Source organism: Pleurodeles waltl, chromosome 3_1 (assembly GCF_031143425.1).
Source record: "Pleurodeles waltl isolate 20211129_DDA chromosome 3_1, aPleWal1.hap1.20221129, whole genome shotgun sequence".
Taxonomy (NCBI): domain Eukaryota; kingdom Metazoa; phylum Chordata; class Amphibia; order Caudata; family Salamandridae; genus Pleurodeles; species Pleurodeles waltl.
Genome location: NC_090440.1, coordinates 1,837,096,794 through 1,837,240,972, shown reverse-complemented (window position 1 = coordinate 1,837,240,972; position 144,179 = coordinate 1,837,096,794).

The window sequence follows — 144,179 nt, the reverse complement described above, 5'->3', positions numbered from 1 at the left end:
TAGCTGTCTCATGAATCGGGGCCCCTGCACTGTAAACCCCTATAAGCAGGTAGGATGGATGTTAATGAGGATGCTAGACTCTCCCACTTTGGAAGGATGGTGCTGTGTCTGCCTCGAACTGGTGAAGTTTGCCCATCCATTCCTTTTTTTTAACCAGCAGTTGTTTTTGGCTTGTTTACAAGGTTAACAGAGTTATATTGGTTAAGTGGATTTTGGGTGTTAGTTATTGACATACTCCTGTGCTTCTACTGCTTCTTCCACGCAATAATCCTCTGGAGATGGCGTGGGCCTTAGTGGAACTCAGCATCGGTGAACATGGCACCCCACGCTCTTACTCCATCATTAGCACACCATGGATCTAAAGATTCTTAGTCTTAATGTGTGGGGACTTAGTAGTCCTTTCCTTCCTCGAGCACTCTGAGGCAGATGTGTGCCTTCTACAAGAAACACACCTGCTCTTGACCGGCACGCACAGAATGCGCTCACGCTTGTTCCCAAGCAGATTTGGTCCTGTGGCATCTCCAAGAGGGGTGGGGTGGCTATACTCTTTTCCCAGGGATTTTGGGGTGAGATCCTGCTAACTCTTGGGGAGACCAGAGGCTGTATACTTGCAATTTACATTAGACACAACACGTTTATGCTGACATTGGTGAATGTCTATGCCCCAAAAGAGTGACAGGAGACCTTTCTGACTTCTTCCCTAGCCCTAATCTTGCAGACACCGAATGTGGCCATCTTGGTAGGGGGCGGCTTTAACCTAGTTATAGTATTGAGCCTGGATAGGTGTGGGCAATGGTTCAGCCAAACAGGTATTCTTTCTACCGCAGGACACTAGTGGCTTGCTGTCTGTGGGATGCAGGACGTTTGGCGGGGTCTTTATCTCACAGCTCGAGATTATACTTTTTGGTCCACGGCACATAAGACGTACGCACGGATAGACTATTTTGTAGCCTCCTCCCCCGTAATGAGCTTTATCATGAATGCTGCCATCACACCACGGTTCTTGTCAGACAATGCGCCGATACACTTGTCTCTTCGACTTCCCACTGCTCGTATGACTAAGCCTCCTTGGTGACTATGGGACCTATTACTTTCCCTGGCTAATGTCACCAATCTTAAACATCTGGTAACATTGTATTTCAAAATTAATTATACAAATGGCATGTCCTTATCATCCATTTGGGAAACCCTGAAATTAGTAATCCGAGGGTAGCTGATTGAGGTGGTGACAGACGGGAGAAATGAGCAGCCCTGGAATCGGAGGTGGCGGCCTTGGAGACTACCCAAAAGCACACTGGCAAGCAGAAAGTGTGGAAGGACCTGGAAAAAGCTTGACTCCACCTTAAGTGCCTTGACCAGGCCCAATGCTGAAAATGTAATATTGCCCCTTAAACATAAATTCTACCTGAGCAATAACCACAGTGGTTGGATGCTGGTGCATCGCTTGAGCAGCAAAAACCCAGGGCAGTGAAAGCAATCCGGACCAGGCCCACTACTATGATAGAGAAGGCATCAGATGCAACAGATGCATTTTGAGCTTTCTATAGCACTCTCTACTTGTCCACAAACTCTCCAGATACCGACCCCCCAGTGTATCTTGATAATAGTGCCCTCACATCACTACCGGAGGCTGAGCCCGTGGCCCTCGATAACCCAATTCACTTTGAGTCATCTCTGCAATAGCCCTTCTGAAAGCCATAAAAGCCCCCAGCCCGGACGGCTTCAATTCACAGTTTTATAAAACCTTCTGCCACAAGCTGGTGCCCTTACTTACCCGGCTTTTCAACTTCTTCGCTGATACAGGTGCGATTACTGATACCATGCGGGAAGCCACTATATTGGTAACCCAGAATGTCGGGCAAAGACCCCTCCCTTTGCGGTTCATATTGGCTAATTTCATTACTAAATATTGACATGAAGCTATTTGCTAGTATCTTAGCCAGTTGTCTTAAACCCCTGATGCCTGGACTTATCGACTCTGACCAGGAAGGGATTATACCAACCGGCCAAGGAAGTGACAATACCAAACATATCCTACATTTAAAAGATAAGGTGCAGCGATCATGGCAGGAAGCGCTTCTATCCATTGACGCAAAAAAATAATTTGAGCAAATACAATGGCCCTACCTCTTCACCTCGTTATGGTGATTTAACTTTGGAGCCGAATTTTGCAAATGGGTTGGGAGAATTTATAGTACGCCTAGGGTGTCCATCACGGTTAATGGTACGCTGTCCCTGTCTTTCCTGATCAGGAGGGGGATTTAAGAGGGATGCCCTCTGTCCCTTCTTCAATTCGGGCTTTATATGTAGCCCCAGGTGCAGTGTCAGAGACATAATCCGGGGTGTGCCATTCGGAGGCACACAACATCTAGTTAGTTTATATGTAGATGATATAATCTTCTCCATTACAGAGCCCCTGAGATACCTCCCTTCCCTGACCGAAGAGCTCCGTGTGTTTGGAGAAGTGACCGGTTTTAAAACTAAAATGCAAAAATCACAGATTTTCAATCTTACTGTCTCAGCTGCCCTTGAGACATCCTTGCGCTCTATGTACCTCTTTGATTGGGTGCCAGACACCCTGCCCTATTTGGGCATTGTTATGGCCTGATCCGCCCATAAAACAAGGATCAAAAAGTATTCTGTCCTCCTTTCACAGACGCGCCAAAACCTGGACGCATGGGGACGCCTCCAGCGGTCTTGGATGGGACAGATTGCGGTGGTCAAGATAACTATACTCCCCTGAATCCTATACATATTTCAGATTCTTACACTTATCCTGCCCTCAAATACACTGCAAACACTGCAACTAGCGATTAATAAGCTTATTTGGGATGGCAAGAAACTGCGACTAGCTCAACTTTCGCTATATATACCTAAGACACACGGAGAGCTAGCGGTTCCACAGATCTGGCGATACAGTCGAGCAACACAACTCCGCTATGTGGTTGAGTGGAACCACCCTTTTATGGACCAGGCAGTCGCTGGCTCACATATTTGGGAAGAGATGTGGCTGCCACGCTGACAGAGATCCCGGTGTCTCTACTCCTTACCAAGGTGACGTTGCACATCTGGGATCCCGTAGCGACAAAGAAAGGCCTCACAATCTTCCTCTCCACTATGACATTAATAGTAGCCAACCCTGGCTTTTTCCTGGACCTGCCCTCTGACCATTTTAAATGCTGTCGAGAAGGCGGTTGTAAACGCCAAGGTTCCCTCTTTGATGCAGATTTCTTTCTTTCTTTTAAACAACTTCAGGTGGACTATTCCCTGACAGACGCACACTGTGTACAATATCACCAGTTCCACCATTGGCCGCTAAACCCTACGAATCACATTGGAGAGGGACGGGCGTTGCTCCCATTTGAAAAATTTCTCGTTCTTAAGACGGATGGCTGACGACTGGTCTCAGACTTATATTATGTTCTGGGAGGGGATCAGCCTTTGACTAAGACCAAAATCCAGCTGCGCTGGGAAGCAGAATTGGGGCGATCCCTCTCGACTAAGGACTGGACCGATATACATTACAGAGTGCACCACACAGTACATAACATAGCAGAGACATCTTATTGGAACCTTACCCCCCAGAGATTACAGAAGTGGGTAAAACCAGCAACCTCAGTATTCTGGAGGGGCTGTGGCAACACAGGTCCCTTATTGCATCTGATATGGCATTGCCCCAAGCTCATCAAATGCTGCGACCAAGTTCTCAATGATATTGACCAAGCCTTTGCAACCACTATGCTTCAATTCCCGGCATATACTATACTAAGGCTTTCTATAACACTGACTTACCCACTGCACTCACATAAGGGTAAACATATGGCATTATCCCTCAATGCCACTCACTAGGCCATACTCTCCTACTGGGGCACCCCTCACATCCCAGACCACACCCGATGGCTACATAGGCCATGGTTCAACTTGGGAATGGAGAAATTACACCTTGACCGTAGACCCAGACCCTTGTAGATACACTGACTTGTGAGCTCCCTTTATTACCCTGTTTTCACATGAATTCCGTGAGCTGACTTGCCCCTCATACCTCAGGGTCTTACACTTGCTACCAGATCCACTATGAGGGCGGGGGTAAATAAAGCTGGAGCTCAGTGACCACTTGCTATAGCAGCCTATATTTACTCACTGCCTGCTGGTCATAATATCAGGTCTGCACAGGATGGGTCTAGGGGAGGGTGGAGGCATTTGGGTGGTTATTCTTTAGGCTTTGTTTTCTTTTTGATGGAATTATTGAGTTGACTTTAAGCTTCTCTATCTCTGCTGGCCTTAGGTTTGTAGGCATTAGCTGTGTACAGTGCTACGTTCTGGTTTTCCTCTAACACGCTGCTGGCCCCAGGGTTATAGGCGAAATGCTGTGTACTACTGCAAAAAGGTGGTTTGCTTCTTTACAGATAGCCAAATAAAACAGATTTGTTAAATAAAATGAAAGGCGCCTGACCTAACCATCAGAACATTTGCAATCAGAAGGTCTTTGGCAGAAGTTGATCGCATAGTGGATGTAAAACTCCATGATGGATACAGCCACAGGCTAACCTGTATGACCAGTGGCGGCTCCTCCGTGTGGGTGGAGGAGCACCCAAGCCCCCCCCCCCCCCAGTGGCAGCTGCAAAACTTTTTAAAGAAAACAATAATAAACTATGCTTATTATTGTTTTCTTTGAAAGGGGCGGGGCCAAGGGGGTGAAGTGCACTAAGGGAGAGTGCTCAGCAACTTTGAAAGCCTTGAAACAGGTGAAATATGAACATTTGGAAATGTTTTTTGAACAAACTTCATGATCAGTTATATTTACACACATACAATAAAAATGTTGTGTATGTCTTTTCAGCATCTTCCAGGGAAGCCGAAGGGGACATTGGCCATGAAGGTGGGGAAGCAGCTGGCCGCTGTGTGTCAGGTGGTGAAACATCGGACACCACAGGACACAGTGGCGTGGAGCTTGTAGGGACTGGAATGTAGATCACCAGCTTGTGATCTTCTTCGGAGGCCTCCACAAGCGACTAGTCCCTTGTGGTGGTGGATCCTACAAGACCTGTACTATCTGCATCCTTGTCTATCACCAAGATTCCCATCTCCACCCTCCCTCTTGCCTCCCCCAGTTAGCCAAACCTGCCCCCCTAAAAAGACTTGGGTCTCCTTTGCCACAGGCACCTCTCCCCACTCCTGTACCCCCAGCTACGCTTAGTGAAGAGGCTATTAACCTGTTATGCAGCACCACTGTAAGCCAGACTGCAATAGTAAATGGCATCCAGGGCCTTAGTTGCTACATGCAGCAAATGGTTGCATTTCTAGATGCCATTCACTGTCTGGCGTGCAGAAATCACTTGCGAAAATAGCCTATGCACTGACCGTAGCCCCTCAACCAGCCCAAACTTGTGACCCAACTCCATTCTCTTCCGCATCCCAAATCCCAACTCCCACATCTATCTCAAGCACACTCACCTCATTACACGCACCCACTCCAACAGACAGAAGCATCACACTCACACACCCACATAAACACAAACACACTAAGAAACACAAACCAGCACCCATCCAACATTCACACACTGCTGACAATTCACCTACATGCACCACAGCTACCACCACAACCCCCCCCCAACACCCACCAGGTCAGACACAAGCACCACACCCACAAAATCCACCACCACAGACACAAGCACCAGAGCCACCACCACAACGACCACCACACCAACATCCACTAGCACAACCACAATCACCACAACAACCAGAAACATGTGCAACTACCACCACACCCAGATGCTCCACAGCATCCACCTCAACAGCATGCTCACCCAATCAAACACACTCACCTAAACGCAAAACAACACCCACCAAACCCAATCGCACACACTCACACAAACACCTGGTAAACCACAAGCATCCAAACACACACCAGACACACATGCAGCAACAAAACATACAAACACACACACCACAACCACACCAACCACATCAACAGCACAGTCACTCAAACACATTCACACAAAAGCACACACGCAACACCAACCAAACCCAACCTCACATAATCACCCGAATACCAAACACATTCCAAGAAACACACACCGAGCATACACCACATACACCAGACCCACATGAACCTGCAAAACAGACAGACACAAACACATTACCCGCTCCAGCTCCCTCTACCTCCCAAACCCAATCCTCTCCCATCTCTCCTACTCCTTCTCCTCCACCCGATTTCACTTATTAAGTGTCCCTGTCCCCTGTGAAACCCAAACCAACCCCTCCCAAAAAGGATCTTTGAAGTGCCTGCACTGTGCCCACTAGATGCCACTTCCTGAGGAGGTTTTCCCTTGGCAGTGTAATTAGGAGGTAAGTTCTGGGCCAGAAACCCACCACATGCTGCTGTGCATCCTTTTTTGGACATTCATTGCTTTTTCAATAATAAGGTTATTGAATGAAGTATCTCATTTCAAAATAAAATATTTTTATTTTCATAAAGTTTGTCCTGACATTATTTTTTCCTTACAAGTCATTAATTATGACAAAGTTAATTAGAAAACGTAACATGTTAATAAATTATTTTATGATAGTGACCAAAATTTTTTTTAAATAACATATTTGTACAGTACATACATTAGTGATGAACATTTGTAATGGACGTGGTAATTTTGGTGCAAATAGTCAATATGATAATGGAAACACCAAAATTAAACATGCCTATTTTTTAACTTGTTAATACAGGTGTGATTATTTAAAAATTACAAGTGTTAAAAAATAAACACATATGCATTACATACTTAAAAATGGAGTTAAATTAAATTGAATGATATATAGAAAATACAAAACACAAGGGGAAATGTGACATTAATACATAGATGAGATGTTTTAGGTTTAGAAGTAACATTGATTTTACCTTTCTTGTAACCAAGTTTTTGCCTTATCTAGTGCAATGTCTACACTTTTCAAATTTATGTTGTTCAAATAATGTGTGATTCATATGTTTCTGATTTGATAGCTTAGGGGAAATGACAAACCACACCTGTATGGACACATTTTGGATTAGGGATCAATGTGAAATTTTGTGTAGGTGTCCATTAGCATGAAGGTAGCTTGGACCAAATTTATAAATATAAATAAAATATACAGGTGTGTTTCTTTAATTTTTTTAACCTACCACATTACACACATGTGCATTACACATTATTATACTATTGCTTGTAAGTATGAATTTAAAAATGCACAAGTCCAGAGCTAACGTGAACAGACAATTGTCAGAGTAACAGTTAAAAAACACCTTCAATTTCGGTGACAACGGGGTTGATTTGCGCTGTGGTCAAGTAACAGCAGCAATGGAAGGACTTGTACGATCGGGTTCATTGAGGAAAGGGAAGTTAAAAGAAGAAAAAAGGTAAGTTTGGCGTTATCTGCCTTCCAATCTACCAACTCAGGTGTGGAGGCTTCCCCACCACAGTTACATCGGCAGCAGGGGACATCATGATTGGCCCAGCAGTAAAACTGGCTGTGGTCCTGCCACCAGCTGCTTTTGCCTATGGTGCTGTCAACGCAGGTATAAAATTCTGGCAGTGATGGTGAGTCACCATCGAACTATCATCCATGGGCCAGCCAACATTTAAATGAAGCGGGTGGACTGCCTAGTCGGCGGACAAACTACCCATCAGAGAAATGACGGTGGGAACAATTTCGCCAAGACCTTAATCAGGCCCTTAGTCTTTTCAGAGGATTCTATTCATAAACATTTGTACAAAAACTCAAAGCAAAAAACATAGATACAGCTGAAGAATTCTTTAAACCTACCGTGACATGAGATACAGTTTATGTTCACTGAAACAACCTGACCTGTGCCTTGAAGATGGTTGGGAAAGATTTTTTAAATTTAGTTGAAGATAGAAAGGAGGAATGAAATCTAGATCAGCGAAAGTTAAAGTTAAACATAAATGGGAATGTGAAGAAGTTGAAATTTGACTGCAGGGAATCAAGTTGCCTTCTCATTACATTGGAGACATAAAGAGAAACTGTGTATATTCACAGCGAGATCAACAACTGCCACAAGGTTTATGGGAAAGAGTGAGTGTGACTAAACATTTGAAATTAAAAGCAGCTGGACTGTTAAGTTGTCAGGACAAGATCCTGGAGTTAATTTTATTTGTGGTGATCATGGATACTTTAGGTTGCCCAAGGGATGGTATGGTACATGCTACGTAGATATAGATTGCTTAAAGATTTATCATGTAGAACATTTTAATGATCCTATGTGGAAGCGAGGACTTGAACTAAAAGAAGTGCCAGTGGTTCAGAAATTGTAGGAGATGTATCTGATGCATTGCATCTGCAGGAGTGATTTTGAATGACATCAAGATGAAGAAGTAGTCTACAAGTGTAGATAAGTTGTCCACTAGTACAACAGGTGCCATAGTAATTGAAGACACTGAAATTGTTGCTATAAGATGAACGGTTTTGCAAAAGAGATCCTTCTCTTAAAGGAAGGCGGAGTCTGCCAGATGTTGAAAGTTGCGCTTAAGTCTCTGATAATACCAAGGAATTGAAGAAATACATTAAGAACATTACTGACTTGAAGAAAAATTTAAAGGAGCTAGATGCGACAGGTGTATGAGAAGCTATAGGAAATGGATTGTCAGCTGTTGGTAAATAGTTTGGAAACCTAGGGAGTGGAATTGCTGGAAGCATCCTGAGTCCTTTGTTGAAAACTGCTCTTTGTGGATTAATTGTATTCAAACTTTACAAAGGATACAAGAGGGTACAGATGAAGAGAAGAGAAAAGGGAAGTAGGGCATATATAGAAAGTAGACAAAGATGATATTATGATGACATGGAGCATCTAGAGCAATCCAGAAAATCTTTCCTGGATCAATCTCTGAGATTTTGATGGTCTCTAATAAGATTACAATCTGATGTGATGGCTTGATTCGCCATTAGAGGGGGTACTGGAATATCGTAAATTTTGCTCCAGCCCTGATTTCACAATCTTGACTTATATTTACACATAATATGATATATAATCTGTATCCTAAGGTTATTAATGTAAAGCGTTGCACTCAAATTCAGTATGGAAGTACATTCACTGTAGTGTTCGAGTGAATTATGTACATGGTGTGCCTTAACCTTGTTAAACTAAACGTAATTATTGAAATATGTGGCATATCCTTCCTCACACTAATGGAGTGTATTAGTCCTAAAAAACTAGAAGAATCTCTGTAGGCATGTGTATTAATATTTATAATGAATGTTTAAAATGTAGTTCTTGGTTACATTGATGTTTATTTATTCACAAGTATTGCATTTATACTGTGTATAACATGATGTTTATTTGAGATTATGTAATTAACACTTATATATCAATGTTGAAATTAACATGTGCACAGTATAACGTAAAATTAAAGTGCCTTACAGCAAAACATTCTTACATTGTCTTAAGTAGGTCTGTATTTCTTTTCAAGTGAAAACTGTTTTTCATTTTTATGCTAAAATGTTATTTCATTCCAGATGCATTCACACAAATTATTAGTTTAGAAATAGATGTGCTAATGTTTTAGTTATAGAGAGTCTGAGAAACAGAACTTGATGGAAGAACATAGAGAAACCAAGAGTGGGATGACAGTCCCTAAGCATGTTGCAGACGATGTCCAGAAGACAGGACAGTAGCTTTTTCAGGACTGCTCTAGGATATTATTGAAATGTTGCAAGTTTACAAGGTGAGACAGAAGAAGGGATTGGAAACTGGAATGGTGTGATTGAGGGTGTTACCTAACAGAATTGTGTGGGGTTAATGAGCGCCGGCTTTAGCACTGGTGGCACCCTGTGTGACAGTCTTTTTTGGCTCCCCAACCCCATGACACCTCCTCAGAGTCCTTCACACCCACCTGGCAAATGTGCCCCTAATATCTCCATAGCCCCCTTTCACATACATTCATTTGTTTTAAAGCGCTTGTAAAGGCTGGCTTTAATGATCCAGTCAGCTATCCACACAAAATATAGTTCTTTTCTTTGCAGCAGGCCTATTAACGCTCTCTGCTACTCTATGGCTAATCAAAGCTGTCGCTAGACAAAACTCCCATCTCTCTCCCTAGCAGGAACATTAATCACAAGCGGTATCTAAATGCTTCCTGGAGGCTGGACGCACAAGGAACTTTTTAGCAGGTGCTTTTAAATGGCAAGGTTAGTAAGTTATTGCTAAACTCAGCACCCCCCCTCAGGTCAGCGCCCCCCAATCCAGGTCAGAACCCGGTGCTGCTGCACCATTCACACCGCCCTAAAGCCGGCCCTGGGGTTAACTAGCATTCTCATAGATTGATTTTGGATCACCTTTCCATTGACTTTGAGAGATAATGACCTTTGGCTTCCACTTTTGTCCCTCTGCTTTGCTGATTGTGGCATTAGGCTTACACTTGACTCTCTCTGAGAAGATTCTTGACCAAGCTTCTGAAATCCTGAAGCCTTCTTAATATAAAAAATATCTATGGTAGTCGTTATGAACACGGCGAGTTGGCGCGCATGCCGCGTTGGCGGCTGAAACCACCAGCGGGTATGGCGGGCCAACCCGCTGCACAATGATCACGGTGAGGGCCGCCATCAGCAGCCCTCACTCACTGCCAGGCTTCCTCCGTCAGGCAGCATGGCGGTGAGTGGAAACACCATCTGACAGGGCAGCTGTGCTATCCTTCGGATAATGTTTCCTAATCCACCAGCCTTTCTGTGGCCGGTTACCCCACCAGGGAAAGGCTGGTGGAGGGGGTGCCCCGGGGCACCCCTGGGGGCCCCTGCACTGCCCATGCATTTTGCATGGGCAGTGCAGGGGCCCCGGTGCAGTGCACCGTTGCTCAGGTCACTGCCCGATTTTCGGCAGTGATCTGTGCAGCGGGTGCAGCTGCACCCGCCGCACAGAGGCATTGGCGGCGGCTCCATGTGGATCCACCGTCAATGTCCCGGCCAGGCCTTTCTGTGGGCCAGCGGGGATCCGGGGACGCTAGCGGTCAGTGTTTTGACCGCCAGCATGAACACCTATATCTTTTCAAAAAAGACTTTTCCTTTTGTCTAACTCTTGGCTTTTTCTGAATTTCCTTATCACTCTATTGATTGATCTAGGTAGATGCCCTTAGTTAATACCCTTTTCTAGGAGGGAAAATCAAAGAATGTTCTCTGAACATCAAATTTTATTGTTGACTTTCTGTTTCGCTGAATTCTTGGTTTGTCTTATGTCAATTTGTGTAAACGTCTTCAGGAGGTTTGGCTACCCTATTATTATCTTGTATCTGTATAGCTAGCTTTTGAGATTTGTTTACAATAACCTGTCGTTTTGTAATAAAAGTTTTAACTTTATTTCCAATTTGGGTCTTCATTGTGTGACCAAACTGGTTACACTGTAAATTAATGATGACCTGTCATGAGTTAACTCAATAAGTTAATCCCTTCAAAGAAGAAAGATTTGTCGCCTAAAGAATAGCTAAAAGTTCCATGAGAGGTGCTTGATTTTAAGATCCCACAGTCTATAAAAACAACACATGAGCAAGGAAAAGTGCTTAGTTTTCATCTCTTTTGATTAGAGAAAGCCTCTACTCATCACCTGTGTACAGCTTAGATAATCGTCAAGCCTGGATGAAAAGTTTATCTTCTCAGATGTTTTTTATGCTTTTGACACATCTTGAGATTTCTGCTGCATCACTCTAAACACTTTCCTGGCACCCCTGGAACTCAATAAAGAATTTTCTGGCATCCTTGTAACTTTTTGACCTCTTCCAGCACTCTCTTCAGAGGCCTGGGGTTAGTGATTAGTTAAGAAGAGTTAGATTTATTTGATTTGCTTGTAAAGCTACTGCTTTGTGAACTAGACTTGCTCCTACGTAAAGGAACTTTGCGTCACCGTATAAGTTGTAAGGTAACAACTGTCTCTTGGGCCCTCACAGAGGTATTTACAAATCCTGGGCAAACCTTTGTTTCTGTTCTGGCCCTTCAATGGTGGAGCATGAGAACTGTGTACAGGGCATGAGAGCAGAATCAGTTTCCTTACAATTCCCTTGGCTCAGCAGATAAAGTTACTGTGCTATAGATACTCTGAGTGTTTACAATAATACACCCCTGCTCGGTGATTCTTGGGTATTTTTAGAGTTTCTGTAGAATCTTAGCATTCATATAAAATCCATGTAAAACAAAAAACTGCATGCAACTGAAAACTGATGTGAGAGTAGAGTAGCAATAGTCATGTGTGCTGTAAAAGAGCCATCTCTTGTGAGAGACTGTTGAACACCCAAGAGAGCATCCATTGATGAGACGAGATTCGTGAATACAACCAGACCTCTTTTGTGTGCCTTCTCTCATATCCCCCCTCCACCATCAGGATCAAGAACTGTACTGTTGATGGGAAGGACATTGATGGGTTCTACATCATTCCTGCAGCAATACTGATATCAAGAGGTTAGTTTTAACTTGAGTCTGATAGGCTATGCCAGGTCAGGATTTAAACCCAGCGGGGATGTTGTAATGGGCACCGCAGGAGTGCGGCCGCATGGCGGTTACAGCTTGGCGGGCGGCGGTAGCGGTAATGACCCCCTAGGTGCTTTATTAATTGTTGGGTGAATGATTCAAAATCACGCTTTGCTGCCAACTCTGGTAGTGAGCCTACTGACATGTTGAGTTTCATCAGGCTGTTGTTCCCGTGAACACATTTTTGATGTGTTACTACTAAGTTTACTGGCTAGTTGTAATCTTATTCTAGGGGGTCATTACAACATTGGCGGGTGGCTACCGCCGCCCGTCAAGCTGTAACCGCCATGCGGCCGCCAATGCGGCCGCACTCCCGCGGTGCCCATTACAACATCCCCGCTGGGCCGGTGGGCGCAAACCTAGTTTACGCCCGTCGGCCCAGCGGGGATGCGGCCGTAACATAGGAGTCGGCTCCTAATGGAGCAGGCGGTGTTGCGGCCGTGCAACAGGTGCAGTTGCACCCGTCGCGCTTTTCACTGTCTGCTTTGCCCCAGGACTCCCCTTACCGCCAGCCTCTTCCTGGCGGTGCAAACCGCCAGAAACAGGCTGGCGGTAGGGGAGTCATAATCCCCAGGGCAGCGCTGCTTGCAGCGCTGCCCTGGCGGATTATCACCGCTGGGTCTAAATCGGCAGGAAACCGCCGGCCCCGGCGGTGCGACCGCGGCACTACCGCCGCAGTCATAATATGGCTCTCCGTACCGCCAGCCTGTTGGCGGTACGGACGCCACTTTAGCCCTAGCGTCGTAATGACCCCCCTAGTCTTGTCTCTGTTTCTTGATACTCATACAAGTGCTCATACCCTTAGGGGCAAACAAATAGCAGGAGTATTTCCTGCCATCCGAACTCCTGTAAATGTTCTAACAGACTGCCAAACAGAACCCCAGTCAGGGAGCTCAAATTAGAGTTTATGTAGTACATCTCTACATTGTGCACCCAACTTTACGTGGTGAGCTATAAAACATTTTTCTACAATGATGAGACACATCAACATCTTCATACACTCAACACAAAATGAGGACAGCCTCAAGCCTGAATAGGCAAACTATTCTTGATTTATGTCATCAGCTGGAGACAAATCTTCTGCCTTGACTGGTGACTTAGGCCAAGTAGCTGTCTCATGAATCGGGGCCCCTGCACTGTAAACCCCTATAAGCAGGCAGGATGGATGTTAATGAGGATGCTAGACTCTCCCACTTTGGAAGGATGGTGCTGTGTCTGTCTCGAACTGGTGAAGTTTGCACACCCATTCCTTTTTTTGAACCAGCAGTTGTTTTTGGCTTGTTTACAAGGTTAACAGAGTTATATTGGTTAAGTGGATTTTGGGTGTTAGTTATTGACATACTCCTGTGCTTCTACTGCTTCTTCCACGCAATAATCCTCTGGAGATGGCGTGGGCCTTAGTGGAACTCAGCATCGGTGAACATGGCACCCCACACTCTTACTCCATCATTAGCACACCATGGATCTAAAGATTCTTAGTCTTAATGTGTGGGGACTTAGTAGTCCTTTCCTTCCTCGAGCACTCTGAGGCAGATGTGTGCCTTCTACAAGAAACACACCTGCTCTTGACCGGCACGCACAGAATGCGCTCACGCTTGTTCCCAAGCAGATTTAGTCCTGTGGCATCTCTAAGAGGGGTGGGGTGGCTATACTCTTTTCCCAGGGATTTTGGGGTGAGATCCTGCTAACTCTTGGGGAGACCAGAGGCTGTATACTTTAGACACAACACGTTTATGCTGACATTGGTGAATGTCTATGCCCCAAAAGAGTGACAGGAGACCTTTCTGACTTCTTCCCTAGCCCTAATCTTGCAGACACCGAATGTGGCCATCTTGGTAGGGGGCGGCTTTAACCTAGTTATAGTATTGAGCCTGGATAGGTGTGGGCAATGGTTCAGCCAAACAGGTATTCTTTCTACCGCAGGACACCAGTGGCTTGCTGTCTGTGGGATGCAGGACGTTTGGCGGGGTCTTTAGCTCACAACTCGAGATTATACTTTTTGGTCCACGGCACATAAGACGTACGCACGGATAGACTATTTTGTAGCCTCCTCCCCATAATGAGCTTTATCATGAATGCTGCCATCACACCACAGTTCTTGTCAGACAATGCGCCGATACACTTGTCTCTTCGACTTCCCACTGCTCGTATAACTAAGCCTCCTTGGTGACTATGGGACCTATTACTTTCCCTGGCTAATGTCACCAATCCTAAACATCTGGTAACATTGTATTTAAAAATTAATTATACAAATGGCATGTCCTTATCATCCATTTGGGAAACCCTGAAATTAGTAATCCGAGGGTAGCTGATTGAGGTGGTGACAGACGGGAGAAATGAGCAGCCCTGGAATCGGAGGTGGCGGCCTTGGAGACTACCCAAAAGCACACTGGCAAGAAGAAAGTGTGGAAGGACCTGGAAAAAGCTTGACTCCACCTCAAGTGCCTTGACCAGGCCCATGCCGAAAATGTAATATTGCCCCTTAAACATAAATTCTACCTGAGCAATAACCACAGTGGTTGGATGCTGGTGCATCGCTTGAGCAGCAAAAACCCAGGGCAGTGAAAGCAATCCGGACCAGGCCCACTACTATGATAGAGAAGGCATCAGATGCAACAGATGCATTTTGAGCTTTCTATAGCACTCTCTACTTGTCCACAAACTCTCCAGATACCGACCCCCCAGTGTATCTTGATAATAGTGCCCTTACATCACTACCGGAGGCTGAGCCCGTGGCCCTCGATAACCCAATTCACTTTGAGTCATCTCTGCAATAGCCCTTCTGAAAGCCATGAAAGCCCCCAGCCCGGACGGCTTTAATTCACAGTTTTATAAAACCTTCTGCCACAAGCTGGTGCCCTTACTTACCCGGCTTTTCAACTTCTTCGCTGATACAGGTGCGATTACTGATACCATGCGGGAAGCCACTATATTGGTAACCCAGAATGTCGGGCAAAGACCCCTCCCTTTGCGGTTCATATTGGCTAATTTCATTACTAAATATTGACATGAAGCTATTTGCTAGTATCTTAGCCACTTGTCTTAAACCCCTGATGCCTGGACTTATCGACTCTGACCAGGAAGGGATTATACCAACCGGCCAAGCAAGTGACAATACCAAACATATCCTACATTTAAAAGATAAGGTGCAGCGATCATGGCAGGAAGCGCTTCTATCCATTGACGCAGAAAAAGAATTTGAGCAAATACAATGGCCCTACCTCTTCACCTCGTTATGGTGATTTAACTTTGGAGCCCAATTTTGCAAATGGGTTGGGAGAATTTATAGTACGCCTAGGGTGTCCATCACGGTTAATGGTACGCTGTCCCTGTCTTTCCTGATCAAGAGGGGGATTTAAGAGGGTTGCCCTCTGTTCCTTCTTCAATTCGGGCTTTATATGGAGCCCCAGGTGCAGTGTCAGAGACATAATCCGGGGTGTGCCATTCGGAGGCACACAACATCTAGTTAGTTTATATGTAGATGATATAATCTTCTCCATTACAGAGCCCCTGAGATACCTCCCTTCCCTGACCGAAGAGCTCCGTGTGTTTGGAGAAGTGACCGGTTTTAAAACTAAAATGCAAAAATCACAGATTTTCAATCTTACTGTCTCAGCTGCCCTTGAGACATCCTTGCGCTCTATTTACCTCTTTGATTGGGTGCCAGACACCCTGCCCTATTTGGGCATTGTTATGGCCTGATCCGCCCATAAAACAAGGATCAAAAAGTATTCTGTCCTCCTTTCACAGACGCGCCAATACCTAGACGCATGGGGACGCCTCCAGCTGTCTTGGATGGGACAGATTGCGGTGGTCAAGATAACTATACTCCCCTGAATCCTATACATATTTCAGATTCTTACCCTTATCCTGCCCTCAAATACACTGCAAACACTGCAACTAGCGATTAATAAGTTTATTTGGGATGGCAAGAAACTGCGACTAGCTCAACTTTCGCTATATATACCTAAGACACACGGAGAGCTAGCGGTTCCACAGATCTGGCGATACAGTCAAGCAACACAACTCCGCTATGTGGTTGAGTGGAACCACCCTTTTATGGACCAGGCAGTCGCTGGCTCACATATTTGGGAAGAGATGTGGCTGCCACGCTGACAGAGATCCCGGTGTCTCTACTCCTTACCAAGGTGACGTTGCACATCTGGGATCCCGTAGCGACAAAGAAAGGCCTCACAATCTTCCTCTCCACTATGACATTAATAGTATCCAACCCTGACTTTTTCCTGGACCTGCCCTCTGACCATTTTAAATGCTGTCGAGAAGGCGGTTGTAAACGCCAAGGTTCCCTCTTTGATGCAGATTTCTTTCTTTCTTTTAAACAACTTCAGGTGGACTATTCCCTGACAGACGCACACTGTGTACAATATCACCAGTGCCACCATTGGCCGCTAAACCCTACGAATCGCATTGGAGAGGGACGGGCGTTGCTCCCATTTGAAAAATTTCTCGTTCTTAAGACGGATGGCTGACGACTGGTCTCAGACTTATATTATGTTCTGGGAGGGGATCAGCCTTTGACTAAGACCAAAATCCAGCTGCTCTGGGAAGCAGAATTGGGGCGATCCCTCTCGACTAAGGATTGGACCGATATACATTACAGAGTGCACCACACAGCACATAACATAGCAGAGACATCTTATTGGTACCTTACCCCCCAGAGATTACAGAAGTGGGTAAAACCAGCAACCTCAGCATTCTGGAGGGGCTGTGGCAACACAGGTCCCTTATTGCATCTGATATGGCATTGCACCAAGCTCATCAAATGATGCGACCAAGTTCTCAATGATTTTGACCAAGCCTTTGCAACCACTATGCTTCAATTCCCGGCATATACTATACTAAGGCTTCCTATAACACTGACTTACCCACTGCACTCACATAAGGGTAAACATATGGCATTATCCCTCAATGCCACTCACTAGGCCATACTCTCCTACTGGGGCACCCCTCACATCCCAGACCACACCCGATGGCTACATAGGCCATGGTTCAACTTGGGAATGGAGAAATTACACCTTGACCGTAGACCCAGACCCTTGTAGATACACTGACTTGTGAGCTCCCTTTATTACCCTGTTTTCACATGAATTCCGTGAGCTGACTTGCCCGTCATACCTCAGGGTCTTACACTTGCTACCAGATCCACTATGAGGGCGGGGGTAAATAAAGCTGGAGCTCAGTGACCACTTGCTATAGCAGCCTATATTTACTCACTGCCTGCTGGTCATATTATCAGGTCTGCACAGGATGGGTCTAGGGGAGGGTGGAGGCATTTGGGTGGTTATTCTTTAGGTTTTGTTTTCTTTTTGATGGAATTATTGAGTTGACTTTAAGCTTCTCTATCTCTGCTGGCCTTAGGTTTGTAGGCATTAGCTGTGTAGAGTGCTACGTTCTGGTTTTCCTCTAACACGCTGCTGGCCCCAGGGTTATAGGCGAAATGCTGTGTACTACTGCAAAAAGGTGGTTTGCTTCTTTACAGATAGCCAAATAAAACAGATTTGTTAAATAAAATGAAAGGCGCCTGACCTAGCCATCAGAACATTTGCAATCAGAAGGTCTTTGGCAGAAGTTGATCGCATAGTGGATGTAAAACTCCATGATGGATACAGCCACAGGCTAACCTGTATGACCAGTGGCGGCTCCTCCGTGTGGGTGGAGGAGCACCCCCTCCCCCCCAGTGGCAGCTGCAAAACTTGTTAAAGAAAACAATAATAAACTATGTTTATTATTGTTTTCTTTGAAAGGGGCGGGCCAAGGGGGTGACGTGCACTAAGGGAGAGTGCTCAGCAACTTTGAAAGCATTGAAGCAGGTGAAATATGAACATTTGGAAATGTTTTGTGAACAAACTTCATGATCAGTTATATTTACACACATACAATAAAAATGTTGTGTATGTCTTTTCAGCATCTTCCAGGGAAGCCGAAGGGGACATTGGCCATGAAGGTGGGGAAGCAGCTGGCCGCTGTGTGTCAGGTGGTGAAACATCGGACACCACAGGACACAGTGGCGTGGAGCTTGTAGGGACTGGAATGTAGATCACCAGCTTGTGATCTTCTTCGGAGGCCTCCACAAGCGACTAGTCCCTTGTGGTGGTGGATCCTACAGGACCTGTACTATCTGCATCATTGTCTATCACCAAGATTCCCATCTCCACCCTCCCTCTTGCCTCCCCCAGTTAGCCAAACCTGCCCCCCTAAAAAGACTTGGGTCTCCTTTGCCACAGGCACCTCTCCCCACTCCTGTACCCCCAGCTACGCTTAGTGAAGAGGCTATTAACCTGTTATGCAGCACCACTGTAGGCCAGACTGCAATAGTAAATGGCATCCAGGGCCTTAGTTGCTACATGCAGCAAATGGTTGCATTTCTAGATGCCATTCACTGTCTGGCATGCAGAGATCACTTGCGAAAATAGCCTATGCACTGACCGTAGCCCCTCAACCAGCCCAACCTTGTGACCCAACTCCATTCTCTTCCGCATCCCAAATCCCAACTCCCACATCTATCTCAAGCACAGTCACCTCATTACACGCACCCACTCCAACAGACAGAAGCATCACACTCACACACCCACATAAACACAAACACACTAAGAAACACAAACCAGTACCCATCCAACATTCACACACTGCTGACAATTCACCTACATGCACCACAGCTACCACCACAACCCCCCCAACACCCACCAGGTCAGACACAAGCACCACACCCACAAAATCCACCACCACAGACACAAGCACCAGAGCCACCACCACAACCACCACCACACCAACATCCACTAGCACAACCACAATCACCACAACAACCAGCACATGTGCAACTACCACCACACCCAGATGCTCCACAGCATCCACCTCAACAGCATGCTCACCCAGTCAAACACACTCACCTAAACGCAAAACAACACCCACCAAACCCAAGCTCACACACTCACACAAACACCTGGTAAACCACAAGCATCCAAACACACACCAGACACACATGCAGCTACAAAACATACAAACACACACACCACAACCACACCAACCACATCAACAGCACAGTCACTCAAACACATTCACACAAAAGCACACACGCAACACCAACCAAACCCAACCTCACATAATCACCCGAATACCAAACACATTCCAAGAAACACACACCGAGCATACACCACATACACCAGACCCACATGAACCTGCAAAACAGACAGACACAAACACATTACCCGCTCCAGCTCCCTCTACCTCCCAAACCCAATCCTCTCCCATCTCTCCTACTCCTTCTCCTCCACCCGATTTCACTTATTAAGTGTCCCTGTCCCCTGTGAAACCCAAATCAACCCCTCCCAAAAAGGATCTTTGAAGTGCCTGCACTGTGCCCACTAGATGCCACTTCCTGAGGAGGTTTTCCCTTGGCAGTGTAATTAGGAGGTAAGTTCTGGGCCAGAAACCCACCACATGCTGCTGTGCATCCTTTTTTGGACATTCATTGCTTATTCAATAATAAGGTTATTGAATGAAGTATCTCATTTCAAAATAAAATATTTTTATTTTCATAAAGTTTGTCCTGACGTAATTTTTTCCTTACAAGTCATTAATTATGACAAAGTTAATTAGAAAACGTAACATGTTAATAAATTATTTTATGATAGTGACCAAAAAATGTTTTAAATAACATATTTGTACAGTACATACATTAGTGATGAACATTTGTAATGGACGTGGTAATTTTGGTGCAAATAGTCAATATGATAATGGAAACACCAAAATTAAACATGCCTATTTTTTAACTTGTTAATACAGGTGTGATTATTTAAAAATTACAAGTGTTAAAAAATAAACACATATGCATTACATACTTAAAAATGGAGTTAAATTAAATTGAATGATATATAGAAAATACAAAACACAAGGGGAAATGTGACATTAATACATAGATGAGATGTTTTAGGTTTAGAAGTAACATTGATTTTACCTTTCTTGTAACCAAGTTTTTGCCTTATCTAGTGCAATGTCTACACTTTTCAAATTTATGTTGTTCAAATAATGTGTGATGCATATGTTTCTGATTTGATAGCTTAGGGGAAATGACAAACCACACCTGTATGGACAAATTTTGTATTAGGGATCAATGTGAAATTTTGTGTAGGTGTCCATTAGCATGAAGGTAGCTTGGACCAAATTTATAAATATAAATAAAATATACAGGTGTGTTTCTTTAATTTTTTTAACCTACCACATTACACACATGTGCATACACATTATTATACTATTGCTTGTAAGTATGAATTTAAAAATGCACGAGTCCAGAGCTAACGTGAACAGACAATTGTCAGAGTAACAGTTAAAAAACACCTTCAATTTCGGTGACAACGGGATTGATTTGAGCTGTGGTCAAGTAACAGCAGCAATGGAAGGACTTGTACGATCGGGTTCATGGAGGAAAGGGAAGTTAAAAGAAGAAAAAAGGTAAGTTTGGCGTTATCTGCCTTCCAATCTACCAACTCAGGTGTGGAGGCTTCCCCACCACAGTTACATCGGCAGCAGGGGACATCATGATTGGCCCAGCAGGAAAACTGGCTGTGGTCCTGCCACCAGCTGCTTTTGCCTATGGTGCTGTCAACTCAGGTATAAAATTCTGGCAGTGATGGTGAGTCACCATCGAACTATCATCCATGGGCCAGCCAACATTTAAATGAAGCGGGTGGACTGCCTAGTCGGCAGACAAATTACCCATCAGAGAAATGACGGTGGGAACAATTTCGCCAAGACCTTAATCAGGCCCTTAGTCTTTTCAGAGGATTCTATTCATAAACATTTGTACAAAAACTCAAAGCAAAAAACATAGATACAGCTGAAGAATTCTTTAAACCTACCGTGACATGAGATACAGTTTATGTTCACTGAAACAACCTGACCTGTGCCTTGAAGATGGTTGGGAAAGATTTTTTTAAATTTAGTTGAAGATAGAAAGGAGGAATGAAATCTAGATCGGCGAAAGTTAAAGTTAAACATGAATGGGAATGTGAAGAAGTTGAAATTTGACTGCAGGGTATCAAGTTGCCTTCTCATTACATTGGAGACATAAAGAGAAACTGTGTATATTAACAGCGAGATCAACAACTGCCACAAGGTTTATGGGAAAGAGTGAGTGTGACTAAACATTTGAAATTAAAAGCAGCTGGACTGTTAAGTTGTCAGGACAAGATCCTGGAGTTAATTTTATTTGTGGTGATCATGGATACTTTAGGTTGCCCAAGGGATGGTATGGTACATGCTACGTAGATATAAATTGCTTAAAGATTTATCATGTAGAACATTTTAATGATCCTATGTGGAAGCGAGGACTTGAACTAAAAGAAGTGCCAGTGGTTCAGAAATTGTAGGAGATGTTTCTGATGCATTGCATCTGCAGGAGTGATTTTGAATGACATCAAGATGAAGAAGTAGTCTACAAGTGTAGATAAGTTGTCCACTAGTACAACAGGTGCCATAGTAATTGAAGACACTGAAATTGTTGCTATAAGATGAACGGTTTTGCAAAAGAGATCCTTCTCTTAAAGGAAGGTGGAGTCTGCCAGATGTTAAAAGTTGCACTTAAGTCTCTGATAATACCAAGGAATTGAAGAAATACATTAAGAACATTACTGACTTGAAGAAAAATTTAAAGGAGCTAGATGCGACAGGTGTATGAGAAGCTATAGGAAATGGATTGTCAGCTGTTGGTAAATAGTTTGGAAACCTAGGGAGTGGAATTGCTGGAAGCATCCTGAGTCCTTTGTTGAAAACTGCTCTTTGTGGATTAATTGTATTCAAACTTTAGAAAGGATACAAGAGGGTACAGATGAAGAGAAGAGAAAAGGGAAGTAGGGCATATATAGAAAGTAGACAAAGATGATATTATGATGACATGGAGCATCTAGAGCAATCCAGAAAATCTTTCCTGGATCAATCTCTGAGATTTTGATGGTCTCTAATAAGATTACAATCTGATGTGATGGCTTGATTCGCCATTAGAAGGGGTACTGGAATATCGTAAATTTTGCTCCAGCCCTGATGTCACAATCTTGACTTATATTTACACATAATATGATATATAATCTGTATCCTAACGTTATTAATGTAAAGCGTTGCACTCGAATTCAGTATGGAAGTACATTCACTGTAGTGTTCGAGTGAATTATGTACATGGTGTGCCTTAACCTTGTTAAACTAAACGTAATTATTGAAATATGTGGCATATCCTTCCTCACACTAATGGAGTGTATTAGTCCTAAAAAACTAGAAGAATCTCTGTAGGCATGTGTATTAATATTTATAATGCATGTTTAAAATGTAGTTCTTGGTTACATTGATGTTTATTTATTCACAAGTATTGCATTTATACTGTGTATAACATGATGTTTATTTGAGATTATGTAATTAACACTTATATATCAATGTTGAAATTAACATGTGCACAGTATAACGTAAAATTAAAGTGCCTTACAGCAAAACATTCTTACATTGTCTTAAGTAGGTCTGTATTTCTTTTCAAGTGAAAACTGTTTTTCATTTTTATGCTAAAATGTTATTTCATTCCAGATGCATTCACACAAATTATTAGTTTAGAAATAGATGTGCTAATGTTTTAGTTATAGAGAGTCTGAGAAACAGAATTTGATGGAAGAACATAGAGAAACCAAGAGTGGGATGACAGTCCCTAAGCATGTTGCAGACGATGTCCAGAAGACAGGACAGTAGCTTTTTCAGGACTGCTCTAGGATATTATTGAAATGTTGCAAGTTTACAAGGTGAGACAGAAGAAGGCATTGGAAACTGGAATGGTGTGATTGAGGGTGTTACCTAACAGAATTGTGTGGGGTTAATGAGCGCCGGCTTTAGCACTGGTGGCACCCTGTGTGACAGTCTTTTTTGGCTCCCCAACCCCATGACACCTCCTCAGAGTCCTTCACACCCACCTGGCAAATGTGCCCCTAATATCTCCATAGCCCCCTTTCACATACATTCATTTGTTTTAAAGCGCTTGTAAAGGCTGGCTTTAATGATCCAGTCAGCTATCCACACAAAATATAGTTCTTTTCTTTGCAGCAGGCCTATTAACGCTCTCTGCTACTCTATGGCTAATCAAAGCTGTCGCTAGACAAAACTCCCATCTCTCTCCCTAGCAGGAACATTAATCACAAGCGGTATCTAAATGCTTCCTGGAGGCTGGACGCACAAGGAACTTTTTAGCAGGTGCTTTTAAATGGCAAGGTTAGTAAGTTATTGCTAAACTCAGCACCCCCCCTCAGGTCAGCGCCCCCCAATCCAGGTCAGAACCCTGTGCTGCTGCACCATTCACACCGCCCTAAAGCCGGCCCTGGGGTTAACTAGCATTCTCATAGATTGATTTTGGATCACCTTTCCATTGACTTTGAGAGATAATGACCTCTGGCTTCCACTTTTGTCCCTCTGCTTTGCTGATTGTGGCATTAGGCTTACACTTGACTCTCTCTGAGAAGATTCTTGACCAAGCTTCTGAAATCCTGAAACCTTCTTAATATAAAAAATATCTATGGTAGTCGTTATGAACACGGCGAGTTGGCGCGCATGCCGCGTTGGCGGCTGAAACCACCAGCTGGTATGGCGGGCCAACCCGCAGCACAATGATCACGGTGAGGGCCGCCATCAGCAGCCCTCACTCACTGCCAGGCTTCCTCCGTCAGGCAGCATGGCGGTGAGTGGAAACACCATCTGACAGGGCAGCTGTGCTATCCTTCGGATAATGTTTCCTAATCCACCAGCCTTTCTGTGGCCAGTTACCCCACCAGGGAAAGGCTGGTGGAGGGGGTGCCCCAGGGCACCCCTGGGGGCCCCTGCACTGCCCATGCATTCTGCATGGGCAGTGCAGGGACCCCGGTGCAGTGCCCCGTTGCTCAGGTAACTGCCCGATTTTCGGGCAGTGATCTGTGCAGCAGGTGCAGCTGCACCCGCCGCACAGAGGCATTGGCGGCGGCTCCATGTGGAGCCACCGTCAATGTCCCGGCCAGGCCTTTCTGTGGGCCAGCGGGGATCCGGGGACGCTAGCGGTCAGTGTTTTGACCGCCAGCATGAACACCTATATCTTTTCAAAAAAGACTTTTCCTTTTGTCTAACTCTTGGCTTTTTCCGAATTTCCTTATCACTCTATTGATTGATCTAGGTAGATGCCCTTAGTTAATACCCTTTTCTAGGAGGGAAAATCAAAGAATGTTCTCTGAACATCAAATTTTATTGTTGACATTCTGTTTCGCTGTAACTGAATTCTTGGTTTGTCTTATGTCAATTTGTGTAAACGTCTTCAGGAGGTTTGGCTACCCTATTATTATCTTGTATCTGTATAGCTAGCTTTTGAGATTTGTTTACAATAACCTGAGTGTCGTTTTGTAATAAAAGTTTTAACTTTATTTCCAATTTGGGTCTTCATTGTGTGACCAAACTGGTTACACTGTAAATTAATGATGACCTGTCATGAGTTAACTCAATAAGTTAATCCCTTCAAAGAAGAAAGATTTGTCGCCTAAAGAATAGCTAAAAGTTCCATGAGAGGTGCTTGATTTTAAGATCCCACAGTCTATAAAAACAACACATGAGCAAGGAAAAGTGCTTAGTTTTCATCTCTTTTGATTAGAGAAAGCCTCTACTCATCACCTGTGTACAGCTTAGATAATCGTCAAGCCTGGATGAAAAGTTTATCTTCTCAGATGTTTTTTATGCTTTTGACACATCTTGAGATTTCTGCTGCATCACTCTAAACACTTTCCTGGCACCCCTGGAACTCAATAAAGAATTTTCTGGCATCCTTGTAACTTTTTGACCTCTTCCAGCACTCTCTTCAGAGGCCTGGGGTTAGTGATTAGTTAAGAAGAGTTAGATTTATTTGATTTGCTTGTAAAGCTACTGCTTTGTGAACTAGACTTGCTCCTACGTAAAGGAACTTTGCGCCACCGTATAAGTTGTAAGGTAACAACTGTCTCTTGGGCCCTCACAGAGGTATTTACAAATCCTGGGCAAACCTTTGTTTCTGTTCTGGCCCTTCAATTGTGGAGCATGAGAGCAGAATCAGTTTCCTTACAATTCCCTTGGCTCAGCAGATAAAGTTACTGTGCTATAGATACTCTGAGTGTTTACGATAATACACCCCTGCTCGGTGATTCTTGGGTATTTTTAGAGTTTCTGTAGAATCTTAGCATTCATATAAAATCCATGTAAAACAAAAAACTGCATGCAACTGAAACTGATGTGAGAGTAGAGTAGCAATAGTCATGTGTGCTGTAAAAGAGCCATCTCTTGTGAGAGACTGTTGAACACCCAAGAGAGCATCCATTGATGAGACGAGATTCGTGAATACAACCAGACCTCTTTTGTGTGCCTTCTCTCATATCCCCCCTCCACCATCAGGATCAAGAACTGTACTGTTGATGGGAAGGACATTGATGGGTTCTACATCATTCCTGCAGCAATACTGATATCAAGAGGTTAGTTTTAACTTGAGTCTGATAGGCTATGCCAGGTCAGGATTTAAACCCAGCGGGGATGTAGTAATGGGCACCGCGGGAGTGCGGCCGCATGGCGGTTACAGCTTGGCGGGCGGCGGTAGCCGCCCGCCAATGTTGTAATGACCCCCTAGGTGCTTTATTAATTGTTGGGTGAATGATTCAAAATCACGCTTTTCTGCCAACTCTGGTAGTGAGCCTACATACATGTTGAGTTTCATCAGGCTGTTGTTCCCGTGAACACATTTTTGATGTGTTACTACTAAGTTTACTGGCTAGTTGTAATCTTATTCTAGGGGGTCATTACAACATTGGCGGGTGGCTACCGCCGCCCGCCAAGCTGTAACCGCCATGCGGCCGCCAATGCGGCGCACTCCTGCGGTGCCCATTACAACATCCCCGCTGGGCCGGTGGGCGCAAACCTAGTTTACGCCCGTCGGCCCAGCGGGGATGCGGCCGCAACATAGGAGTCGGCTCCTAATGGAGCCGGCGGTGTTGCGGCCGTGCGAGGGGTGCAGTTGCACCCCTCGCGCTTTTCACTATCTGCTTTGCCCCAGGACTCCCCTTACCGCCAGCCTCTTCCTGGCGGTGCAAACTGCCAGAAACAGGCTGGCGGTAGGGGAGTCATAATCCCCAGGGCAGCGCTGCTTGCAGCGCTGCCCTGGCGGATTATCACCGCTGGGTCTAAAACGGCAGGAAACCGCCGGCCCCGGCGGTGCACCGTGGCACTACCGCCGCGGTCATAATATGGCTCTCCGTACCGCCAGCCTGTTGGCGGTACAGACGCCCCTTTAGCCCTGGCGGTCTCTGACCGCCAGGGTCGTAATGACCCCCCTAGTCTTGTCTCTGTTTCTTGATACTCATACAAATGCTCATACCCTTAGGGGCAAACAAATAGCAGGTGTATTTCCTGCCATCCCAACTCCTGTAAATGTTCTAACAGACCTTTTTTTTGTCAGCTTTATTTTTAACCCCATCAGTCGTTCCCAAATAAACAGTGAAAGCTCCAAACCACCTCTTCCATCTTAGTGATTTGCTTAGTGGTTGCAGGATAGGTGGAGGAAAGTTGACAGCCTGCATGTTGGATGGTGAAGTTACTGAATAAGAAGAAACAAGTCTTGCCCCTAAGATGCCACAGCAAAACGTCTTGGAAAATGTATGCACTCATTTTCGTGGAGCATCGCCAGCAAGATATACTTCCCTAAAGAGACTAAATAGATCCTAGGCACTGAAATGACTGGTTGCATGGACCAGATGTAAACATTTTCATCAAGAAGCAAAGATGTATATGATAAATCAAAACACATCCGCTCAACTTAACATGAAAATTACCATGTTCCAAGATAGTTATGTGTCAGTGTGTGCTTCCATCAGTTGTAGATAAACTGTTCCTTGATCATAGTTCCACAGGCCATGCATATCTGCCACACTGAATCAGGCCATATGAAGTAATGGCCGCGGCCGGACTTCTATCATGCTGTGTGCATGTCTTGATTAGTGCTTCTTCTGCATCACATTAACATTGCCTAACCAGTAATCACATCACTTCCATGCCAAAAGGCCTTAATAGAACACTTGGGGAGTGTACTGTTGTGTACCAGTTCTCACAACACCGTGGGAGTACCAGAATGGCCCTGGCTGTCTTGAGCCAAGCATACTGGTTAAGATGTCAATTCTTCCTAATTCCTAAATCTTTTCACAACCATGTCTTTCATCAGCCTCCTGTACAGCACAGTTGTAGGAAAAGGAAAGAAGGTGCACCACTCACCAACAATATGATCAGCAAATGAGGAAAACAGCAACATGGTTATAATGAAGTGGTGTGGTTCAACTCATCACCAATATTAAGCTCAGAAGCAGGAAAATGAGAATGATTAATTTCACCACAAAACAGGAGCGAAGGCTGATCCTTCTCCAGTCCAAATGACCAATTCAACTTCCACACTAGACAATCAACAATTTCAGACTCAGATTGGTCATTGCAGTGGTGCTTACCAACAAGAACAAGTTGGCACGGCATGAAGGACCAGAGAAAGATGAAGTCGGCGTGGAACAGAGCATCAGTGCAGGCAACATGTTGGGGACCAGATAACCAGGAAAGCCTCACTGTAGGTGAGGAACGTATGTGTGCTCCATCTGCCCCAAACAGAATCAGATAGAAAGATTGTATGGGGCAGGTTTCTGGCGTATAGGGTCGAGCTTCAGGGTGGTAGCATCCTTTTTAGATGGAGTAACATGAGATCTAAGTGGATTCCTGCACTGGAGACTAGAGAAGAGGGCGGAACTCTGTTTATTGGGCTTAGTATGCATGAGAAAGAAAGAGAGCCCAAACACAGGTTCCATTGAACCTCTTAGTTGCTAAAGGCTCAATAACCATGATGTGTAATGAAATGGCACTCCCACTGAACATGATCTTGTTTTCTGGAGTACGAAAATGGCTTCAGTAGAGTGGATCAACTGTTAGAAAAGGTGTTTTTGGTTGGCAGTCAGGTTGCCCTCTGTCCAAGCAAGAACCCTCACTTTAGTCAGGGTAAGTCACACACAATCCAAAATCAGCCTGTGCCCACCCTCTGGTAGCTTGGCACGAGCAGTCAGGTTTAACTTAGAAGGCAATGTGTAAAGCATTTGTGCAATAAATCATACAATACCATAATATAGCACCACAAAAATACACCACATACTTCAGGTGGACTATTCCCTGACAGACGCACACTGTGTACAATATCACCAGTGCCACCATTGGCCGCTAAACCCTACGAATCGCATTGGAGAGGGACGGGCGTTGCTCCCATTTGAAAAATTTCTCGTTCTTAAGACGGATGGCTGACGACTGGTCTCAGACTTATATTATGTTCTGGGAGGGGATCAGCCTTTGACTAAGACCAAAATCCAGCTGCTCTGGGAAGCAAAATTGGGGCGATCCCTCTCGACTAAGGATTGGACCGATATACATTACAGAGTGCACCACACAGCACATAACATAGCAGAGACATCTTATTGGTACCTTACCCCCCAGAGATTACAGAAGTGGGTAAAACCAGCAACCTCAGCATTCTGGAGGGGCTGTGGCAACACAGGTCCCTTATTGCATCTGATATGGCATTGCACCAAGCTCATCAAATGATGCGACCAAGTTCTCAATGATTTTGACCAAGCCTTTGCAACCACTATGCTTCAATTCCCGGCATATACTATACTAAGGCTTCCTATAACACTGACTTACCCACTGCACTCACATAAGGGTAAACATATGGCATTATCCCTCAATGCCACTCACTAGGCCATACTCTCCTACTGGGGCACCCCTCACATCCCAGACCACACCCGATGGCTACATAGGCCATGGTTCAACTTGGGAATGGAGAAATTACACCTTGACCGTAGACCCAGACCCTTGTAGATACACTGACTTGTGAGCTCCCTTTATTACCCTGTTTTCACATGAATTCCGTGAGCTGACTTGCCCGTCATACCTCAGGGTCTTACACTTGCTACCAGATCCACTATGAGGGCGGGGGTAAATAAAGCTGGAGCTCAGTGACCACTTGCTATAGCAGCCTATATTTACTCACTGCCTGCTGGTCATATTATCAGGTCTGCACAGGATGGGTCTAGGGGAGGGTGGAGGCATTTGGGTGGTTATTCTTTAGGTTTTGTTTTCTTTTTGATGGAATTATTGAGTTGACTTTAAGCTTCTCTATCTCTGCTGGCCTTAGGTTTGTAGGCATTAGCTGTGTAGAGTGCTACGTTCTGGTTTTCCTCTAACACGCTGCTGGCCCCAGGGTTATAGGCGAAATGCTGTGTACTACTGCAAAAAGGTGGTTTGCTTATTTACAGATAGCCAAATAAAACAGATTTGTTAAATAAAATGAAAGGCGCCTGACCTAGCCATCAGAACATTTGCAATCAGAAGGTCTTTGGCAGAAGTTGATCGCATAGTGGATGTAAAACTCCATGATGGATACAGCCACAGGCTAACCTGTATGACCAGTGGCGGCTCCTCCGTGTGGGTGGAGGAGCACCCCCTCCCCCCCAGTGGCAGCTGCAAAACTTGTTAAAGAAAACAATAATAAACTATGTTTATTATTGTTTTCTTTGAAAGGGGCGGGCCAAGGGGGTGACGTGCACTAAGGGAGAGTGCTCAGCAACTTTGAAAGCATTGAAGCAGGTGAAATATGAACATTTGGAAATGTTTTTTGAACAAACTTCATGATCAGTTATATTTACACACATACAATAAAAATGTTGTGTATGTCTTTTCAGCATCTTCCAGGGAAGCCGAAGGGGACATTGGCCATGAAGGTGGGGAAGCAGCTGGCCGCTGTGTGTCAGGTGGTGAAACATCGGACACCACAGGACACAGTGGCGTGGAGCTTGTAGGGACTGGAATGTAGATCACCAGCTTGTGATCTTCTTCGGAGGCCTCCACAAGCGACTAGTCCCTTGTGGTGGTGGATCCTACAGGACCTGTACTATCTGCATCATTGTCTATCACCAAGATTCCCATCTCCACCCTCCCTCTTGCCTCCCCCAGTTAGCCAAACCTGCCCCCCTAAAAAGACTTGGGTCTCCTTTGCCACAGGCACCTCTCCCCACTCCTGTACCCCCAGCTACGCTTAGTGAAGAGGCTATTAACCTGTTATGCAGCACCACTGTAGGCCAGACTGCAATAGTAAATGGCATCCAGGGCCTTAGTTGCTACATGCAGCAAATGGTTGCATTTCTAGATGCCATTCACTGTCTGGCATGCAGAGATCACTTGCGAAAATAGCCTATGCACTGACCGTAGCCCCTCAACCAGCCCAACCTTGTGACCCAACTCCATTCTCTTCCGCATCCCAAATCCCAACTCCCACATCTATCTCAAGCACAGTCACCTCATTACACGCACCCACTCCAACAGACAGAAGCATCACACTCACACACCCACATAAACACAAACACACTAAGAAACACAAACCAGCACCCATCCAACATTCACACACTGCTGACAATTCACCTACATGCACCACAGCTACCACCACAACCCCCCCAACACCCACCAGGTCAGACACAAGCACCACACCCACAAAATCCACCACCACAGACACAAGCACCAGAGCCACCACCACAACCACCACCACACCAACATCCACTAGCACAACCACAATCACCACAACAACCAGCACATGTGCAACTACCACCACACCCAGATGCTCCACAGCATCCACCTCAACAGCATGCTCACCCAGTCAAACACACTCACCTAAACGCAAAACAACACCCACCAAACCCAAGCTCACACACTCACACAAACACCTGGTAAACCACAAGCATCCAAACACACACCAGACACACATGCAGCTACAAAACATACAAACACACACACCACAACCACACCAACCACATCAACAGCACAGTCACTCAAACACATTCACACAAAAGCACACACGCAACACCAACCAAACCCAACCTCACATAATCACCCGAATACCAAACACATTCCAAGAAACACACACCGAGCATACACCACATACACCAGACCCACATGAACCTGCAAAACAGACAGACACAAACACATTACCCGCTCCAGCTCCCTCTACCTCCCAAACCCAATCCTCTCCCATCTCTCCTACTCCTTCTCCTCCACCCGATTTCACTTATTAAGTGTCCCTGTCCCCTGTGAAACCCAAATCAACCCCTCCCAAAAAGGATCTTTGAAGTGCCTGCACTGTGCCCACTAGATGCCACTTCCTGAGGAGGTTTTCCCTTGGCAGTGTAATTAGGAGGTAAGTTCTGGGCCAGAAACCCACCACATGCTGCTGTGCATCCTTTTTTGGACATTCATTGCTTATTCAATAATAAGGTTATTGAATGAAGTATCTCATTTCAAAATAAAATATTTTTATTTTCATAAAGTTTGTCCTGACGTAATTTTTTCCTTACAAGTCATTAATTATGACAAAGTTAATTAGAAAACGTAACATGTTAATAAATTATTTTATGATAGTGACCAAAAAATGTTTTAAATAACATATTTGTACAGTACATACATTAGTGATGAACATTTGTAATGGACGTGGTAATTTTGGTGCAAATAGTCAATATGATAATGGAAACACCAAAATTAAACATGCCTATTTTTTAACTTGTTAATACAGGTGTGATTATTTAAAAATTACAAGTGTTAAAAAATAAACACATATGCATTACATACTTAAAAATGGAGTTAAATTAAATTGAATGATATATAGAAAATACAAAACACAAGGGGAAATGTGACATTAATACATAGATGAGATGTTTTAGGTTTAGAAGTAACATTGATTTTACCTTTCTTGTAACCAAGTTTTTGCCTTATCTAGTGCAATGTCTACACTTTTCAAATTTATGTTGTTCAAATAATGTGTGATGCATATGTTTCTGATTTGATAGCTTAGGGGAAATGACAAACCACACCTGTATGGACAAATTTTGTATTAGGGATCAATGTGAAATTTTGTGTAGGTGTCCATTAGCATGAAGGTAGCTTGGACCAAATTTATAAATATAAATAAAATATACAGGTGTGTTTCTTTAATTTTTTTAACCTACCACATTACACACATGTGCATACACATTATTATACTATTGCTTGTAAGTATGAATTTAAAAATGCACGAGTCCAGAGCTAACGTGAACAGACAATTGTCAGAGTAACAGTTAAAAAACACCTTCAATTTCGGTGACAACGGGATTGATTTGAGCTGTGGTCAAGTAACAGCAGCAATGGAAGGACTTGTACGATCGGGTTCATGGAGGAAAGGGAAGTTAAAAGAAGAAAAAAGGTAAGTTTGGCGTTATCTGCCTTCCAATCTACCAACTCAGGTGTGGAGGCTTCCCCACCACAGTTACATCGGCAGCAGGGGACATCATGATTGGCCCAGCAGGAAAACTGGCTGTGGTCCTGCCACCAGCTGCTTTTGCCTATGGTGCTGTCAACTCAGGTATAAAATTCTGGCAGTGATGGTGAGTCACCATCGAACTATCATCCATGGGCCAGCCAACATTTAAATGAAGCGGGTGGACTGCCTAGTCGGCAGACAAATTACCCATCAGAGAAATGACGGTGGGAACAATTTCGCCAAGACCTTAATCAGGCCCTTAGTCTTTTCAGAGGATTCTATTCATAAACATTTGTACAAAAACTCAAAGCAAAAAACATAGATACAGCTGAAGAATTCTTTAAACCTACCGTGACATGAGATACAGTTTATGTTCACTGAAACAACCTGACCTGTGCCTTGAAGATGGTTGGGAAAGATTTTTTTAAATTTAGTTGAAGATAGAAAGGAGGAATGAAATCTAGATCGGCGAAAGTTAAAGTTAAACATGAATGGGAATGTGAAGAAGTTGAAATTTGACTGCAGGGTATCAAGTTGCCTTCTCATTACATTGGAGACATAAAGAGAAACTGTGTATATTAACAGCGAGATCAACAACTGCCACAAGGTTTATGGGAAAGAGTGAGTGTGACTAAACATTTGAAATTAAAAGCAGCTGGACTGTTAAGTTGTCAGGACAAGATCCTGGAGTTAATTTTATTTGTGGTGATCATGGATACTTTAGGTTGCCCAAGGGATGGTATGGTACATGCTACGTAGATATAAATTGCTTAAAGATTTATCATGTAGAACATTTTAATGATCCTATGTGGAAGCGAGGACTTGAACTAAAAGAAGTGCCAGTGGTTCAGAAATTGTAGGAGATGTTTCTGATGCATTGCATCTGCAGGAGTGATTTTGAATGACATCAAGATGAAGAAGTAGTCTACAAGTGTAGATAAGTTGTCCACTAGTACAACAGGTGCCATAGTAATTGAAGACACTGAAATTGTTGCTATAAGATGAACGGTTTTGCAAAAGAGATCCTTCTCTTAAAGGAAGGTGGAGTCTGCCAGATGTTAAAAGTTGCACTTAAGTCTCTGATAATACCAAGGAATTGAAGAAATACATTAAGAACATTACTGACTTGAAGAAAAATTTAAAGGAGCTAGATGCGACAGGTGTATGAGAAGCTATAGGAAATGGATTGTCAGCTGTTGGTAAATAGTTTGGAAACCTAGGGAGTGGAATTGCTGGAAGCATCCTGAGTCCTTTGTTGAAAACTGCTCTTTGTGGATTAATTGTATTCAAACTTTAGAAAGGATACAAGAGGGTACAGATGAAGAGAAGAGAAAAGGGAAGTAGGGCATATATAGAAAGTAGACAAAGATGATATTATGATGACATGGAGCATCTAGAGCAATCCAGAAAATCTTTCCTGGATCAATCTCTGAGATTTTGATGGTCTCTAATAAGATTACAATCTGATGTGATGGCTTGATTCGCCATTAGAAGGGGTACTGGAATATCGTAAATTTTGCTCCAGCCCTGATGTCACAATCTTGACTTATATTTACACATAATATGATATATAATCTGTATCCTAACGTTATTAATGTAAAGCGTTGCACTCGAATTCAGTATGGAAGTACATTCACTGTAGTGTTCGAGTGAATTATGTACATGGTGTGCCTTAACCTTGTTAAACTAAACGTAATTATTGAAATATGTGGCATATCCTTCCTCACACTAATGGAGTGTATTAGTCCTAAAAAACTAGAAGAATCTCTGTAGGCATGTGTATTAATATTTATAATGCATGTTTAAAATGTAGTTCTTGGTTACATTGATGTTTATTTATTCACAAGTATTGCATTTATACTGTGTATAACATGATGTTTATTTGAGATTATGTAATTAACACTTATATATCAATGTTGAAATTAACATGTGCACAGTATAACGTAAAATTAAAGTGCCTTACAGCAAAACATTCTTACATTGTCTTAAGTAGGTCTGTATTTCTTTTCAAGTGAAAACTGTTTTTCATTTTTATGCTAAAATGTTATTTCATTCCAGATGCATTCACACAAATTATTAGTTTAGAAATAGATGTGCTAATGTTTTAGTTATAGAGAGTCTGAGAAACAGAATTTGATGGAAGAACATAGAGAAACCAAGAGTGGGATGACAGTCCCTAAGCATGTTGCAGACGATGTCCAGAAGACAGGACAGTAGCTTTTTCAGGACTGCTCTAGGATATTATTGAAATGTTGCAAGTTTACAAGGTGAGACAGAAGAAGGCATTGGAAACTGGAATGGTGTGATTGAGGGTGTTACCTAACAGAATTGTGTGGGGTTAATGAGCGCCGGCTTTAGCACTGGTGGCACCCTGTGTGACAGTCTTTTTTGGCTCCCCAACCCCATGACACCTCCTCAGAGTCCTTCACACCCACCTGGCAAATGTGCCCCTAATATCTCCATAGCCCCCTTTCACATACATTCATTTGTTTTAAAGCGCTTGTAAAGGCTGGCTTTAATGATCCAGTCAGCTATCCACACAAAATATAGTTCTTTTCTTTGCAGCAGGCCTATTAACGCTCTCTGCTACTCTATGGCTAATCAAAGCTGTCGCTAGACAAAACTCCCATCTCTCTCCCTAGCAGGAACATTAATCACAAGCGGTATCTAAATGCTTCCTGGAGGCTGGACGCACAAGGAACTTTTTAGCAGGTGCTTTTAAATGGCAAGGTTAGTAAGTTATTGCTAAACTCAGCACCCCCCCTCAGGTCAGCGCCCCCCAATCCAGGTCAGAACCCTGTGCTGCTGCACCATTCACACCGCCCTAAAGCCGGCCCTGGGGTTAACTAGCATTCTCATAGATTGATTTTGGATCACCTTTCCATTGACTTTGAGAGATAATGACCTCTGGCTTCCACTTTTGTCCCTCTGCTTTGCTGATTGTGGCATTAGGCTTACACTTGACTCTCTCTGAGAAGATTCTTGACCAAGCTTCTGAAATCCTGAAACCTTCTTAATATAAAAAATATCTATGGTAGTCGTTATGAACACGGCGAGTTGGCGCGCATGCCGCGTTGGCGGCTGAAACCACCAGCTGGTATGGCGGGCCAACCCGCAGCACAATGATCACGGTGAGGGCCGCCATCAGCAGCCCTCACTCACTGCCAGGCTTCCTCCGTCAGGCAGCATGGCGGTGAGTGGAAACACCATCTGACAGGGCAGCTGTGCTATCCTTCGGATAATGTTTCCTAATCCACCAGCCTTTCTGTGGCCAGTTACCCCACCAGGGAAAGGCTGGTGGAGGGGGTGCCCCAGGGCACCCCTGGGGGCCCCTGCACTGCCCATGCATTCTGCATGGGCAGTGCAGGGACCCCGGTGCAGTGCCCCGTTGCTCAGGTAACTGCCCGATTTTCGGGCAGTGATCTGTGCAGCAGGTGCAGCTGCACCCGCCGCACAGAGGCATTGGCGGCGGCTCCATGTGGAGCCACCGTCAATGTCCCGGCCAGGCCTTTCTGTGGGCCAGCGGGGATCCGGGGACGCTAGCGGTCAGTGTTTTGACCGCCAGCATGAACACCTATATCTTTTCAAAAAAGACTTTTCCTTTTGTCTAACTCTTGGCTTTTTCCGAATTTCCTTATCACTCTATTGATTGATCTAGGTAGATGCCCTTAGTTAATACCCTTTTCTAGGAGGGAAAATCAAAGAATGTTCTCTGAACATCAAATTTTATTGTTGACATTCTGTTTCGCTGTAACTGAATTCTTGGTTTGTCTTATGTCAATTTGTGTAAACGTCTTCAGGAGGTTTGGCTACCCTATTATTATCTTGTATCTGTATAGCTAGCTTTTGAGATTTGTTTACAATAACCTGAGTGTCGTTTTGTAATAAAAGTTTTAACTTTATTTCCAATTTGGGTCTTCATTGTGTGACCAAACTGGTTACACTGTAAATTAATGATGACCTGTCATGAGTTAACTCAATAAGTTAATCCCTTCAAAGAAGAAAGATTTGTCGCCTAAAGAATAGCTAAAAGTTCCATGAGAGGTGCTTGATTTTAAGATCCCACAGTCTATAAAAACAACACATGAGCAAGGAAAAGTGCTTAGTTTTCATCTCTTTTGATTAGAGAAAGCCTCTACTCATCACCTGTGTACAGCTTAGATAATCGTCAAGCCTGGATGAAAAGTTTATCTTCTCAGATGTTTTTTATGCTTTTGACACATCTTGAGATTTCTGCTGCATCACTCTAAACACTTTCCTGGCACCCCTGGAACTCAATAAAGAATTTTCTGGCATCCTTGTAACTTTTTGACCTCTTCCAGCACTCTCTTCAGAGGCCTGGGGTTAGTGATTAGTTAAGAAGAGTTAGATTTATTTGATTTGCTTGTAAAGCTACTGCTTTGTGAACTAGACTTGCTCCTACGTAAAGGAACTTTGCGCCACCGTATAAGTTGTAAGGTAACAACTGTCTCTTGGGCCCTCACAGAGGTATTTACAAATCCTGGGCAAACCTTTGTTTCTGTTCTGGCCCTTCAATTGTGGAGCATGAGAGCAGAATCAGTTTCCTTACAATTCCCTTGGCTCAGCAGATAAAGTTACTGTGCTATAGATACTCTGAGTGTTTACGATAATACACCCCTGCTCGGTGATTCTTGGGTATTTTTAGAGTTTCTGTAGAATCTTAGCATTCATATAAAATCCATGTAAAACAAAAAACTGCATGCAACTGAAACTGATGTGAGAGTAGAGTAGCAATAGTCATGTGTGCTGTAAAAGAGCCATCTCTTGTGAGAGACTGTTGAACACCCAAGAGAGCATCCATTGATGAGACGAGATTCGTGAATACAACCAGACCTCTTTTGTGTGCCTTCTCTCATATCCCCCCTCCACCATCAGGATCAAGAACTGTACTGTTGATGGGAAGGACATTGATGGGTTCTACATCATTCCTGCAGCAATACTGATATCAAGAGGTTAGTTTTAACTTGAGTCTGATAGGCTATGCCAGGTCAGGATTTAAACCCAGCGGGGATGTAGTAATGGGCACCGCGGGAGTGCGGCCGCATGGCGGTTACAGCTTGGCGGGCGGCGGTAGCCGCCCGCCAATGTTGTAATGACCCCCTAGGTGCTTTATTAATTGTTGGGTGAATGATTCAAAATCACGCTTTTCTGCCAACTCTGGTAGTGAGCCTACATACATGTTGAGTTTCATCAGGCTGTTGTTCCCGTGAACACATTTTTGATGTGTTACTACTAAGTTTACTGGCTAGTTGTAATCTTATTCTAGGGGGTCATTACAACATTGGCGGGTGGCTACCGCCGCCCGCCAAGCTGTAACCGCCATGCGGCCGCCAATGCGGCGCACTCCTGCGGTGCCCATTACAACATCCCCGCTGGGCCGGTGGGCGCAAACCTAGTTTACGCCCGTCGGCCCAGCGGGGATGCGGCCGCAACATAGGAGTCGGCTCCTAATGGAGCCGGCGGTGTTGCGGCCGTGCGAGGGGTGCAGTTGCACCCCTCGCGCTTTTCACTATCTGCTTTGCCCCAGGACTCCCCTTACCGCCAGCCTCTTCCTGGCGGTGCAAACTGCCAGAAACAGGCTGGCGGTAGGGGAGTCATAATCCCCAGGGCAGCGCTGCTTGCAGCGCTGCCCTGGCGGATTATCACCGCTGGGTCTAAAACGGCAGGAAACCGCCGGCCCCGGCGGTGCACCGTGGCACTACCGCCGCGGTCATAATATGGCTCTCCGTACCGCCAGCCTGTTGGCGGTACAGACGCCCCTTTAGCCCTGGCGGTCTCTGACCGCCAGGGTCGTAATGACCCCCCTAGTCTTGTCTCTGTTTCTTGATACTCATACAAATGCTCATACCCTTAGGGGCAAACAAATAGCAGGTGTATTTCCTGCCATCCCAACTCCTGTAAATGTTCTAACAGACCTTTTTTTTGTCAGCTTTATTTTTAACCCCATCAGTCGTTCCCAAATAAACAGTGAAAGCTCCAAACCACCTCTTCCATCTTAGTGATTTGCTTAGTGGTTGCAGGATAGGTGGAGGAAAGTTGACAGCCTGCATGTTGGATGGTGAAGTTACTGAATAAGAAGAAACAAGTCTTGCCCCTAAGATGCCACAGCAAAACGTCTTGGAAAATGTATGCACTCATTTTCGTGGAGCATCGCCAGCAAGATATACTTCCCTAAAGAGACTAAATAGATCCTAGGCACTGAAATGACTGGTTGCATGGACCAGATGTAAACATTTTCATCAAGAAGCAAAGATGTATATGATAAATCAAAACACATCCGCTCAACTTAACATGAAAATTACCATGTTCCAAGATAGTTATGTGTCAGTGTGTGCTTCCATCAGTTGTAGATAAACTGTTCCTTGATCATAGTTCCACAGGCCATGCATATCTGCCACACTGAATCAGGCCATATGAAGTAATGGCCGCGGCCGGACTTCTATCATGCTGTGTGCATGTCTTGATTAGTGCTTCTTCTGCATCACATTAACATTGCCTAACCAGTAATCACATCACTTCCATGCCAAAAGGCCTTAATAGAACACTTGGGGAGTGTACTGTTGTGTACCAGTTCTCACAACACCGTGGGAGTACCAGAATGGCCCTGGCTGTCTTGAGCCAAGCATACTGGTTAAGATGTCAATTCTTCCTAATTCCTAAATCTTTTCACAACCATGTCTTTCATCAGCCTCCTGTACAGCACAGTTGTAGGAAAAGGAAAGAAGGTGCACCACTCACCAACAATATGATCAGCAAATGAGGAAAACAGCAACATGGTTATAATGAAGTGGTGTGGTTCAACTCATCACCAATATTAAGCTCAGAAGCAGGAAAATGAGAATGATTAATTTCACCACAAAACAGGAGCGAAGGCTGATCCTTCTCCAGTCCAAATGACCAATTCAACTTCCACACTAGACAATCAACAATTTCAGACTCAGATTGGTCATTGCAGTGGTGCTTACCAACAAGAACAAGTTGGCACGGCATGAAGGACCAGAGAAAGATGAAGTCGGCGTGGAACAGAGCATCAGTGCAGGCAACATGTTGGGGACCAGATAACCAGGAAAGCCTCACTGTAGGTGAGGAACGTATGTGTGCTCCATCTGCCCCAAACAGAATCAGATAGAAAGATTGTATGGGGCAGGTTTCTGGCGTATAGGGTCGAGCTTCAGGGTGGTAGCATCCTTTTTAGATGGAGTAACATGAGATCTAAGTGGATTCCTGCACTGGAGACTAGAGAAGAGGGCGGAACTCTGTTTATTGGGCTTAGTATGCATGAGAAAGAAAGAGAGCCCAAACACAGGTTCCATTGAACCTCTTAGTTGCTAAAGGCTCAATAACCATGATGTGTAATGAAATGGCACTCCCACTGAACATGATCTTGTTTTCTGGAGTACGAAAATGGCTTCAGTAGAGTGGATCAACTGTTAGAAAAGGTGTTTTTGGTTGGCAGTCAGGTTGCCCTCTGTCCAAGCAAGAACCCTCACTTTAGTCAGGGTAAGTCACACACAATCCAAAATCAGCCTGTGCCCACCCTCTGGTAGCTTGGCACGAGCAGTCAGGTTTAACTTAGAAGGCAATGTGTAAAGCATTTGTGCAATAAATCATACAATACCATAATATAGCACCACAAAAATACACCACATACTTCAGGTGGACTATTCCCTGACAGACGCACACTGTGTACAATATCACCAGTGCCACCATTGGCCGCTAAACCCTACGAATCGCATTGGAGAGGGACGGGCGTTGCTCCCATTTGAAAAATTTCTCGTTCTTAAGACGGATGGCTGACGACTGGTCTCAGACTTATATTATGTTCTGGGAGGGGATCAGCCTTTGACTAAGACCAAAATCCAGCTGCTCTGGGAAGCAAAATTGGGGCGATCCCTCTCGACTAAGGATTGGACCGATATACATTACAGAGTGCACCACACAGCACATAACATAGCAGAGACATCTTATTGGTACCTTACCCCCCAGAGATTACAGAAGTGGGTAAAACCAGCAACCTCAGCATTCTGGAGGGGCTGTGGCAACACAGGTCCCTTATTGCATCTGATATGGCATTGCACCAAGCTCATCAAATGATGCGACCAAGTTCTCAATGATTTTGACCAAGCCTTTGCAACCACTATGCTTCAATTCCCGGCATATACTATACTAAGGCTTCCTATAACACTGACTTACCCACTGCACTCACATAAGGGTAAACATATGGCATTATCCCTCAATGCCACTCACTAGGCCATACTCTCCTACTGGGGCACCCCTCACATCCCAGACCACACCCGATGGCTACATAGGCCATGGTTCAACTTGGGAATGGAGAAATTACACCTTGACCGTAGACCCAGACCCTTGTAGATACACTGACTTGTGAGCTCCCTTTATTACCCTGTTTTCACATGAATTCCGTGAGCTGACTTGCCCGTCATACCTCAGGGTCTTACACTTGCTACCAGATCCACTATGAGGGCGGGGGTAAATAAAGCTGGAGCTCAGTGACCACTTGCTATAGCAGCCTATATTTACTCACTGCCTGCTGGTCATATTATCAGGTCTGCACAGGATGGGTCTAGGGGAGGGTGGAGGCATTTGGGTGGTTATTCTTTAGGTTTTGTTTTCTTTTTGATGGAATTATTGAGTTGACTTTAAGCTTCTCTATCTCTGCTGGCCTTAGGTTTGTAGGCATTAGCTGTGTAGAGTGCTACGTTCTGGTTTTCCTCTAACACGCTGCTGGCCCCAGGGTTATAGGCGAAATGCTGTGTACTACTGCAAAAAGGTGGTTTGCTTATTTACAGATAGCCAAATAAAACAGATTTGTTAAATAAAATGAAAGGCGCCTGACCTAGCCATCAGAACATTTGCAATCAGAAGGTCTTTGGCAGAAGTTGATCGCATAGTGGATGTAAAACTCCATGATGGATACAGCCACAGGCTAACCTGTATGACCAGTGGCGGCTCCTCCGTGTGGGTGGAGGAGCACCCCCTCCCCCCCAGTGGCAGCTGCAAAACTTGTTAAAGAAAACAATAATAAACTATGTTTATTATTGTTTTCTTTGAAAGGGGCGGGCCAAGGGGGTGACGTGCACTAAGGGAGAGTGCTCAGCAACTTTGAAAGCATTGAAGCAGGTGAAATATGAACATTTGGAAATGTTTTTTGAACAAACTTCATGATCAGTTATATTTACACACATACAATAAAAATGTTGTGTATGTCTTTTCAGCATCTTCCAGGGAAGCCGAAGGGGACATTGGCCATGAAGGTGGGGAAGCAGCTGGCCGCTGTGTGTCAGGTGGTGAAACATCGGACACCACAGGACACAGTGGCGTGGAGCTTGTAGGGACTGGAATGTAGATCACCAGCTTGTGATCTTCTTCGGAGGCCTCCACAAGCGACTAGTCCCTTGTGGTGGTGGATCCTACAGGACCTGTACTATCTGCATCATTGTCTATCACCAAGATTCCCATCTCCACCCTCCCTCTTGCCTCCCCCAGTTAGCCAAACCTGCCCCCCTAAAAAGACTTGGGTCTCCTTTGCCACAGGCACCTCTCCCCACTCCTGTACCCCCAGCTACGCTTAGTGAAGAGGCTATTAACCTGTTATGCAGCACCACTGTAGGCCAGACTGCAATAGTAAATGGCATCCAGGGCCTTAGTTGCTACATGCAGCAAATGGTTGCATTTCTAGATGCCATTCACTGTCTGGCATGCAGAGATCACTTGCGAAAATAGCCTATGCACTGACCGTAGCCCCTCAACCAGCCCAACCTTGTGACCCAACTCCATTCTCTTCCGCATCCCAAATCCCAACTCCCACATCTATCTCAAGCACAGTCACCTCATTACACGCACCCACTCCAACAGACAGAAGCATCACACTCACACACCCACATAAACACAAACACACTAAGAAACACAAACCAGCACCCATCCAACATTCACACACTGCTGACAATTCACCTACATGCACCACAGCTACCACCACAACCCCCCCAACACCCACCAGGTCAGACACAAGCACCACACCCACAAAATCCACCACCACAGACACAAGCACCAGAGCCACCACCACAACCACCACCACACCAACATCCACTAGCACAACCACAATCACCACAACAACCAGCACATGTGCAACTACCACCACACCCAGATGCTCCACAGCATCCACCTCAACAGCATGCTCACCCAGTCAAACACACTCACCTAAACGCAAAACAACACCCACCAAACCCAAGCTCACACACTCACACAAACACCTGGTAAACCACAAGCATCCAAACACACACCAGACACACATGCAGCTACAAAACATACAAACACACACACCACAACCACACCAACCACATCAACAGCACAGTCACTCAAACACATTCACACAAAAGCACACACGCAACACCAACCAAACCCAACCTCACATAATCACCCGAATACCAAACACATTCCAAGAAACACACACCGAGCATACACCACATACACCAGACCCACATGAACCTGCAAAACAGACAGACACAAACACATTACCCGCTCCAGCTCCCTCTACCTCCCAAACCCAATCCTCTCCCATCTCTCCTACTCCTTCTCCTCCACCCGATTTCACTTATTAAGTGTCCCTGTCCCCTGTGAAACCCAAATCAACCCCTCCCAAAAAGGATCTTTGAAGTGCCTGCACTGTGCCCACTAGATGCCACTTCCTGAGGAGGTTTTCCCTTGGCAGTGTAATTAGGAGGTAAGTTCTGGGCCAGAAACCCACCACATGCTGCTGTGCATCCTTTTTTGGACATTCATTGCTTATTCAATAATAAGGTTATTGAATGAAGTATCTCATTTCAAAATAAAATATTTTTATTTTCATAAAGTTTGTCCTGACGTAATTTTTTCCTTACAAGTCATTAATTATGACAAAGTTAATTAGAAAACGTAACATGTTAATAAATTATTTTATGATAGTGACCAAAAAATGTTTTAAATAACATATTTGTACAGTACATACATTAGTGATGAACATTTGTAATGGACGTGGTAATTTTGGTGCAAATAGTCAATATGATAATGGAAACACCAAAATTAAACATGCCTATTTTTTAACTTGTTAATACAGGTGTGATTATTTAAAAATTACAAGTGTTAAAAAATAAACACATATGCATTACATACTTAAAAATGGAGTTAAATTAAATTGAATGATATATAGAAAATACAAAACACAAGGGGAAATGTGACATTAATACATAGATGAGATGTTTTAGGTTTAGAAGTAACATTGATTTTACCTTTCTTGTAACCAAGTTTTTGCCTTATCTAGTGCAATGTCTACACTTTTCAAATTTATGTTGTTCAAATAATGTGTGATGCATATGTTTCTGATTTGATAGCTTAGGGGAAATGACAAACCACACCTGTATGGACAAATTTTGTATTAGGGATCAATGTGAAATTTTGTGTAGGTGTCCATTAGCATGAAGGTAGCTTGGACCAAATTTATAAATATAAATAAAATATACAGGTGTGTTTCTTTAATTTTTTTAACCTACCACATTACACACATGTGCATACACATTATTATACTATTGCTTGTAAGTATGAATTTAAAAATGCACGAGTCCAGAGCTAACGTGAACAGACAATTGTCAGAGTAACAGTTAAAAAACACCTTCAATTTCGGTGACAACGGGATTGATTTGAGCTGTGGTCAAGTAACAGCAGCAATGGAAGGACTTGTACGATCGGGTTCATGGAGGAAAGGGAAGTTAAAAGAAGAAAAAAGGTAAGTTTGGCGTTATCTGCCTTCCAATCTACCAACTCAGGTGTGGAGGCTTCCCCACCACAGTTACATCGGCAGCAGGGGACATCATGATTGGCCCAGCAGGAAAACTGGCTGTGGTCCTGCCACCAGCTGCTTTTGCCTATGGTGCTGTCAACTCAGGTATAAAATTCTGGCAGTGATGGTGAGTCACCATCGAACTATCATCCATGGGCCAGCCAACATTTAAATGAAGCGGGTGGACTGCCTAGTCGGCAGACAAATTACCCATCAGAGAAATGACGGTGGGAACAATTTCGCCAAGACCTTAATCAGGCCCTTAGTCTTTTCAGAGGATTCTATTCATAAACATTTGTACAAAAACTCAAAGCAAAAAACATAGATACAGCTGAAGAATTCTTTAAACCTACCGTGACATGAGATACAGTTTATGTTCACTGAAACAACCTGACCTGTGCCTTGAAGATGGTTGGGAAAGATTTTTTTAAATTTAGTTGAAGATAGAAAGGAGGAATGAAATCTAGATCGGCGAAAGTTAAAGTTAAACATGAATGGGAATGTGAAGAAGTTGAAATTTGACTGCAGGGTATCAAGTTGCCTTCTCATTACATTGGAGACATAAAGAGAAACTGTGTATATTAACAGCGAGATCAACAACTGCCACAAGGTTTATGGGAAAGAGTGAGTGTGACTAAACATTTGAAATTAAAAGCAGCTGGACTGTTAAGTTGTCAGGACAAGATCCTGGAGTTAATTTTATTTGTGGTGATCATGGATACTTTAGGTTGCCCAAGGGATGGTATGGTACATGCTACGTAGATATAAATTGCTTAAAGATTTATCATGTAGAACATTTTAATGATCCTATGTGGAAGCGAGGACTTGAACTAAAAGAAGTGCCAGTGGTTCAGAAATTGTAGGAGATGTTTCTGATGCATTGCATCTGCAGGAGTGATTTTGAATGACATCAAGATGAAGAAGTAGTCTACAAGTGTAGATAAGTTGTCCACTAGTACAACAGGTGCCATAGTAATTGAAGACACTGAAATTGTTGCTATAAGATGAACGGTTTTGCAAAAGAGATCCTTCTCTTAAAGGAAGGTGGAGTCTGCCAGATGTTAAAAGTTGCACTTAAGTCTCTGATAATACCAAGGAATTGAAGAAATACATTAAGAACATTACTGACTTGAAGAAAAATTTAAAGGAGCTAGATGCGACAGGTGTATGAGAAGCTATAGGAAATGGATTGTCAGCTGTTGGTAAATAGTTTGGAAACCTAGGGAGTGGAATTGCTGGAAGCATCCTGAGTCCTTTGTTGAAAACTGCTCTTTGTGGATTAATTGTATTCAAACTTTAGAAAGGATACAAGAGGGTACAGATGAAGAGAAGAGAAAAGGGAAGTAGGGCATATATAGAAAGTAGACAAAGATGATATTATGATGACATGGAGCATCTAGAGCAATCCAGAAAATCTTTCCTGGATCAATCTCTGAGATTTTGATGGTCTCTAATAAGATTACAATCTGATGTGATGGCTTGATTCGCCATTAGAAGGGGTACTGGAATATCGTAAATTTTGCTCCAGCCCTGATGTCACAATCTTGACTTATATTTACACATAATATGATATATAATCTGTATCCTAACGTTATTAATGTAAAGCGTTGCACTCGAATTCAGTATGGAAGTACATTCACTGTAGTGTTCGAGTGAATTATGTACATGGTGTGCCTTAACCTTGTTAAACTAAACGTAATTATTGAAATATGTGGCATATCCTTCCTCACACTAATGGAGTGTATTAGTCCTAAAAAACTAGAAGAATCTCTGTAGGCATGTGTATTAATATTTATAATGAATGTTTAAAATGTAGTTCTTGGTTACATTGATGTTTATTTATTCACAAGTATTGCATTTATACTGTGTATAACATGATGTTTATTTGAGATTATGTAATTAACACTTATATATCAATGTTGAAATTAACATGTGCACAGTATAACGTAAAATTAAAGTGCCTTACAGCAAAACATTCTTACATTGTCTTAAGTAGGTCTGTATTTCTTTTCAAGTGAAAACTGTTTTTCATTTTTATGCTAAAATGTTATTTCATTCCAGATGCATTCACACAAATTATTAGTTTAGAAATAGATGTGCTAATGTTTTAGTTATAGAGAGTCTGAGAAACAGAACTTGATGGAAGAACATAGAGAAACCAAGAGTGGGATGACAGTCCCTAAGCATGTTGCAGACGATGTCCAGAAGACAGGACAGTAGCTTTTTCAGGACTGCTCTAGGATATTATTGAAATGTTGCAAGTTTACAAGGTGAGACAGAAGAAGGCATTGGAAACTGGAATGGTGTGATTGAGGGTGTTACCTAACAGAATTGTGTGGGGTTAATGAGCGCCGGCTTTAGCACTGGTGGCACCCTGTGTGACAGTCTTTTTTGGCTCCCCAACCCCATGACACCTCCTCAGAGTCCTTCACACCCACCTGGCAAATGTGCCCCTAATATCTCCATAGCCCCCTTTCACATACATTCATTTGTTTTAAAGCGCTTGTAAAGGCTGGCTTTAATGATCCAGTCAGCTATCCACACAAAATATAGTTCTTTTCTTTGCAGCAGGCCTATTAACGCTCTCTGCTACTCTATGGCTAATCAAAGCTGTCGCTAGACAAAACTCCCATCTCTCTCCCTAGCAGGAACATTAATCACAAGCGGTATCTAAATGCTTCCTGGAGGCTGGACGCACAAGGAACTTTTTAGCAGGTGCTTTTAAATGGCAAGGTTAGTAAGTTATTGCTAAACTCAGCACCCCCCCTCAGGTCAGCGCCCCCCAATCCAGGTCAGAACCCTGTGCTGCTGCACCATTCACACCGCCCTAAAGCCGGCCCTGGGGTTAACTAGCATTCTCATAGATTGATTTTGGATCACCTTTCCATTGACTTTGAGAGATAATGACCTCTGGCTTCCACTTTTGTCCCTGAAACCTTCTTAATATAAAAAATATCTATGGTAGTCGTTATGAACACGGCGAGTTGGCGCGCATGCCGCGTTGGCGGCTGAAACCACCAGCTGGTATGGCGGGCCAACCCGCAGCACAATGATCACGGTGAGGGCCGCCATCAGCAGCCCTCACTCACTGCCAGGCTTCCTCCGTCAGGCAGCATGGCGGTGAGTGGAAACACCATCTGACAGGGCAGCTGTGCTATCCTTCGGATAATGTTTCCTAATCCACCAGCCTTTCTGTGGCCAGTTACCCCACCAGGGAAAGGCTGGTGGAGGGGGTGCCCCAGGGCACCCCTGGGGGCCCCTGCACTGCCCATGCATTCTGCATGGGCAGTGCAGGGACCCCGGTGCAGTGCCCCGTTGCTCAGGTAACTGCCCGATTTTCGGGCAGTGATCTGTGCAGCAGGTGCAGCTGCACCCGCCACACAGAGGCATTGGCGGCGGCTCCATGTGGAGCCACCGTCAATGTCCCGGCCAGGCCTTTCTGTGGGCCAGCGGGGATCCGGGGACGCTAGCGGTCAGTGTTTTGACCGCCAGCATGAACACCTATATCTTTTAAAAAAAGACTTTTCCTTTTGTCTAACTCTTGGCTTTTTCCGAATTTCCTTATCACTCTATTGATTGATCTAGGTAGATGCCCTTAGTTAATACCCTTTTCTAGGAGGGAAAATCAAAGAATGTTCTCTGAACATCAAATTTTATTGTTGACATTCTGTTTCGCTGTAACTGAATTCTTGGTTTGTCTTATGTCAATTTGTGTAAACGTCTTCAGGAGGTTTGGCTACCCTATTATTATCTTGTATCTGTATAGCTAGCTTTTGAGATTTGTTTACAATAACCTGAGTGTCGTTTTGTAATAAAAGTTTTAACTTTATTTCCAATTTGGGTCTTCATTGTGTGACCAAACTGGTTACACTGTAAATTAATGATGACCTGTCATGAGATAACTCAATAAGTTAATCCCTTCAAAGAAGAAAGATTTGTCGCCTAAAGAATAGCTAAAAGTTCCATGAGAGGTGCTTGATTTTAAGATCCCACAGTCTATAAAAACAACACATGAGCAAGGAAAAGTGCTTAGTTTTCATCTCTTTTGATTAGAGAAAGCCTCTACTCATCACCTGTGTACAGCTTAGATAATCGTCAAGCCTGGATGAAAAGTTTATCTTCTCAGATGTTTTTTATGCTTTTGACACATCTTGAGATTTCTGCTGCATCACTCTAAACACTTTCCTGGCACCCCTGGAACTCAATAAAGAATTTTCTGGCATCCTTGTAACTTTTTGACCTCTTCCAGCACTCTCTTCAGAGGCCTGGGGTTAGTGATTAGTTAAGAAGAGTTAGATTTATTTGATTTGCTTGTAAAGCTACTGCTTTGTGAACTAGACTTGCTCCTACGTAAAGGAACTTTGCGCCACCGTATAAGTTGTAAGGTAACAACTGTCTCTTGGGCCCTCACAGAGGTATTTACAAATCCTGGGCAAACCTTTGTTTCTGTTCTGGCCCTTCAATTGTGGAGCATGAGAGCAGAATCAGTTTCCTTACAATTCCCTTGGCTCAGCAGATAAAGTTACTGTGCTATAGATACTCTGAGTGTTTACGATAATACACCCCTGCTCGGTGATTCTTGGGTATTTTTAGAGTTTCTGTAGAATCTTAGCATTCATATAAAATCCATGTAAAACAAAAAACTGCATGCAACTGAAACTGATGTGAGAGTAGAGTAGCAATAGTCATGTGTGCTGTAAAAGAGCCATCTCTTGTGAGAGACTGTTGAACACCCAAGAGAGCATCCATTGATGAGACGAGATTCGTGAATACAACCAGACCTCTTTTGTGTGCCTTCTGTCATATCCCCCCTCCACCATCAGGATCAAGAACTGTACTGTTGATGGGAAGGACATTGATGGGTTCTACATCATTCCTGCAGCAATACTGATATCAAGAGGTTAGTTTTAACTTGAGTCTGATAGGCTATGCCAGGTCAGGATTTAAACCCAGCGGGGATGTAGTAATGGGCACCGCGGGAGTGCGGCCGCATGGCGGTTACAGCTTGGCGGGCGGCGGTAGCCGCCCGCCAATGTTGTAATGACCCCCTAGGTGCTTTATTAATTGTTGGGTGAATGATTCAAAATCACGCTTTTCTGCCAACTCTGGTAGTGAGCCTACATACATGTTGAGTTTCATCAGGCTGTTGTTCCCGTGAACACATTTTTGATGTGTTACTACTAAGTTTACTGGCTAGTTGTAATCTTATTCTAGGGGGTCATTACAACATTGGCGGGTGGCTACCGCCGCCCGCCAAGCTGTAACCGCCATGCGGCCGCCAATGCGGCGCACTCCTGCGGTGCCCATTACAACATCCCCGCTGGGCCGGTGGGCGCAAACCTAGTTTACGCCCGTCGGCCCAGCGGGGATGCGGCCGCAACATAGGAGTCGGCTCCTAATGGAGCCGGCGGTGTTGCGGCCGTGCGAGGGGTGCAGTTGCACCCCTCGCGCTTTTCACTATCTGCTTTGCCCCAGGACTCCCCTTACCGCCAGCCTCTTCCTGGCGGTGCAAACTGCCAGAAACAGGCTGGCGGTAGGGGAGTCATAATCCCCAGGGCAGCGCTGCTTGCAGCGCTGCCCTGGCGGATTATCACCGCTGGGTCTAAAACGGCAGGAAACCGCCGGCCCCGGCGGTGCGACCGTGGCACTACCGCCGCGGTCATAATATGGCTCTCCGTACCGCCAGCCTGTTGGCGGTACAGACGCCCCTTTAGCCCTGGCGGTCTCTGACCGCCAGGGTCGTAATGACCCCCCTAGTCTTGTCTCTGTTTCTTGATACTCATACAAGTGCTCATACCCTTAGGGGCAAACAAATAGCAGGTGTATTTCCTGCCATCCCAACTCCTGTAAATGTTCTAACAGACCTTTTTTTTGTCAGCTTTATTTTTAACCCCATCAGTCGTTCCCAAATAAACAGTGAAAGCTCCAAACCACCTCTTCCATCTTAGTGATTTGCTTAGTGGTTGCAGGAAAGGTGGAGGAAAGTTGACAGCCTGCATGTTGGATGGTGAAGTTACTGAATAAGAAGAAACAAGTCTTGCCCCTAAGATGCCACAGCAAAACGTCTTGGAAAATGTATGCACTCATTTTCGTGGAGCATCGCCAGCAAGATATACTTCCCTAAAGAGACTAAATAGATCCTAGGCACTGAAATGACTGGTTGCATGGACCAGATGTAAACATTTTCATCAAGAAGCAAAGATGTATATGATAAATCAAAACACATCCGCTCAACTTAACATGAAAATTACCATGTTCCAAGATAGTTATGTGTCAGTGTGTGCTTCCATCAGTTGTAGATAAACTGTTCCTTGATCATAGTTCCACAGGCCATGCATATCTGCCACACTGAATCAGGCCATATGAAGTAATGGCCGCGGCCGGACTTCTATCATGCTGTGTGCATGTCTTGATTAGTGCTTCTTCTGCATCACATTAACATTGCCTAACCAGTAATCACATCACTTCCATGCCAAAAGGCCTTAATAGAACACTTGGGGAGTGTACTGTTGTGTACCAGTTCCCACAACACTGTGGGAGTACCAGAATGGCCCTGGCTGTCTTGAGCCAAGCATACTGGTTAAGATGTCAATTCTTCCTAATTCCTAAATCTTTTCACAACCATGTCTTTCATCAGCCTCCTGTACAGCACAGTTGTAGGAAAAGGAAAGAAGGTGCACCACTCACCAACAATATGATCAGCAAATGAGGAAAACAGCAACATGGTTATAATGAAGTGGTGTGGTTCAACTCATCACCAATATTAAGCTCAGAAGCAGGAAAATGAGAATGATTAATTTCACCACAAAACAGGAGCGAAGGCTGATCCTTCTCCAGTCCAAATGACCAATTCAACTTCCACACTAGACAATCAACAATTTCAGACTCAGATTGGTCATTGCAGTGGTGCTTACCAACAAGAACAAGTTGGCACGGCATGAAGGACCAGAGAAAGATGAAGTCGGCGTGGAACAGAGCATCAGTGCAGGCAACATGTTGGGGACCAGATAACCAGGAAAGCCTCACTGTAGGTGAGGAACGTATGTGTGCTCCATCTGCCCCAAACAGAATCAGATAGAAAGATTGTATGGGGCAGGTTTCTGGCGTATAGGGTCGAGCTTCAGGGTGGTAGCATCCTTTTTAGATGGAGTAACATGAGATCTAAGTGGATTCCTGCACTGGAGACTAGAGAAGAGGGCGGAACTCTGTTTATTGGGCTTAGTATGCATGAGAAAGAAAGAGAGCCCAAACACAGGTTACATTGAACCTCAAGTTGCTAAAGGCTCAATAACCATGATGTGTAATGAAATGGCACTCCCACTGAACATGATCTTGTTTTCTGGAGTACGAAAATGGCTTCAGTAGAGTGGATCAACTGTTAGAAAAGGTGTTTTTGGTTGGCAGTCAGGTTGCCCTCTGTCCAAGCAAGAACCCTCACTTTAGTCAGGGTAAGTCACACACAATCCAAAATCAGCCTGTGCCCACCCTCTGGTAGCTTGGCACGAGCAGTCAGGTTTAACTTAGAAGGCAATGTGTAAAGCATTTGTGCAATAAATCATACAATACCATAATATAGCACCACAAAAATACACCACATACTTCAGGTGGACTATTCCCTGACAGACGCACACTGTGTACAATATCACCAGTGCCACCATTGGCCGCTAAACCCTACGAATCGCATTGGAGAGGGACGGGCGTTGCTCCCATTTGAAAAATTTCTCGTTCTTAAGACGGATGGCTGACGACTGGTCTCAGACTTATATTATGTTCTGGGAGGGGATCAGCCTTTGACTAAGACCAAAATCCAGCTGCTCTGGGAAGCAGAATTGGGGCGATCCCTCTCGACTAAGGATTGGACCGATATACATTACAGAGTGCACCACACAGCACATAACATAGCAGAGACATCTTATTGGTACCTTACCCCCCAGAGATTACAGAAGTGGGTAAAACCAGCAACCTCAGCATTCTGGAGGGGCTGTGGCAACACAGGTCCCTTATTGCATCTGATATGGCATTGCACCAAGCTCATCAAATGATGCGACCAAGTTCTCAATGATTTTGACCAAGCCTTTGCAACCACTATGCTTCAATTCCCGGCATATACTATACTAAGGCTTCCTATAACACTGACTTACCCACTGCACTCACATAAGGGTAAACATATGGCATTATCCCTCAATGCCACTCACTAGGCCATACTCTCCTACTGGGGCACCCCTCACATCCCAGACCACACCCGATGGCTACATAGGCCATGGTTCAACTTGGGAATGGAGAAATTACACCTTGACCGTAGACCCAGACCCTTGTAGATACACTGACTTGTGAGCTCCCTTTATTACCCTGTTTTCACATGAATTCCGTGAGCTGACTTGCCCGTCATACCTCAGGGTCTTACACTTGCTACCAGATCCACTATGAGGGCGGGGGGGTAAATAAAGCTGGAGCTCAGTGACCACTTGCTATAGCAGCCTATATTTACTCACTGCCTGCTGGTCATATTATCAGGTCTGCACAGGATGGGTCTAGGGGAGGGTGGAGGCATTTGGGTGGTTATTCTTTAGGTTTTGTTTTCTTTTTGATGGAATTATTGAGTTGACTTTAAGCTTCTCTATCTCTGCTGGCCTTAGGTTTGTAGGCATTAGCTGTGTAGAGTGCTACGTTCTGGTTTTCCTCTAACACGCTGCTGGCCCCAGGGTTATAGGCGAAATGCTGTGTACTACTGCAAAAAGGTGGTTTGCTTCTTTACAGATAGCCAAATAAAACAGATTTGTTAAATAAAATGAAAGGCGCCTGACCTAGCCATCAGAACATTTGCAATCAGAAGGTCTTTGGCAGAAGTTGATCGCATAGTGGATGTAAAACTCCATGATGGATACAGCCACAGGCTAACCTGTATGACCAGTGGCGGCTCCTCCGTGTGGGTGGAGGAGCACCCCCTCCCCCCCAGTGGCAGCTGCAAAACTTGTTAAAGAAAACAATAATAAACTATGTTTATTATTGTTTTCTTTGAAAGGGGCGGGCCAAGGGGGTGACGTGCACTAAGGGAGAGTGCTCAGCAACTTTGAAAGCATTGAAGCAGGTGAAATATGAACATTTGGAAATGTTTTTTGAACAAACTTCATGATCAGTTATATTTACACACATACAATAAAAATGTTGTGTATGTCTTTTCAGCATCTTCCAGGGAAGCCGAAGGGGACATTGGCCATGAAGGTGGGGAAGCAGCTGGCCGCTGTGTGTCAGGTGGTGAAACATCGGACACCACAGGACACAGTGGCGTGGAGCTTGTAGGGACTGGAATGTAGATCACCAGCTTGTGATCTTCTTCGGAGGCCTCCACAAGCGACTAGTCCCTTGTGGTGGTGGATCCTACAGGACCTGTACTATCTGCATCATTGTCTATCACCAAGATTCCCATCTCCACCCTCCCTCTTGCCTCCCCCAGTTAGCCAAACCTGCCCCCCTAAAAAGACTTGGGTCTCCTTTGCCACAGGCACCTCTCCCCACTCCTGTACCCCCAGCTACGCTTAGTGAAGAGGCTATTAACCTGTTATGCAGCACCACTGTAGGCCAGACTGCAATAGTAAATGGCATCCAGGGCCTTAGTTGCTACATGCAGCAAATGGTTGCATTTCTAGATGCCATTCACTGTCTGGCATGCAGAGATCACTTGCGAAAATAGCCTATGCACTGACCGTAGCCCCTCAACCAGCCCAACCTTGTGACCCAACTCCATTCTCTTCCGCATCCCAAATCCCAACTCCCACATCTATCTCAAGCACAGTCACCTCATTACACGCACCCACTCCAACAGACAGAAGCATCACACTCACACACCCACATAAACACAAACACACTAAGAAACACAAACCAGCACCCATCCAACATTCACACACTGCTGACAATTCACCTACATGCACCACAGCTACCACCACAACCCCCCCAACACCCACCAGGTCAGACACAAGCACCACACCCACAAAATCCACCACCACAGACACAAGCACCAGAGCCACCACCACAACCACCACCACACCAACATCCACTAGCACAACCACAATCACCACAACAACCAGCACATGTGCAACTACCACCACACCCAGATGCTCCACAGCATCCACCTCAACAGCATGCTCACCCAGTCAAACACACTCACCTAAACGCAAAACAACACCCACCAAACCCAAGCTCACACACTCACACAAACACCTGGTAAACCACAAGCATCCAAACACACACCAGACACACATGCAGCTACAAAACATACAAACACACACACCACAACCACACCAACCACATCAACAGCACAGTCACTCAAACACATTCACACAAAAGCACACACGCAACACCAACCAAACCCAACCTCACATAATCACCCGAATACCAAACACATTCCAAGAAACACACACCGAGCATACACCACATACACCAGACCCACATGAACCTGCAAAACAGACAGACACAAACACATTACCCGCTCCAGCTCCCTCTACCTCCCAAACCCAATCCTCTCCCATCTCTCCTACTCCTTCTCCTCCACCCGATTTCACTTATTAAGTGTCCCTGTCCCCTGTGAAACCCAAATCAACCCCTCCCAAAAAGGATCTTTGAAGTGCCTGCACTGTGCCCACTAGATGCCACTTCCTGAGGAGGTTTTCCCTTGGCAGTGTAATTAGGAGGTAAGTTCTGGGCCAGAAACCCACCACATGCTGCTGTGCATCCTTTTTTGGACATTCATTGCTTATTCAATAATAAGGTTATTGAATGAAGTATCTCATTTCAAAATAAAATATTTTTATTTTCATAAAGTTTGTCCTGACGTAATTTTTTCCTTACAAGTCATTAATTATGACAAAGTTAATTAGAAAACGTAACATGTTAATAAATTATTTTATGATAGTGACCAAAAAATGTTTTAAATAACATATTTGTACAGTACATACATTAGTGATGAACATTTGTAATGGACGTGGTAATTTTGGTGCAAATAGTCAATATGATAATGGAAACACCAAAATTAAACATGCCTATTTTTTAACTTGTTAATACAGGTGTGATTATTTAAAAATTACAAGTGTTAAAAAATAAACACATATGCATTACATACTTAAAAATGGAGTTAAATTAAATTGAATGATATATAGAAAATACAAAACACAAGGGGAAATGTGACATTAATACATAGATGAGATGTTTTAGGTTTAGAAGTAACATTGATTTTACCTTTCTTGTAACCAAGTTTTTGCCTTATCTAGTGCAATGTCTACACTTTTCAAATTTATGTTGTTCAAATAATGTGTGATGCATATGTTTCTGATTTGATAGCTTAGGGGAAATGACAAACCACACCTGTATGGACAAATTTTGTATTAGGGATCAATGTGAAATTTTGTGTAGGTGTCCATTAGCATGAAGGTAGCTTGGACCAAATTTATAAATATAAATAAAATATACAGGTGTGTTTCTTTAATTTTTTTAACCTACCACATTACACACATGTGCATACACATTATTATACTATTGCTTGTAAGTATGAATTTAAAAATGCACGAGTCCAGAGCTAACGTGAACAGACAATTGTCAGAGTAACAGTTAAAAAACACCTTCAATTTCGGTGACAACGGGATTGATTTGAGCTGTGGTCAAGTAACAGCAGCAATGGAAGGACTTGTACGATCGGGTTCATGGAGGAAAGGGAAGTTAAAAGAAGAAAAAAGGTAAGTTTGGCGTTATCTGCCTTCCAATCTACCAACTCAGGTGTGGAGGCTTCCCCACCACAGTTACATCGGCAGCAGGGGACATCATGATTGGCCCAGCAGGAAAACTGGCTGTGGTCCTGCCACCAGCTGCTTTTGCCTATGGTGCTGTCAACTCAGGTATAAAATTCTGGCAGTGATGGTGAGTCACCATCGAACTATCATCCATGGGCCAGCCAACATTTAAATGAAGCGGGTGGACTGCCTAGTCGGCAGACAAATTACCCATCAGAGAAATGACGGTGGGAACAATTTCGCCAAGACCTTAATCAGGCCCTTAGTCTTTTCAGAGGATTCTATTCATAAACATTTGTACAAAAACTCAAAGCAAAAAACATAGATACAGCTGAAGAATTCTTTAAACCTACCGTGACATGAGATACAGTTTATGTTCACTGAAACAACCTGACCTGTGCCTTGAAGATGGTTGGGAAAGATTTTTTTAAATTTAGTTGAAGATAGAAAGGAGGAATGAAATCTAGATCGGCGAAAGTTAAAGTTAAACATGAATGGGAATGTGAAGAAGTTGAAATTTGACTGCAGGGTATCAAGTTGCCTTCTCATTACATTGGAGACATAAAGAGAAACTGTGTATATTAACAGCGAGATCAACAACTGCCACAAGGTTTATGGGAAAGAGTGAGTGTGACTAAACATTTGAAATTAAAAGCAGCTGGACTGTTAAGTTGTCAGGACAAGATCCTGGAGTTAATTTTATTTGTGGTGATCATGGATACTTTAGGTTGCCCAAGGGATGGTATGGTACATGCTACGTAGATATAAATTGCTTAAAGATTTATCATGTAGAACATTTTAATGATCCTATGTGGAAGCGAGGACTTGAACTAAAAGAAGTGCCAGTGGTTCAGAAATTGTAGGAGATGTTTCTGATGCATTGCATCTGCAGGAGTGATTTTGAATGACATCAAGATGAAGAAGTAGTCTACAAGTGTAGATAAGTTGTCCACTAGTACAACAGGTGCCATAGTAATTGAAGACACTGAAATTGTTGCTATAAGATGAACGGTTTTGCAAAAGAGATCCTTCTCTTAAAGGAAGGTGGAGTCTGCCAGATGTTAAAAGTTGCACTTAAGTCTCTGATAATACCAAGGAATTGAAGAAATACATTAAGAACATTACTGACTTGAAGAAAAATTTAAAGGAGCTAGATGCGACAGGTGTATGAGAAGCTATAGGAAATGGATTGTCAGCTGTTGGTAAATAGTTTGGAAACCTAGGGAGTGGAATTGCTGGAAGCATCCTGAGTCCTTTGTTGAAAACTGCTCTTTGTGGATTAATTGTATTCAAACTTTAGAAAGGATACAAGAGGGTACAGATGAAGAGAAGAGAAAAGGGAAGTAGGGCATATATAGAAAGTAGACAAAGATGATATTATGATGACATGGAGCATCTAGAGCAATCCAGAAAATCTTTCCTGGATCAATCTCTGAGATTTTGATGGTCTCTAATAAGATTACAATCTGATGTGATGGCTTGATTCGCCATTAGAAGGGGTACTGGAATATCGTAAATTTTGCTCCAGCCCTGATGTCACAATCTTGACTTATATTTACACATAATATGATATATAATCTGTATCCTAACGTTATTAATGTAAAGCGTTGCACTCGAATTCAGTATGGAAGTACATTCACTGTAGTGTTCGAGTGAATTATGTACATGGTGTGCCTTAACCTTGTTAAACTAAACGTAATTATTGAAATATGTGGCATATCCTTCCTCACACTAATGGAGTGTATTAGTCCTAAAAAACTAGAAGAATCTCTGTAGGCATGTGTATTAATATTTATAATGAATGTTTAAAATGTAGTTCTTGGTTACATTGATGTTTATTTATTCACAAGTATTGCATTTATACTGTGTATAACATGATGTTTATTTGAGATTATGTAATTAACACTTATATATCAATGTTGAAATTAACATGTGCACAGTATAACGTAAAATTAAAGTGCCTTACAGCAAAACATTCTTACATTGTCTTAAGTAGGTCTGTATTTCTTTTCAAGTGAAAACAGTTTTTCATTTTTATGCTAAAATGTTATTTCATTCCAGATGCATTCACACAAATTATTAGTTTAGAAATAGATGTGCTAATGTTTTAGTTATAGAGAGTCTGAGAAACAGAACTTGATGGAAGAACATAGAGAAACCAAGAGTGGGATGACAGTCCCTAAGCATGTTGCAGACGATGTCCAGAAGACAGGACAGTAGCTTTTTCAGGACTGCTCTAGGATATTATTGAAATGTTGCAAGTTTACAAGGTGAGACAGAAGAAGGCATTGGAAACTGGAATGGTGTGATTGAGGGTGTTACCTAACAGAATTGTGTGGGGTTAATGAGCGCCGGCTTTAGCACTGGTGGCACCCTGTGTGACAGTCTTTTTTGGCTCCCCAACCCCATGACACCTCCTCAGAGTCCTTCACACCCACCTGGCAAATGTGCCCCTAATATCTCCATAGCCCCCTTTCACATACATTCATTTGTTTTAAAGCGCTTGTAAAGGCTGGCTTTAATGATCCAGTCAGCTATCCACACAAAATATAGTTATTTTCTTTGCAGCAGGCCTATTAACGCTCTCTGCTACTCTATGGCTAATCAAAGCTGTCGCTAGACAAAACTCCCATCTCTCTCCCTAGCAGGAACATTAATCACAAGCGGTATCTAAATGCTTCCTGGAGGCTGGACGCACAAGGAACTTTTTAGCAGGTGCTTTTAAATGGCAAGGTTAGTAAGTTATTGCTAAACTCAGCACCCCCCCTCAGGTCAGCGCCCCCCAATCCAGGTCAGAACCCTGTGCTGCTGCACCATTCACACCGCCCTAAAGCCGGCCCTGGGGTTAACTAGCATTCTCATAGATTGATTTTGGATCACCTTTCCATTGACTTTGAGAGATAATGACCTCTGGCTTCCACTTTTGTCCCTCTGCTTTGCTGATTGTGGCATTAGGCTTACACTTGACTCTCTCTGAGAAGATTCTTGACCAAGCTTCTGAAATCCTGAAACCTTCTTAATATAAAAAATATCTATGGTAGTCGTTATGAACACGGCGAGTTGGCGCGCATGCCGCGTTGGCGGCTGAAACCACCAGCTGGTATGGCGGGCCAACCCGCAGCACAATGATCACGGTGAGGGCCGCCATCAGCAGCCCTCACTCACTGCCAGGCTTCCTCCGTCAGGCAGCATGGCGGTGAGTGGAAACACCATCTGACAGGGCAGCTGTGCTATCCTTCGGATAATGTTTCCTAATCCACCAGCCTTTCTGTGGCCAGTTACCCCACCAGGGAAAGGCTGGTGGAGGGGGTGCCCCAGGGCACCCCTGGGGGCCCCTGCACTGCCCATGCATTCTGCATGGGCAGTGCAGGGACCCCGGTGCAGTGCCCCGTTGCTCAGGTAACTGCCCGATTTTCGGGCAGTGATCTGTGCAGCAGGTGCAGCTGCACCCGCCGCACAGAGGCATTGGCGGCGGCTCCATGTGGAGCCACCGTCAATGTCCCGGCCAGGCCTTTCTGTGGGCCAGCGGGGATCCGGGGACGCTAGCGGTCAGTGTTTTGACCGCCAGCATGAACACCTATATCTTTTCAAAAAAGACTTTTCCTTTTGTCTAACTCTTGGCTTTTTCCGAATTTCCGTATCACTCTATTGATTGATCTAGGTAGATGCCCTTAGTTAATACCCTTTTCTAGGAGGGAAAATCAAAGATTGTTCTCTGAACATCAAATTTTATTGTTGACATTCTGTTTCGCTGTAACTGAATTCTTGGTTTGTCTTATGTCAATTTGTGTAAACGTCTTCAGGAGGTTTGGCTACCCTATTATTATCTTGTATCTGTATAGCTAGCTTTTGAGATTTGTTTACAATAACCTGAGTGTCGTTTTGTAATAAAAGTTTTAACTTTATTTCCAATTTGGGTCTTCATTGTGTGACCAAACTGGTTACACTGTAAATTAATGATGACCTGTCATGAGTTAACTCAATAAGTTAATCCCTTCAAAGAAGAAAGATTTGTCGCCTAAAGAATAGCTAAAAGTTCCATGAGAGGTGCTTGATTTTAAGATCCCACAGTCTATAAAAACAACACATGAGCAAGGAAAAGTGCTTAGTTTTCATCTCTTTTGATTAGAGAAAGCCTCTACTCATCACCTGTGTACAGCTTAGATAATCGTCAAGCCTGGATGAAAAGTTTATCTTCTCAGATGTTTTTTATGCTTTTGACACATCTTGAGATTTCTGCTGCATCACTCTAAACACTTTCCTGGCACCCCTGGAACTCAATAAAGAATTTTCTGGCATCCTTGTAACTTTTTGACCTCTTCCAGCACTCTCTTCAGAGGCCTGGGGTTAGTGATTAGTTAAGAAGAGTTAGATTTATTTGATTTGCTTGTAAAGCTACTGCTTTGTGAACTAGACTTGCTCCTACGTAAAGGAACTTTGCGCCACCGTATAAGTTGTAAGGTAACAACTGTCTCTTGGGCCCTCACAGAGGTATTTACAAATCCTGGGCAAACCTTTGTTTCTGTTCTGCCCCTTCAATTGTGGAGCATGAGAGCAGAATCAGTTTCCTTACAATTCCCTTGGCTCAGCAGATAAAGTTACTGTGCTATAGATACTCTGAGTGTTTACGATAATACACCCCTGCTCGGTGATTCTTGGGTATTTTTAGAGTTTCTGTAGAATCTTAGCATTCATATAAAATCCATGTAAAACAAAAAACTGCATGCAACTGAAACTGATGTGAGAGTAGAGTAGCAATAGTCATGTGTGCTGTAAAAGAGCCATCTCTTGTGAGAGACTGTTGAACACCCAAGAGAGCATCCATTGATGAGACGAGATTCGTGAATACAACCAGACCTCTTTTGTGTGCCTTCTCTCATATCCCCCCTCCACCATCAGGATCAAGAACTGTACTGTTGATGGGAAGGACATTGATGGGTTCTACATCATTCCTGCAGCAATACTGATATCAAGAGGTTAGTTTTAACTTGAGTCTGATAGGCTATGCCAGGTCAGGATTTAAACCCAGCGGGGATGTAGTAATGGGCACCGCGGGAGTGCGGCCGCATGGTGGTTACAGCTTGGCGGGCGGCGGTAGCCGCCCGCCAATGTTGTAATGACCCCGTAGGTGCTTTATTAATTGTTGGGTGAATGATTCAAAATCACGCTTTTCTGCCAACTCTGGTAGTGAGCCTACATACATGTTGAGTTTCATCAGGCTGTTGTTCCCGTGAACACATTTTTGATGTGTTACTACTAAGTTTACTGGCTAGTTGTAATCTTATTCTAGGGGGTCATTACAACATTGGCGGGTGGCTACCGCCGCCCGCCAAGCTGTAACCGCCATGCGGCCGCCAATGCGGCGCACTCCTGCGGTGCCCATTACAACATCCCCGCTGGGCCGGTGGGCGCAAACCTAGTTTACGCCCGTCGGCCCAGCGGGGATGCGGCCGCAACATAGGAGTCGGCTCCTAATGGAGCCGGCGGTGTTGCGGCCGTGCGAGGGGTGCAGTTGCACCCCTCGCGCTTTTCACTATCTGCTTTGCCCTAGGACTCCCCTTACCGCCAGCCTCTTCCTGGCGGTGCAAACTGCCAGAAACAGGCTGGCGGTAGGGGAGTCATAATCCCCAGGGCAGCGCTGCTTGCAGCGCTGCCCTGGCGGATTATCACCGCTGGGTCTAAAACGGCAGGAAACCGCCGGCCCCGGCGGTGCGACCGTGGCACTACCGCCGCAGTCATAATATGGCTCTCCGTACCGCCAGCCTGTTGGCGGTACAGACGCCCCTTTAGCCCTGGCGGTCTCTGACCGCCAGGGTCGTAATGACCCCCCTAGTCTTGTCTCTGTTTCTTGATACTCATACAAGTGCTCATACCCTTAGGGGCAAACAAATAGCAGGTGTATTTCCTGCCATCCCAACTCCTGTAAATGTTCTAACAGACCTTTTTTTTGTCAGCTTTATTTTTAACCCCATCAGTCGTTCCCAAATAAACAGTGAAAGCTCCAAACCACCTCTTCCATCTTAGTGATTTGCTTAGTGGTTGCAGGAAAGGTGGAGGAAAGTTGACAGCCTGCATGTTGGATGGTGAAGTTACTGAATAAGAAGAAACAAGTCTTGCCCCTAAGATGCCACAGCAAAACGTCTTGGAAAATGTATGCACTCATTTTCGTGGAGCATCGCCAGCAAGATATACTTCCCTAAAGAGACTAAATAGATCCTAGGCACTGAAATGACTGGTTGCATGGACCAGATGTAAACATTTTCATCAAGAAGCAAAGATGTATATGATAAATCAAAACACATCCGCTCAACTTAACATGAAAATTACCATGTTCCAAGATAGTTATGTGTCAGTGTGTGCTTCCATCAGTTGTAGATAAACTGTTCCTTGATCATAGTTCCACAGGCCATGCATATCTGCCACACTGAATCAGGCCATATGAAGTAATGGCCGCGGCCGGACTTCTATCATGCTGTGTGCATGTCTTGATTAGTGCTTCTTCTGCATCACATTAACATTGCCTAACCAGTAATCACATCACTTCCATGCCAAAAGGCCTTAATAGAACACTTGGGGAGTGTACTGTTGTGTACCAGTTCCCACAACACCGTGGGAGTACCAGAATGGCCCTGGCTGTCTTGAGCCAAGCATACTGGTTAAGATGTCAATTCTTCCTAATTCCTAAATCTTTTCACAACCATGTCTTTCATCAGCCTCCTGTACAGCACAGTTGTAGGAAAAGGAAAGAAGGTGCACCACTCACCAACAATATGATCAGCAAATGAGGAAAACAGCAACATGGTTATAATGAAGTGGTGTGGTTCAACTCATCACCAATATTAAGCTCAGAAGCAGGAAAATGAGAATGATTAATTTCACCACAAAACAGGAGCGAAGGCTGATCCTTCTCCAGTCCAAATGACCAATTCAACTTCCACACTAGACAATCAACAATTTCAGACTCAGATTGGTCATTGCAGTGGTGCTTACCAACAAGAACAAGTTGGCACGGCATGAAGGACCAGAGAAAGATGAAGTCGGCGTGGAACAGAGCATCAGTGCAGGCAACATGTTGGGGACCAGATAACCAGGAAAGCCTCACTGTAGGTGAGGAACGTATGTGTGCTCCATCTGCCCCAAACAGAATCAGATAGAAAGATTGTATGGGGCAGGTTTCTGGCGTATAGGGTCGAGCTTCAGGGTGGTAGCATCCTTTTTAGATGGAGTAACATGAGATCTAAGTGGATTCCTGCACTGGAGACTAGAGAAGAGGGCGGAACTCTGTTTATTGGGCTTAGTATGCATGAGAAAGAAAGAGAGCCCAAACACAGGTTCCATTGAACCTCTTAGTTGCTAAAGGCTCAATAACCATGATGTGTAATGAAATGGCACTCCCACTGAACATGATCTTGTTTTCTGGAGTACGAAAATGGCTTCAGTAGAGTGGATCAACTGTTAGAAAAGGTGTTTTTGGTTGGCAGTCAGGTTGCCCTCTGTCCAAGCAAGAACCCTCACTTTAGTCAGGGTAAGTCACACACAATCCAAAATCAGCCTGTGCCCACCCTCTGGTAGCTTGGCACGAGCAGTCAGGTTTAACTTAGAAGGCAATGTGTAAAGCATTTGTGCAATAAATCATACAATACCATAATATAGCACCACAAAAATACACCACATAGTGTTTAGAAAAATATATAATATTTATCTCGGTATTTGCAGGTCAAAACGATCAAAGATGCAATATGAATTTGTAAAGATATCACTGAAAAGTGATATAAAGTGTCTTAAGTCTTTAAAAAGCAAACAAAGTCTCTTTCAAGTACAAAGTACCTGGTTTGGAGTGGAAAATCTCCGCAAAGGGCCGCAGAAGAAGAGTTACGTGGAAAAATGGTGTGTGCGTCGATTTCTCCCCAGCACACACGGACTTGCGTTGTTATTTTTCACGCGGGGAAGTCGTGCGCCGTTTTCCGGCGAGCGGACAGTCTCTTTCTGTGGGTCGCGGGGATTACCAGATGTCCCGGGGTCTGTGCGTGGATTCTCCTGCTTGTTTTCCGGCTGCGCGTTGTTCCGCGGGGCTGTGCGTCGAAGTTTCGCTCTCACGGCAGGTGTTGCGTCGATTTCCCCTCTGGAAGTCGGGTGGCGTTGTCCTTGCGAGGCCGTGCGTCAAAGTTCCGGTCTCCCCGAAGGCGTGGCGCCGATCAGCGTCGGTGTGCAGCATTTTTCTCACCGCGGAACAAGCTGTGCATCGATATTTTCGGCGCACGAAGAGTCCAAATGAAAAAGAGAAGTCTTTTTTGTCCTGAGACTTCAGGGAACAGGAGGCAAGCTCTATCCCAGCCCTTGGAGAGCACTTTTACAGCCAGACAAGAGTTCAGCAAGGAAGCAGGCCAACAGCAAGGCAGCAGTCCTTTGGAGAAAGCAGACAGGTGAGTCCTTTGAGCAGCCAGGCAGTTCTTCTTGGCAGGATGTAGTTTCTGGTTCAGGTTTCTTCTCCAACAAGTGTCTGATGAGGTAGGGCAGAGGCCCTGTTTTATACTAAATTGTGCCTTTGAAGTGGGGGTGACTTCAAAGAGTGTCTAAGAAATGCACCAGGGTCCCAGTCGGGGGTGTGGCAGTCCTTTGTGTGAGGGCAGGCCCTCCACCCTCCCAACCCAGGAAGACCCATTCAAAATGTAGATGTATGCAAGTGAGGCTGAGTACCCGGTGTTTGGGGTGTGTCTGAGTGAATGCACAAGGAGCTGTCAACTAAACCTAACCAGACGTGGATTGAAGGGCACAGAAAGATTTAAGTGCAAAGAAATGCTCACTTTCTAAAAGTGGCATTTCTAGAATAGTAATATTAAATCCGACTTCACCAGTCAGCAGGATTTTGTATTACCATTCTGGCCATACTAAATATGACCTTCCTGCTCCTTTCAGATCAGCAGCTGCCACTTCAACAATGTATGAGGGCAGCCCCAATGTTAGCCTATGAAGGGAGCAGGCCTAACAGTAGTGTAAAAACGATTTTAGGAGTTTTACACTACCAGAACATATAACTACACAGGTACATGTCCTGCCTTTTGCCCACACAGCACCCTGCTCTAGGGATTATCTAGGACACACATTAGGGGTGACTTATATGTAGAAAAAGGGGGGTTCTAGGTTTGGCAAGTACTTTTAAATGCCAAGTCGAAGTGGCAGTGAAACTGCACACACAGGCCTTGCAATGGCAGGCCTGAGACAAGGTTAAGGGGCTACTGAAGTGGGTGGCACAACCAGTGCTGCAGGCCCACTAGTAGTATTTAATCTACAGGCCCTAGGCACATATAGTGCACTATACTAGGGACTTACAAGTAAATTAAATAGCCAATCATGGATAAACCAATCAATAGTACAATTTACACAGAGAGCATATGCACTTTAGCACTGGTTAGCAGTGGTAAAGTGCCCAGAGGTCAAAAGCCAACAACAACAGGTCAGAAAAAATTAGGAGGGAGGAGGCAAAAAGTTTGGGGATGACCCTGTCAAAAAGCCAGGTCCAACATCAACCACAAATGGAAACCTTCCAATCATGTGACACAGGGGCAGGATGACATTTCCCTGATCATCTGGAAGCAAAGGGCCATGAATCTGGCATTGGATTTCTATAGGCAGAAGCAGCTAATTGCAATGCAGTTACGGGGGGCCATCTCAGACTTTTAGACATAGATTAGTAGACATCAATTTGTATGTCCAATTGTGTTGTTTTCCATCTCCTTTGATCATTGGTCAGTATAAGGAGGTTTTCTCTGGTACTCTTTGTCGCGGTGCTGGAGGCAGAGAACTAGGACCCTGCACACACTTGGTAGACACTACTTCCAGTCACAGGGGTGGAGCAAGGAGTGGGCACTGCTGCAGGCTTCGGGGAAGGAAGCAGGGGACACCATGGGTCCGTAGCATGCCATGAACCACCGCTGTAGGAATTACAAATAAAGAACTGTCCCAACCCTTTGTGTGACCATGTTCAGTAGTGTGGCTGGGCGATCCGGGATGTGACATCTGGCGATGAGGATGGGATGAAGTAAAAAGACCACTGCAGACAGCGTGACCATCTGCTTGCGCCCCCATGCTGTAAAGCTGCACACCCAATAAGTACCAAAGCAGACTGTGCGCACGCCCATGAAACAAAATTCAAAGCGGACCCTGGAAAGCCAGTGCACCGAACACTCACCGATTCAACTGAAATGCAGGCCCTGAAGTGCCCAAGAAAGCATTGGGGTTGTGAGGTACAGCCAGAAAACATGCAAGGTCTCACGAGGCAGTGGCGGCCATCTTAATGTCAGGCGAAGCTCCATTGAAGCAAATACTAGCAGCCGTCTTGAAGTTAATCCATCCAGAAACTGCATAGAATAAAGTGAGGGTGGCCATTTTGGAGTCATGCGAAGCTGTGAAGTCTATTGAAATCACTAGCAGCTGCCATTTTAAGGTCAGGCAATGACTGTTAACAGTAAATTAAAGCACGGAAAACGGATTACGAAACCAAGACCAGTACCATGTCTGAGGAGAGGTCTGCAGAAAGAATCCCCAGCTCCATATTTCAGCGCCCTCTTCCCATCAACCTGTCTGACTAGCAGACAAAGGGTGCAAGGTGGGAAAAGTGGATTGGGCATTTTTAACACTACTTGAGAGCAACATGCAAAAAATACACAAGAGACCTGTTCCTCAACCTTGTAGAGGATGATGTGGAAGATTTGTTTATGACGCTCGTACCCAAATTGATAGCAACACATAAGGGCTTAATTAAATGTCTCACAGACAACTTTGCTCCGCAGAGGAATGTTGACTATGATGGTACACGTTTAACACTGCGTGTCAAAGAGCGGATGAATCCCTTGATGACTTTGTCATTCAACTGCAAAAGCTAGTGACCTACTGCGAGTTCGACAAGTTCAACAATGAGGAAGCAATAAGGCTACGCATCATTGTAGGGTGTTACCCAACAGGTTTTAGAACAAAGATACTGAAAGAAACACACACACTCAACAAAGTACTAGCCATGGCAAGAACGTACGCCAGGGCCACATCACATGCCATCCACATGGAAACTGGCAGAACAAGAATGCTGGAATAAGTCCACTGCATGGCAGGAAGCAGTTCCAACAACAATAAACAGTCATAGCCACTGACTATGAATAAGAGAACATGCTATCACTGTGCATTAGCATACCCCCTTGTTGGCACCTGCCCAGCTATGGGGCAGAGGTGCCGGAAGTGTAACAGAGACAATCGCTTTGCAAGTATGTGTAGGGGCGGACACATAGGACCAGAACGAGGTCGCTCCAAAATAGCAAGGGCCAAGGTGAGTCATCACGCAAGACATGTGGAAACAGGCAATCACCGAATCGCAGTTTCTCCACAGACTCAGACGTCACCCTACCACAAGAAACCAATGAATGCCTGTACCTCCTGACAGAAGGTGCAGCTCCAGAGAGACAGTCAGAACACATACAGCTAATAGAGAGACAATGCATCAAGAAAACTGTGACAGTGGACCTCAGGGTATGCGGTCATGCAGCATGGTTTGTGCTTCACAGTGGAGCCACACACAACATCATGTGTGTGTCGAAATACAATAAAATTAACCTCAAGCCACAGCTATGGCCATCCACAATTGATATCTTTACATGAGGTGTAAAACACTCCATGATGAACAACGGGAAGTTTGAGGAAACACTCACATACAATGACACATCAGTGCGGGAAGGGATACATGTATTACGAGGAGACACCCCTGCACCATGCTTGTTAAGCAATGTCACAACACAACTAATGGGACTTCTAGCCATGACATACCATGTGTCAGAGCATCACAGCATACTAAGAGACTACCCAGCGCTCTTGAAAGGACTACGCAAACTTAAAGACATGCAGGTCACCATTCACATCAAGGAAACAATAAAGCCTGTAGCTCAGAATCCCAGCTGAGTTTCAGTACACCTTCAACCGCAAGTGGAGAAAGAACTCAAGAGCTTACTGACACAAGACATAATTGAACCAGCAGACAGATCGACTCCGTGGGTGTCCCCCATTGTTGCAGTGCCAAAAGAGAACATACAGAAAATATGCATCTGTGTGGCATGCGCCTATCCAACACTGCCATAGAAAGGGAAAGAAACTCAGTTCCCCATTTGAACAACATGATCAGCTGCCTAAATGAAGCTTGTGTATTTTCCAAGTTAGACCTTTTCAAAGGCTATCACCAGTTGGAACTCGACCCTCAGTAACACTACATCACCACAGTTCTCCACACACCTAAAAATATTTTCTTTCAAATGCCTCAGTTTTGGTGTGTCCTCCACAGCTGAAATATTGCAGGAGATGGTGAGGAGAGTAGTAAGGCCCATAAAAAACTATGAATTACAGTGATGACATACTAGTGTTCGGCCACACAAAAGAAGAACACGACACAGCACTACGAGAAGTATGCACTGGCAAAAGCTGGTGAAAAGTGGACTGACACTAAAAAAAGACAACTGTGAGCTGGAAAAATGAAGAACTAATATTCTTTGGGTATATGTTTTCCCAGAAAGGAATGCAATAAGATTTGAGCAAAGTGAAAACACTGCACACGGCACAGTTCCATGTGGATGTTGCAGTAGTGAGGTAGTTTATAGGGTTCACAAGCTACTGCACTTGCTACATCAAAGACTTTGCAACAGTGAGTATCCCACTTCGCAATCTCACCAAACAAGGGCATCAGTTCATCTGGAGCTCAGAGTGTGAACAAGCATTTGCGGGCATTGGGCATGCTGTTGCAACAGTGGATCACCTTGCATAGTTCCAAGCATCATTGTGCACTGACCTCATGGTGGATGCCAGACAGGTAGGCTTAGGAGCAATCCCGGCCCAACACAAGCTTGGTCACAAATCACCAAGGTGCATTGTTGCATATGCGAGCAGAAGTCTCACAAAAGTAGAAAAGGCATACTCACAACCAGAGAAAGAGAGCCTAGCTGTGGTGTGGGCATGTGAACATTATCACATCTATGGGAAGCCATTCACAGTTGTAACAGACCACCAGGCACTGATTATGATATGCGGTAACCTAAATGCGAAAATTCCACGCGCCTTGAGGGTTGGAGAATACGTTTGATGGACTTCAACTTCAAAATTGTTCACAAACCCAGGGAAGACCACAAACTGGTTGACTACATGTTGAGACACCCCCTGCTAAACACAAAACAGACACAGTTCATAGCTGAAGTATACATCAACTTTGTACTGCAACAGAATACTCCAATGCAGATCACAGTGGAGGATCTGCTACATGAAGTAATGAAAAATGTCACACTGGAAGCGGTAAAACAACTCATGAAGCAACAGAGCTGGAGACACATGAACAGCAATACCCAGGTCAGTGGAGGGGTCAAAAGGGAAGAAGTGGTTGCGTTCAAACAGATGCAAGAGGAACTGTCTGAAACAGAGAGAGGGATACTGTTTTGAGGCACCAGAATAGTAATTCCGCAGACACTTTGCCATAGGACATTTAGTCTAGCACATTAGAGCCACAGAGGAGTGGTAGCAACAACAAAAATGCTGAGGGAGAAGCTATGATTCCCAGGCCTTGACCACCTGGTGGAGGTCATGATTCTGACCTGTCATCTGTGTCAGACCACGGGGTGGCCATTCAAGTCAGAGCAGCTGCGGGGGCAGAACTCCCTGATGCTGAATGGTTGATACTGGCCATGGACTTCTATGGGCCATTGGACACTAGTGGACACCTACTGGTCAGTACTGATGAATACTCTCACTTCCCTTTAGTGCCATCCACCTCAGCAGCAGCCACCCTACCTGTAATAGATGAACTATTTGCAGCCTGGGGCACTCCTCAAATACTCAAAACAGACAATGGGCCACCTTTCTCAGGAGATTAATTTCTCACATTAATAACCTACCTAGGGCTATGTTATCGGAAAATAACATGCAGTGGCCCAAAGAAAATGGCATGGTGGAGTCTTTTATGGGCAACATAAAGAAAGCAGTACAAAGAGCCAACTGCTGCCAATATCAGTCGGCCAATCCCTGTGCCACGTACTCCAAGACTACTGAAACACCCCACACAGCTCCACATGGCGATGCCTGTCGGAACTGGTCTCAGGAAGGAAAAGCAGAATTTGTTCACCTCAGCTGGAGAACAATGCACCTGTAGAGCTTAGCACCATAGTTTCATTTGACCAAAAGGCCGAGGAGAAGATGAAAAGGCAGGCAGATAAACAACATTGCGCAACTCCCTCTGGACTCAATCCTGGAGACCGCGTCCTTGTGCGTCAGCGTCAGACACGAAAATCAGACAGACGAAAATCAGACAGTCCTTTCACTAGCGAGCCACTGACAATTATCAACATAAAAGTGGCAATGATCACATCTATGGCGGGGTCCTATTCTATCATCAGGAACAGAACACACTTCAAAACATTCCAGTGCTGGAAGATGATGAAGGAGAAGGGTGCACAGACACTCAAACGCAGACAGAACAACACCACCAAGGAAGCTCCTTCCTGTGACAATGGACCAGTGTGTGATGAAAAAACAAAAGACAGACCAGGCAGCTGGCGACATCCTGCTCGAGAGACATTCCACCCATTGTGGGTGATCCGCAGGCCCAACAGAGTAATTGAAAAAAATATGACACATGAACTCTGCACACACTTTGGCCCTCATTATGCCCCTGGCGGTGAGTGATAAAGTGGCGGTAATACCGCCAACAGGCTGGCCGGTAAGTTCCGCCAAATTATGACCATGATGGTGATAACTGCCATAGACAGCCAATGTACCACACCACCAGCCAGGGAGGAAACAACATTCACCACGGCGGTAGTCAACACCAGCCAGGCGGGAGACAAAGTAAAGCCCACCATATTAAGACAAATGAAACCTTCACCTTTTCCGGGGTGGTACCAATGCCAACAAAAGCCTGGCAGAAACAGAGCCCAGAAGTGAAAGGACTCACTATTGGAGAAACAGGGAAGAGCCATGTTGCCATGTAACCCGAACTGCATGTTTTCCTGATGATCTTCTATGTCATGCTCCACCTAGAACACCAACGAAGACGACGACAGCGAGTACAGACACCTAGCACACAAGAGAGGGTGGGAGGAAAACGAGAGAGAAACACACACGCATGACACACACTATAAACACACACCATACACACAACCAGTTGCAGACGTAAACCAATGGCACACGATACACGGCATAATAAAACACGGACCACATTGCTGGAGTACTGACAATGTATTACCATAGCAAAACCCACAACACAAACTAAATATATTTAGAGATATAAATAAAGGGCCAATACCCAGCCCAAAGTCAAAAGGGCACACAAGGTCACAGGGCACAGTCCAAGACCCAACCTGTATCCTGACACATCAATAGAGAACACAGCAGGGGCACCATTTTGCAAGTGGGAAGGCACCTCAGGGGGATGGGGAGGGCACTTCAGCTGAATACGGGAACTTTCCCACTGGTTCTGGATGGGGCTCCATGCCCATGTCCCATTGCAGTGGAGTGCAAGGCCACTGTCTCTCAGGTGGGTGACGTGCCCACTGGTTCTGGAGGGGGCTCCATGCCCATTGCTCTGTCCAGAGGAGTGCAAGGCCACAGTCTCTCAGGTGGGTGACCTGCCCACTGGTCCTGGAGGGGCCAACATGCCCATTTCTCTGTCCTGGGGAGTGAAAGATCACAGTCTCTCAGGTGGGTGACCTGCCCACTGGTTCTGGAGGGAGCGCCATGCCCGTTGCTCTGTCCTGGGGAGTGTAAGGTCACAGTCTCTCAGGTGGGTGACTTGCCCACTGGTTCTGGAGGGGGCTCCATGCCCAATGCTCTGTCCTGGGGAGTGCAAGGCCGCAGTCTCGCAGGTGGGTGACTGGCCCACTGGTTCTGGAGGGTGCGACACGAACAGCAGCCCCTGGAGTGTGGCCTACATGTCGTCCACTGGCGGTGACGGCTACACTGTGGTGGTGGATGGAGGAGTCTCCTGGGCAGCCTCTGCACTCTCTAATGGCTGCACTGTGGTGGTGGATGGAGGAGCCTCCTGGGCAGCCTCTGCACTCTCTGATGGCTCCACTGTGGTGGTGGATGGAGGTGCCTCCTGGGCAGCCTCTGCACTCTCTGATGGCTGCACTTCCACAGCTGACGGTGGGGGCCTGTGACAGCTGGTGGTGATGGTGATAGCAGTGTCAGCCTGACAGCCTCGGCTGGTGTAGAGTGCTTTGTCTCCTCTTGTTTATGGGTCTTGAATCCCTTACCCTTCCTGGCAGGGATGGATGGGCTCTTCCCCTCTCTGCCTGGTGGTGCAGGCTCCTTGCCCTTCTTCACAAGTGGTGCAGGCCCCTTCCCCTTCTTCACAGGGGGTGCAGGCCCCTTCCCCTTCTTCCCTGGTGGTACTGGCTCCTTCCCCTTCTACGATGGAGGGGTGGTATCCTTACCACCAAGAGTAGGTGGTGCTACCAGTGTCCCCGTGGACTGTTTAGATGAGGCGCTGGGCTGTGTCCTTGGTACCCTGCCCATGAGGGCAGGAAAGGGGGAGGAGTAGGAAGAGGTCAAATTGGGAAATGAAAAGCTTTTTAGGGACGGTAGGGTGGGAGGAGGGAGGAGTAATGGGAGTGGAGGATGAGGGAGTGGTTGTTGGACGTGTATGCCTGCTGGACTTGGGCGCAGGTGCATAGGCAGTATGCTGATGTAAGGTGGGTGGCTGTTGGGTGTGTGAATGCTTGTTTTTGTGTCCGTTAGGAGGGGGGACAGAAACGGTGGAAGAGGACACAGGGGATGCGTGCATGGCTGGTGTGGAGGTGTCTGCCAGTGAGGTGTGTGTTCTGCTTGGTGTGGTGATGCTGGTAGTGTATGTTGATGTACTGCATGCAGGTGTGAGTGTGGATGTGACTTGGAGAGAGGTGGAGGAGGAGGACGAGGAGGGGGAGACAGTGGAGGCAGTGGATGTTGTTGTGTCTGCAACTGTATGGTGTTTGTGTGAGTGCCTGTGGGATGTAGTGTGGTGCTTGTGTTTGCCTGTGCCACCCTTGTGTGTTGCCTTGTGTGCATGCTCGTCTGTATGTGTGCCTGGGATGGTTTGGGGTTGAGGGGAATGGGACTAGGAAGTGGGAGTTGGAGGAAGGATGGTAGAAACAGGGACAATAGCTCCCATCAGAGAGGAGGCCAGAGCCTGAATTGATCTCTGTTGGGCCTCCAATCCACCGTGAATGCCCTCCAGGAACGTACTGCATTGCTGCATCTGGGATGCCAGCCCCTGGATGGCATTCACAATGGTTTATTGCCCTACAGAGATGGATCTCAGGAGGTCAATAGCCTCCTCACTCAGGGCAGCAGGGCTCACTGGGGCAGGGCCTGAGGTGCTTGGGGTGAAGGAGATGCCCACCCTCCTGGGTGAACGGGCACGGGCAACTCGCTGAGAGACTCGGAGGGTGGTGCTGGTACGGAGGTGGAGGCTCTACCTGCAGCTGGGGTGGTCACAGAGGTGTCCGCCACCACCAGGGAGCTCCCATCGGAGGAGGGTGTCGTCTGTGTCATTTCCTTCTGTCTCCACAGTGATGCTTCCCTTGCCCTCCGTCCCACTGTTTTCCTCAGCGTCGGAGGACTCTGCCTCCAGGGTCCTGTGGGATGCAGCTCCCTCTGTCGCCGGTGCCCCTGCTCCTCCGCCAGATGATGCTAATGCACACAAGGACAGGATGACAAAACAAGAGGGGGGGTGACAAAGGATACACTTGGTCAATGACTGCACCAATACCACTATTGGCACGCACAACACCCTCACACACAGGGAACAGGCCTAAGCAATATGCATTGCACTACCAGTGATATGGCTAGTCACCAAGGCAAGAGGAGGAGCACACACCGCCAACTGCAGCATACCTGGGACCCACAATGCCCTGCCTGAAAGTGACTAGTAACAAGCTAGATTACCTGTATTTGCCATGCAACTATTACCCTAGAGATGACCCACACTTCAATGTCTGGCCTGGCCTTAGGGGCACCCACTAACACACAACCACCACCCAGATACCACCTACCAGCCAAAATATGTTATGATACCCACTGTACTCACCCCCTTGTGGCTGCTGTGATTCCCTCAAGTGCCCATCCCTCTCAGGGTAGGTCACCGCTAGTATGTGAGCCATTAGGGGGATCAGGGTTTGACGGGCACCCCTTCCTCATTGGGAGGCCATCCCCAGCTGGGCCTCCGCGGTCTTCTATGCCCAGCGTCTCAAGTCCTCTAACCGTTTCCGACAGTGGATGCTCCACCTGCCATAGACCCCCTGGGTCCGCACATGCTTGGCGATGTCACGCAATAATCCCTTCTTTTGATGAGCGCTGACCTGCAGAGGTAATACAGACACCTCTACCATACAGAGAACTACATTAAACTAACAGTCCAGCCTGTCACACACATGGCCCACCATAACCGATTCCATCACCATTGGCACACACATAGGCCAGCCCACAACATGTACACCACCAACAGACAATTCCCCCCCACCCTTACACGATGCCTTCACACACATCTCCATGCATCCATGCCACATGCATTGTGCCCAAAGTGTACCCACCTGTTGGTCTGGAGGCCCATACAGCTGTCCGTACTGGGGAAGGAACCCATCCACCAGTCACTCCATCTCCTCCGAAGTGAAGGCTGGGGCTATTTCCCCGGTCACACGGACCATGGTAGGTTCCAGACACAGGTCACAGTGTAGGTCTTCTCCCATTGAAGGTTAGGAAACAAGTGAGGAATCAGATAGAAAATGGCAGTCACGTCCGTGGCGGTGTACACCGTCACCGCCGGCGTATTTCCCCGTTGGCCACTGTACTCCATAGGGCCCAATATTATCCAAAGAGGAATTGCACTGCGGTGCACGACCACCTACTGCCACGACACCCAAGGTCGGCCGAATTACCTCATTTCCTGCTGTCCCGCCATACAGGACAGGCGGTCACCATTTCAGGGGGGCACAGGCCCATCAACAATTGCTGCGTCACAGGTTAAATAGACACATACTTCGAAATGTACACTGTCCCAATACATAAGTGCACCATGTGAACTGCTGTTGTGGTTTAGTAGTTGAAATTGTGACAGCCTACTCACTCTTGTGTCCCTTCAATACCAACCGCTGCAGATAAAAAGGAGGTGGAATCAGGTCCTTTGTTCTTTGGTGCTGTCCCACTGCATTCACCCTGTCCACGATTCTCCGCCATAGCTCCATCTTCCTTGCAATGGAAATCTGCTGTACCTGTGCTCCAAAGAGCTGTGGCTCTACCCTGACAATTTCCTCCACCATGATCCTTAACTCCTCAGTGAAACGGGGGTGCCTTTGTGGTGCCTTTGTGGTGCCATGGATGTTGTGTGGTGTGTGTTGGTAAGAGTGTTTTGAGGAATGTAGTGGAGTGTGTGATGTGGAGTGTGTGAGGGATGTATAGGTGTGACTGGTGTGTGTGTCTAGTTGTCTCTGTGCTGTTCTTCTCAGTCTCCTGGTAGCAATTGGTGTTCGTAAGGGGTTGTGGGCATTGTGGGTGGGTGTTTTATAGTGGTGTGGGTGTGTGGGTGTGGTGCATGTATGTGGGGCCAGGTGTGTGTTTTTGGTATTGGCCAATCCAGTGTTGTTTTGTATGTGGGTGTCCATTCTGAGTGTGGCAGTATGTACCGCCAATGGTTTACCGCCGTTGAATGTCTGCCGTGGTGATTCGTGGGTCATAATGTGGTGGCCATTGTTATGCTGGCGTAACGTTATGGGTGTTGGTACTGCCACTTTATCACTGACCTTTGGTCTGGCAGATTTGTATTTTTTTGGCAATATTCTGTCGGATTGGTGTCTGTGTGTCATAATATTGGGAACGGGTATCCGCCACCCCAGCGGTATGTTGGCGCCCGTCAGCGTGACAGTAAGCGGGATTTACCACCAATGTCACAATGAGGGCCTTACTCACTTCTAGTGGAAGCGGCACTGCTTCCAGTCACGGGGAAGAGGAGCAAGGAGTGGACACTACTGCAGGCATTGGGGAAGGTAGCAGGGGACTCTGCGGGTCTGTGGCATGCCATGAACCACAGCTGTAAGAAATACGGATTAAGAACTGTCCCAATCCTATCTGTGTGGCCTTGTACATTGGTGCGGCTGGGCAATCCGGGTATGTGACACTCTGCACATAAATGAGTAACTCCCACTGGTATCCCCTATCTTGTGAATAATGTATAAATGTATAACGTTCGTGCTTGCTCGGTGGATATATCTGCCCAGTTCGTTTTGAAAGTTTCTTCGAGTAAAGGGCACTGTCTGACTAACAACACTCTCTTCTCCCACATCAGGGCTGCACAACTCTGTTGGGGAGCAGTTCCTCCGGGTAGGTGCATATTTTCATATATGAGAAAAGATCTGTGAGCCAACACACCACAAGAACAACAGAGTTAAGCCAGGGAACATATGCATTTGCTTCCTAAGCCACAAGAGACTGTAGCTCATATAATAAGATCGTGCCGTCTGGGGATTTCCTTACAGTGGTTCCAGTATTTTGCAGATATCTTTTACTTTTTACAGAACATCGGTTACTTATAAGCTTTCCTTTATTGTCCCTAGGGCACCCAAGACCTTGTTTGGAGTTTGGATGGATACTTAACCCTGCAGGTGCATGGGGCACTTCAGACACACTGAATTGTCCCAGGTTCCGCCGTCGTATGTCTTGATTCAACCCCACATGCCCAAGTTCATTTTCATATGCTCACTTTCACTCTCACATGCCCAGCCTCAGTAGCTCATGTTCAGCATTACATGACCATGTGTCACCATAATATTTGAGGGATGTGTACAATATGTCAAAGCTATTTTCTGCTTCCCAAGCATGACCATGGCATGTGGCAGGGATGTTCACTGCGTGCCAGATGTATGCTTGAGGCTGTAGTCTCCTGCCAGGGATGTATGTCTACTATATACTAAGAAGACTCACCTCGGCCGGAGGTCGTCATGGAAGGCTAGTATTTGCCAAGGATCATGAACTTATGCAAGCAATAACCTTTCACTGTAGGGATGGTCGTCAAATGTCCAGGCACTTACAGGCTTAGACACACATACGGTCCGTAATACATGTACAGGCGCATACACCCATGGGGTTGCTCGCACTTAGCTCGCTTATCTCAGTCAAATGCAACCGTGTTTTCACTTTGTTCATCCTGGAGCTCAACTGTTTTTCAAATTGCCGCATTTAAATGCTTGACTTACGGTGCACTATATCTATTAAAGTAGAGCAAAGTGTGTATGTGCAAAATGAGGTGATCTTATTCCTCACTTTTTGTTGCCCACTTCCATTTTGGGCATAAAGAGGTCACGTGCACATAAGGTAATTTGTGTACCTCCAGAGAATGTTACGCATACGAAGAGTAAGGTAGAAAATGCAAAGTAATGTACAGCAACTGTGTTTGCACGTTTGTAACAAACTAAAATGTAGACTATGTTTTGGAAGGCTTATTTTCTGAAACCAGGGAAAAAATGGCCACATAACTATCAGAAGTCCTAACCCTATTGCTCCTTATACGGGTTGCATTTCTTATTTTATTGAACACATAAATACAATGATATCCCCTTAAGGTCAGGGAGTGAGACACGAACACACAGTTAAGCCTATAGCTATGTTTGTTCTAATGTTTCCATGTAAAGAGTCATAGCAACACAACTCGATATTTAAATGCCACATTCAAATGTTATTCTGAGGCTCCGAGTGCAATTTGATCTCACCTGTGTTTTTCTGCTTCCAACAGATCCTGCTCTATTTCAGGAATGAGTAAGCCGCATGGATCTCAAGAAGGATGAAGGATTTAAGCAGCCAAACAGCGTGCTGCCTGTTTGCCAATAATCAGGGAGCAAACATGATTAGATCATTCCAGGCTGTGTTTTGTGGGCTAGGATGGACTACCTACATCGCAAATCTTGTTTTGGGCGGACCTGCAGTAACAGAGCTCGCAAAAGGATATCAACAAAACTGTATTAGTCAGAAAGCAGATGTCCTCAACATCTGCGGTAGGTATCCCAAAGTAACTCAGCAGAAAACGTACGAATACCGAAGAAGTGATAAACAAACCTTTACAATTATGGTGCAGAGCGTGTTTGAAGTTACTAAAAGCAGAAACGGCAGCTAAGTATAGCAGAGCTGCTAAGAATTGTCAGATGCTCCTTCGGGAAAATACAGTCAATTAAGTATTTTTAACAGAATACTACATAATACCACATAATAATGTGGAGAAGTGTGGCACAAAAGTGGAGAAGTGTGGCACAATGGTTAGAGCGGCAGACCCTGAAGCTAAGATCTGGCTCAAGACCAGGGTTCAAGTCCCACTTCGGCAGGTCTTGGGCTCAATTCCCTTGGACGAGATAATTCTCGCCTCGGTGCCTAATCTAATTAATGGGTCCCACTCTGCAACTCTGGGCAATAGCTTGCTTAATCTCCACAACGGCCCCAACAGGCTTAGCTGCCTGGCTTCACCCTGGGGGTGCCCAGCAGTGGGCACCTCACAGGGAAAAGCCAGGAGGGGTTCCATAGCGGTATGAGTACAGTGCCTTGAGACCCTAACGGGTGAGTAGTGCGCTATACAAGTGCAAATTTACATTTACATAGTCATTGCGCATGTTTGCTCAGGAAGGGCGCATGTCATTTTTGGCTTCCAATTTTACAACAAACATGTCCCACGTTGCACAGTTCCCTTCGCTAAGCCTTTAGATTACAATTGGTGCATGGTCTGCGCTACCGGTTCAGACCACTGCAACAAGTCTCAAAGCCATTTAGCATGGGCTAGGGTGTGTGGCGCTTTCCAGTGTATGGCTATCAGGTGCTTAAATGTGACAAAGGCAAGGTCAATAAATCTGTGAGTTTGCTTGTCGCCCTTAGCACATTGGCACAGTCCTAATAGACAGGACTCCGGGATGAGCGTTAGGGCGTGATCGGTTATATCGGACGTACATTCAATTATTTGTTGCTAAGCTGCAGCCAGTGGCGGGCATTTCCATACCATGTGATAAAAATGTACGACTGGAGCTGTACATCTGGGACATTTAGGATCAGTTATGGGGAATACAAGCTTAATTCTCAGCGGGGAGAGGTAGGATTTATTGTATATAATTGAATTAGGTGTAACGCAGCCTAGGGTTGCGTAAAACATGTTTAACTGTGGAGAGCGCTGCAGCCTAAGCCTTCTGTGACAAGGGGCTGGTGAGAATGCCCTCCCACCAAGCACAAGCTGGCTCTAAGCTCAGGCAAGCTGCAGATAACAGAACACTGTATAGCTGAGATATCACACGTTTGGTTTCAGTCATAGAGAGCATCAGTGTGAGTAGCTGGGAGGATTGTGGTTCTGTGTCCCCATGTTCCATGTTTTCTGTATGAGGTGTCTGATAGCGCAGTATGTCAAAAAGCACCTGTGTGCAAGTCTGAATTATCCTTCAGCTCATCAAACGTCAGTAGTGTGTTTGCAGAGAAGAAGTCCCCCGCCCTCTCCAGATTGGCCGTCCTCCACGGAACCATACTGTGATGTTCAAGCACAACGCGGGCTGTAGGTAAATGGGATATTATTGTCAGCGGTGAGTAAGGTATGTAGGGCTGATTACCGTGTACGCATCTCTGCCAGCACTTTTTAGCGACATCCATTAGGTTGTTTCCATTAACATGGGGCCATTTCTTATCAGCTAACCAAGTATATATTGGTATCTGCGCCAGGAAGTTGTGTACAACACTTTGTTCAGCTGTGCGACAGTCTTGTAACCAATGGAGTGGCCACTGTAACTGCGCGGCTGCATAATAGAGTTCAAAATTGGGCATACTCAGGCCACCACCATCCTGTGGGCACTGCGTTCGGGCTAGCGCCACACGTTGTCTGTCCTTCCCCCATAGGAGATCAGTTAATAAGCTCTGTAATGTTTTTTTTAAAAACATGAATGAGAGAGTACTATGGGCAGTGCCGTGAAATAGTATAATAATCTAGGTAGGATCAGCATTTTGGCTATGGCTAATCTCCCAATTGGTGACAACGGTAGTGAGCCTCAGAACGCGAGCGAGCCCCGTATAGAGCGGGTGGCACGATCAATGCTGCCCTCCTTAAGGTCTTTAATAGAGTGATATACTTCTATCCCTAAGTATTTAAAGGTGGTGTGACACCACTGTAGGTTATAGTCTGGCAGAGTAAATTGTCTACCTATTGGGATAGGTGATAATGGGAATATGCACGATTTAGTCCAGTTTACCTTTAGCCTGGAAATTGCAGCAAAGCAATCCAACAAGGACATAACTGCCAGGACTGAGGCAGCATGATCCCGCAAATATATTATGGCATCGTCAACATATAGGGAGACAATATGGAACGTTTGTAGCTCCAATATTCCCCATTGACTAGCACTCTGCTGCAACCGGGCCGCCAATGTGCTCCATGGCTATAGCGAACAGCAAGGGAGAGACATCAAGCACCCCTGTCTAGTGCCTGAGGTATATTAAATCTGTCTGATATAATTTGCCGTCTTGACTTGAGCCATCGGGTTAGAGTATAGATTAGTGATCCAGGATATGTACCCTGAGCCGAACCCATCTCGTGCAAAATTGTGGTGAGGAAGTTCCAGTTTATGGTATCAAACGCTTTTTTGATATCTAGTAATAATGTTTAGCAATAACTTACAAATTAAAAGCACCTGCTGCACATTTCCTTGTGTCCAGCTTTCAGGCAGCAATAAAAATGTCAAGATACCTCTTGCAATGAATGCTCCTGCTAGAGAGAGATAGAGATCTGAGTTTTGTCTAGTGGCAGTTTTGACTCACCATAAAGAATCGCAGAAGGTTAATATGCCTGCTGCAAAGAACTGATCTGTATTTTATATTGTCAATTGAGTGGATTAGTAAAGCCAGCCTTTACCAGTGCTTTGAAAGAAATTAAATGTATGTGAGAGAAGGGCTATGGAGAGATGAAGGGCTTGTTGTTGGGGTTGTTAGTGAGGGAATCTGAGGAGGAGGTCGTGGGGTGGAAGGGCGCCAAAGAGATTGCCATACCGGGGGCCACAAGCGCTAAAGCCAGCCCTTCCTCCATCTTGCTTAGACCGAATCTAGATTGACTGCTCCACCCGCACAGGCCTCTCTGCTTCCATTTTCATTCCGGTGATACAATGATAGCACAATGGGGAATAACCTTGAGGAAAAGGTATGATATTTCTAGGTCATTATTGCTACTCCCATTCCGGGGACAGAAAGTCACAATTGCATTTGCAGAAGTGCAAATACCGTCCTGTGATTTTAGTTCGATTAAATACGCCCCCCCAGTAGCATGCAACTCGTAATTGAGCCGTAAGGGAGAGGCGAGAGGTGGGCGGTCATTGGACATCTGCCAAAAAACGGCAGATATCCTGTCCACACACTTCTGCATTCTGCAGCCTTATTTAGAGTGCATTTAAAAGGTTGTTTCTGATAATACAGCCCCTTTAGTTCCATCATCTCAAACACCCCTTGGTGGTCCTGCTGTTGGATGGTCTGGCCAACAGAGGGAGCACACCCAACATCATTCCGGCAGCGGATCAGTGGGAGTGATGGGCCCCAGGGTTTTTCTCCAGGAATTACTATTTCCGCCTTGCTGGCATGGCATAACCGTGGAGGACGTGATTTTTTCCAGAGAGACAATTCCTGTGAAGCAATTGGATCGTGTTTTGACATACATCTTTAAATATGGTGGTGCGGCAACAGCTAGGATAGCACTGACTCTGCCAAGCCACCAAAATTGAAATGAGGCCCAAACGCGGTATATGTTTAATAACCTTATAAGGTGAAAGCTTTTAACCGATTCCTCATTTAAAATTATATTTGTGCTAATATGATGATTATCAACTGTAGTAAATAATATTCGTTAGTGGTATTCACCAGAACATTATAAATGAGAGGCCTGGCAGCTGAGTGTTTTATTGGAAAAAAGGTGTATATGCCAAGAGTAGACTTCATGCTTCATATCTTGGAGAAACTGTCACTTAGTTGTAATAATAGCAGCTGTTCAAGTGTGTAATAGGTTGCATCTATGATGTATACTGAGATAAATGGTCGATATTACAAACAGTTACAATTAAAAGGAATTGAAATAACGACACAAATTCAAGTTACAGAACTGTAGATTATGCAAATAATGAGCTGAATTCCAAATCTAAGTTGGCCTGTCATATGCTTGCACCATATGAATTAAAACCATTCATAGTCTGTCTTTCAAGCAGTCGTTCAGCCCAACTGGGGCAATGGGTAATGAAGAGCAGATTTTCACCGTGCCAGAACACAGGTGAGAGCGGGCATTAGTAGGGAAGGGATGTCTCAGAGGCATTAGTTATGTTGATCTACTGGGCAGCAGAGTTGAGTATATCAGCATCCCCTCGCAACAGGTGAAAGGCTGCCTATATGGGCCACGTTGCTCTGTTGTCACTCGCTGCATTATTGTCTTTTGACAGACAGATAGAGGAGAGTGTTATGTTTGTTTGGAGAATTATTGCTATAGCTTGGTTAGTCATCTGAAGTTGGCGTCTGAAGTTGAAAGTAACGAGGAGAGCTGCAGAAGGAATCTGTCACTGATATCCAATTCAGTGTCCACATCTTGGAGCATCAGCCCTCCCCCCCCCCCCCTTTATGCCCCCATGCTATGGCAGGATAATGGGACTAAGTCAGAGGTGCTTTAGAATTTCCGAAGTAGCTAATGTGATTAGCCGTGGGCAGGTCAACAACCCCACTCAACCATATATGCTAGTACTACTTGAGTGGCCCTTTATCTGAAATGTGGCAAATAACAATAGACCTAGAAGGACTGTAAGTGTCTGGGAGTCATTTCTTCCACCACATTGTTCCATCACACCTTTGGTCTGGATAGGACATCCGCAACCGCCTGAAACTATCATATGTCTAGATGCTGACCCCACAGCAACTAGTAACATAGCCGTCTTAGTGATTAGAAGAATCTGACAGGCGTCTGGCAGCAAACGTTTGCTTACACTCCTTATAACTGGTGAAGGAGGGAAATGGAAAAGTTAATTTAGAGATCCAGACCCAGGTAGTGTAAAAACGTCCTCTTATTTGTTAGGAAACTATCTTGTCCCATAATATAGAGCATAACCTAGAGAAAGTTAGAGTACTGTTTTCATTGATTAGCATAAAGATGAACACCTACGCTGTAGGTGAAATGCATGCAGGTGACTAGCTACATTATCCCCCTCTCAGTGCGTTTGTGGGGACTGTGTTATGTAGTGGTACTTGGATTCGGTGTAGTCAGACTGAGTTGCTCTTTTGCCCCAAAAGGGATCCCCTTGAGCAACGTAGGCTAGCATGTTAAAATGTCATGACCCATTATATCATAAGTCACCACATCGGATCTATTATATCATAGGGCATTACATCGTCTTGGGAAGGAGAACTAACAAGTTATTTTTAAGATTGGTTACAAACAGCTTTAACTGTCTTAAAACTATCCCAAATTAAATTCTGCAAAACTAAGTAGTGTAGGGAGAGGGGGCTGTAGGTCAGGCCACTTCAGACATTACTTTCATGAGCTTGTCAGGGTTATCCATTGCTTGGATTGACTGTCCATCAAGGCATGTCATTGAGGATTATATTGACCCATTCATGTTCCCCTTAGATTTTTTTGATGACGGCATTGAGTAATCCTTCTGTTGAGTTGCAGCTGTGACATGATGTATCTGCAGGCCCACTAAGTTTTCTTTGATGTATTTTTTTTACAGACACAATAACATTTTAATTGATAATTTGTAGTTTTTGCTTACAAAGTCTGCAGTTTGTATGCCTTGCTCTGTTATAAAGACAGTACTTTTTCTTCATCACCCTTGCACATTCATTTATTTCACTTTGCGCCATGGTAACATGTTGTTGGATAGATACCTTTTTTGTACAGAAAGTAAAGATGTGCATGCAAGTAGGATTTCATGAAGATGCAATTAAAATACTGACCTTTTGTCAATAGTATCTGCTATACAATATTTTACAATGTCTAAGCATCCTCAACTCCCAAAGCAAGGGGACACAGAAGTTTGAGCACTAGGGTTAACTGCGTTTTTTTATTTTTTTCCTGTGTGTAGTAGTTTATTACTACTTTTTGGCATTCTTCCTTCAGTTTTGATGTCTTCTCCTGCATATCTATATTTATTCGACTAAGTTTAGAATGTTTTAGGAATTCCCAGTAAATGTCCTTCTCGTTCCAGACAACTGAACAACAGGCAAAGAGGGAACTATCTGCATGCAGTACCCAAACTGAGGAATATCCACTTGGAGGATAAAGCATAACCATTATGGAGGTTAGAGTCAGGAATTATGCCCCATTCTCCAGAGCAGGATAGAGGACCAGGGTGCCTGGCACTATGGGACAGCGGGAGCAATAGTCTGAATCTCCCTTCTTTGAATTCTGCACTGGACCTAAGCCATGCACCGTTGAGAGACTAAATAACGAAGGAGAGGCAACAACGTAAACCATAAGATGAAGCCTCACAACTGGCACTATGGGGAAGACCATTATCACCTAGGCCCTCCTTACAAGTGGACAATAATTGAAAAGATATTTTTTGGCAATGACAAAATCAAAATCTGCTGTGTCAATATGTATTGGGTTTTATAAATACTGTTCAATTACACAGTGTTTTGGGAATAACGTTGACTTTGGTGCGTAAAGCCACAATCTGCATGTTCCAGTAAATAGCAGGCCTTTTCCAATAAATATCTGCAGATTGAACCCCTCCATGTTTATCACAAAACTCATATTTGTAATTTGTGTGGTAACCAATGGTGCTAGAACAATTTTCAGAGTAGGGCTGTTATCCATCGATATCACCTGACTTTTGCAAATCAAGAATGTCTTTATCCATATATCTATTGTACAACCTCTAGAATGTTGTGTCCTTCTCCTTCCACCTGCAACCCAGCAGGAGTGTAGCGCTTGAAAATTACACACTACCCAAACCATGCAGCCAGAGAAAGGAATTGTAAACACACCGATCAATGATAAAAGAATTACCAGCACTTTGTCATGTGAAGTTGCCTAAAATGAGAACGTTTGTAGACCTCTTCCACATCTTAACTCATTCAGGGACATAAGGGGTGCTGCAACTTCCCACACCCCTACTTCCAGCACCACTGAGAGCAATAGGAGTTCCCACACCTATATCACAATGACCTGGGCCACTCGTAATGTAGGCCTCACGAGACATCAGGAAAAAAAGCAAGGAGACTTTTTCACAGCTTTCAAGCTACTAAAGGAAAGAAATGTCCACAAATCGGAACCAGTAAGTCACATTTTCAGAAGTGTTGTGGTGTATTTAAATATTACCTTTCAGCCTCAGGAATATTCGTTAATTGACTTAAGGCATATTTTTCAACTGCAGTCACTCGATCCACTCAGTATTTAGATTGTGTCTATAGAACTCTAATTAGCTTATTTCTCAGATTCGAACAAGCGTTGGCAAAGCCAATTGGTCTCCCTGTTTGGCTGTGCCAATGCAAACCTTATGGCTTTGCCTCTACCTTTGGTTGACGCTGTGCTCCATCAGCAAAACGTTGCTTTTGCTTATGTTGCTAAACACAATATTTTGGTGGTTGTCAATTTCGCTGAGATATATTTGTATCACAATATTTTTGTTATTGATGTTCATGACATACAACCAAATTAAAGGCAGTTAAAAACTAGTTCACCTACAAATGAAATTGTTCCTAGGGAAATGGGATGTGAGGAGGGCTCCCCTGAGGGTTGTAATTGGTTATGAAAGGAGGGGGACAAAAATAGGGCAAGTCTGTCTCTCCCTGATAGAAAACAGAGAGGTTGTGACAACTCTTTCATATGTAACTTTGTTATTTATGTCCTAGTATTTTCTTGTGGGTCAAAGAAGGGCAAACACAATGTCTCAAGCTCTTCATAACACACTGGATATTTTTACGGTGAAATGTCCTCCAAGTGCATGTTGGAAATCATGTATTTTCAAAATGTATTACTAAACATAAATGCAGTGTCTGAAATTCTAAATATGTTTATATTTGTCACGAGACCCAGAGTCAAATGTAACACCTTGAGCGAGTCCATGTATTTCATCCAAAAGGACACTGCGTGTTGGTACTTCTAGTTTCACGTTAAAATGGTAGTTATTGGTTTTGTCTAGATTTATTAGACAGCTTGCCCACAGGCCCTAATGACATCATTTAACTTGCCTGTAGCATTTAGAGTTTTATGTAATAAAAGTGAGAGAAAATATCTTTGCCATTTTTGGGGTCCCCGGTGATTTCATTTTACACAAGGCAGGCAGGACATTATAAAATTTAAAGACCACTGCCCTAGAGATCACAAAATATAAAGATGAAATCTTAAAGTGGCCCAGTGAGAAACACTGTAGACTGCGAAATGAGGACAGAGGGGAGTGAGCAATCCTGCTGATTGGAGGTGGGAAAGTTCTAGAGTGGTCGGTGTCGTTTTCATAATGAAAGTCCCCACAAGCGGCACTTCAACGGGCCTCTTTCTTCCCTGTTTAAACCTCGTTGACGGTTTGAAACCACTTCAAATGTGCCCACCAGCCACCCACCTTCCTATAAGAGAAAGCGGCAACCAACCCTGCCGGCTCATCGAGATCTTGCCTTCAGAAGTGACACTTCCAGGACGAAGCCAGCTTCAAAGAGCTCAGAGCTTACAAAATAAACAGAGCCATGTGAAGTCATTGAGGGTGTGAGGAACGGTGCAAGGTAAAGCCAACTCAGTCTGCTGCCTGCTTTCCCTGTGATCAAGGTGCAGATGAGAATTTACGTACATCGGTAAAAATTTAAGAATGCCTCTCTAATGTAACCCTGGTTGTGTATCAGCAAGAAGATTTTTTATTATCACGCTAGCGAGTATAAAGTGTCAAAAGGGCAAATATTTGCCTTCATGAGTTTATGATATACATATCAAGTAAATTAAAATTAAATAAAAAAATGTACATGCTGACATTCAGGCACCTAATGCAGGTGAGGCCATGGTGGGTTGCGGTGGTTTAATAGACGGCTAGGGTAGTGGAGAGTATGCCTCTACTGGCTGAAAAAAAGGACTACCCACCCTACTTAGAAAACCCCTCCAACTTGGCGGAGAGTGTTATGGAGAAACTGCTCTTGCCAACACTGTTGAAGCAAATTAGAAAATTGTAACTGTGTCAGGAAACAATATTAAGGTGGCTGGTCTATTTTTTGTCCTGCTGAAGCTGAGTCCCAGATGTGGGTGGCACCCTAATTGCTGCAAAACAAAAAAAACAATGGCCTGATTCACAAAAAGTTTTCTCCCTGAACTTGATGACCATTGTTGATTACTTCTACTCAGGTCCAGAATGCCTATGGATGGAGGACTTGTGCTAGAAAGCTATTAGTCAGAAACCCTGTACACAGATATTATTGTGCATGGCCAAAGGCTACACACAGATGATAGGGTAGGATAGGGCATAAACACAGGGCCGAGCCATATACCTGGCCCCGCAGATGAAGCCCATTGCACATTTCCAGTGACTTCACACAGCTGAGATGTGAGGCCTAGTGCTTGGAGCAAGTTCTGACCATATTAGAGGTCATGTGACCAGAGTTGGCTGCACATGGCTAAATACTGTTTCTGTGGAGGGGCACATAGGTGCAGGACCAGTATGAACGGCCCTGCACACAGAGCCTTCTGCACAGAGTCATAGGCCTGAGGACCTGCATTGGATGGCAAGGGATCTGGTGCAGGGTCAGGTCTAGGCTAGGCCCAACGTCTAAAGGTTGTTACACACAGACAAAGGCTATGTGCAGCTGGTTTGGGGGAAAAAGTGGAGTGCATTGTCCCAACATGGTACCTTTAGCCCTCTACATGGGAAAGGTGATGTGTAGAAGTGTTGGGTGTCATTGGAGTTGGCGTGAGACCAGACCGTAGGCCAGGCTCTACATCCAGAGGTTGCTGTAACACAAAACTTACTACGGGGGGCAAGGGATTATGCAGGTGGGATCGGTGTAAATAGGGTTTATTCAGGGCTTGGCCCTATGCAGGACCTTGCAACCAGAGATTGCTGCACATGGCAACTGGTTTAGTAGACATAGCACTTGGCACATGGATTGGCCACAGGCAAGGCCCTGTTTCAATAGCAAGGCTCTGTGACCAGTCTACAGTTGTCATATTTGGGCACATCTACACCAAGCAGTTATGTAGGTATAATCATTGTGCATAACCTTCGGCTGTGCAATGCACTGTTACCTCTTGTAGAGATAATCCACTGGACATGGTCTCCAGTTTGTAGACCAGCCTAGTTTCTTTCATTTGTTATCCCTCTAAATTTGAAGAGCACAGAAATGATTTATTCTCCGACTGGACACAGCATGTGGCTCTTTCCTTCCAACCATTGTTGAATGATGAAGTCATGTATGATCTCAGCAGGAATGCCTTCAATGGTGTGAGTTAATATTACATTATTGATGTAACTGATGGTATAATGTGAAGTCATGAGCAGCATGTGACGAGAGCATACGTTATGGCTTGCATCCCATACAATAACATGGGGATTTCAGTGTTTTTTAGGTTTTGGCTTGTGACTTATATGACACTTTACCTGTGGGTTGAGAAGAGAATTTTGAATGTTTATATACAATCATTTAATCCAAATAAAGATGAACTTAAAGAATTACTTGCAAGGTATCACCTACAAAGTATCACCTACAATAATATATATATTTGAGGTAATGTTTGAATGAACTTAACATCAATTGCAAAAATATAGTGTACCAGAATATTAATAATATACTTTTTCAAAAATATCTCAATAATTAAATTTAAACTTAATACACATTTTTAATTACTGAAAAGTATTTTAATGAATAATAAAAAAACTTCCAACTCAAATTTTATATATATATATATATATGTCTATTAACATACAGATTTTTTTTTAGATATCATACATATTGAACATATTTAATAAATGCATGTACAAAATATGTTTATTAAAATTAACTGCTTAACAATTTCACTTACCTAGATATATAAATAAAATTTAATATCTTTAAAAATAAATTACATTTTATATACAAAACAATTGTAGTTGAAAAATATTAAAATGTTTACATTTCAATAAATCTACATTTATAAGATAAATACACACACATTAAACCACATACATAATATTCATTCAGCAAAGTAATTAAATAATAACTTCAATCAACATTTAAGCAGTACTTAATAACGAACATAAACAGTAACAATTAATTTGAACAGGTAAGGGTTAACAAAAAACCCAAAAGTTGTAAACAATTTATAAAATACAAACTGTTAATCAGCATCCTAAAAATGTATCTAAATGTTGATGTAGCGGTAACATTTACAATTCTAACTTCGATCCTTTAACACATAATTGGGGAGGAGCATATTTACTATTCTAACTTAAAACCTACAAGCATTGAGTTAAGTGCATGAAGTTGGGATGAGGGATGCTATTCTAACTCCAATTCTAAAACAAATGGGGTAATGGCATATATTTGGGTGCCAGATTTACCATTCCCACTCCAGTTCCACTACCACAGAAGTGTATTTGAGAATGCCATATTTACTATTTTAATTCCAAACCTACAGACATTGGTTTGAGTTAATTTCTTTGGAGGTGTCAAGTTTACCGTTCCAAATCCAGTCCCACTAACAATTTGGAGAGTGAATATATGTTAGTGTGTGAAATTGACTATTTTTACTACAGTTACACTAACAATGTGAAAGTGCATATGTTCAGGGGTCTCAAATTCAACATTCTAACTCAAGTCCTACAAACATTCAGAAAAGACCATATATTTGTGTGTGTCATATTTAACATTCTAACCCAAGTCGTACAAGCATTGGGAAAAGTTCATATATTTGAGGGTGTCAAAAAACAATTCTAACTCTAAGCCTATAAACACTGGGGAAAGTTTCCACCTGGGGGTTTAATGGGGCGGTGGAATTTACCATTCCAACTCTAGACCCACTAGCATTTGGGAAAGTACTTATATTGTGGAGCATATTTACTATTCTGACCCCATTCCTATACAAATTGGGGAAAGTGAATTTAAAGGGGTGGGGAACATACACACTTTTGTAACTCCAGTCCTACAAACATTTGATATATTCGGGATTGTGCAATTTATTATTCTGACTCCAGTCCAAGGAGCATTTGGTAAAGTGCATACATTGGGGATTGCTACATTTGCAACGCTAAATCTAACTCTGCACACATTAGAGAAAGTGTATAAATTTGGGGTGTCAAATTTACTAATCTAACTTCAGTCCCACTAACTCCAAGGAAAGTGTCATATGGGGAGGCACATTTACTACTCTAATTTCAGTTCTCAGTTCTACAAAAAGTGGGGAAAGTGCATACAATGAAGAAGCATACTTACTAAGTTAACTCCAGTCCTACAAACTTTGAGGAAAGTGTGTATGTTTAAACTGACATCACTTTCATTTAGAAGTCCTAACACACAATATTAGCAAATTTATTTTCTCTATTTATTTTTATTACTTTAATAATTTCACTACCGTTTTGCTTTGTTGCATATAATACTAAAAGTAAATTCACCCAAACTTTACTTTTTGTTTTAATAACAAAAGAGGTTTTGGAAGATGTAAGTTAAAAATTCTAAATCCAAAACTAAACATTTTGAAAAATATTATTGCATTTTAAATTGAAAAACAAAAGTAAAAGTTATATAAAAATTTGTAAAAATATATTTAAGATACATTAAACATATGTTTAATGTCTAATTTTGTAATTGGTTAATACATTATTTTACTATAAAAACACAAATTTATATATGAAGATCAAAGAAATCCAATAAGGCAGTCATTCACAGTGAAAATTAGTGTTCATTCTATAATATTCATTTTACCAGGACTCACAAAATTATTTTTAGCTGCTTCTCTTCTTTTTTGATTGAAAACATTATATCATGTATGGGATTACTGAGAGGAGAAGAAGGAATGTTTCGTAAATATTGTATTTCTATGGGCCATTTAGTTGACAATAATATTTGTCATATATTGTTTTCCCTGTGAAATTATGGATTAAAAACATCTGCATCATTTAACTGATTATGTTGAATTTATATCACAAAGTCTGGTGTTTTGGTTATTTGCAATGACTTTGACATATGCATATTGATTCCAAATAAATTTTGCATTACATCAATGAAATAAGTAAGCTTCTATTTATAAACCAGGAAACCATAAAACTCTAAGCAGATTAATTGAAATATTGTGTTGTGAGTGATATTCTTGTTTCTCTGACAAAGAGTGATTAACGTCACTGTTTTGCTCCATGCAACTACATAATCTGTTTTTATGTTTTGTATACAGTGATTGGTTTGTATAATTTATTCTTCACAGGGGATTGTGCCTCCACTTGAGAAAGTCTGAATAGCCGAAACGCGTTGTCGTTGACAGTAAATAATTACTAATTCGGACTGAGGAGGAGTGCCTATTGGATTTCTTTAATCTTTTTATGTGATGAGTTCCAGAGCTCGTGAATGGCACCTGCGTTATTTAGTAGAAGAGATGAGCTGGAATTGTGGGAGGTGTAAATGCCATTTATAGATATATATATAAAATATTAAAACTTATAAACATTGTGTTACATGTTTAAATAATTATTATTTCCATAAAAAATCATTTACTTTTAAATCAATAAGCACCAATCATGTAAATTAAATATTTCTGGTATATTCTACGTATAAACATATTTAAAAGAATATATGCACTTAAAGCACGTACTCATTTAGTAATATTTAGTTTAGTAATATTTTAAATATAATTTTACCCACTGTGCAACCCTGATAAAACCCAATACCCCATCTAAAAAATGTTTAACAAAATAAATACAAAAATAAGGACGTTTTGTCACATTATTTAGAGGCAATGACTGAAGCAAATACATGGCACTGACTGCCTGTTCAACAAGTGTTCTTCTAAACACCCTATCCGTTGTTTTGAATGCAATATAAATTCTCCTTCCCCATCTCAAAGATGCAGCCTTTTATATGAATGAATAAACAATAAGGCCCATATATGCGTGGCTTTGATTGGCCTCATAGATATGGAGTAAAGCGTGCCGTGGGCGTTGCGGTGGGTTTTCCAATGTAACACCCATGAATTTTGATACATCCACAGATTTATAAGAGCCTGTAAACCTAGGGATGCGCCAAAACCTTACGCCTCCCCAGAGGAGAAATATTTTCATTTCTCCTCCTTTTTCTCCTCTTTCTACGTGTGCTGCATTCTGCAGCACAGATAGAGGAAAATGTCTCCTGGGATTGTTTTTGTGCACCAAACTCCTGCACAAAACCAATCCTGCCTATAACGCAAACACCCTTGCACCAGCTCCAGCACAGTTGGAAGAGACACGGATGTGCCACATTGCATAGATATGGCTTATTCCTACCCTTTCCTTTTGATGCAGGGCAGTGAAGCAAGATGACTTGCTGTGCTGCCCTGTGCCAAATTCTCATAAATTTGTCCCTAAGGGTGCATTTGAAATATTCCTTCGTAGTTGTAGTGAGATAGCATGCTCTTGATTCACTGACAGTGGCACTTTTTCTATTTAGTAGGCATGATCTTGAAGGCAATCAAGGGTGACATTTTAACTTATCATTGACAAAGTGTCCGTAAACCTTATATTAAGTAGAACAAATTGCTGCTGAATTTACACTTTTGTAGCAAATGTTGTTTTGTTTGTCACTACATTTGGTTTCTCAATATTCAATGACTGACTCAGCACTTTCTCTAGCGTACCAAACGTGTTTTTACTCATCAGTTTTAGAACTCAAATCCAAGATTTGTGTAAGAATTGACTGTTCCCCTTTCACTGCCTTGTGACGTCCAGCGGTTTATTGGAAAACACGAACGTCTGGAATCTGACCAAAAATGTGAACTCTTATATTTCGAAAGCATGATGTAATACAGCAGGCTTCACCTGTGCGATCCGAACTGAAAACAACCATTAAGCACCGTGACAGTGACATTTGCTGGAGATGTTTCTTCCTCGGGAAGCACAACATCAGTTAAGATAAACCACAGGATGTAAATTAAATGCTTCCTCCCCGTTGCTCCTGCTGTGTCATCGCCCTGACTTGCCCTTGCGTGAAGCCACAAAGCCTAGCAGTGACAAGGCTAGCCTTAGTCCAGGGTACCATGTGCTCAAGCACGTGCTGCGTTAACCAATCAGTGGCCCTAGCTCAACAGTCAGTATACTCACTGGCTAACGTGCTCCCTAAAACACGAAAATATGATCTCTAAAGCTCCATACCTCAGCGGCCTCAAACAACGTCTTCCACCTCCACCTGCAATCGTTTATCAAATTATGCGAAAAATGAAGAATTTTAAGTCAGCTTATATATTGATGCCCTTCGGAGTTCAAAAGAGTTAATCTAGAGTTAGGGCCAATCAGTGATGAACAGGAGTCTAGAGGGTAAGAGATTGAACCTAGTGCCTTCTTTCTTTTATACAAAGACCAAAGAGGACTGACACTTTACTGCCTCAAATTATCTTCCTCGTTTAATTACTGACAAAGTGGCCCAATGTGTCTCACCGTCAGACCCATGAAATCTCTGGGTTTCTACACTGGTACAGCTTAATTTACTAAAACTTTCCCAGGTATGCATGACAACACAATTTAGCTCTGCCCTTAAAAATAGCAAATGAATGACATTATATTTTGCGTCACGTTGAGCTAGCGAGCACCTGCACTAAAACTTTAGTAAGTGAAGGCCGAAGTCTTTTCTTCTTTTCTTTAATTTCATTTCCTGATCTTCCCCTTCTGGATGGGGCTTTGTCTCCTCTTAAACCCACGACCACTGGGGACACGAGAGTGCTGTTCACACCAACTCCAGAATGCGTGTGTTCGACACTCTCCTTTAGCCTACTACCCTGTTCCATTTGGTGGAGCTTGACTACAGTAAAGATTTAAGCAGTTAAAATGAAATATTGATTACATTATTTCTGAAGTGACCGCGACTAACATTTTTTAGTTTGTTAGAAAAACAGCCGGTCCAATAATATTTTTTTCTTTTTTATGGACAGCTATATTTTTAGACGGTCACAGTTATGAGTTAATTTTATTTTTATTTGTGTTACCTAGGTGGCTTTCGTATTGCAGGTTGCAGAATTTCTTTATCGGTTTTGCTATTGTGGGGGCAGGTTTCAGAAATGCACGGTCAATAACATTTACTTTACTGAATTCTGCTGACGCAAATAGCTTTGCATTCTTTATAAACAGAAATCCACGTCTTTCCTGCTCAAGACACATTTTAAAGCATCTTTCTACCGAGAAGGCTGCTTCCGAACAGTTCACGGCTCTGCTCTCTACTAAGGAGCAAATGCTGCCGAGATTGGTAGAACATAAACTGGTATATCCACCGAACCACTGGCAACGCCATGTTAATGCTTTCAATGTTTGCTTGTTTAAGCACAAAAACTAACTTGGCGTTCAGGAAAATTTACACTGCCATAAACAAAATATATTCCTAGTAAATTTCTATACTATCTAAAGACTCTTTAAGTACAATCACAATTTCCTTCACATTTTCCTTCATATTTTTCTGTCAGCCTTCCACTGTTGCTCATTCATCAGAGTTTTCTCTGAGAAACATTCATGGTGCAACACAGCTAACACAAAACCTGGGCCTGTACTACCGATATGCCTTAATTGGGCAATTGCTCACGCTTTATCATCATCATCATCACCCACGGCCTAAATACCAATCGACTGCAGTCAATAATGCAGATGCAAGTACTTACTGAACATTATACTCCGCCAGGTACACCTTTGTCTGTGGACTACTGACAAAGACTCCTAAGAGTAAGGTCAAAGAGGACCACTTCAACACCAGAGGGTCTCTCCAAGGTCTCACTCCAAGTGTTCGGATTGGAGTTGAGTCACTCACATTTGGAATCACTCAAGAAAGTTTCAGTGACTCAGAATAATACACCTTTGAGGCGCACCTGTCCATGTTTTCCACATCTTTCCTGAGCTGGGTTTCTGGTGGTTGACATGAAAGACCTAAAGGAGTGGTGTCAGCACAGGGCTACTAAGCTCGGTTTCAGGGAGTTGAATTATGGTTGATGCTTTCCAGTGGGAAAACTACTTTCTCCACATCCCTATGAAATGTTTATGTCTTACTACCCCTCCCTAGAAAGGTGCATACTACTAACCTTTATAGCAATAGTTTGCATGTGTTTCCAGGGTAACAAGTTACCTGCACAGTGTTCGTGAAAAACAAAAATGTTTATGTGTGTTCCGCACTTTCTGCATGACAACATTCTATATAAAACCAATGGACTTACCTTTATGTCTCCAACTGTGATGGAAGGCTATCAGCCACAGTGGTAAAAGGTCCCTTATTAGTTCCCTAATTGAATGTCCATTCATTACGATTCTGTATATCAAGGAAAGGAGTTTTAATTCAGGTATTTTTAGCTGATGTCTGTGCCACTTATGTGTGTAAAAAAGTTGTGAATCAAGTGTAAACTGTGCTCAACATAGAAATCCATATGCGGATGTTTAAAACATGTAGGTATATACCTTAACCTGTTCCAAAATAATATAACCGAATGTCTACTTGAGACTGCAATGCATTTTTGCAAACGCTCAAATGGAGTGTATATGAAGCACTTAGAAAAAGAAAAAGAGGGTTCCTTACCCTAATGTATGGAGGGAAGTGGATGCAGGGGAGACTAAATCAAACATAAGAATAATAACCGCCCCCACTAAAGATTTACAGGTCGCACTAGTCAAGATTGCAATATCCTTGAAAATATATGTGTAGAGCCAAATCTTCAATATAAATATGCACAATACATTTAATTTCCTTTTTTATTTTATCAAACCACATTATCTTCATACTCAAAATATATTTCCTTTTTTCTAAAGAAACATAATTAGACACACCACTTTCTTGAAAGGTTTTTCATATTTCACTCACATTGCTATTCCTACCCTAATCACCATTCACCTGACATAGAACCACTAAAATGGTAGAATCATACTTCATTCGCTCACATCACACCACATTCATCCACCATACTACTTTCACATCATACATCACACCAAAGTAAAAAAACATAGGGGAGCGGGAGGGCGCTCACCTATGCCCCGTGGTAGCCCCGTAGGGCTTCAGAGGGTGGGATAACATTGGCCTATCCACTGGGCAGATGAATGGGATGCTAATGGCCCAATACCCTTTGACATCTCGAGGACAGAACATAACATGCCGAAATCCTATTGGCTACAATATAGAAAATTAAGCCACGCCCTTTAACAGTGTGTGTCCTTGGAAGAAGAGAGACAAGAAGATGCACCACGGGAAAGGAGGCTGATAGATGGGCAAATAGCCAGGAACCTGATCTCTCTGACATATAGTACTGTTATGCCCAACACTCAACCCTCTCTGCTAAAACTACTAGGGAGCTGGGAAGAAGACTTTGGAGATCTTGATGAGGACAACTGATGAGAGGCATGGGGGTTCCTGGCAGAGGTAGCTATTAAAGCCAGCTTTTGTCTAATACAGATAAAGATCCTACACAGGGTTTACTACACACACACACTGCTGCACAAAATTGGCAGATTAGAAGATAAACTCTGCTTTGTGGGTGTGGATTGGAGGGTACATGCTTCCATATGCTCTGGACTTTCACCCGCCTGCGGAACTTCTGGGAAGTAGAGCAAATCTCCCTAATAAAAGCAACAGAGAAGTCACTGGAGTTACATCCACGGCTAGCATTATTCGGTGTTTGGGGACCATCAGATCTCACCCACTATCAGAAGATCTTGGTAAATCTGGGATGTATGATAGCAAAGTGTGACATTGCACAAAGATGAGGATCTGAAAGGCATTTGAGACACTCTGTTAACACATAAAATGAAACACTGTTGGGGTGGCGATAGAGAAATGGGCTAGAGGACATGAAATGGGGAAAATTGTTTCACTAATATACTGAGATTGTTTTGCACTTGTGATTGGATCAATGGTTTAGACTTCCTGGATTACTGTTTACTATGTATGTTGCATTATATAAAACAATAATAAACATATATATTAAAAAACGTAGGGGAACACAGAGAGAGATTAGCACATCATGACTCAAATGTTTTCTTAGACAAAATTCATATATATACATGCACGTGGTGCTGTTTCAATAAATTCTATTACATAGTATCTCCTGTGTACATTGAACACTTTGATGTTTCATTTCTTTTCTATTTACAATTTACAATAAATAGAACTTTTAAACCAAAGTAATAATGATAATTTCATCTAGTTGTGTATATTCTAATATTCAGATCTGATTTGATTTTAAGCATTCTTTAACCCAGATCACATTCCATGGGTGTTAGAAGTCTTTAGAGAACATAAAAAATATATTTCTGACACATTTTTCAAAACAAGATATAGTAAAACTACAAAAACTAAAGCATTTGAAGAATGATGAGTGTCAAAAAATAAAGCATTAAGAAAAGGGTTTTCAATTTTCAGCCAAGTGAAGATAATTGAAGGTGATTCAGTTAAAAAGTCATTGTTTTTTATAGGCATCCATACACCTGAATCACCATGCTTCGCTTATACAAGGCACAGGAATATCTACATGATGATCCCACCCATAGCCACATTCTCGTTAAGACACTGCTCAGGAGCAGAGGTGCGCCATTTGTCTTGGATATAGGCTTCGAGAGATAGCAAATGGAGTGACATTATGGTGCAATTAACATGATTCTTGTCATTGTCACGCTGATTCCTGTGCAAGGGAACAGAGGTATGGTCCTGCATATGTTCTGCATGGGACCAAAGCTGATAAATGACATTGGGATAGCGAACGAAGAAGCAGATAGTCATTACCCACCCACATATCTGCTATGAAATCTTCTTCATTATATAAGAGAGACAGCATTTGACTTGGATTCTCATTCTAGTAAACAATATGCAATAAACAACGACTTACGCAGGTAACGCACTTCCCGGTAGTTGCCTGTTCAAAACGTGTCGGGTTTTTTCATTTAGTATAACTAGTTGTAAAACAGCGGGTCAGCAAATATTTGTCCTTGTTTACAAATTACACTTGCTAACCGGATCTTAAAGTTTCTTGTTTGACACAATTCCTCGATCACGATAGGAGGGATGAAAAGCTTTGTTAACCCGCTTTGCCAAATCACTGACCTGCCAGTAACATGCATCTCTTTCCTGCAGGCACAATAGAAAAGAACGAGCTTTTTGGCTAGAATACGATAAATGGGGCAACATAATTTAAATATTCATTAGGCAGTTCTTGAACTGCATTATCATTTTCAAGAGACTTTTCTCAAACCCAACTGTCTTAACAACTGCCCTGCATTATTAAGTCCGCGTGGCAGTAAATCCCTAAAGATGAGATGTGGTGGAATGTGGGAGCCACCCACTGGGCCCTGAGCCATTTATGATATGCACGTAATTGTAACCTTACAGCCAACATCGACTGGCATAGTAAAGGTGTTTAGGTGCGTTAGGGAATTTATATGTGTTGCTGAGCATCAGCAGAGGGCTTTTTGAAGTTGATTTAATACCCTTTTATAGAAATTCATGAACGAGGTAACAATGCAAGCTCACTCAAATGCCAAAACCCTCCTCTTTAGGATTTGACTGTCAGGTGATAGCACAGCTGAAAGGTGATGCACGTTTAGGGATGCAAGTAACACATGAAGAGTACGCAATGAAACGAATGCTGAGGTTGTGTTACAGTACAAAAAATAAGACAAAACATAAGACTTTTTTCACTCAGAGATCCAGTGGTGCAGTCAAATTATTTTACTCATTCATTAAGCTAATTTTACTCCTGAATACATATGTACCGGGACAATGTGACTCCTTTGTGGTTGCAAGAGGATTATTTACACACTCTGGTGGTGCAAAGAAAGGTGAGGTGTTCAGGAATTGCACTATTGCCTAGGAAGGAAGTCTAGTCTAGACAGAAAGTTGTTAAAATTAATGTTCATGTTTAATCTTTCAATTATACTGTTTCAGCAGCCGAGGGCGGAGGGGCCACGCCCCCCCCCACCTTTTGCCCCTCCTGAAGAGTGCCGGTCAGGCTGAGCAAAGGTCAGCCTGACAGGCACTCTTCATGTTCAGCTGAGGCAGCCAGGAGCGAGACATGCGCGATCTTCGCAGACTCCTGGTTGTCTGAGCTGAACTTTGCTGGGCTGAAGAGGTCACAGCTCCTATGGGCGTGACCTCCTCGGCTCAGCAACGGTGCCTCAAGGCCCTCCCCCTCGGTGATGAGGGGAAGAGTCACCCATTGACTCCGACCTGGGCGCTTCAGGTTTAAGCCCTGAAACACCCAGGGCGAGTGTCAATCAGTGACACCTCGTCACTGAGTGGGATGGGGTCAGAAGTTTCCCTTACCCCATCCCACTCTGTGATGAAGTTGGGACTGCTGCCTTCAGCCAGAGAGGGAAGGCAGCAGTCCCAACCGTCCTGGGACCTCGGAGCTGAAGGTAAGTGTGTGTGCGTTTTTTGGAATGAATGTTTGGTGTGTGAGTGTATGTTTGAATGCTAATGAGTGTTGTTAATGCATGTGCGTGCGTGCGTATGCGAATGAATGAGTGTGAGTGTGCTTCCCGCCCCCCCTCCTAAAATTACCGCCGGCCACTGTGTTTCAGTTGTGAGCATTGGTCAAACCAGTCCAAAGAAAATTGTTGCCTGACTTTTAATCCGCCTATGGTCCTAGCTGGCTTGGTTGATGGCTGTTGGTGTTGTGTAGTGTGTGACTCTTGTCACTGGAACAAATACAGGGGCCCTCACTGTAGGTCAGAGTTGCAATAAAGAAGGACATTGAGCCTGAAATTAGCACTGCAACCTTTGTGACCTGAGGGGCCAAGCAACTACACTACGGGGAAGGGTAATGAAGCCACGTTTGGGCGCCACAAGCCATACAAACGGAGAGAAAAGTGACAGGTGATGAAAAGAAGCTCATCAGGCAACCAATGCTTCACACCTTAGGTCTCTTGAGCTCTTCCTTTGCACCTGGTTGCTCGGCACAACATCAGTCACTTTTCTAGTAGAACAGCATGAAGACAGTGTTGAGAGTCCCATGCTGATAAGTGTTTATCCCTGGTTGCGTTATCCTTGGTACAAATTATTTGGTCTTGGGCAAGCTTTTCCACAAGGCAGCAAATAAATAAATTGTTCTACCTCCTTTTTAGATGTAATGGTTTTATCCTACATACTTTTTTCAATGTAATGGTTTTGGGATGCAGTGCAGTCCATGTAATGGTATGGCGATGAAATGGGGATGATGTTGTGCAGGTATACAACATAGAAGTTTTGTGGTTCACAAAAATGTAATAGAAGAGTTGTTCCTTTTTGCGCTCCTGACAATTTGCACCTGTTCCAATTAGACTTGACTCAGCAAAGGCATTGGTCAAATGCTTCAGTGTGAAAAATAATGGTTTCATATCTGTCAGATGTTTACTATACTAGGTTTTCATACACTAAGACAATGCAGATTCCTAGCAATTTTAGCAAAGAAAAATCCTGGTGTAAGTGAAAGACACAGAGGTGAATATTATGATTTTCAGTCTTGCCACTTTAATCACATCATCCACCTCCCAATGAAAGTACATCTCTGTGTTGCAAACTGCAGGGAGAATGAGAACACAAATTAGTTTCAATCCTAGCCCATATGAGATAGTCCAAATTTACTTCAAGCCTTTTTATTCTTATTGCAAAGCCAAAATTAAAGAAACCAAAAGAGTACCTCCAATAACAGAACTTTAATCAGGAACAACCTCTGTGCAACAGGCTGATATCATCAAAGAAGGTACTAAAGAAAATGGACAAAGAAAAAGAGTGTTTTTGTAATACAATCAAAGAAATCATGGGACAATTATATATAGACAGTGAAAAGATAATATTCAATTCTGTGCAAAATTAAGAGTTTGTTCTGTTACTACCACTAAGAAAATCTGCATTTTATAACAAGAAAGAGACTCTACCATCCTTATTCAAAGCGCATTAACTACCACCAAAGAGGTGTCAGCCCCCAGCTTGCAATAAAATATCCTGAATGTAGAGACTGTGGAACAATCAGCAGATCCAAGAATGCCCCCCAAACCTAATGTAGCCCAAAACATTGTAGAAGCCACTGTACCTCCTACAGAATGAGCACCAAAGATTGTTTTCCACTTCAGCTACAGATAAACTCATGGCCTGGTGGGGGCTGGAAACGAAGAATAAGGCTTTTGAAATGATATTAGTAACTGAGGAGACAATATTCGTATATCAGCTGTTTTCATATTCTTTATATTCTTCAAGCCATCATACAACTCATAGTTTTGGATGGAAAGATAAATAGGAATATGCTACCAAAATAAAGTCATTTGTGTATGCCTCATTATTGAAAAGTACACTCCAAAAATTAATGATGTCATGTAGACTCGTTGAGAGCCCCAATATCTGATACTTAAAATAAATCAATCAGAGTAAAGTAGTTATTTTTCCAGTTAATATATACATATTAAATAATTATCCGACCTTCTTTGGAACAACTGGCAAAACAAAATTAACATACTGGAGTGTAGACTGTGGAGCCTTGAAGGGCTCAGGTATGGAATACACCTCAATAATCAGCATATCAAAGTGCGTTTTCCCATTAGATTATTATCTACACATTCATGCCCCACAGTGGTAGTAGATCTGTAGCCATTAAGGGCCCGACACAACTTGCTCTTAGATACTAGGGAAACTAAGAAATTAAGATCTATTGTTACATTTTACAAAATGGGATTGGCGGCGGTTCGACCACCACCGCGACCCTGGCATGGTATTTGTTTTTTTAGACTCCCTGCAATAAGGACTCAGTCAATGTGCTAAACCGAATCAGAAAAAACACTTGTACTACAACCACCCCACAACTTACTGAGCAATATTTGAGTGAGATGTGTTTCAAGTAATGTTAAATCCTATGAGACATTACAGGGATTATAAGTGGAACCACAAACCCACTTTCATTAAGGAATAACACGCTCAAGATCACGAAAACGCAAGGAATACATTTTAAATATATATTTTAAAATCAGAATCCTACTTAGTGCACACTTTATAAATCATAACTACACTGAAGACAAATAAAATGGCAGCAGTAACACTTACCAAAATCATGAACAATAGGAAATACTCCAATATGATTGCCTGAATACACATATGGCATTTGCACCCCAAGTCTGTACTTCTAAGTGCTAATCTAATTCCAGCACAACCTATTTCAAAATTCAGAGATGGTTCACACCTACATACCTGTTTGAATTTGAGTTCAATACAATAACAAATCCTGCTATTCTTGTCATTCCCGGGCAGCTACACCCATATGTTCAATCAGCAAAGAGGCAAAAGGCAGGTGCCTCCCCAGCAGACTTCAATTAGAATCAGTGATATGGTTCTGCACAGTTTGTCCACTACCAGCTGGTGTGAAGGACACATCTCTAACCCCTCACGCTTTGTATTTGAATTTATAACTGTATTTAACTGTTGTTAAAAGAATAAACAAGTAATAGGGATTGGCATGATGCCCTTTCACTTATTATTATACTGTGAGACAGTATTCTTTCGAACAACAAAAAAAAACCACATAATTATCAACCTTCTAGAAACTCTTCAGAAATCAATAACAAATAATGTGACATCGAGCAGTGAACGCTTAGATTATAAACTGCGAAAATATTAAAGCAATAATTGATTGTCGCATTGCAGAACGCAATAATATAAAGTAAATGTGCATTCTATTAATAAATTAACTCTTAATTGATTGATTAGCACATGTAACGCAAGAAGAGGCGTACCCAGGAGAGAAAAGCATAATATTCATAACAAAATCACATTAGACTCCAGGGAACCATTTTCATTAAAAAAGGGATGTAGGCAGGCTCTTCCAGGCAGTGGGGCACACTCCCCACCCTTAAAGCTTGAAAAGTCTTGTTTCCCCATTGGGGTGTGCAGATTGGGGAATTTAGCACACTAGACACAAGGGGCCTTATCACAGAAAGTCCCCCGGGGTTGCAATGGATGTTTGTACCTGCACCCTCTGCCCCTTTGGTACTTTGGGCCTGATTCTAAGCTTGGCGGGCGGCGGGAGCCGCCCGCCAAGCGGGAACCGCCAGAAGACCGTTCCGCGGTCAAAAGACCGCGGCGGTCATTCTGGGTTTCCCACTGGGCTGGCGGGCGACCGCCAAAAGTCCGCCCGCCAGCCCAGTGAGAAACACCCTTCCCACGAGGAAGCCGGCTCCGAATGGAGCCGGCGGAGTGGGAAGGTGCGACGGGTGCAGTTGCACCCGTCGCGAATTTCAGTGTCTGCAAAGCAGACACTGAAATTCTTTGTGGGGCCCTCTTACGGGGGCCCCTGCAGTGCCTATGCCATTGGCATGGGCACTGCAGGGGCCCCCAGTGGCCCCACGACACCCCATACCGCCATCCTGTTCCTGGCGGGCGACCCGCCAGGAACAGGATGGTGGTATGGGGTGTCAGAATCCCCATGGCGGCTTCCCATGGGCAGCGGAAAGTCGGCGGTACACCGCCGGCTTTCCGCTTCTGGCCGCGGCGGTACAGAATGCCCGGCGGAGCACCGCCAGCCTGTTGGCGGTGCTACCGCCAACCACCGCTCTGGCGGTATTTACCGCCAGGGTCAGAATGACCCCCTTTGTCTTTTTTCTGGCATCATATTACAGCCGTGGGAACAGAGGCAAAAAAACTGTTGGAAGGCCAATGACTGGTGTGGTATATAGAGGTGGCACACAGTCAGTGCTTCCCCTGACGATCTCCATTTGATTTCGGGTACCAGGGTCCCAAGGACCACCATGCATCCCACCTTCAAAGTGAGGTTGCCCTTTTTCAGTGTAAATTGGAGCCACGGTTTGAACCAATGGCCCCATCTTTCACTAATATGTCATCCTCAGAGCAGGCATGAACTTTCAGAGTTCACACCTGTGCTGAAAGAGTTTGTGCCCGTGCAGAGGACAGCACCTTTTTTTTAATGAGGCTCATTGTACTGGTCTGCACAGGGTACATATAATTAAAGGGGTGTCATGGCACAAACAAAGACAGTATAGCAGATGAGTAATCCGGGCCCTGATCACTTTTTTTTTCAAAACATGGGGTGGAGTTGGTCCATCCTGGGCATCTGCCACTCCCTTTGCCGTGTGCACAAACAATCTTTTTGCCCTCTCAGGGCATGCAGTCCAAATACTGAAGCCATGAAAAGTGAGCGGAAGTTTGGATTCCATTACGTGTGGTTTGGTCTATGAAGTGGGAGAGAGGGAGTGAGCTCACCCGCTTCCTCATACTACCTTCCACAACACATCCACACAATAGCAGACATGCACCTAAAACAAAACAAACCTATTTGCTTATCAGCAGTATCAGATAAATGAGTAACAATGATTTTGTTGGGGGGCGTGGTTGGCCTAACTGCAAGATGGTCACCATTTGGTGAGGATCTGCAGGAAGGGAGAAATTAATCCAGTTATTCTCCTTGTTGCTGGAGCCATCAGCACCTGGGAATGTATTGCACCCATTTCATGCATCTCGGCGGCGCATTGAAGGATTGCTGACCGCTCAGCTCCTCCAGGACAGGGTGCATCGATAACGAGTTCTGGGCTGCGTGGTTGGAGCACCATGGGTGGACGCAGTGCCCCCGCGTGACGATCTGAGGGGATGGGGCCTGGCCTGGTGAACTTTGGCGGGCCAGTGAGGGGCTGACTGTGCCCCAAGGGAGTGATCCTGTGGACAGGGTGGAGGTTGGATCGGGCCTCCCTTTGCATGCAGCTGCGGGCTTAGAGGCGGCAGCGGTTGGGCGGCGGCCAGAGTGGCAGAGAGGTGCAGTGAGTGGGGACCTGGATGAGTTTGGCACTTGTGGAGCTGCACAGTGGGTGGCGAATCACTGCCTAGAGGGAGATGACCTAAGGAGGATAGGGGTCTTCCTATACTCTGTGGTGGAGTCATGCTGTCCCCCACCCCGTGCCCTACCTGCATTTAAGGAACTTGAGGTTCTTCTTGGAGACTCACTGACTTCTGTGGAGGCAAGAGTTCGTTCGGACTGGGGGCCCTGCATATCATCTCCTGAGTGGTTGAGAGCCTTTGGACCTCGCCGGGTAAGCCACACCATTGCCTTTTTTCTCCCCTTCAGCGGTACTAAACTGTTGGTGGACTCTGGTGTGCGAGAGCTGGCTGGGGTCACCTGGTCAGACCACTGGGTAGTGCCTGCTTCGCCTCTTGGTGACCCTGCTGGTGACTGGGCCTGGGTCCGGACACCCTGAGGTGCTAGAGCTGCCTTGTGCGGGACGACGCTGAAGAGCTCGTTAGACTGGCCCCTCAATTGCCCCCAGGGCCTCTAATCAGAGGTGGTGTGGGAACCAGGGGTGGCGAGTAGGCTGCCGCAACTTTTTAACTATGGACTGAGTGATTTGAGTTTCTCCTCATTCTGCAGGCCTGGTGAGCGAGCGAGTTGAGACCTCGGCCTGCGCTTCACAATAAACTGGTTCAGAGCAGTGGTGTTCTTGACATCCTTCCTGGTGTAGTTGGTGCAGTTCAGTAATGGTCAGCATGAGGAAATCAGACCACAAACAGACAAAGCTATCGTTTGACCCACACAAAAAATCTAGACCCCTCGATAGAGCAGGGCCGGATGAGGATGGGTCTGACTTGTAGGAAGAGGTGCCACAGTCCTCTTCAATCAAGGCTAAGTGCCTGGATCTGAAGTAAAGCCTGGCGGGCATAGACACCAAACTAGACCCCCTTACTGACCGCATGGATCGCCTCAAGGATTGGGTGGATGACTATGATTCTAGGCTCGGCCAACTGGAGCGCCGCACGTCTGGCTTGGATGATGGCTGCCACAACTCGGAGAAACACCTCCTACAGAGGGAAAACCTTCTAGAGGTCATCTGTAATAAAAATGAAGACCTTGAAGCCTGAGAAATAACCTCAGCATCCTGGGCATACCTGAGTCCACTGCCATGGGCCGGATGGAGGAATATGTGGTAGCCAAGTTAAAGTCGTTGTTTCCCAATGCACTCTCCTCAGTGCTGGTGGTGAAGCGGACGCACAGATAGTTGCTGTCTGCTAGGCCCATTGTTGCCCGACTTTTAAACTACCGGGACCGCAACATGGTGCTCTGTCTGGCCCGGGAGCAGCATCCACTGACTTACCAGAACAGCACGCTTACCATTTTCCTAGACTACACTCCGGTAGTCCAGGTGGTGCGAGGAGACTTCCTGCCTGTTAAGTGTTCACTCAGCCAGATGGATGCTAAGTACTCCCTGATATATTCTGCTCAATTGAGTATTCAGCTCAAGGGCAAGCTTCATTTTTTTTTCACAGACCCCAAGTTGGCTGCAAAATTTAAAAAAAACCTCCTAAAGAGATCTGTTGGAGGGGCTCCAGATCGAGATGCTGATGCCAATGGACGTCTCAGTAATAATCACTGAGCAATGAGAGGGGTCTGGCCGCCTAAGACATGTGTTGCTGATCATGTTCTACCTCCTGAGCGGTGGCTGACCCATCCAATGGCTTCTTGTCTTCTCCTCATTCGATTTATACAGACCACCCATCCTCTCTTGGGATGGGGAGTGTCGGCCTCTCCAGCACCCCCATGGATGAGCCAACGGACACTGATAAGCTCCCAGACTATGGGGATTGTTGTGGGTTCCTTGTTGGGTGGGGTATGGCTGTCTGGCCCGGTTAGGGGGCTGACGTGGGTGGTATACTGGGCTCTGGACATAGGGTTGATATTGTTGCTCTATCAGTTCTGTCCCTTCCCCTCCCCTTTTTTTTGCACTCCCTCGTGCTCTGCGCCCACTGCACGTCGACGCTGCAGTGGCATGAAAACGGTGGGATTCTAGAATGCCACATTCCAATACCTTTACATTGAAACACTTGACATGGAATGTTAGGGGGTTAAATGATACGCCTAAGATGTGCCAGATATCCGATTATTTGCGCCGCCATGCTGTTGACATCTGTATGCTTCAGGAGATTCTCCTCACTGCGGACTCCAAACTGCGCATGCGTGCTGGGTGGATGGGAGAATGTCATATTGCTCCATATTCCTGTTATGTCTGTGGAGTCGCTATCATTATATGTAACAGGCTGCCTTGGCATACCAAAGGAACGATTTGTGATCAGTCCGGGAGATATGTTCTGCTCTCAGGAGCTTTATTGGATCAACCTTTTCGGTTGGTGTCTGTGTATGGCCCCAAAAGTGACAGCCCACGGTTTTCCAAGAAAGTGTGGCGCTTAGCTGAGTCATTAGGGCTCAGCATGTTGTTATGGGGAGGCAACTTTAATGTCGATTTGAACCCAGACTTGGATCGTAGCAATATTACCAGGCCCCCGCACCCAGGTGCTGCGAAAATATTGAATGCCATTATATCTGAGCAGGGACTGGTAGATCTATCGCGCGCGAGGCATGGCGACATAAGAGAGGGTACCTGCATCAACACCACATACAACAGCTGGTCCTGCATCGATATGTAGATAGGCACCAGGGACGCAGAGCTCTGTACAGCTGAGATTAGATGTTTCCCTCCCACACTTTCTGACCACTCCCCGATGTTCTTGGAGTTCTGTGTCCTGGCCACGCACAGTGGGCATTCGCCTAGCGTCTCCCCGCTGGGGCATTGCAAGACCAGGTGTTCAGGTCAGAGGTGAGCGAGGCGATTGTTATTTATTTTACCCTCAACAGGGGATCCGTGCAGTCCCCAGGTACACTCTGGGAGGTCTTTAAGGTGGTCATCCAGGGGGTCTGTTTAGCCAAGCAGCACAGTATTCTCTGCATGCTGCGTCGCAAACTGAGCGATTTGGAGGATCAGATTGCAGGCCTGGAAGAGCCATTCAATGAGTTGCAAGCCGCAAAGCATCTGGCAGATGCTTGGGACAAGGCGTCACAGTTTCATGAGGTAGCACTCTGAGAGGTGTGCGTTTTGGGGAAGGAGGCATAAACTAGACGCTATGGGGAGGGAGATATAGAAGGTAAAATGCTTGCCTCCCTGCTGCGCAGGCCCTGGTCATACTGGAGCTTCAGGATGACCGGGGGCCCCTCGGGTAGGAATAGAAGAGGTGCTCTGTACAATGAGAAACCTGTATTCCTCGTTATATTCCTCCACATGCACTCCTGACACTGAGCAATGCACTGACTATTTTGAGACACTGCGTCTCCTGTGGCTAGAAGGCAGTATCTTGACTCTCCCTTCTCAGAAGAGGACATAATCTAGATCATACATGAACTTCCAGGAGACAAGGCGCTGGCCTTGACGACATTAGAACAGTATTTTATAAAGATTATGCAGAGCTTTTGGCTCTGCACCTCCTTAAGATGTTTGTGGAATCCATGGAGAAGGGAGTGCTGCCTCCATTGCTGCATGAGGCACTTACTGTGATTGTGCTCAAGCCTGGAAAGGATCCTAGTAATTGTGACTCCTACAGGCCGATATCCTTGATAAACATAGATAATAAGATCTTTGTGAAATTACTTGCCTCTAGGCTCGTACCCCTGTTGCCCATCATCGCCCTGCCAGACCAACGTGGGTTTGTCCCTGGGTGATCCACATCATGTAATCTGGGTACCTACTTTGCGGTGACTCAAGCGATGGACCCCGACAGAGGGGCCCTCTATCGTGACTACTGTTCATGGTGCCAATGGAGCTCTTGGCTGCTTGCCTCCGGCAACATCACAACCACCTAAGGCTGTCATTCCGATAGCGCCCTATCTTGGTATCCATGTACGCAGATGATGTCACCCTACATATATAAAAAAAACACACGTCAATTTAGATCCTATTATATCTGAATTTCTCCACTTTGGGGACCTGTCAGGCATTAGGATCAACTGAGTGAAGTCCGTTATTTCAACCCCCCACGCCCAACACCATGACACATGTGTCTGACTGCCCCAAAAGTGGGCAGCGGAGCCAGTCCAGTATTTGGGAGACTGGCTGAGTAGGGAAGTGAACGAATTATGGTCTGCAAATTATGGTGGTCATTCTAACCCTGGCGGTAAAAACCGGCAGGGCGAATGACCGCGGTAGCACTGCCAACAGGTTGGCGGTGCACCGCTGGGCATTCTGACCGCGGCGGTTCAGCCGCGGCCAGAAACGCAAAGTCGGCGGTGTACCGCCGACTTCCCGCTGCCCTTGAGAATCCTCCATGGCGGCGGAGCGCGGGATTCTGACACCCCCTACCGCCATCCTGTTCCTGGCGGGTCTCCCCGCCAATGGCATGGGCACTGCAGGGGCCCCCGTAAGAGGGCCCCACAAAGAATTTCAGTGTCTGCTTTGCAGACACTGAAATTCGCGACGGGTGCAACTGCACCCGTCGCACCTTCCCACTCCGCCGGCTCCATTCTGAGCCGGCGTCCTCGTGGGAAGGGTGTTTCCCGCTGGGCTGGCGGGCAGACTTTCGGCGGTCGCCCGCCAGCCCAGTGGGAAACCCAGAATGACCGCCGCGGTCTTTTGACCGCGGTACGGTCTTCTGGCGGTTCCCGCTTGGCGGGCGGCTACCGCCGCCCGCCAAGCTTAGAATCACCCCCTATGTGTGTGCAGTCTCCTGGTTGGAGGAGAGAGTTGATCTGTGGTGAAATTTGCCCCTTTCAATCACTGGCCGGATTGCGATTGCTAAAATGGTCGTTCTCCTCACATTTCTGTACCTCTTTATCATGTTCTCAATCCCCTTAACTTGCCAATTTAATAAGAGACTTCGCTCATTGATGATATCTTTTGTGTGGGCGGGCAAGGAGCCTAGAATATCATGGGAACTACTCACACAGCCCTTTGAAATGGGGGGCTTAGCGGCACTAGATATGGATCTCTACTCCAACTGTGCACAGGCGCAGTTTGCACACTTTTGAATCCATCCCATACAGTACCTACCCCATGCTGCACCTGGGATTGACTCGATCTGGCCGTGTAGACTGTCTTGTGCGCTTTACCTGCCTCCGAGACAGCCGCGATCTGAGGTGGACACAGTGGCCTGGACTGTTTTGGCATAGCATGAATTGCACCGGAGGAGTCAGTGCTGATCGCTAAATGCTCCTGCTATGCCATTGATAGACCAACCCATACTTCCCATTACATGTGAGAGGGAATTACGTGTACACCTCGGCGACATGGGGCTTACCACTATGGGCTCCTTGTACAAGGAGAGGCAATTCATCTCCCCTGATCTTGCACTCTGCAAGCCCTGCCATACCTTGTTCTACAGATTCACACATTCACATATTTCCAAATTTGGGTCAAGTTGTGCGCTGAATAGTGAAGTTCCTTCCCCGCCATCGGTGTTCCAGGCTTTGGAATTGCTGTACTCCACTGGACTCCCTGGGGACTGGTATCTCGACTATACACAACCATGCAGACTACGGTGCCAGTAGCTCATTCGAGTGCTAGAGAGAGGTGGAAACTGGATCTGGGAACACCTCTCTTTGACGAGTTTTAGAGATACTGTTGTACGCATATGAACGCCCTCTCTCTAAATTATTGGTTGCGCTTAATTCATTCAAGTTCCTACATCAAATTTATTATACCCCTATGTGCCTCCACCGTATGGGATTATGCCCTGATTCTAAGTGCCTCAGATGCTCAGCTGACGGGGCAGACGTTCCTCACCCCACCTCGGCTTGCAATACGATACAACAATTTTGGCAGGAGGTATTAGAGATAACGCGTCCCTTACTAAATAATTTACTTAGACTGGGACTCGTTTTAGGCCAATGAATCTTTTGACCCTGATTGGAGACACCTTAGGACGAGGCAATTAATCAACATACCAATCAATAGATCAATAACATCCTTGATATTCACCATAACAAATTGATTCAATCTAAATAACGACATTAATAAGAATCGGGACACACCACGACCTTTCAGTCATGAAGAACCACACAGAATTTATAAGGGTTATGATATTTATTCCCTATTGATTACAATCTAGCAGCAGGTTTATTAGTCTCAAAACCATAAAACACATCAACACTGTTACAATCTGGCAACTCGAGTAAGATTTCAGCAATGCAAAAATCATAAACATTAGAACAAAACACGACGTCAACATGGGTTAACTTTAGCAGAGTATCATTAGCGCATTGTTCAACAAAACATAGATTCAGTAATTTGTCTAATTGTGTCTGTCTTAGTGAACTCCTCAACTAACCTCGAATTAGCATTAGCCTGTTGGGCTTCATGCAAAACAATTTAGCAACACAAATTTAGGAAACATCTAACTTTGGTCTCTATCAAAAAAAGCAGTTGGTACCTAGAAAGGAAAGGCAAACAGACAATTACAATTTCATTATCATATAGTTACCCTCCGTAATGGGTCAGCATTCAGAGTCAGTCTTCGTCCTCAGGACATCAGTTGATTCGCCATCAGCCAGAAAACACAGCAAAGTTCAGCAAGACGGGGGCAATAAGGAACATTTCCCTCATAAGGAGGAAAGTAGGAATCCGGCAGGACAAAGATAAGGATGGTTCGAAGAATTAAACCGAAAAATCTTTAAGACAGAGTGACAAAGTGTCTAGGTAATAGCAAATACACGTAATGGCTGGTAATGGCCGATTTCTCCTTGTGTTCAAGAATTATATCGATCTTGTTGTACAGTCCCCTAATTTCCAATTGGACAAGTTTTGGTGCACCACTATCTCCATCCAATGGTTTACTTGTCGCCTCATTAAGATTGTCACCTTAGAACAGTTCTCACGTAGTTTATTGGCTCCTGTAATTGACGTCTCCAACGGGTAGAATGTCAGGTACGAGTTTTTACTCTCCCAGGCTCAGTCAGTAGTTCCATTGTCTTTACCAGTTCAGGCGACATTGTACCTGTTGCAAGTTTACACTGTTGCATTCGGCAAGAATGTCTCCTTGAGCAAGTCGAGTCTCATGAGAAAGAATTTACTACGGCTACACACATCTTCTAGCTTCTGGAAAAGTAGGGCTGCATGTCCTTCAACAAGTCGGCACATTGCACGTTAGAAAAACACATTCAATATGAAACCGGGCAGCTAGGCCCCGACTCATGCTAACTAAGGCTTAATGATTAATTAGCAAAACCTTAACACATAACTCTTAATACTAATACAAAATCATACATTAGTACATTAATATTTCAATGTTTGTCTATTTCATTAGTCATCGTATACATTGGTGGCCACTCCCCGTGGGTACATTTCAAACGCACGTTTAGTGAAACAGCAATACATTTTCTATGCGGCATCATTAGGTATTAATTCACATACATTTCATTGTTAATTCTGACTATAAAAACTACACTCCAACATTAGATGTGGTTGATGCTGACTCTGGCCTGGCGCTGCCGCGTTCCCCTGTATCTGCCCTCATGGGATGTGTCAAGGATGTGCAGGCTAAACATAGAAAACTAGTAGGATTGTTGCTATTGTTAGCAAAGCGCAGGGTTGCAATGTGTTGTGGGTGCGGTTGCAGTCCGTGCAGGTCAGACTGGCTGAGGGATTCCCCATACTGCCAGGAACAATTAACTTCATTTTGGGAACTCATGCCTGCAAAATCGCGACCCCCCCAACATTTGGGCCCCATTTCAGGAATTTCTGTGAGTGCTGGAGGTCGACTCAGCAGTGTAGGGGGTGTTTTACCACTTTGCGCCACTGGGTGTCAGAGATGCTGCTGTGCAGTGCGTTTAAGTGAAACCTTTTATCTGCCACTACATTCTGCAGTTAGTATTGCAGCGCATTTTCTTCCCCTCCCTTCCCTTGTCCTGGTTCATCCCCCTTTGGAGATACTTCTGGAATGCAATTTCCACTTCTAGGTTATCTGTGGATTTTATTTTTTTAGACTGTCACTATACTTTGAACATGTGCTCTTTTGATTTGTTGATTATTTTCCGAAAAACACATGTTGTCAAGTCATGCATGCTCGCAGTCTAAAGGGGGACTTCTAGTTGTGCTCTGTTGTCTGTTGTGTTTTATATGCAAACTCAATAAACACAAGTTAAAAAAAAACAATGATTTTGTTATAAATAGTATGGAAAATGTTTACATTCTGAAAATATGAGACTGTAAACAAACATTACCAAGGTCTGTAGAAAGGTTATTGGTCTTCTGAGTGTCTCAACAATTCCCGTTCTTCCCTTCACACCACTTTGTTCTGCAGTCTCTCACTTCTTTAAACAATGCATCCTTTTTCTCTCCCACGTTTTTGTAAACCTCCATCTACATATATAACACGTAATCTCTTTCCTCTTTAGTACCCACTTTTTACTCTCTCCTGCATGTACTTCCTTGCATCTCCTTTCCTTCACCATCCCTGCACATACACACACAACGTATCACCAGTAAGCACCATGTTTTCTTTTACTTTTGCCCTTTCAATATTTCGACAGCTTTGCACCTCCTTCACACACTTTCACATAGAATCACAGTTACAATTGCCACACATGAATGTGGTTCTGTACACTCTGCAGAAGGGCCAAGGATTGGGGTGAGCATGTCTTCTGAGCACCTTTAAGTCCCACTGACAGGCACTGTCTTTTTAGTCAACTGCAGAGGTGGCCCGTGTAAGCCCCCATCCACAACCTGAACTCACTCAGACACCTAGAGTAGTTCTATATGCTGTAGGAAAAAATTACAGAAACGCAACATGCTGGAAAAACTAAACACTCTTAAGGAGTGTTTAAGACCTGTCAGCTCTTGGCGTTGTTTCCCCTGTCTTTTTGCTTCTGACCTCCAGTTTTTGATCCTGCGCTGAATTTTATTTTTGCTGGCTTTAGTGCTCTGGGCACTTTACCACTGCTGGCCAGTGCTAAAGTGCAAGTGCTCCCTGTCGGAATTGTAATGGTGATTAGTTTATCCATGATTGACTTATATGGTTTACTAGTAGGTCCCTAGAAAAGTGCACTATGTGTGTCCAGGGCCTGCAAATCAAATGCTATTAGTGGGCCTGCAGCCCTGATTGAGCCACCAACATGAGTAACCTTGTAAACTTGTCTCAGACCTGCCACTGCAGTGTCTGTGGGTGTAGTCTTAAGCTGCCATTTTGACCTGGCAAGTGCATCTACTTGCCAGGTCCAAACCTTCCCTTTTACTACATGTAAGTCACCCCTAAAGTAGGCCCAAGGCAGCCCCATGAGCAGGGTGCAGTGTATTTGAAAGGTAGGACATGTACTGGCGTGCTTTACATCTACTGATAGTGAAATACTGCTAAATTCGTTTTTCACTATTGCAAGGCCTATGTCTCCCATAGGGTAACATAGGGTGTTGGAAAATGGGTTATTGGTAAGGGCAGGTAAGTACCTACACTTAGCAATAGGCGACCAACCTCCACTTAGGTCCAGTCAGGTCTCAGTAAATTAAACCCAGCTCAACCCTTGGTAGTTTGGCAACGAGCAACAAGGCTTAACTTAGGAGACAGAGTGTAAAGCATTCAAATATCACAAAACAGTAATTAAATAAAACACAGGAAATCAGTGAAAAAATCCAAAATCAACTTATGTAAACAGGAAATATTTTTAGCTTTAAAATGATACAAAAATGAATAAAATCGGATAAGGGAAACCGGAGATATGAATTTTTAAAGAATGATTACTTTCTAGTGCATAGAAACAAAAAGCGCCAATCTGGTCACCTGGTCTCACCTCGACCAGGGCAAAGTCAAAGTTTAAGGCCGACCGCGATGGAGCCCGGCTCGGCTACAGCCCGCGGGAGGCCTCGGTCAAAAGTTTACCTTAGGACTTAGTAGTTTTTCTGAAGATTTTCTTCAGCGGGACGAACCTGCCAGTCCAATCCGACCTCCTGGAACTCTTCCTCAGATACGCGTTGCGGGAGCCCTCGTGGAGATTTTTACCTTCGGACTTAGTCGTTTTTTCGAGGTGAAAATCCTTCAACCGGGACAAACCTGGATTTTGATCCTACGTCCTTGGAGCCTGCCTTTGATACGCTGGCTAGGAGGTCCTGGTTAACTTCCTACGTTCGGACTTAGTCTCTTTTTTGAAGATTTTCTTCACCGGGACGAACCTGAAAGTCAGGTTGGGTCGCGGTTGAGGCAAGCCGGCTAGAGTTGCTGCGGCGGCTCGGTCCCTCAATGGAGCTTTTTTTCAAAAGTTCTCCAAAGTTCTCCAAACTTCTGGATCTTCTCCCAGGTGTTCTTTTAAGGTTCTTTTGGGGTCCACAGCTCACCCCAAGATTCCAGAAGCTCTGAGATGCTCCTTGGGGGTGTGGACTACAACTCCCAGAATGCACCTGGCGCAAACTCCTTTTTGGCCACTGGACAGTGGTCAGCTGGTTGGTTTCTTCAAGCGTTGCTGCAGGGGACTCTGGTTAGCAAGTTTTCACCTGTGGCAAACAGGGAGTCCCTCCTTGAACCAGTTGAAGCCAGGCAAAGTCCTTCTTGTGGTGAATCCCAAGTGTGCAGCTGGTGCAGTCCTTCAGAGTGCAGGGTCCAGGTGCAGGCCAGGGGTCCAGCAGGGCCGTCCTTCTTCTCCTGTAGTTCCTCCTTGTTGGAATCTGATGGGGATATGGTAGGGAACTGAGATGTGGGTGCAGGTCTGCCAGTTTTATCCCTGCTCCTGGGTGAAAAACAGGGGGGTCCTGGTTCTCCAATCAGGTGCAGGGTCCTTCCCCCTGTGATGACCACTTCATGGGAAGTGTGGCAAAAATCAATCCCAGGGAGCAACACTCCTCAGAAATCCATCATGGCTGAAAGTGATTTTTGGAGGTTACATCTGGCTGAGCCCACCCACTGGTGTGGCTAAAAATCCTAATCACACCCATCTCCTGCCCTCTCCTAATCTAATCAAGGGGGCACCTAATTGTCTGGGTTTGCAGGATGTGGGGGTGTTGCTGGTTTGCTCCAAATTTCCTTTTCTGCCTTTGAAGACCAGTTTGGCAGCCCTCCCCCTTCCTGCCTCACCATCTGCTGATGGGAGATCTCCTCCCACAGGCACATCTCTTTGTGTGGAGCCAGGCCACTTCACACCTCATCAAGGCAGCCTGGCCAGGCTGCCAGAGGCTGGCCAATCAGAGCACAGCAGCAAAAAAACTGCAGGGCTGAAGTTGGCAATTTTTCAGGTAAAGTTTAAAACTGTTTACCTGAACAAGTTATATTAAATCCCACAACTGAAGTTGTGGGATTTATTATAACAATTAATTTGATACCAAACTTCTGGTATCTGTTACTTAAGGGGACTTTTAAAATTAAAATAAAGTCTCCCCATTCTAGCCTATGGAGGCCATTCACTACAATGAGGGAAAGACGAATTTGGCTGTTTTTACCTCACCAGGGCTTATAAAACTTTTTTATAACATCCCTCCTTATAGTTACACAGCACCCAGCCCTATGGGCACATAGGGCACACCTTAGGGGTGACTTATAGGTAAAAATAAGATAGTTTAAGACTTTGGAACTACTTTTAATTCCAAAGTCGAATTTGCATAGAACTTTAATTTAAAAGCAGCCAGCAAGGCAGGCCTGCCTTTAAAATGACACTGGGCACCTCAGCAGTGCACCTATGGGTACGCTACCTATGCTGGGGTCCCTAAACCTACATGCCCTACCATATACTAGGGACTTATAGGTAGGTTGACTTAGCCAATTATAATTAGCTTAATTTGCATACTGATTTTACACAGAGCACAGTCCCTGGGACTGGTTAGCAGTACCCAGGGCACCATCAGAGTCAGGAAAACACCAGCAAAAAGTGGAAAATGGGGGCAAAAAGTTAGGGGGCTTCTGCAATCAGCCCTGTTCTCTCACATGGGGATTGCATTGAAATATCTTGTAAGTGTAATTTCCCATTGGGAGCAGATAGATATGTGGAGTTTGGGGCCTCTGAACTCACAATTGAAAAATACATCTTTTGGTGAAGTTGTTTTTTGAACTCTGAGTTTGAAAATGCCACTTTTAGAAAGTGGGCATTTTCTTGCTTAACCATCCTGTGCCTCTGCCTCTCTGCTCAATACACTTCTGGGCCAGGATGACAGTTGGGCTGTTTGTGCATTCACTCTAGACAGTCACGCAAAGAGAGCAGAGGTGGGCCCTGCATATCCTGATGGGTCTTCCTGAGCTAGAGTGGTGGGAGGAGCTGACACTTGCACCTAAATAGGGCTGTGGCAGTCCCCACACAAAGCAGTCTCCAAACCCCTGGAGTGTGTCTGGGGGCAAGGGCAGGGTCTTGGATAAGTACTGAACCTCTGACACCACATAGTTAGAATCCTTCTGGACTGAGGAAATTCTGCCAGGAAGAAGAACAGGATGCTGTACGAGTGACTGCAACTCTGTATGTTGCTTTACTGTGCTGGCCTGCCTCTTGCTGCTTCTGTCCTGGGAGTGAAAGCACTGGACTTTACTTTCTACATCCTGTTTCCAAAGGTTCTCCAAGGGCTTGGACTGAGCTTGCCTCCTGTTAAGAAGTCTCAGGGACATCAAAGACTTAATCTGCCAGTGTCTGGGCTCTTCTGCTGAGAGTGCTAACTTGCCAAGTGGTGCCAACTCCAGTCGCTGAGCCCTTGGAAGTGTACGCTGGTGATCTGAAGGAGTAAAACCACACATCAACATTACAGAAGAATCGACACAGCCCCTGTCTCACAGCTTGAGAATCAACGCAGCGCCCGCCCTGCAGTGGGAGAATCGAGGCAGCGCCTGTCTTGCGGTTGTAGAACCTACGCAACACCTGGTTCACCGCACTCCCATGAACACAGAAAGTCTAGATTTTCCATGCATCTTTCGTAGGTGGCAATTTTTCATCGACCCCGCACCGCAGTAAGGAACCGAGGCAGAGTGTCAGGAAATCGATGCAATGCCTTTCCTGCGGGGAAAGATTCAACACGTCACCTCCCCTGCCAGTAAGGAACCGACACATCTTCTGACTTGCGAGGAAAGAATCAACACATTTCCTCTTCCAGCACCTCACCTCCCCTATGGTCCGCATCATCTTAGTTTTTAATGCATCCCAGGTACTTTGTGCTAAAGAGATACATCCATTGATCCCTACGCACTGAGACTTGCTTAAACTTTTAAAGAGAGATTTTTGACTGGTGTATGTTGGATTTTTATAATTTTGGTCTTGTTTTACTCAGGTAAATATTGGCTATCTTTCTAAACTGATGTGGAGTCCCTTTGTAGTGTTTTCACTGTGTTACTATGTGTGTGTGTGTGTGTGTGTGTACAAATACTTTACACATTGCCTCAGAGATAAGCCGGTCTGCTCATGCCAAGCTACCAATGTAGTGAACAGGGGTTATCTTAGCTGTGTGACTCCCTCACCCTGACTAGAATGAGGGTCCCTACTTGGACAGCGTGCAAACTATTGCCAACTAGAGACCCCAGTTCTAACATTAGTGATCAGTGGTGAGGATAAGGCTTGTATTTGTACTTTACATACAGTGATCGGTGTACACTACTTCCATTTCGCAGACCATTACACCCCAACAGATGGGATTGATTTTTCTCTCTTTGCAACTTTTGAGTTTTATTTGCAATCATGTCTGAGTATGGTGAGACATCAGTTTGAGCTGCAGGTTTGGTGTTTGAGCAGGAGAGTTTGGAGACCTCTTCGGTTCCTCAGTTCAAAAAGTTCTGCAAGGAGCTCAAATGTCCTATTAATTGTCTCACTAGGAAGGAGAAGCTGCAAAAGGCTCTGAAGGCCTGGTTGACAGAAAAGGAAGCTGGTAAGCACACAGAGGAGGAGAATGCTATTGTGAATAGAGAGGAGCAGAGCCTGCATGGGGATTTTGTGAATCATAATCTGCCTGGGAGGAAGGCACCTTCCAGGGCAAGCATCAGTGTTTCTTCGAGAGGCCTGTCCCCCATAGGAACTGGTGGCTAGGCAGAAGGATAGGGAGCTTCAGTTGGAACTAGCCAGGCTTAAAAGAGAGGCAGAGAAAGAAAAAATTGCCATGAAGGAGAAGAAAATGATTTTAGCTCACAAGCTGAGCTTGAAGGAGCTAGACTTAAAGAGCAGGTCTAGCACAGATGGTGGCAGCAGTTCTACAGTGTAGCCTGAGGGAAAGGTGCATATACCCTAGGATGTGGGATGTGGTGAAGAATTTTGTTGTGGCAGATGACATAGAGCAGTGGTTTAGGGTTATGAAGTGGCATTGACAATAAACAGGGTCCCTAAGAGGGATTGTGGGGGCAGGCCTTTGGAAGTACTTCTCAGTAGAGGGGAGGGTCACCTTGTTGGCATTAGATTCAGAAGATCCGGTGTGGTACCCCGCCATGAAAGACATCCTTACCAGGAGGTAAGGTCTGACCCTAGAAAGCTACAGGGTAAAGTTTAGGGAGAGTGCTAAACTTAGTTCTTAAACTTTGCTGGAGTATGTTGATTCCTTTTACCGCTCACTGGATGGTTGGGTGAAGGGCAGCGAGGTAACAAACTATCAGGGGATGTACAATTTAATGGCATGGGAGCACTTGTCTAGTCATTGTTTTCTAGAGCTGCGCCAGCACTTGATTGACAGCTAGCTTACTGACCCCAGAAAGCTTGCAAGGAGGTAGATTGCTGGCTCAGCACCAGGGTCCCGAAGAAGTTGTATGTGTGAGACTCAGCCAAGGGTAGGCAGGGTCCCCAATAGAAGAAGGAGGAGGGCAAAGATAAAAGTAAGATGTCCTCTAGAGGGCCCCAAACTAGTTCCCAGGGTAAGGATTTCCAACCCCCTATTGGAAAAAAAGAGTTGGTTCCCTTCAGGAAAGCCTGCCAGGAAGGGACCCCTAAAGTGTTTCACCTGTAATCAAGAAGGGCATTTCAGAGGGAGTCCCAAGTATCCCAGGCGGGCACAGCGCCCCTCCAGTGGACAGTCACTAGGGGTGGCAAGTGTAGCACTTGGGGTGGAGTTGGCACAAGTTAGTGGTGGGGAGCCAGCTGAGTTAACCCTAGTCTCCCTGGTGGAGGGGGAGGTGGTCCAGAGATCCCTCATGTCTGACAACACTGAGAAGTACGGGCAGTGGGTGACCATCAATGGGAGGTGGGTGGAGGCTCTGAGAGACACAGGAGCCAGTATCACAACTGTCCACTGTCATCTGGTGTCTGCGGAGCAGGTAATCCCTAAAGTGGTCCAACAGGTTGTAGCAGTAGGCAAAAGTGAGCACCAATGCTTGGTAGCTCAGGGTCTCTTTGAATAGGGGAGGAGGGTCTTCAGGGTAGATGTGAGTCAATCCATGCCTGTTTGCCTACAGGGAGGTACGACAGAAGGGGGTTGGCTTCAGCCCTATTGTGCTTCTGTATGGGCACCCTGTGAGAGGGCCTCTCAGTTTGGTGAAGTTCCTAAAAAGACACCTGAGGATGTATTCAATTACATGCTGGCCTTCAGTAACCAGACAACCCACTGCCAGAAACTCACCCAGGAGAATCTGGAAGCTAACGAGGAGGACATGAAATGCTGGTGTGATCAGAATACCACTCTGGTTGAGTTTCAGCCTGGCCAGAAAGTGTGGGTGATGGCCGCTGAGGACACCCATGCTCTCCAAGACCGTTGGTCTGGGCCATTTGAGGTGAAAGGGCACAAGAGTAAAGTCACCTATCTGGGGGACATGCAGACCCTAGGAACCCTTTGAGGGTCTTACACGTGAACCACCTCAAGCAGCAGTCTGAGAGGTCTGAGTTGACCATGCTCTTGGTCACAGATGATGGGGTGGAGGAGGAGAGTGAACCTCTCACCGACCTTATGTCTTAGTGGATCACATTAACGTATTATTAATATTATGTATTTGCCTAACATATTGGAGAATTGATTAACTATAGGAGTTTTGGGTCTAGTCGACCAAAACTCATGTTAAGTTTCATGGCATAGATTAATGTTCGTAAATGTTTTGTGAAAGCAGAGAATTAATGTTGTCCATTGTACACACAGCACTGACCAAGCGCTTTGTAAATGTCTTAAACTTTCTCATGAGAACTACTTGCTGTAATGATCTGTACTAGTAGTTGATACATTGTAATTTGGATGTGTGAGAAGCAAAAGTTCTCAGGAGCCGCACTGACTTCAGTCGTGATATGCAACAAAAGTTACCTGACGAAGCTGATGATGGGATTGGGAGAAGAGGAGCCAATCATCTACGTGTGAAAGACTGTCTAGTCATATTATAGATTTAGAATTTTGAGACTATTGGTTCTACCGTAAACATACGATTTCCTGACCAATGACGGTGTGAGATACTTTATGGAGTTTGGTATATCCAGACTACACGGGGAAAGAAGAGAGAGTTAAGGTTGCTTACCACCACAGTTGTTTTCCCTTTAGAATCACCTTTGCCATTCTATCCTATTCTATACTCTTTGCAGTTCTGTTCGAGGAGCTGAGCAGTTCCTGACGTCTTTTCCCTAATAACCATCCTTTAAAGTAATTGTGTTAATACTGATTCCTTAGCTTGATGACCTTTGAGTTGGTTCAATTAACTTAGAGCCCAACTGTGGCTGGGTCATTTTCCTTTAATGTCCCGTTGCTTAAGCTGACCAGACGAATGTCCCTTTGACGAAGAGAAATCGCAGCTTGCTGATCTAATTAAGGAGAGGTGTAATGAAATGCTATTGCCTTTGCTAAATGTTTTTTATTCTTCTTTTTAGGTACCAACTGCTATTTTGATAGAGCCCTAGTTAGATGTTTTCCAAATTAACTTTTGACTAAATTGCTTTTGCATAAAGTCCATCATGCCATTCAAATTGGAGGGTTAGTTAGAGTGTCACATGCTTACAAATGTTATTAACTAAGAGCCTAGCAGTGGATTTTGGCCTCTAGCTCCGCCGGCACCTAGGGAAACCTACTAAACCTGTGCATTTTTCAAAACTAGACACCTAGGGGAATCCAGATGGAGTGATTTGTAGGGCTCTCACCAGGTTCTATTACCCAGAATCCTTTGCAAACCTCAAAATTTGGCAAAAAAACACTTTTTCCTCACATTTCGGTGACAGAAAGTTCTGGAATATGAGAGGAGCCACAATTTCCCTTCCAACCAGAGTTCTCCCAAGTCTCCTGATAAAAATGGTATCTCACTTGTGTGGGTAGGCCTAGTGCCCATGACATGAAATGCCCCAAAACACAACATGCACACATCACATTTTCCCAAAGAAAACTGACCTGTTTTTTGCAAAGTGCCTAGCTGTGGATTTTGGCCTATAGCTCATCCGGCACCTAGGGAAACCTACCAAACCTGTGCATTTTTCAAAACTAGACAGCTAGGGGAATCCAGGATAGGGTGACTTGTGGGACTCTTACCAGGTTCTGTTACCCAGAATCCTTTGCAAACCTCAAAATTTTGCAAAAAAATACTTTTTCCTCACATTTCGGTGATAGAAAGTTCTGGAATCTGAGAGGAGCCACAGATTTCCTTCCACCCATCATTCCCCCTGGTCTCCTGATAAAAATGGTACCTCACTTGTGTGGGTAGGCCTAATGCCCGCAACAGGAAATGCCTCAAAACACTACGTGGACACATCAAAATTATCAAATACAAAACCACCTATTTTTGCGGGGAGGGCACCTGTGTTTTTGGCCCTGGGCTCAGCAGCCATCTAGGGAAACCTACCAAACCCAGACATTTCTGAAAACTAGACACCCGAGGGAGTCCAGGGAGGTGTGACTTCAGTGGATCCCCCAGTGTTTTTTACCCAGAATCCTCAGCAAACCTCAAATTTAGCTAAAAACAATCACATTTTCCCCACATTTCTGTGTGGGATCACTGCACCTGCACAGATTTCCTACCACCCAAAGTTCCCCTCAGTCTCCATGTGCCTGTGACAGGGAAGAGCCAAAACATGTTGAAATTGAGGGGGAACCAAAGAGGGTTCAAAAGGGCAGTTTGTAGAAAAAAATTTGGGCTGACAAGTGGGGCAGAGTTTTTATCGGTATAGATGCAACAATGCTGGGTGGTAGGAATTTTGAGGATTCCTGTCGTTTCGGAAGGTTCCATCACAAAAATATGGGGAAAGTGTGTGCTTTCAAGCAAAGTTGGAGGTTTGCTGGGCATTGTGGGTAAGAAAATGGTGCGGGTGCATGTGGAGCACACACCCTGGACTCACCTAGATGTTTAGTTTTCAGATGAGTCTAGGTCTCATAGATTTTTCTACATGGCAGCGTCCCAAAGTCCAAAAAGTGCAGCCCTCACCATTCCAAGTGGGACGATTTTGAGAGTTAGCCAAGCTCTCATGGCCCAAATGTAAAATCAAAACCCAAAATAATCAAATGTCCTCTTGCTTGCCGTTAGGATAAGATCTTTTAGTATGTGTGGGAGAGCTGAAAGAATGTTACCCCCCTTAGTTGGGGTGGGGGCACAACCATGTCCATACTGGTTGGTAGCCACCACCCCATAATTTTTTTTTTTTTAATTCCCCCACATCTAGTAGGCTGTCTGCCCCCGTGGAGTGGATTGGGGTTAATTGCCCCATCTGCCCACCAGTGGGCAGAACAACTTTGTCCACATTTATTTGGGGTGGTGGTATGGCCATACCTCACCCTCTTTTATTGAAAAAAAATTATTGTCTGGTGGGCTTTCTGTCCCCCTTGGGGGCAGATGGGCCTTACAAAAACAGGATGATCTGCCCCCAAGGGGGCAGAAATGGCCAACAGTAATGTGACCCCATGGGGAGCGACCCTTGCCCAAGGGGCTCCCCCCCAAACAAAACACACACACCCACACACCTATCCTAAGTGGTTTCTGCACCTGGGGGCAGATCAGCCTAATAGAAATAGGCCGATCTGCCCCCAAAGAGGGCAGAAATGGCCTAAAGTAAATGTGCCACCCCAGGGGAGCGACCCTGGCCTAAGTGGTTGCTCCCCATCTGTAAAACAAATTTGTAAAATATCCATGATGTCTAGTGGTTTCTGCCCTCCTTGGGGGCAGATTGGCCTAAGAAAAAAATAGGCCGATCTGCCCCCAAGGCAGAAATGGCCTAAAATAAAATTGCTCCCCACGTGTAAGCAATAAAAAGCAATTAAAGAAAATGATCCCTGGTGCCTAGAGGTTCCTGGCCCCCCTGGGGGCAGATCAGCCTCATTACAATAGGCCGACCTGCCCCCAGGGTGGACAGAAAAGGCCTTAAAAAAAATGCCCCTTGGGTTCGCTCCTCTTTCTTGTTTATTTAATAAAAGAAAAACTCCCTGGTGTCTAGTGGGCAGTTCTGCAGCTTGATCGATTCACGATCGGGCTGCAGAAATGTTCAGAGAGACATCAGAGGAAAGGAAAGGCCTTTCCTTTCCTTTGATGCCTCTCTGCCTGCCCCCACCCTGGATCAGAAGAGAAATTAAATCATTTCTCTTCCGATCACGCTGGAGGATGGGGTTGACCTCTGATGAGGTCAGCGCGCAAGACATCCTCTGGGGGTGGGCCAGGCAGCCGGGGTGGAAGGGAAAGCGATTCCTCTTCCATCCCTGCCCTAAGGAGGTAGGTGGGAAGCTCATGGGGGAGCGCTGGTGTGCCAGTCGCAGGACGTAACGGTTATGTCCTTGGAGCCTCAGCGCTGCAGCCGAGGAAAAAGGGATGTGTTAAAAAAAGGAAAAAAATTAAACCTTGAAGTTTTTATTTTTTAAGAGTAGGAAGTGGTCCATAGGACCATTGCCTGCTCTTAAAAAATATTATCATTTACATTCTCAAAGACCCTTCCCCTTTGCAAATGCATTACTGCCAGTTTTAAACTGTGGTAAAAGACTCGAATTCGATCACAAAACAGCAATACATGCCATACTGAATAAAACGCGATTTGGTAACAAGGCACCAAGGGCCAGATGTATCAAGAAATGGCCTTTGCAAATCGCAAATAGCGATTTTTAAGAAATCGCTATTTCCGAGTCGCAAGAGGCCATGTATCATAATTGCGAATCGGAATTAGCGATTTCTTAAAAATCGCTATTTGTGGTTTGTGAGGCCCAAATACCGAATCGCAATTTGCATTTTCGCAAATTGCGGTTCGGTAACCGAAAATCGCAAATTGCGAGAACGCACACCTGGAGGAGCCTGATGACACCACAAGCAGGAAGTGAGTCATCCCAGGCAGTTTGCAGGTGCCACACCCAAACCAGCACTCAGAGAGAGTCAGCACCGCCACACTGAGCAAGTCTCTGAAGAAGGCAGCACAGCAGAACAAACATGGACACCTCTGCCCAGGAAAAGGAGAAAGGAGAAAGAAAGCGCAAGCTGAAGTTTAGTGAGCAAGAGCTGGAGGTGCTCACAGAGGAGGTGGTCAGGAGCCATGACCGTTTGTTCAGCAAAAGCTCACTCCATGTGCCTGAAAAACGCAGACTCTGGGCAAGTACAAGTAAAAGTAAGTGCAAAATTGAAATTAGTGTATGCACAAAAGCCGCTTAGGAATTAGCAAGTAGTTTAAAACATTGTGAGAAGTAGTCCATTCCACATCTTAGAAGCAGCCCAACAATGCCTTATGGGAGTGGTAGTCCACAACCCAGAGCTGAAAGTAGCACATACAATGTAATAGGCAGAGCGACACACAGAAGAACACAACACCCACAACATAGGGATGAGAAGTAACTGTACCTTTATTACTATTGTGTGACCTTTATTGTAACATACATAACTGACATGCTGCATATTGTCGTTGCAGGTGGCCCAGGCCCAGCAGCCACAGCATGTGCCAGTGCAGGGGAGACAGACACTCATCCTGCTTCAGACTCTAATACAAGTGAGTCACAGAACATTGCGCCACTCCGACGCAGGCCTAGGGCATTGCCACTGCCAGAACTGAGTCAGGACTCTGATGAGCCGCAGGAAGACTCCCAAACACTGTCCCCAACTGGCAGATGCAGTCAGATGCAGGAGCCACCTTCACAGCAGAGCACAGCACCCCGCAGGATGCCTACATATGCAGGCGCACAGGCTTTTGAGGCAGGTGAGGGAACATCATTATTTGGTGGCCTAGAATCGGCTATGTCAAAGCAGCAGCGCCTGTAAAGAAAAAAATCACGGCATTACAAAGGCAGATGCAGAAACATAATGCAAACATGGGGGGCCTGCATCGCCAGCTGGAGTGCCTCAATGCCAACATTGAACATCTGCATGAGGGACAGGTCCAAGCATCGCAGGATACGAGGGAGCTAACTACTGCTGTGAGGGAACTGTGTCAGGAGCTGCGCCATGACAGGGTAAGCCACCGCAGGCAGGAGCGAAGCTTCATGAGCATGTTTGAAGGTTTTTGTCGCTCTGTGACTAGGCTGACAAATTCTACATCCCTAATTTCACATCGTGCTGTGGCCGCACAGGTTGAGGCAGTACACAGCAGCAGGGATGTGGCCCAAGGACTTGTACAGATCACTAATGTGATAGACAATATAATGGGTAACCGGTCAGCCACACCTAGTGAACTTGGACTGGGGGACACGGAGGACACATCGAGCCTCAAATCAAATCAAATCAAATCATAAACATTTATAAAGCGCGCTACTCACCCGTGCGGGTCTCAAGGCGCTAGGGGGAAGGGGTTACTTCTGGTCGAAGAGCCAGGTCTTGAGTAGTCTCCGGAAAGCGGAATGGTCCTGGGTGGTCCTGAGGGTGGTGGGGAGGGAGTTCCATGTCTTGGCCGCAAGGTAGGAGAAGGACCTCCCACCCGCCGTGGTGCGGCGGATGCGAGGGACGGCGGCGAGAGCGAGGTTGGCGGAGCGGAGAGGACGGGTGGGTGTGTAGAAACTGAGGCGATGGTTGAGGTATTCGGGTCCCTTGTTGTGGAGGGCTTTGTGCGTGTGGGTGAGGAGTCGGAAGGTGATCCTTTTGTTGACGGGAAGCCAGTGCAGGTGTCTCAGGTGGGCGGAGATGTGGCTGTTGCGGGGTATGTTGAGGATGAGGCGTTTTGAATTCGTTGCAGACGTTTCTGGAGTTTAGCGGTGGTTCCTGCGTATAGGGTGTTGCCGTAGTCCAGGCGGCTCGTGACGAGGGCGTGGGTCACGGTCTTTCTGGTGTTGGCGGGGATCCAACGGAAGATCTTTCGGAGCATGCGGAGGGTAAGGAAGCAGGAGGATGATAAGGCGTTGACTTGTTTGGTCATGGTGAGGAGTGGGTCCAGGATGAAACCGAGGTTGCGTGCGTGGTCTGAGGGGGTTGGTGCGGTGCCAAGGGCTGTGGGCCACCAGGAGACGTCCCAGGCAGTCGGGGTGTTTCCAAGGATGAGGACTTCCGTTTTGTCTGAGTTTAGTTTCAGACGGCTGAGTTTCATCCAATATGCGACGTCTTTCATTCCATCTTGCAGGTTGGTCTTGGCACTGGTGGGGTCCTTGGTGAGGGAAAGTATCAGTTGAGTGTCGTCGGCGTAGGAGGTGATGATGATGCTGTGTTTGCGTACGATGTCGGCGAGGGGGCTCATGTAGACATTGAAGAGAGTCGGGCTGAGCGAGGAGCCTTGTGGGACGCCGCAGATGATCTCGGTGGGGTCTGAGTGGAAAGCTGGGAGGTAGACTCTTTGGGAGCGGTTGGAGAGGAAGGAGGTGGTCCAGTCCAGGGCCTGTCCTTGGATCCCAGTGGAGCGGAGGCGGGTTATTAGGGTGCGGTGACAGACGGTGTCGAAGGCAGCCGAGAGGTCGAGGAGGATGAGGGCGACTGTTTCTCCGTTGTCCATCAGGGTTCTGATGTCGTCTGTGACTGAAATGAGGGCGGTTTCTATGCTGTGATTGGCTCGGAATCCGGATTGAGAGGGGTCGAGTAGGCTGTTGTCTTCAAGGAAGTTGGTAAGTTGCTTGTTGACGGTCTTCTCTATGACTTTGGCAGGGAAGGGGAGGAGCGAGATGGGGCGGAAGTTCTTCAGGTCGCTTGGGTTTTTTCAGTAGGGCGTTGACTTCAGCGTGTTTCCAGCTCTCGGGGAAGGTAGCAGACGAAAACGAGCTGTTGATGATGGTCTGGAGGTGCGGGGCGATGATGTCGTCGGCTTTGTTGAAGATGAAGTGTGGGCAGGGGTCTGAGGAGGCACCGGAGTGGATGGAGATCATGGTGGCTTTGGTCTCTTCCATGTTGATGTGAGACCAGGCGTTGAGGGTGATGGCTGGGGTTGTAGGTTCTGTGGTGGTTGGCTGGGTCTGGTGTCTGAAGCTGTCATGTAGGTCGGTGATCTTACGATGGAAGAAGGTGGCGAGGGAGTTGCAGAGGTCTTGTGAGGGCGTGATGGCGTTGGCGTTAGGGTTGGAGAGCTCTTTGACGATGTTGAAGAGTTCTCTGCTGTTGTGGCTATTTTTGTCCAGTCTGTCTGTGAAGAAATTTCTTTTGGCGGCACGGATCAGTTGGTGGAGTTCGCGGGTAGCGTTCTTGAGGGCAGACATGTTATCTGTGGTGTGGTCCTTTCGCCAGGCTTTCTCGAGGGTGCGGCAGGTTTTCTTTGATTCCTTAAGGGAGTCGGTGAACCAGAGAGGTTTTTTGGTGTTGGTCTGGCTTGAGAGGCGTCTGAGGGGAGCGAGGTTGTCTGCGCAGGTGGTGAGCCAATTCGTGAAGTTGAGGGCTGCGTCGTTGGGGTCGGAGGAGAAGGTGGGTTGGTTGTCGTTGAGAGTGGAGAGAAGCTGTTCCTCTGGGATTTTGTTCCACTGTCTACGTGGGATGGGTTGTGTGTGGAGGTGGCGAGTCTCGCGTCGGAAGGTGAAGTGGACACATCTGTGGTCGGTCCAGTGTATAGCGGAGGAGTGGCTGAAGGATACGTGGTTGCTGGCGGAGAAGATGGGGTTGAGCGTGTGCCCAGCGATGTGGGTGGGGGTGTTCACCAGTTGCTTGAGGACGAGGTTGTCGAGGTTGTCGAGCAGGGCGGTGGTGTTGGGGTCGTTGTTCTGTTCCAGGTGGAAGTTGAGGTCACCGAGGAGGATGTAGTCCGGCGAGGCAAGGGCGTGCGGGGAGATGAAGTCGGAGATAGAGTCGCTGAACAGGGCGCGGGGTCCAGGGGGTCGGTAGATGAGAGTTCCTCTGAGGGTGGTCCTGGGGTCTGTGTGGATCTGGAAGTGCAGGTGTTCGGCGGCGAGGGGGGTGTCTTCGGTGGAGGTGGTGACGTTGATGGAGTCCTTGAAGACAATGGCGATTCCTCCTCCTACTTGGTTGGTGCGGTCTTTCCTGGAAATCTTGTAGCCTTCGGGGATGGCTATGGCGACGTCGGGGCCGAGGAGGCGTTCATCCAGGTCTCAGTGATGAAGGCGACGTCCGGTGCGGTGAAGTCCAGGAGGTCCCAAAGTTCAACGGCGTGCTTGTGGACGGAGCGTGCGTTGATCCGGATGCATCTGAGGTGGTTGTTGGCGCGTGGGCTGGCGGGCATGGTGATTTCGCGGTGGAAGGTGAGTTTGCAGGTGTGACATACGAAGGGTCCGTGGGTACGTTTCGGGTTGGCTTGGAAGCAGGTGCTGGAGCGCCCCGGGTTGAGGGCGTGGACGGTGACGGGGTCGTAGCGGTGCTGCGGGGTTTGGGAGTGCTGGTGGCCAGGGGTCGTGGCGCTGGGCGCGGTCCAGGCGCGGATGGGCGCAGACAGCGGCGCGGCCGCACAGCAGATGCCATAAGAGGGAGGAGGGAGGAGGGGGGAGAAGGGGTCAGCTGGGGGCGGGGGGCGGGAGTGGGGCAACGAATGGGAGCAGAGGGGGCGGGGCGAGCAGGAGGTGGCGGAGGGTGGGGGGGTCAGGTAGAGGGGAGAAAAGATAGGGGAGGGGGGTTAAAGGTGGCGGGAGTTAGGAAGAAAAGATAGGGGAGGGGGGGTTACAGAGGTGGAGGGGAGTGAGGAAGGTCAGAGAGAAGAGTCAGGAGCAGAAGAGCAGAAGAGAGAGGAGAGAAGAGCCAGGGAGAAGGTAAAGAAGAAGAGGAGCGAGGAGCAGAAGAACAGAAGAGCCAAGAAGAAGGTAAAGAAGAGGAGCGGAAGAACAGAAGAGAGAAGAGCCCAGAAGAAGGTAAAGAAGAAGAAGAGCGAGGAGCAGAAGAGAGAAGAGCCAAGGAGAAGGTAAAGAAGAAGAGGAGCGAGGAGTCCAGAACAGAAGAACAGGGGAGAGAAGAGCCAAGAGGAAGGGTAAAGAAGAGGAGGAGAGAAGATTCAAGGAAGAGGAGAGCCCTGAGAAGCAGAGGATACGAAGTACAGAGAAGAAGAACACAGATGAAGTACACAGAAGAAGAATACAGATGAAGAACACAGAAGAAGGACAAAGAAGAAGAAAGCACACGCAGGTCGCGGTGCAGAAGAGAAGGAAGAAACACAGATGAAGTACAAAGAAGAAGAATACAGATGAAGACCGAAGAAAGCACACGCAGGTCGCGGTGCAGAAGAGAGGGAAGAAACACAGATGAAATACACAGAAGAAGAGCACAGAAGAAGAACACAGATGAAGAATACAGATGAAGAACACAGAAGAAGGACCAAGGAGAAGAGAGAACACGCAGGACGAGGTGCAGGGAAGAAAGAAGAGCACAGAGGAAGAATACAGATGGAGAGCACAGAGGAAGATCAAAGATGAAGAAAGAAGCAGGAGAAGAGGTGAGTAGCGCGGGGCAGGGCGAGGGGCTGGGCGGGGGGAGTACTTACTGTAGTTTTGCAGGACTTGCTTGGAGGTTACAGGAGCCTGGGCTGGTGGAGCTGCAGCGGCAGGGGGAGCGACCTACCCTTGGGTCAAGGGTCGCTAACTCTGTCGCGCAGCGGCCCCCATAAGAGGGAGGAGGGGGGGAGGAGGGGTCAGCTGGGGGCGGGGGCGAGCAGGAGGTGGCGGCGGGAAAGCGGAGGGTGGGGGGTCAGGTAGAGGGGAGAAAAGATAGGGAAGGGGGGTTAAAGGTGGCGGGGAGTTAGGAAGAAAAGATAGGAAGATAGGGGAGGGGGGGTTACAGAGGTGGAGGGGATGAGGAAGGTCAGAGAGAAGAGTCAGGAGCAGAAGAGCAGAAGAGAGAGGAGAGAAGAGCAAGGGAGAAGGTAAAGAAGAAGAGGAGCGAGGAGCAGAAGAACTGAAGAGGGAAGAGCCAAGAAGAAGGTAAAGAAGAAGAGGAGCAGAAGAACAGAAGAGAGAAGAGCCCAGAAGAAGGTAAAGAAGAAGAAGAGCAAGGAGCAGAAGAGAGAAGAGCCAAGGAGAAGGTAAAGAAGAAGAGGATCGAGGAGTCCAGAACAGCAGAACAGGGGAGAGAAGAGCCAAGAGGAAGGGTAAAGAAGAGGAAGAGAGAAGAGTCAAGGAAGAGGAGAGCCCTGAGAAGCAGAAGATACGAAGTACACAGAAGAAGAACACAGATGAAGTACACAGAAGAAGAATACAGATGAAGAACACAGAAGAAGGACAAAGAAGAAGAAAGCACACGCAGGTCGCGGTGCAGAAGAGAAGGAAGAAACACAGATGAAGTACAAAGAAGAAGAATACAGATGAAGACAGAAGAAAGCACACGCAGGTCGCGGTGCAGAAGAGAGGGAAGAAACACAGATGAAATACACAGAAGAAGAGCACAGAAGAAGAACACAGATGAAGAATACAGATGAAGAACACAGAAGAAGGACAAAGGAGAAGAGAGAACACGCAGGACGGGGTGCAGGGAAGAAAGAAGAGCACAGAGGAAGAATACAGATGGAGAGCACAGAGGAAGATCAAAGATGAAGAAAGAAGCAGGAGAAGAGGTGAGTAGCGCGGGGCAGGGCGAGGGACTGAGCGGGGGGAGTACTTACTGTAGTTTTGCAGGACTTGCTTGGAGGTTACAGGAGCCTGGGCTGGTGGAGCTGCAGCGGCAGGGGGAGCGACCTACCCTTGGGTCAAGAGCCTCAGCAGCCTAGCTGTGCCCGCAATGGACACCAGACGTCGCAGTGCCAGGCACAGCACTGCCACAGAGGCAGACACTCGAGGTGCCAGTGAGGCAACTGCGCACTCAAGTGGCATGCGTGGCCGAAAGAAGTTACTGTAGTGGCCACAGGGGACTGTATATATTCCTGGCATGAGGACACTATGAAGGAATAGTGCTTTACTGTTATCTGCTTTTGTTGTTTTTTCACAATTACTTTTGTTAGTACTCGTGGAATTTATATTACCTGACTTTGAGGTAATAAATGTACTCACTACAAGTACATTTGTCAGTGGATTTGTGTTTTCATACTTACATCTGAAATGGTTGTGTGTGATGTCAGCACGCCTTTGCCTTCCCTCTGCTGCACTGGTCCTGTCTGCTGGCTGTAGGGGTGGTATGGGATCATCATCCTCATCTGATTCAGAATCAGTTATTTCCACAGGTATACCCCTGGTGGTAGCTATATTGTGCAAGATTGCACAAGTAGCCACTATTCTACATCTTGTCTCTGGGCTGTACTGTAGTGCCCCTTCACTTTTGTGGAGGCACCGGAAGCGACTCTTCAGCAGCCCAAAGGTGCGCTCCACCACGTTGCGGGCCGCCCTGTGTGCTGCATTGTATCTCCGTTCAGCAGGTGTATTTGGATTTAGGTAGGGCGTCATCATGTAGGTGCGCACTGCGTAGGCACTGTCTCCTGGAAGGGACAGAGGGTACAATGAGTAACTGAGCCATCTGACGTCACACTGCCATCAATGCACCAGTGTACAGAGGGACAATACCTAGTAGATATCCGTCACCAAACTCCCCAGCTAGCAGTCTTGTGTGAATGTCGCTGTGGTGAAAGATGTATAAATCATGGGTGCTCCCTGGGTACCTGGCCACGAGATCAGTTATGATGTAGGAGGCATTGCATATCACCTGTATATTCATGGAATGTTGGTATTTACGGTTGCGGTACACATACTCTGTGGCTGATGGTGGACAGATTGCAACATGTGCCCATCTATGGCACATAGGACATGGGGGAACTGTGCTATCTGGTAGAAACCTACTTTTGTCTGCTGTGTTTCCTGTGGGGTGTGGGGGAATCGGATGTACTGGTGTATTCTGCTCAGCATGGCATTGATAAATGCATTGAAAAATCTAGAGACGGTACTCTGTGAGACCCCTCCAGCTGCTGCTATGACCCCTTGATATCTCCCTGAGGCAAGTAGGTGGAGGGAGCATAATACCTGCACATGGGTGGGTATGCTATGAGTCCTATGTGTTCTGCGCTGCAGTATGGGTTGTAGCTCAGCTATCAGGTCGAGTATCATGGCAGAGCTCAACCTATACCTCTCAAATATTTCCTCCTCTGTCTGGTTAAAAAGTGTAATGCGCACTCTGAAAATGCGCTCCTGTCTCCTCCTCCCTCTCCTCAAACCTGCCAAGATCCTCATCCTCCTCGCCATGACGTAGAGTGCAGCCATTGTGGAAAAGAGTATGAGGCATTCTGGGCCTCTTTATATAGGCTGCACCTGGTTACTACCTGCTTTCACTTAGTGGTATTTTGCATGTGCAAAATGCCATTCTGCGATAAATCGCAATTTGCGATTTTTGGATGCATCGAATTGCAACTTGGTTTTGCGAGTCGCATTTTGCGCCTCGCAATTGTCCTAGTCGGAATACCGAATCGCAAAATGCGACTTGCACAACCAGGTCGCAAAGCTAAAAAATCGCAATTTTTGCGATTTCTTATTTTTGGCCTGCGAATGCCTTTCAAGCATTCGCACCGTTTGCAAATGCAAAAACTTTTGATACATCTGGCCCCAAATCCCCTTTTTAATTTTGTGCATTTTAAAAGACATTGTTACGGTCCCAACAGCTGATTCTGCAATCGGGGCGTTTGCAGTGGTGTAAATGTATTGTACATCTGGCCCAAAAGTGCATCGATCGCATCACAAAAAGGTAAGGTAGCAAACAAAACGTTAAAAAAAACTCTGACTAGCTGGCAACCTGCCCTTATATCAACCGCCCTGGATTCAGCGAACATCAGTTTTCAGGTCTCCTCCAAAGTCTGATGCCTCCAAAGCTCCTAATTTGCTGGTACACATTACATAATTAATAACAGAAACACAGAACACTGCTTTCTTTTGAGACGTTCATGACTGCGTCACTACACAGTGTACTTCGTGTTGATGCCACCTGCGAGGCTGGCTTAGTGAGGCAGCCTAGGCCAGTGGTGGCTCTCTACTAATTGTTCCAGTCACAAAAGTGTGCGAAATTTAGAACTGCAACATTTTCTTTGACTGACACCCTGGGATATTGTTGTGGGATATCTATGTTTCTGTCAGCAAAATTAGGACGTTGCCAGCAGCCACAGGATCAACACAGAACTTGCGTCTGTACTAATTACATTCTCTGTCCTCTGCCAAAGCAAGAACATCACCACATATTTTAAAGAAATGTCTCCGTTTGTGGCTTGGCTTTCTTCCAGCAACTTTTGAACCTCCAGCGCTGATAATAACCGGACTCAGTATTGACAGGTCAGGTGACTGGAAGATGGCATTCGCTTATTCCCCACAGATTAGTAGAGATAGCTTTGCTGTCCGAGGCATGTTTTTAGTCTGACTCAGTAGCTCCATGCCCGGTGGACTCTGTTATACAGTGCAGATGTGGTGACTTTCAGTACATTTATTGACATGGCAGTCATGTAAGAAACTTGAGCCCCCGCTAGTCCCCCCCAAGCCTCCCCCTGGCACAGCAGTTCATGGAGGCCCAACCCCCCTCGCCCCCCCCAGGCCTCTCTCTGGACTCAGGAGCTCTCAGCCCAGGGTACTGTGCTGAGGGAGCCCCCTGGAGCTCAGGACCCTCTCACCCCCACCACGGTGTCTGTGGGGGCTTTTGTTCCACCACTGGTACATGGTCTTTCTATAGCACAAACCTAACCAAAAGGCGGTAGAGCAGTGAACATGGTCAAAGACAAGTACAAAGTCAATGGGTGACAGGAGAGGATGCTGGGTTGTGGACAATGAACGCATTGCAATGTGGATTGTCTTATAAATTAGAAGTCTGTGAATAAGAAGATGGTCCATCAAGCCAGTTGAACCATTTTTGCAGGTTAGTCTCATTGCTGACCCACGAGTCTGTGGTCTTTGAGGTCTGGCATACTCTGGTATAATGATTCATTTTGCCACAGGTAGACCTTGGGCTGAGCATTGAGCTACTGGGTAAGGTTCAGCACCACACCACTCACTGGTGCTGCGCCTTTGGCGTGGGACTATGCAGGCTTTTCACTGTTTGTGGTGAACTCTTACCTGATGGCTCAGATAATTTCTGATTTGATTGGTGATGATTGTTCCAGTCATTCTTTCATGGAGATTCGGGTTAGAGCAAATTCCATCTTTTTGGTTCTAATGTTTGACAGTTTGTGCAATTAGGATTTTGTCTAGCAACATCCATGTATTGCCTTGCATGAGCCACCTCAGTATCCATAGTCGTCATCCCTGGATTATCTGCACCCTGACTTACTTGGTTGGATTATTGTCCTTGCCGGTGCTGACCAGATCCCTTGTGTCTGCCATCAGCACAGAGGTTGCACATAGGATGATTTCACCTCTCATCACCAGTGTGGTGTGCCACAAAAGATTGGCCTTTACTCCAACTGGACTGTAGGGAAGGTGCTGCTGATAACACTGTTCTTGACGGAGAAGTACAGTTCAGGCAGGCGCCCAAGCGCCCTGCAGGCCCTAATAGTTTCGGTGTTGGCCACCCACCGCCTTTGAGTAGTATACTAGTGTGTCATCATTGTGTGCCGTGAGGAAGCTACATGAACATATAAATAAATAAATGAACTATGACTTCAAGAGATATTGAAAAACTACAGTAATATAGTCTACATTAGAGATATGTGAGTAAAATGAAGTTTCAAATTGAGCCAGTCGACATAGCTTCTCAACCATCTGATTTTCGTTGAACTAGCTAATGCTATTGCCTCTTATAACCTGTGAGTCTCAACAGTCAGTAGAGTGCTACTAAGCTATATAGAAAGTTGTTGCTTGAAAAACAATGTGCATAAAAAATGCCATTTAAAAAATATACCAGAGCAGTTCTTTTCTCAGACATGTAGGTCCAAGAGACCTGTGAAAGTGATGTCATTTTGACACGTGTTCTGATTTCAGGATTGCCATTATCCAAAATGGGAGCTCATCTCGTATTAATGATACCTTTGAAGGCAAAATGACAACGGAAGAAGTCCTAGAGACAAGAAAATAGTACTATTATTTACATGATTAGTAATGTGAGCCTACTTCAAGAAAGTAGCTAAAACCACAAATGATGGCAGGCCTTGTCAGTGTGAACTTCCTCAATTTAGATGTTGTTATTGTTGTAGAGAATTCAAAATTGAGATAGACATTAAAATATATTTTTCTTATGAAGAGTGTGGGATGGGCGCAGGTGACATTTTGGGAGAGTAATGCAGTATGGTGCATTACAGCAGGATGGAATGACCGGGGTTTCCTTGGGGCTGGTGTCATCGTGGGGTTTAGAAAGTGTTGACTCTTTTTGATAAGTCCAGTGGCACATAGTTACCTCACGCAGCAAGCACTATTTTGGAAGTTTTGAGGTAGAGTAGGTGAGATAGTGTTAGAGGTCTGATGTTGTAAGGCTAGTACGGGGTAAATTGTGGTGTTGTAAGCCTTGGTGATATTTAAGAAAGCAGGGAGGAAGGTAATAATTACCCCCTGAGTGCTAAAGCAGGCATAAGCACCTAAGGTGTTCAACAGTGGAGTGGCAGTGACTGTTCTTGCTTGTTCACCACGGAAGAGAAGAATTAAGAGGGCTGAGGAGACAGATGCAACTGCGGGTGAGGAGTCAGATAGCTGCTGCATTCAGCAGTGTTTGTAGGCTACTCTGAGAGGCCCCATCAAGTGGTACAGGTGGCAGCAGAAACAGCGGAAGTGATGGGGCAGATGAAACCTCCCAAGCATAGGTTGTGTGTTTGTGTATGTGGCCAGAATAGTGCATGCACAGCCAGTATGATTAAACGTGTGGGATTCATTTTGGATACACAAGCCTGGCCTGGAGCACTAAATGAAGGGGACTTTGTTTTCCAAGACAATGGAAGTGTATTGCTGATGTTGCTGACGCTGGAGGGAACCTAGACATTCAGGTGGAGAAGAGGAGATAAGGCTTTGCTAGAAATTCAATTAAGCCTTCTGCTGGAAGGAGCTGTTGATTAGTGTTCCTGAGGCATGCCATTTGGTAGATGGTAGGTGTGCAGGGTAGGACTGAAGTCTCTGTTGTTCAAAGTGAATAGAATCCTTAGGTTAGGACAACCTTTTGTTTTTCCCCTAATCACATTTCAGTGTGGTTTATACCACCAAGGTGCAGTAAGGACATGCCTCTTTGTGCCTCTGTTGCCAGTACTGCAGACAATGGACTACCTTGCTGTGAGGAGCATCCCACTACACACAGGCTGTGTCCGGAGAGCACCAGAGAAAGGACACTTGAAAGGAGAACTGTTAGAAATTGGGGTTTCTGGTTGGCAGAGGTATGCACGGTTTCTAAGCAGGAACCACAGTCCTAGTCAGGGTAAGTCAGAAACACACTCTAAATTAACCTGTGCTCAACCCTGGTTGCTTGGCAAAAAGCAGTCAGGCTTAATTTACGAGGCAATGTGTTAAGTATTTGTGAAACACTTTAAACAGTAGAACAGTGAAAACACCACACTAAAAGATACCCCACCTTGTTAGAAAAATAGAGCTTAATTTAATAACCAAAAGGACCAAAATCCAATAAGTAGAACTGGAGTTATGAATTTTTGAAGAATAAAGTGAAATGTAGTGCTTAAAAGCATAAAGCGCCAACCGGAGCTATGTGGTCGCGCTAGACTGGGTCAAATCTGAATGTTCAGGCTGACCACAATGGAGCACGGGTCAGCCTTGGCTCAGTGCAAACGTACCTTGTTTGCGTCAACATTGAGGGAGATACGAGGGGAAGGGGAGGCAATATGTCATATGTGATTAGGATGTAGGGGATGGGTTGGGTCCGAGACACGCAAAGTCAGTGATGAGTCAGAAATTGAGGTGATGCGCCGTGCCATTGGTAATGTGGTGTCCTTGTTTCTCGCAGCAGCAATGCATCGCCGTCGATGGAGATGAGCCAGTTCCGAGCAACACAATGGTGTTGATGGCTTGATTTTGACTGGAGCAGCACTTTATAGCCATTCAAGAAGGCCCAGGACTGGATTGGCTCAGCTTGACAGGGCAAGACTCACAGTTGGCAGAATCTAGGTGATGTAGCAGGTAAGTTGGAAGTCTTTTGTGTCCCTAAAACTTCACAAAACAGGAGGCCAATCAGCTGGTTCTTGGAGTGACTCTGGGTGTTGGGTTCAAGTTATGTGGGCCCAGTCCTTCTCATACAGCCACGGTTGGCAGCAGGCAGTAGGTCAGCACAGCAAGAACAGTTTTACCAGAGAAGCAGTCCAGCAGAGTGGCAGTTCTTGTAACAGCACAGCAGTCCTTCTTTCTGGAGTATCTACAGGTCCAGAAGTGTATGGGTTGGTATGGTCAGAAGTCCAGTTCTTATACCCAGTGGTGCCTTTGAAGTGGGGGAGACTTCAAAGGAGGACTTTGAAGTGTACAGCGGTCCTCCCTCCCTTCCTGCCCTGGCTCCTGACTCACTACAGAGGGTTAAGCAGTCCTTTGTGTGGGGTAAAGACACAGACTATTCAGCTGTAAGCGTGAAGCTGTGGCCAGCTCCTCCCTCCCATCCTGCCCAGGATGGTCCATCAGGATGCGGATGGCCCATGAGTCACACCTAAGCTCCCTTTGTGTGTGGCTGTCTAGAGGGAATGCACTAAGCCCATCTACCACCCACCCCAGATGTGTATTGGAGACAGACTGCACTCACACAGGGTTAGGAGCAGTAAAATGCCAACTTTCTAATAGTAGCATTTTCAAAATTGTAACAATAAATCCTATTTTAACATTTAAGAAGGTTTATCATTACAGCTCCATAGGTACTAAACATGGCAGATCCATGCCTTCCCAATTATAAATTGCAGCTTATTAAATGTAATCAGGAATCCCCGATGTTATCCTATAAGAGGGGTAGACCTCACAGTAGTGAAAAATGAATTTGAGAGTTTTTGATTTCCAGGACATTTAAAACTTAAACATGCATGTCCTGCCTTTTATTTATACAGCACTCTGCCCTATGGGCTACCTAGGGCCTACCTTAGGGGTGACATATGTAATAAAAGGGTAGTTTTAGGCTTGGCCAGGTTTTTAAATGCCAAGTCAACATGGCAGTGTAACACTGCATTCAGGCAGCAATGGCAGGCCTGGGACATGTTTTAAAGTGTTACTTAAGTGGGTGGCACAAGCAGTGCTGCAGGCTCACTAGTAGCATTTGATTTACAGGCCCTGGGCACATGTAGTACATTTTACTAGGGACATACAAGTGCATTAAATGTGCCAATTAGGTATACACCAACCAAATGTATTAGGGAGAGAGCACAAGCACTTTACCACTAGTTAACAGTGGTAAAGTGCACAGAGTCCTAAGGCCAACAAAAATAAATTCAGCAAAAAGTGGAGGAGAAAAGGCAAAACGTTTGGGGGTGACCTTGCAGGGAACGTCCTTTCCAACAGGTACCACTTCAAATCAGTTCTGAAAGTGCAGAAAGTCAATCCATCTCTCCTGTTTGCTTTGACTGTATAAAAGTGGGGCTCACTGACCCACTTAGTTTTCCAGTTCCAAGTTCTCTATGGCCAATTAAGAGAGTGCGCTGCAGATGGCATTTTTATGTTATGTAAAGGCCAGAAGGATTATGTTTGTGTTGAAGGAGATGGGGCTGAGGGATGAACCTTGAGGCACTCTGAAGATGAGTTTGCAGGCTTCCAGCAGTAAGGTGCCAGGCTGACAGCTTGTGTTCTATCAAGTACAAAGGAGCAGATCCAGAGAAGAGCAATGCCAATCTCATGCAGGCACTTGATGAGGACAGGGTGAGACTGTGTCAAATACTGCAGAAAGGCCCAGGTGAATGAGGGCTGCTGTGTCTTCTCTTTCAAAGATCATGCAGATGTCATCTGAGGTGGTGACGAGTGCTGTTTCTGGTTGGGCCTGAATATGAACTGTGTGGCATTGAGGAGCTGGTGGTTGTTGAGGTGGTCGGTTAGGCATTAGTTTCTCTTCTAAAACCTTTACTGGGTGTGGTAGGAGGGAGGTGGGTTTATAGTTGGAAGCCATGACTGGGTCAACTGATAATTTCTTGAGCAGGGGCATGAAAGTGACATTTCCAGGTATCTAGGCATGTGGCTGAGTTGATGGAGGTGTTGAGGATGGGTGTAGTGTGATCAGTAGGAGGCCTTTGGTGAAGGCGTAGTGGGGCAAGGGTCAGATGGAGCCACGGAGTTGATGGTCCACATGGTAGCAGCCATTTTAGTAGTGGGCAGGCCATGAGGTCAGAGTTTATTCATCAGCCATAATTGGAAGTTGAGTTGCAACAGTAACGGGGGTCTGGTTGAGGGTCAAAGTTGCTGTATATAGAGGTGATTTTGCTAAAGAAGCATTTCAAAAGTTTGTTGCAAAGATCTTCTGAAGGGGTGATGGTGCTAGGTGGTAGGTGAGGTAGTATAATCTTCAATGGTGGCAAATATTTCCTGCTGTTAGTGCTGGCTTTGATGAGATCTGCAAAAGTTGTGCACTTGGTGTTGTGTATCTACTGGTGTTAGAATCTTAGGGCTGATTTAAATATGTCTTTATCTGCAGTGTCTTGTTTTTTTCTCCATTTGTGTCCAGGTGCTTGCAGTGGCATTTCATCAGCCTGAGATCCTGTGTATCAGCTGGCCTATGGTTGGGCTCTTGCCTTTGGGCTGTGCTTGAGGGAAGTCAAAGTGTTGGTATATGCAGTGAGCCAGTTGTTGAGGTTTTTGATGGCTTTTGAAAATTCACTAGTATGCTCGGGGTTGTTCTCAGAGAGGGCAGAAGCCCACTCTTCTTCTGAGATGTTTTTCAAGCTGCTGCGGGCGGTTCTAGTGGTGGTAGACCTCTGATGGTGTTGGATGGATATGCTAAAATTGACGAGGAAGTTGTCTGCCCAGTTCATAGTTGGTGGCTTGTTGTTGGACTTGGCCATTTTTCCAGGGTCATCCCTAGATATTTGCCTTCCTTCTTCTATTTTTTTGCTGAATTTGTTTTTGTTTGATTTAGGATTTTGTGCCCTTTACCACTGCGAACCAGTGCTAAAGTGCTTGTGTTCTCTTCTCTGAACATGGTAGAAATGGCTTACACCCAATTGGCATATTTAATCTACTTATAGGTCCCTAGTAAAGTGGTACTGCATGTTCCAAGGACCTGTAAATTAAATGCCACTAGTGGGCCTCACACATTGTACCACCCACCTCAGTAGCCCTTTAAACACCTCAGACCTTCAACTGCTTCACGTGTGTGCAGTTTAAATGCCATGTTGACCTGGCAAAATAAATCTTTTGCCAGGCCCAAACCTTCCCTTTTTATAAATATAAGTTACCTGTAGGGTAGGCAATGGACAACCCAGAGGGCAGGGTGCAGTTTATTTAGAAAGTTAGGGCATGTCCTTTAAATTGTGCATGTCCTGGAAGTGAAAAACTCTAAAAAAAAAATTCACTTCTGCAAGGCCTACCTCTCTCATAGACTAACAATGGAGTTACCTTATTATATTTTATAAGTGTAATTTCCAAATGGGAACCAGTCACCAGTTCATGTTTGGCGTCTCTGGAATTTGAATTTAAAATCCTAACTTACGGTGAAGTCTATTTTAAATTCCAATTTTGAAAATTCCACTTTTAGAAAGTTGGCATTTCCTGCCTTAGACATTTAGGGCCAGATGTATCAAGGAGGTCTTTTGTGAGTCGGGAATAGCGATTTTTAAGAAATTGCTATTTCTGATTCGCATAATGCAATGTATCACATTTGCGAATCGGTAATAGCGATTTCTTAAAAATAGCAATTGCTATTACCGAATTGCAAATTGTGATACCGGCCCCATTCGCACCTATGGGCCTGTAGGTCCATATCTGCAAATATTTTTCATTTCCAAAATTGCGATTTCTTAACCAGAAATCACAATTTTGGAAATGCAAAACCCCAGGGTGCTGGGGGCCTAAGACCCCCTCTGCTGCACCACAAAATAATTTTTTGCAACATGTAAGGTGCACACATGCCAAAAGGGCACGTGTGCTTTACATGTAAATTAAAAAAATGCATTTTAAATGCATTAAAAAAATTTGCACATGGTTACCACCAAGTTCAACTTGATGGTAAATAGCGATTCCTAAATGCCCAATCCGCATTTAGGAATTGCTTCATACATGTGCTTAGAAATCGCAAATAAGGAATCCTTATTTGCGATTTCTTATTTAGAGAGTTGCAATTTGCGACTCGCTAAACAGGGTTGCAATTTTAAGAATTAGCTATTTTAGCGATTCCTTAAAATTGTGTTCAGAATGTCTTTCATACATTCTGAAATGGCTTTTTGCATTCGCAAACGGGCATTCGCACCATTTGCGAATGCAAAAAGCTTTCATACATCTGGCCCTTAGTGCCTGTGGCATGTCTCTAGTCGCATGACTAAGTGTAGCTGACAGTTGAGCTTTGTGTATTCCTCCTAGAAAACCACATACAATAGGGAGCTTAGAGGTACCTGGATGGGCCATCACTGGCAGGGTGGGAGGGAGGAGCTGGGCATAGCCCCACTTACACTTGAATAGGTTGTGTCCTGCTTCCAAACAAATGGCAGCGTACCCCCTGTAGTTAGTCTGGAGCCAGGACAGGGAAGGCAGGATGCCTGGGGACTTCAAAGGAAAACTTCTAGAAACTTTTCCCCTACTTCAAAGGCGAAACTGGGTATAAATACTGGACCTCACACACCAAATCTTCAGTTTACTTCTGTACCTGTGGATACTCTGCCAGAAAGAAGGACTGCTGTGCTGATGAAAGGACTGCCACTTGGCTGGACTGCTGCTCTGAAGGAACTGCTGCCTTGCTGTGCTAACCTACTGCCCTCTTGCTTAGGTGAACAGAGTACTTGACCTGCAAATTCACCCTTGAACCCAGGACACCAGTGTGACTCCAAGGGCTAGTCTGCTGGCCTTCTAATCTGAGCCTCAGGGGCATAAAAGGCTCCCCAACCTCCTGCACCTGCCCCCGGACCCAGCTGCAGCGAGTTATTGGCCCCCAAGTGGTTCCCCTCAGGTCCTGGTCCTTTGGTGAGAATCAGCAACCTGAAATCAAGCTTTTTGGCTCTTTACGAATGTGAACGGGCCATCCAAACCGAGAGCTCACCACTTGTGCCACGATTCTACGCAAAGCGCTGCCAGCCCGACTCTTCCCACTCCAGCATCGACCGCTCGCAGCGGGCCGCCAAAGTGAAGCTCTAGCCTACGCTGTCTGTGATGCCTGCTCTTGGCACTATGCTGACAAACTCCCCCGATGCTTTCCATGCTCCTTGCAGCCCTCTCCAACACAAATAGGACTCTCAGAGCTGCCTTGAGAAGGCAAAACTTCAGCTGGACTAATCAGGAGACTGTATTTGCCTGAGCTCTATCGTTATCAGCGTGAAAGTGTGACTTTGACCCAGTCCAGAGCGACCAGATATCCCGAATTGGCCCTTTTTGCCTTTTGGTGCTATTTTTACTACATCTTTTAAAACTTCATAACTTTTGTTCTACTAATTGGATTTTTGTTGTTTTGGTCTTCTTTTATTTATTACATTTTCTAGACTGGTGTGGGATCCTTTGTGGTGTGTTTTCACTGTGTTACTGTTTGAAGCGTTGTACAAATATTTTATACATTGCCTATGAGTAAAGATTGACTGCTCTGTGCCAAGCTACCCGAGGTTTGAGCACAAGTTAATTTAGGGAAAATGCATGAGGAAAATGTGTTTTGGGAACCCCCTTTTTTGCGGACCCTGTTTGACAGATCACCCTGAAACTTT